Source organism: Ictidomys tridecemlineatus, unplaced genomic scaffold, assembly GCF_052094955.1.
Source record: "Ictidomys tridecemlineatus isolate mIctTri1 unplaced genomic scaffold, mIctTri1.hap1 Scaffold_110, whole genome shotgun sequence".
Classification (NCBI taxonomy): domain Eukaryota; kingdom Metazoa; phylum Chordata; class Mammalia; order Rodentia; family Sciuridae; genus Ictidomys; species Ictidomys tridecemlineatus.
The window spans coordinates 575,772-706,016 of record NW_027521036.1 but is presented as its reverse complement, the minus strand read 5'-3'; the positions used below and the strand labels follow the sequence as shown (position 1 = coordinate 706,016).

The 130,245-nt window shown below is 41.4% G+C and overlaps 1 pseudogene; it reads left to right on the top strand.

Moving 5' to 3' along the window:
* Positions 1 to 10,884: 10,884 nt before the first annotated feature.
* LOC144372494 (growth factor receptor-bound protein 14-like) lies at positions 10,885 to 74,990 on the top strand (annotated as a pseudogene).
* Positions 74,991 to 130,245: the final 55,255 nt, after the last annotated feature.

Below are 130,245 nucleotides of genomic sequence, written 5' to 3'. Positions count from 1 at the left end.
ACCCAGCTTAACTTTTTTTTTTTTTTGTACTGCGGATGGAACCCAGGGGCACTTGACCACTGAGCCACATCCCCAGCCCTATTTTGTATTTTATTTAGAGACAGGGTGTCACTGAGTTGCTTAGGGCCTGGCTGTTGCTGAGGCTGGCTTTGAACTTGTGATCCTCCTGCCTCAGCCTCTAGAGCTGCTGGGATGACAGGCATGTGTCACTGCACCTGGCTAAAATCCTCCATCTTGCAGGACTGAAACTCTCTACCCATTACACAGCAGCTCTGCATTCTCCCTCTCTGCCAGTCCCAGCAGCCATCCTGTTCTCTGATTCTATGAATCTGACTATTTCACGTTCCTCATGTGAGTGGGATCCTGCAGGATTTGTACTGTGTGTGTGGCTTGTGAAACTATGTCCTCAAGGTTCACCCATGTTGGAGCATGTGACAGGATTTCCATCTATTTTAAAGTTGAATAAAATAATGTTGCATTGTGAATGTGTGTATGAGAGAGAGAGAGAGAGAGAGAGAGAGAGAGAGAGAGAGAGAGAGAGAGAGAGAGAGAGAGAGATTGATTCTGTTTCCACATCTAGGGTGTCAATATGTTTGGAGAAATCTCCAGAAGCAGGCTTGCTGGATCACCTGGTCATTGTATTTTTGTTTATGGAACCTCCATGCTGTTTCTGGGTGACTGCATCCTTGGATGTTCCCAGCCACAGCTCACCAGCCCTCACTTTTCTCCCCGTCCTCCCCAGCACTGGCCATCTTTTGCTCATTTTGAAGGTGGCCCTTGGAACAGGGGCAGGGTGGAATCTGATGGTGGTTTTCAATTATATTTCTCTTCCCATAGACCTGCAGGCCATTCGTTTCTTTTCTTTTGGACACCCCCTTTTGTAACCTGGTGTTCCCATATGCCATCCACCACAAACATTTCTCCACATATTCTTTGCTCTGTGGCCGGGCGCAGTGGTGCATGCTGGTGATCCCTGCAGCAGCTCGGGAGGCTGAGGCAGGAGGACAGCAAGTTTGAGACCAGCCTCAGCACCTTAGAGAGACTCTTTGTCTAAACAAAATATTTTAAAAAGGTGGAGCTGTGTATGGCTTAGTGCTTAAGCACCCCTGGGTACCAAAACACAAAACAAAACAAAAAACTAATACTGGTTCTATACAACCCTTTCCAGGAAATAGAAGAGGTAAGAACATTTCCCAATTCATTTTTGAAACTAAAATCCTGATTCTAAGATCAGACATACACAGAACAAAAAAATTGAAAAATAAAGAACAAAAATGCTGCCGGACACAGTGGTGCACACCTGTAATCCCAGCGGCTCAGGAGCCTGAGGCAGGAGGATTGCAGGTTTGAAGCCAGCCTCAGCAACTCAGTGAGGCTATAAGCAACCTAGTGAGACCCTGTCTCTAAATAACATTTAAAAAGGGCTTGGGATGAGGCTCAGTGGCTGAGTGCTCCTGAGTTTGATTCTCAGTACAAAAAAAAAAAAAAACACATATTTTTTCTTTGCCCCTTCCTTCACCCTGAAGGCAGGGATGTGAACTTCGAGGGCCTAGAAGCCCTGCAATGCCTCTGTCAGTTTTGGCACATGGGCAGTGGTGTCAGGCTGCCAGGGTAGAGGTGGGAATCAATCCAAGGCAGTCTCTGGAGCACTCAAGCTGGGAGGATCAACCTTGGTGGCAGACAATCCGAGGTTCAAGTCCAGATTTTGCCACTTGCAGGCTGCCCGGCTTTGGGCCACTGAGTCCGCCTGTGACCCCTGGTTTCTCCATCTATAAGACAGAGACAGTGGTGCCCTCCGGTTCCTGGCCCCTGTGTGTGGCCTTGCTTTAGCTGGTGCATGCCACAACCTCGCCCACGGGGAGGCCCCGTGGAAGTCAGCTGTTCTCACTGTGGGAATGTCACGGCCTGGCCAGTGCCCACAGCTCTCTTGCCTCCTTTTCTTCACTCCTGCTGTTGTCATGAATGCGGTCTTTGAGGCCTGGTGTTCTCGAAATCTCCATGAACAGAGGCAGGAGGAGGACAGTTGCTGTGGACAGGGTGTTTCTGCCTGTCTCCCCAATCTGGGTGTTGAAACCTTCACTTCCAGTGTCATGAGGACAGTGTAACCCTCCTAAGAAGGGACCCCACACTAAGGAGCTGGCTTCCTCTCTGACATTGTCCATGCAAGGACACAATAAGAAGGCCATCTCCAGACCAGGAGGCAGGTTCTCAGCACACTGGGGCTGTCAGCTCCATGATCCTAGAGTCCCCAGCTTCCAGAACTGGAAGACATCAGTCCATTGATGGGAGAGAGCCATGGGCAGAAATGGAGGTGTGAGGCACACAGGGACCACCAGCTCCTCCTTCTCCTTGTGGGTCAGCCTTGCCTCCAGCAGCCCTTGACCCTGGGGTAGAGGCTCATCTAGGCTGTCATCCAGCTGGGACGTGGTGGGGCCTCTGGCCAGAGAAGGGCTAGGCTGAGCTACACTGCTCTAGAGAGCCATGCTGTGGGTCTGGGTCCCATCCATCAACACCCCGGGGAATGCAAGCATTGGAGTGTGGCACCTGTAGGGAGAGTTACAGGAAAGGAAGAGGCCGGGGCCCCTGAGGCTGGGATCAAGCAGAACTGAGTTGGCCTCACCCCATTTTAGAACCAGTTGCTGAACTTAGCTTTATAATGATAGAGGCAACATCTCGTAAGGGATTACTGCCAGCTCTGCTCATTATAGATGACAAAACTGAGCTCAGAGATGGCAAAACACTTCCCTAAGGTCACACAGCTAGTCAGTATCCACAAAGCTGCAGACAACCATCACAGTACTTCCAGGCAACAGGGTCATCCTCTTTGAGCTCACCTCTGTGAAGATCTTTCTGTTGTAACTGTGCCAAGGTCAGTCTTTGAAACTGGCCCTCCTCTGGCTTGCAAGAAGAACTTAAACATGGGAGAGTGTTTGGAATATGTTGAATCTAATTCTTCCCATTGTACAGTTAGAGACACTGAGGCCAGGAGAGGAGAAAGGATACATGTACATTGACCATCACTTCCATGTCACCAGGTAGGGCGCAAAGCTGAGTACTGGTCTAGCTTCTATGGAGATCACAGGTAGAACTAAAAGGTACATGGGATATAGGTCAGGTAAGAGGATGAACTTTCCTGCAAGTCTCTACGATCATACAACCTTAGCATGTCCCCGCAGAAAGGAACCAGAGGAAGATTCTAAGCCATAGGTTTGAAAACAAGTTGCAGTCACTGCATAACTTGAACCCTATGCAGGGAACCCCACTCCAGCATCATTATCAAATAGCCTGTCATGCACAGAAACTTAGAGCTATGGCTCTGAGTCCATGTCCCACAGGAAGCACTGATTAGCCCCTTTGGGTATCCTTCCTAAGTGCACTATGCCCTTTAGTTGATCCCCTTGGGTCTCCCCGCTGCTGACCTGCCAGCTCTCTGAGAAAAACTCTCCCACTGTCTTTAGCGTCTCCCTCTAGTCCCTGCATCTCCACATCCATTGCCAGAGTCTGCATGGACCATAGGTGGCCGGCCAGCGGGCAGGGGACAGGGAGGGCGCAGGCAGAGCCATGGCCAGGGTTTTGGCAGCTGTGGCCATCTGGAGACACAGATGGCTCCCCCTGCAGTCTGGTACTGTGCCCGGGGAACTGCCCTTTGTCTTTAGGCAATAAGATACACTAAGGCGGGGCATGTCAGTCCACACAGCCGCCACCTCTGGGGCTAGCGGACTCCTGCAGTCCCTGCACGTGGTGCTGGGAATTGTGACATGAACAGTGCAAGCAGAAGGCTGTTCATTCCTCATCAAGTTCATTCAATGGCTTTCCCTCCACCCCCCCCAGGGCATCGAACCTAGGACCCCACCTAGGGGACCATTTTGCATCACTCATTCTTGAGGCCCAAGAGTTCCTGGGCCCCTTTCTCTGGGTCACATTCCAAGCAGAGAAGGAGACTAAATTGGACAAACTGAGCACCTAGTATGTGCCGGGTTTTAGGTCAGGTGCTTCTCTTCTATGTTTCTCTTTCATCCTCAAACCCATGAGGCAGGTGTGATGTGATTTTCCCCTTTTACAGATGAATGACCCAAAGCCTACAGGGGTTGGACAGTATTGTCTAAGGGCACTTGGAGCACACAGCTGTCCTCAAGCCTTCCCCGACCTCCACCGCCCCCACCAAGCGGGAAGACCCAGCCAGCTGCCAGGGAGAAAGGGGAGTAGGAGGAACAGGCTGGGAAGATGCAGAGAGCTGCCCCCAGCCCCGAAACGGCCAGCTCGGCCTCCTGCCCAGAGGGGGATGGCTCTAGAGGGACCTTGTGGGAACAGAGAGAAATTCATTAGCATATGTGCATGTCCCCAAGTGATTAAAGATCGATACTCTGGGCTCCATCAGCCGGGGGTTTGTGTTTATTATCCGACTTGGCCCAAGGCCCCCCAGTCCCACCTCTCCATACTTCTTTCCCCTCCTTCTGAGATGCTCGGGCCCACTCCATCTGCCTCCTCCCAGGCCTCTCTTCAATCCACACAGCCTAGGCCAGTTCCCAGGACAGACACACTGGGGATGGAAGTGGTGGGGAAGGACAAGTGGCAGGGTGCCAGGATTACCTCCTGAACAGTAGGCTCATTTGCTAACCTGAGCTTTGTTCACTTCAGGGACAAAAGAGGACTTCATTTCCATTTTGGGATAGGGCAGAAGGAAAGAGAGTGTGGTACTACAGCAGGAAAGATAAAGGATGGATAATAAGAGGAACGTTCAGTTGCCTTCGAACTTTGATTCCTGGCCTGGGGTACACGTCCTTCTTGGCTGTGGGAAAAGGGCTGAAATGGAAATGACACAGGCTGGGCCTGTAGCCAATGGGACCTTCCCCATAGAATATGCCACTTAAAAGTGTCATTAAACCCTCAGGACTCTTAAAGTGGAGAATAAGGAAACTAGGAACACCCTGTAAAGTGATATGGAGAGTTCCCAAGAGACAGCCTTGTCTTTCTCGCTTCCCCTGCCTTGGGATGGAGACAGGTGGCTCCTGCGATGTCCCCCTCCCACCAGTTTCTTCTCTGTCTTCCAGCCCAGCCCTACCCACCCTGGGGCCTTGAGCCAACAAGTCCACGTTAATTCAGGGGCTTCTCTGGCTCCATCTGCCTTGGTTGGATTCTACCCATTGAGTGGTTTTGGGGGAAGAAAATAAAGCAGTAGGGACCATGGTCTTCCACCTCCAATCGGCAACTTCAACCTTGGGCTGGGAACATTCCTGGGTTCCATTCTCTCCAGACGAGTAGATTGGAAATTAGGTGCACTGCTACTCCCACCATCTTTGGAGCCAAAGGAGAAATGTCACCCCAGCCTCTCCTCACCTAGCTCTGATGTTACTTCCCCATCCATGGGGCTTCGGGCTCTTCAGTCCAGGAGACTTAGCTACCTGCCTCGGTGGTGAGTCCCACATTCTGGAAGTCTTTTTTGATGTTTGACCTGAAGCCTTCTTGCTGCAACCAGCTCATTTTTTTCTCCTCATTCTGTCCACAGAAGTGTCAGAGGGAGACTTCTTGTTGAAGGTCACCTGTGAATGGAACTGAGAAGACTGGGAAGCATAGGCTGGACTAGGAAGCCTAAAGAACTCAAGAGTCAGACTGGGGCTGTCGCTCAGTGGTAAAGCACTTGCCTAGCACGTGTGACGCAGTGAGTTCTGTCTTCAGGACCACATAACAATAAATAAAATAAAAGGATCGTGTCCATCTACAACTAAAAATAAAAGTTTAAAAAAATGAAGAGCAGAGTCTGCTAGAGTGGGAGCCTCTCCTTAGGTTAGTGACTTTGAACAATGCTACGCCTACGGTCTTCGGCATTGGCTCCGGGTTCATCATGCTGTCCCTCAACAGTCTCTCCTGCTACCATTAGTCCTGCCTGTTAGTCAATTATTCAGCCAAGGGCTGTGTGCTCCTCCCAACCCGTGGCACTACTGGGGGTAGGGTTGGCACTGTCAAGGAGGGGACCCATGCGGCCAGGCTGTACCCTTCAGGGGCTCCCAGCCTCACGGTCCTTGCTGGCCTCACCTCTTCCTCAACCCAGGCTGGAGGTGGGGGCGAGAGGTGCTTCCAGTGCAGCAGAATTGGGTCATTAAAATCACTCCTCTACCCCTGACAGATGACTTCCAAGGTCTGTTCCAGTCCTATGATTCCAGGATCCCAGCTGGGGGGATCCAGTTAACCCTTGTGATGCTTGGCTGGCGACATGGGCTACAGACTGGGAAGGGGTGGGGTGGACGAGGCCTGAGGAAGGCCACTCTCAGCACACACTAGCACACACTGTCCCCTTTCTCCCGTCCCTCCTCTTCTGCACCAGGCCCTGCCAGGGTGCTGTCCTGGAAATTCAAGTGCCAGTGGAAGGAAGGACAGCACTATCAGTGGTTGTGGGTCCAGGCCAGCTCTGGCCATGTGTGGGCTGGACCAGGCCTTTGGATCAGGCTCAGGCAGAGGGTTTCCCCAAAGCTTTGAAGAACAGAGATAGGAGGAGGTGGGGGCTTTGGAAGGAAAAGAGAGAGCAAGACCCCTGGCCAGTAAACAGGCCATCCAGGGGCCTGGCATTTTGGACCATGTGTCGCCACCCAAGAAGTGCGGGTGCCAGGTGGCTTTCTCCTGGTGGAACATTTGGCCAGTTCTCCAAAGGCATGACATTGGGCAAGTTTTGGACTCTGCTCAGGATGCTTATGGAGCTATCCGTGTGCCAATGGTCAGAGGTGAGGTGGGCCCCAGAGACGGCCATAAACAGGCACCTGGGCCACTTAGAACCTTCTGAGTGTCTCCTTTGGCTCCCATCATGCCTACATCAAGAACAAATGATGTGCCATCATTGAAAGGAGTTTTCTGCATAAAAATCCAGATTTATAACTTTGAAAATAAACTCTAACAATCTAGTAATCCTGGGCTCACACTCATAAGGCCATAGACAGCTGGGGCTGAGTGGCAGCTGTCCCTGGAGCCAGGGCACATACTCTCAGCTTCTCCATGGCCTTCACCTGCCTGAGTTGGCTTTTCCTGGGGATAATGGGGAGATCAAGGCCCACAGAGAAAGGAGGGCCCTCCCTGGAGATTACCCAGAGTTAGGGACAACATTACCCCTTCACCTTCCTCCCCAGAGCTTGGCCAGAGGCTACCAGGTCCCTCTGCCACCACCATCCCCCTCTGCTCTGGAGGACCGGCAGCCTCTGTGGCCAGGCTTTGCTGGCTGCCTTCCTGCATAGCCCCCTCAGCTGTCCGGGCCCCAGCCCAGGCCCCGGCCACCTGTGGGTGGAAGCAGAGGCGCTGCTGGGCCTCCACATCCCGACCTCCTCTCTCACAGCTTGGAACAAGAATGTCATGAAGTGCAGGGGGCGCCGCTGCCAGGCCTGGGGAGCCTGACCACAGAGCTGGGGCTTCCTTCTGCAAACAGCCCTGACTGGCCAAGCTGGGCAGCCCTGTGTCTGTGAGCCCAAGGGGCACTGCGGCCACCCATCCTGGCCCCACAGGCCTCTCTTGCTACCTCTGATTTCCTTGGCCCCTTCTTTCCTGTGGCCACCCCAGTCCTGTTTCTCTGTCTCTCTTCCCTCTGCTGCTCCTCCTTCTCTCTCTCAGCCAGGCTTGCTTTCTGCCTCTTTCTGTCTTGGTTTGGCCGTCCTCTCTGGCATGGCCCTTGCTCTTCTCAGGGTCCTGCCTGCTTGCTTGGTCTGTCTACTGCAACGCCATCTTGCTGACCTACAGGGGTGCCTGCCCGGCGTCTGTCTCTTGATCTCCATCTCTGAGCTGCACCGTTTCTCTCCAGCTCTGCTGTCTCTCTCCTGCACTGTGGGCCTCTGAGTCATCCATCTCTCCCTCACTCCAGCTCTCTGGCCTCCCTCAGTCTGTGTTCCTGAGGCCACCACAAGGAGGGCTTCTGGGGGGTTGGCTGTGCTGGATCAACATGGCCCCAGCAGCAGGATAGAAGGGATTCTGTTGATGGAGCTTTCCTCTGGGGCTGAGGAGGGGTAGTGTGAGCCAGCACCCAGGGGCCCAAGGAGAGGGCAGTGTCCTTTCCATGCCTGTGTCCCTTGCCCTAGCCAGCTCAGGGCATGTCCCCAGCTGAAGAGAAGGAACTGCCTCCATGGGGCTGCTCCCCACCATTGCTTCCTCACCACTGATGCCCCCCAGAATAGACACAGTGCACACACTCCACCAGCACCTTAGGTCCAGCACCAACAGGATGGAGTTCAGGGGTGTGTGGCTCCTGGCCTGGCCTGCCTTGGCCTCGATGGCAGGGGCTCTGGGGAAAGGAAACCACCCAGGGGCCCCTGAAGCAGACCATGGGCTACAAAGAACTCATGGCAGCTGACCCTCCTCTCCCAGATGACACCTGATCTTCACCACTCTTCTAGATTGAAAGGCTCTGCTCCTGAGGAGGAAAAGTGTGTGACTTCCCCTCTCACCTATATCTGAGGCCTGATCCTACTGTGGGGCAGCAGGTGCCTGAGCCACACTGAAATCCTTCCTGCTGAGGTTCAGGTGAACAGGGTGTGTGTGTGTGTGTGTGTGTGTGTGTGTGTGTGTGTGTGTGAGATGGGGGTGAGTCCATGTGCTTAGACAGTGTGAAAAAGCAATGGTCAGTGTGTGGGTGTGCAGCAGGGACACAGGGAACTCTGAGAAGAGACGATGGGTCCTGTGCACTGGGACTGAAGGGACAAGGCCTAGAATGGCAGGAACACCTGTGGACACAAATGCAGAGAGAGGAAGAGGATGGAGAAGAAGATGCCCAGTGACATAAGGCCAGGAAGTTTCCTGAAGAAGAATCAGGGAGATTTGTGGGGGGAGTCTTCTACACAGCAAAACACTGTAGGAGTCATGTGGGTGGGAGGGAGTCTTCAGAGACACACAGTGGAGCCTACTATTTGCATGACCAGTGTGTCCCAGTTTTCCAGAGACTGTCCAGATTGGAGAACTGAAGCTCTTATTTCCCAAGAAACCCCTCAGGCCCCAGTGACCTAGAATGACTGAGTCGCCCAAATCCCTGCCCACCCTACCCACCAGGCAGTGCACCCTAATGACAGCTCCTTTCCACCTCCACACAGCCCTGGGCCACGGCTCACAGTAGGCAGGCCCCGTTTGACAAAAAAGACCATGTGAGGACCTGGCTCTAACGTCATGTGGAGAGTGGCCGGTGTGAAGTCAAGGTCTGTGGTCTGTCTGCCTTGGACTTTTTATCATAGTCTTGGAGACCTTCAGGGACAAACTTAGGAACCTCCCTCCTCCCCCCCCCCACATCCCAACCTCAGCAGTTTCCAAGTCCTTCCATGAGGCACTGTCATCTGGACCCACTGCCCACATTCCCCTGGGCTGGGGCTGGGAAGGGGGTTGAGCTGGGACAAGGGGAGCCTGGGTCCCCTTCAGCCTGAGGCCTACAGGGCTTCACTGTGGACTCCACCTGTTGATTTTTTGGCTTCTCCCCCAGCTGCGGCAGGACCCGCTGCTGGGGAAGGGGTGAGTGTAGGAGGGGAAACTGGGGGGAGTGCTGAGGGGGGTGTCTCCAGGGTCTTGCTGGTTCCTGTGCTCCAGGTGGTGGGTTTGGGGAGGGCTGGCCAACCTCTGAGAGCAAACTGAGGGCTGGCCCCTGGAGTCCCATGCTGTTGTTCAGTGCCTCCGGTGTGCTGGGGTGTGAGGAAGGGGCTACAGAGCCAACAAACAGAGCCTGTGAGCACAGGAAGCCATCACGGAGCACCTGGCCTAGGCTGCTGAGGGGCCTGGAGTGGGGGCAGGCTGAGGCCAGCCTAGGAGGCCAGCTAGGGGTGGCCTGGGGCAAGGCCAGCAGAGCACGGGGACTAGGCTCGAAGCTGTTGAGAGTCTGGGGAGGCCGTAGCAGGTGTCCCCTGCTTGGGGACAAATCCCTTCTCCTTTGAAGCAACTCCAAGTAAGGGACAACCTTGGTGAACTTGGGATACTGGTTTCCTGTCAGGAGGCCTTGGTCCTAGGTCTACCATGGCATTCATGAGCTTTGGGGATTATCTGTTCTGCCCTCTGAGTCTTAGTGTGGCCAACTATATAATGAGATGATTGGAATAAACAATCCTGAACAATTCTTCCAGAGTTTATAGTCCATAATACCATAACGTTGCTGAGAGCTAAGGATTGTTTTTTGGCTACAGAGAATTTCTTGAGTGTTAGTTGGATGTATTCTCTGGCTTGACTCGCAGCATCAATAGAGGGAATTATTTATCTATTTATTGACTTATGTATTTATTGGCAGTGGGGGTTTAATCCAGGGATGCTCTACCACTGAGCTACATCCCCATCCCTTTTTATTTTTTCATTTTGAGATAGGGTCTCACTGTAGAGCCTTGATAAATTGATGAGACTGGCCTCAAACTTGCGATCCTCCTGTCTCAGCCTCCTGAGATGCTGGGATTATAGGCATGGGAATCTACCTTCCTATAGGTATAGGACACAGACTCTCTCCTTAAAGAATAATGTTATCTTAAAAAAATACTATATATTAGGCCAGGCACAGTGGTGCATATCTGTAATCCCAGCTGCTCAGAAGACTGAGGCAGAAGGATCCCAAGTTCAAGACTGGCCTGGGCAAAGCAGTGAGACTGTGGTGGTACAGTGCTTGTCTAGCATGTATAAGGCCCTTGGTTCCATCCACAGAATGGAAAAAGAAGCCATTAGCTACACAGTAACTATTTACATGGGCTAGAAGTTTCACTGATGTGGTCTCATTGGGGAATTTTCTTCCAAATTCTATAAAATGAGTATGATTATTATTGCTATTCTAGAGACAAAGAAACTGTCACTAACGGGTGTTGAGTGACTTGCCTAGGTGTGCTGGTTGAGGAAGTGGAAACCACAATTGTACCTACCTCAACCAGACTCCAAAGGCAGCACTGTGAATCATGACTCCAAATGGCTTCTCTGGCCGATGAGGAAGCAGTAACTATCCACATTCGCTATGGTGGACTTTCCCACTCAGTAGCTCTGTTCAGCTTTACAATAGGCCTGTGCACCTGCCAAGATTATCCCCACTTTCCAGATGCGGACACTGAGGAGCAGCGAGTGAAAAGCCCAGCTGCCCTCTCCCTATGTCTCCTGTGCATCGGGATACTGCTATATTCCCTCCACCCCACCGTGCCCACGTGGCTCACACAGAAAGCCAGCAGCACTCCTAAAGTACCTGGGAAGTGCTTGTCTTGTCACCTACCCCCTAGGCTACAGGTGGCCCAGAGCATTTCATGCTTCACTCTGGACTGAGGGTCCACAGTCTTCCCTTTTCTTCCTACCCCAGGGGTTTATTGAGCACCTACTATATTCCAGGCATTGTGGTGGTGTTTCCATGAGTTATTCCCTTAAGTTCCACAGTCACTCTGTGATGTCATTCAGACCTTAATTTTGTGGATGAGAGACCTGAGGCTCAGGAGCTTCTGTGGATCCCCTAAGTCTCCTGGCCTCCTTCTGTCCCAGGCCCTAGGGCAGGAGCTAAAGAGCCCTTGGGGGCCTGTTCTTATAGCTCTGTCCCCTTAAGAGGACTCATTCCAGGAAGTGACTGGCCAGAGTCAGATCTTCCTTTCAGCTCCTGGAAGTGAGTCCGGGGTGAGCGGTCTCACAGTGACCTCTGTCCCTGTCTCTATCACCCACAGCTCCCGTTCCCCATTCTCCTGGAGCTGGGCTCAGGTCTCGGGTGGAGGGCCCTTTGGGACACTGATCTTCAAGTGCTCATGTGCCACCAGGGCCTCATCTCATAGGTACTGTTCTAAGCTCTTGACCCAAATTACCTGATTTCCTATTCTGTGTAACGCAGCAAAGCAGATGCTGTTATTATCATCATTCCCATTTTCCAGATAAGGAAGTTGAGAGGCAGCCAGGTTCTCTGGATTGCCAGAGGCTACACAACCAGCAAGTGGTAGAAGCAGGATTCACACAGTGAGGGAGCCTGCTGCGCACAGGCCCTGGCCTCATCCAGTCACATTTGTACTCATAGTTAAAGGTCCTTAAGAGCCATCCTCAAGGAGTGTGCCCTTGACTGGAGGCAAGAGGAAGTGATTGAGGGGCTTACCTAGGAGGGACATAGTCTACTTTGCTTGTGACATCAATCCACCTGGCTACAGGGAGAAGGGGGCCTTGGAGGTACCAATGAGAAGCAGGAACGCTGGTGGGAAGACTGGGGCTGCTGCAGTCTCTGGGAGGAAGCCTGGTTCAAGGCAGTGATGATGGTGGTGGACATACAGGGCAGAGATGGAGACATTGTGGCCATGACAGCAAGGTCCCTGGTGTTCCTCACACTTCCCTAGAGGAAAGGAGCATCCACCCTCAAGAACAGGAACCCTCTGCTCAATTATGTGCCTAGAGGGACATGCTTTTCCAGTTGGCACTAGGCACCTTGTGGGCCAGCTTGGTGGTTTGACTGGACAGCCAACTGAGGCAGAGGACAGTCGCCTAGGAGGGCCTAGGGAAGGGAGGGTCCCAATGTGGACCTCCTCTCCTCCTTCCTGCTCCCCACTGTTTCCTGGTGTCCCACCAAAGTGAGTCACCAGGGATGCAACAGTGTCCCCATGTGACAATAGGGGACATGCAACAGACCTAAAGGTGTGGGGAAAGAGAAGTCTAGAAGGTTGGACAAGATACTCTCCCCAGTGGCTATGGCTGGGTATTGGTAGAGTGGAGGAAGAGAAGTAGATTTTGGCCTTATGCCCTGAGGCATTCTGTGGGCATTCTTACAAAGAATGTGTCTCATTGAAAGAAAAATAGAAATGTTTTGAAAAGGAATAAACCTCTCTCTTTGGTGGGGAGTGTGGATTTCAGTTAAGATTTCAGACAGCAAATTGAGGGGCTGGGATAATGGATGAGTGACATTTCCACCCCCTCTCGTGAAAAAGGCCAAGGCCATGTCCTCAGGCTGGCTATCCCCACAGCTCAGCTTCATAACTGACCTGAGCCCTGGGAGGTGACCAAACTCAGCTTCCCTGGGCTCCTCAATTTACCCTGATCCCATCAGCCTCCTGGAGCCAAGCAGAGTGTGCACAAAAGGGATCTCAAGGTGTAGGCCTTTGCTGAGGCTCTGAGAATCAGTGACAAGTTGAATGGTATGATAAGTTAATTGAAGCTATCCCTTATGTATGTGATACTAGGGCAGAGGAAGAGGAAATTACATGGGACCAGGAAATTACATGGGACACCTTGACCTCCTTGAAGAAACAGGCCAGTTGCTCCCTGTGCCTGCCTCAGTTTCCCCATCTAAGGAGGCCGGAAGACATGGTCTCTTTAGGCAGTGCCAGCACTAACATTCCAGGAGTATCTGATTAAAATACTATTAATATTAAAATATTAATACATCCCCTGTGTATTAATCTTCTTGTCAAGTTTTAATTAATGGCTGATGGAGTCAGAGCAGGCACCAGCTGCCCCTCCCCTGCTGGGAGGCAGGGGACACCCACAGGATGCTTGACCTGATTATCACCCCTATGTGGCCTTTATCCCATACCCCCACCTCTCCACCTCAGACCTCTCCTCAAAGCTCAATGTTTTTTTCTACTATGCTATATCACCTAGGGTTTGAGGGATTGTGTGTGTGTGTGTGTGTGCGCGCACTTGGTTTGTGGAAAAGGGTATAACCTTCATCTCAACTCAAGCTACTAACTAGTTCTATGATCTTTTTTTATAACTTAACTTCCCTGAGCTTTAATTTCCTCTCCCATCAAATGGGAAGAGCATTTGGCCTCAAGTAAATAAAATAAAAGGCTTACATAATAAGCTCATTAACTATCCCACAGAAGAAGTCCTCCATGAGGGTGTTTCAATAGTTGGTTTATTCAGAACCCAGGAGGCCAGTTACCTCCATCATTCTGTTCTTGACTTCTGTGCTCAAGCCTGTCTCCTCATACTCATAAGGTGGCTAATCCGCTCCCAGGATGGCACTCTCATTCAATAAGACCCCAAGAGAGGAAGAAGTCATGGATTTGCTTTGGGTCACTTTTTCAGAACAAAGTGACCTTGCCCAGTACATTCCAGCAGCTTTCTGTTAATGCCTCTCACTGTACAGAATTGTCACATGCCAAACTGAAGCCAACCACGTGACAAAGAATTTACAATTATCATGGCTGACTCAAATCAGTACTACCCATTAGAATTTCCTGGTATGCTTTTAAAAACAATACCAGTGCTCAGACTGCTCTCCTGGACCAATTTAATCTCTGGAAATAAGGCCCAATTACTACTATTTTAAAAACCTTTGCAAGTGAGTCAAATATGCAGCCAGGGGAATGAACCACTGGCTGAGACTTACCAAGATCAAGCCCCCATAGTGCAGCCTCCCACATGCTGGCTGCTCAGAAGTGGATGAACAGATTGGGGTCTGAAAGGGAAGAGGAAGTGGTGATGAATGGTTAGCTAGTCCATATCCACACAGCTCATGCTCCCATGTTATCACCAGAAGTAGGGTTGAAATTTGTGGAAATAGGTATCCTCCAGAGGTATCTCTTCCCAGGACTGGCCCTGCCTTTGAAATGGAAGACTCTGGCTACCCTAAGCAGTTATTTCTAAATTTGGCCACATGTCATATTCTCCTGACGTGCTTGTTAAAGTCATGGTCCCTGGGCTAGGGTGTGGTTCAGTGGAAGAGCACTTGCCTGGCATGCATGAGGCTCAGGGTTCCATCCCCAGAACTCCCAATGAAACAAAAAAATATTAGTTCTTTCTGGCCTACATATCATAGAGCCCCAAAACACACACACACACACACACACACACACACACACACACACACACAAATTGTTCAAGTGGGTCTTAGGCAGCCGACACATAGTGATGTTTTGAATTCACTGCTTCACAAATGTCCCTCATGGCCTTGAAATGGCCCTGGAACTCCATCATCAGGTCTGCTTTCCTAAGTCAGCATTTCTATTACCAACTCCCTGCCCCTAATTAACTTGCCACATTCTTAATTTTTAAGGAAAGATAGTTGGAAAGATGCTGTGCCTCTCTTGCCTTTAGTTCTTTTTCTTAAAACGAGGGTAATAATGGTTGCTTCATTTGTAATTGCAAAGGGCCCATGAAACAGCGGAAAGTAGTTTGTCACCAGAACATGCAAAGGGCAGGTGAGAAAATACCTGTGTACTGGGAGACTGGAGGTCCATACTCCAGTTTTGTCTCCAGGTCACCTGGGGTCAGACCTGTCTGTTCTCCCAACCCCTAATCCCCTATGGAAATTTTACTGACTCATGAAGGGCTTGGTCTGTGGGTGGAGTCTTCTCTTTTGTGGCATTCTTAGTGACAAGAAGCCCCTCCTCTGCAGAAATCTCTTGGCACTTTAGCAAGTCGCCTTGCCCTGATGGGTAGGACAGAAGTCATCCGGGTTTCACAAGCAAGGGCAGAGGGGAAAGGCTGGACTGGGGAGTTCTTCTCAGGGGAGAAAGGCTGGGAAGGTGGTGGGGTCCAGGATGAGGGCTATTTCCAAAGACCCACGTCCCACACCTCGGGATTTCTGCTAAGAGTCTGCAGGACCCTTAGCTTCATCCACTGGCATTCCCAATGACCCTGCTCCAGAGGAAGAGTTTTTTCTCCTTGTCTCCATGTGATCTATTGAACACCTACTATGTGCCAAGTTTTTGAGGGGTTCACTAGGTCTATGGATCCCAGCCATAGCCCCCAGGCACTGCAGCCCCCCTCAAGTCCCTGGATCTCCCATTTTCCCACTTCTCTTTGCTCTACATCTGGCTCTGGGTCAAATGTGGATCTCTTTTCAGCCTGAGAGCATCCATCTGTAGAGCCAGAGCCGGAGCCAGAGGCAGTCCAACAAGGAGCTCATCCACCAGCTGAGTCCAGGCAGGGGCTGGAAAAGACCACAGGATGTCAGAACACCCAGGATGCTGAATGAAGAGAGGAGCTTCTGGATCTTCTGGCCAGGAGGTTGGTTCTGGCCCAAACATCCAAGGAGTGGGAGGATCCAAGATGGAGCATGAGGACCCCTGAGTCTAGTTTTCAGAGGACCAATAACGCTTTGTGTGACCTCAAACATTCCCTGCGTCTCTCTGGGCCTCAGTTTCCTCATCTGTAGCATGAGTAAGTTGAATTCAAATGCCAGAGTCATGGAATCTCAGGGTCGAAAGTACCTTTCGAGGTCATCTAGCTGCAGCCTCCACCCAGGGGTCAGTGGAGCTCTGCTGGCACACCTTTACTGATGGGAGGCTCCTTCCTTCCACTGTCATTCGGAGATCAGTCATTCCAAGTGGTCTTCCTGTGGCTTCCACCAACAGGTTCAAACTAGTTCTGTCTCCTGTGGCTACACATGGCCTGTGCCCTGTGACAGCCCTTCAGATGGCTCCATCCCAAGTTGACTTTATTCCAAGCCAAATGGTCCCTTCTGCCCAGACTGTTCTCACAGAGCCTGCTCTGTGGTCCCTCACTGGTTGAGGCCTGTCACTGGACAAAGTCTCCCAGGTATGGTCTTGGCAAGGACTCAGGGGGCCAGAACATCACCTTGCTCCTTCCAGACACAATAGGTCTTACAGCTTGTCACCTTTTAGTTTCTAGTTGTAGTTGGACACAATACCTTTATTTTTATTTATTTACTTTTATGTGGTGCTGAGATTGGACCCAGCGCCTCGCACGTGCTAGGCGAGTGCTCTACCGCTGAGCCACAACCCCAGCCCCAGCTTGTCATCTTTTGGGGGGGTCTCTTTGGGGTTCTCTTCTAGCTTAATAGTTCCACAGAGAATGGTTTTCTGATTTCTGTCTGTTATCCCAGTGCCTGGTTTAGGTATTTGTTCAGACCTGTATTTGGAATGTAAGTAACTCCTGGTTCAAACCCTGGCACAACAACAACAATAACAACAAAAAGACACCTATGAGAGATGGAGACCTGTAGGTGCATGTGTGAGCACACGTGTACGTGTGCATATGCTTGCCCCCAGAGGCAGCCTGAACTGCACGTGTGTACTGGGCCATGGAAGGCCCCAGACTACCCAGATACATCCAGGCAGGTCCAATACCTGCATTCCTGCTATATTTGTCACACAGTGAGGACCTGGAATAGGGGCCTGGTAACACTGGTGCTCATCAGTTCCCAAGTCCTGAAGAGGCTGGTATCTATATATGCAGCCTGGGGACCCAGAGTGTCCCTTGCAATTCTATGTGAGACTTGCCCATGTTGTTTATGTCTTGAAGAGGTGGCTGTGTCCCATCTGTTGGCAGGAGTGACATGGAGATGTGTCTGAAGCTGTAGGGAATGACTGTGCCCGTCAATCAGCAGGCGTGTTCCTGGCTGGGAAGAGGAGCTTCCCGCACCCACAATACAGCTGTCTGTATTGTGGGTGCGGGAAGCTGCCCTGGCAGGCGACTGTGGGATCCTGTCCATGCCTGCTGTGATGTGGCTCATTGATGTGTGTCTGTGTATGTGTGTCCTTGTGCCACTTAGCTGTCATCAGCCCCAGTCACAAGGGAAGTCAGCCTTGCCAGAACTCAAGGTCATAAGTAGGACACTTCAATTATTCCTATGTCATTGGTCTGGGTCCCAGTGGAGAGGACAGACACAGGCTTCAGGGCTGGCTGTAGATAGTGTGTGCCAGAGAAGAATAGGGCAGATGGAGGGGAGAAGAGGGAGGGCCATCTTGAGCAGAGGGAGCCAACCGAGGCTGTCCAGGCACACAGTCACAGATGGGGCATTCTCAGAGCCAAGTGACACAGTTGCTGGAGTGGCAGGTGCAAGTGTGGGTCTAGGAGTCAGATAGTCCTGGTTCTGCTGCTTCCTGGCAACTTGGCGCTTTTCTCATCTGTGAAATGGGGTGCCTGGGCAAAAGTGTGGCCTGTGGTACATGTCAAGAAATCCAAAGCTCCTTCCTGCCTGTCCCTTTCTCTGTGGCTCTCTGAGAGTGGCAGAGGCTGGCTGGCCACTCTTTTGGGGACCGCTACCATGCTTGTCTGCATTCTAGTCCAGAGTTTTTATTCTCCTGGCTTGGTCCCCTTCACTGGGAAGCCTCATTGACATAGAATGAAGGAAGGGACCAGAGTCTCTGTGACCCCTTTGTCATTTGGCTCACACTTGGGGATCACTGTCATTCCCCACATGTAAGATCTTTCTAGAAACCCAGCCAAGAAAGGCTCTTTCTTCTTCCATCCCTTCCCCAGAGGGGAGAATTAGTGTTAGAACCAATGAAGAAAATGAGGCTGTGTTCAGTGACTTCTCTCAGGTCACACAGCTGTGGGACAGACACAGGATTCGAATCCACCTGCCCACACCCATTGTCCCTGGCCACGACACACTGACTACTTAGGATTCCCAAAACACTCCCAGTGTTTTCCTGCTACTGTTTTTTCCTCACTCCAATTCTTTAGCCTGGAAAGTTTGTTCACCCAGTGCTGCCCTGAACCCCCCACTTCCACCCCTTCTCACCTCCTGGGCCTGTGCAGATCCTCCTTATTCTTCACCTCTTCTGATTCCCGGAATCTGGGGGGCTTTCTGGGCTCCCAGAGAGCTTCGCTCCTCTCTTGTGGCACTAGACTCCATGCCCACAGAACAAGATGAATCTTGAAGATCATTGAGTCAAACTGTTTGTGCTCAGAAAAGAAACCCAGGAGAGCCAGGGAAAAGATGGGGCTCATGTATACACTTGCTCTTCTCCCCAACCCTCTGACCACTGTTTCAGTCTCTTCCAAAGACTGTTGAAGGCCCTCAGGCCTCTAGGACCCCCTCCCTCCTCTGCCTCTCTTCCCCCCACCTCCCCTTCTCTCACCTCTTCAGCTCTCCTTTTCTTTTCCTACCCCTTCCTTTCTTCTTTCTCTCCTCATTGGAAGTTCATCTATGACCAAGGCCTTAAGGAAAGTATTTCAAGGGTTGGGGGTACTAGGGATGAAACCCAGAGTTTCTGTACATCTGAGCTATATCTCCAGTTCTTTTTACTATTTATTTATTGATTTATTTGTTTGTTTGTTTGTTTATTTATTTATTTATTTATTTATTTATATCTGGGGATGGGGACTCTCTAAATTGCTGAGGCTGGCCTCAAACTTGTGATCCTCCTGCCTAAGCCTCCTGAGTTGCTAATGAGATTTTGAAGCCCACCAACATTTGGCCTCCAGCCAAGATAAATTAGAACAGAGCTTCTGGGCCTAGGGCCCAGGTAATGACATTTTTATAAGCTCTCCAGGTGATTCCAATGTGAAGCCAGGATTGAGAATCTCCTCTTTGGGGAAACTTTATAAGGATAGACCCTGAAGGTATGTTCAAGTCACCTACCATAGCTTTTGCCTTAAATGTCTGTCCCCCTATCAAGCTTTGGGGCTTGCTGATCATCTTTAAAAGTCTGGCTGATGAGTGTATGGGGTACCTCCCAGCCCTGAGAGGTCAGCTTTGCCCCCCTCTTCCCTCCCTTCCTTCCACCTGCCCCTCTTTGAAGGAGGCCGGATGCTGATGCAGAAGAGGCGAAGGGGCTGAGAGCACAGCTGGGATTCCAATCACCTCCAACCACAAAAATCCATGACAAGCCATCTCTTCCCCCCTCCCCCCAAGCAAGGCTGTACAGAAGCACCCCACTTCCTGAAAGCAGCCCAGAGTCCCCAAGTTGATACAGGGAAAGGGGCTCTGCATGTGGATATTAAGGAGAAGAGGAGGGAACCCCCAGCTGTCCCTTGTTTGGGGGATGTGTGGGAAGCTCTCTGTGTCCCTTGAATCTGATCAGCCCCTAAGTTCACACAGCCTCTATGGCCAAGGAAAGGAAGGCATATGGGGCCATGAGGGAAGGTGGGTTTCTTCACTGTGGGACAATGTCACCCTTCCATCTAAAACAGGACTTCCTGAGAGCAGATCCAGTTGAACCGGTTCCCTTCCTCTTGCCAAGATGGAACTGGGTATCTATCATGAGTGCAGGCTTTCTCTTCCAGGAACATTCCTCCACCAGCCTCCTTTCCTTACCTTGGCTAGGCAAATCCAGATGGAAAACTAGAAAGTTCCATCTGATGCTGCTGGGTCAACAAGTGTGGAGAGCAAGGAAGGCCTGAGAAATGAGGATCACCCTTTGACGTGACTCTTGGCCCAGGAAGATCTTGCAAAGCCAAGGGCTGCCTGGATTGGAGACTGGAGAAACCCCAGTTTATCCAGGGTCTGCTCAGAGCCTGGAAGGAAATGCACAGGCCAGGCCTGATCTGGGCTTTAGGAAGATTCCTGGGGCCTCAATGGGCAAGCTGTGGCCAGAGGGATGAAGCAGGGGCAACAGAAGGTGACAGGCAGATTCATATCTTTATCCTGAAAGCCGCTGGGAGGTACGGACGTGTAGGTGCTCCTGGACTTACAAAGGCCAGGTCCCAATAAACACACTGTAAGTGGAAAAGAATCCTAAGGCAAATATGCACTCACTGTGCCTCCAGAACATTGTGGCTTAGCAACACAGCACACTGTAGAGCATCAGTTGTTTCCTCTCATGATCGTGTGACTGAGAGAGGCTTCTGTTCACTGGCCCTGCCCAGCATCATGAAGGTTATTGTATTGCATACCACCATCCCAGAAAAGATCATAATTTGAAGTGCAGTTTCTACCAAATATGTATCAGGTTTGCACCATCATAAAGCCAAAATATGCATTAGTTGAATCATTATAAGTTGGGAACTATCTGAACCTGAAGGATAGTACGTAACTATCCTTCAGGTTAGGATAGTTACGTACTATCCTAACCTGAGATGACAAATTGGAGATATATGTCTGGGTGTGGTGGTGCCCATCTGTAATCTCAGTGACATGGAAGGCTGATGTAGGTGGATTGCAAGTTTAAACCCAGTCTCAGCAACTTAGTGAGACCTGGTCTCTAAATATAAAAAATAAAAAGGGGTCAGGGATGTGGTTCAATCCCTGGTCCCATATTATCTATCTATCTATACCAATCTATCTATCTATATCTATCTATCTATCTTTCTTTCTATCTATCTATCTATCTATATCTATCTCTCTCTCTCTCTCTCTCTCTATATATATATATATATATATATATATATATAGATAGATAGATAGATAGATAGATAGATATAGATATATGTATGTATGCATATATATATATATATATATATACATACATACACACACACATTATTTTTGCCTTCATGGTTTTCTTGGTTGGAGGCTGGCTTGGGGTATGAAGAGTTGAAGACCCGAAGATGAAGGACTATCTTCAGACTAGCAGAAAGGTCTCAGTTCATAAGGTTGGTGAGACAGCCATGAAAGACCTAGAATTTTTTTTTTTTTTGTAGCAGAGATTGTACCCAGGGGTTCTTAACCACTGAACCACATCCCCAAAACTTATTTTTTTTTATTTTTAAATTTTGAGACAGTTTCACTAAGTTGATGAAGTTGCCCTTGAACTTTAGATCTTCCTGCCTCAGCCTCCTGAGCCATTGCACCTGGCTTAATGAACCAGTTTGAATGTCAAGGTGAGGAAGACTTGGCAATCTTTTGAATATTTATGGCACAGTTTCACTTGCTCACTTAACATGTTCTAATGGCTCCCAGCATTCTTAGGATGCAGGCGAAATTCCTTCCAATAGCCAGTAAGGCCTAGGTGCTCAGGTGCCTAGTGATTTCTGCAGGCTCATCTCTTACCAGGTAAGACCCTATCCCCCAATTTATAGCTTTGCCTCTCCATATCCAGAGCATGATGTGATCAAGTTTCTCAATTGCTGAATGTTCTCTTTTACTTCTGGCCTTTGTACATACTCTCAGCTCTGTGAGAGGACTTCACTGATCCACATACAGGATTTGATTAATGGCTTCCTTCCTTCCATTCCTTAATTCCTTCCTTTCCTCTTTTCTTTTTGGTAATGGGAATTGAACTCAGGGATACTCTACCACTAAACTACATCCCAAGTCCTTTGTATTTTGTATTTTAAGACAAGAGTCTCACTAAGTTGCTGAGGCTGGTCTCAAACTTGCAATCCTCCTGACTCAGCCTCCTGAGTCACTGAGATTACATACATTAACCATTGTGCCTGGCCTGATACTCCTCTTCTGGGTTCCCTCAGCCCCTGGGATTACACCCATCTCAACTTCTTGTCAACTGATCAGTGATTTTTCTGCTTACTTATTAGATGAGACTATAAACTGAAGTGGGTGCAGGGATTGTGACTTGCTCACTGCTGTCCCCCATCTCCTCAGGCAGTACCTGGTACCACCTGTTCATATATGTTGAAGGGACAAAGTAAGGCGAGGGATATCAAATATGATGTCCAGCTGTTGGGTGGTGACATTATTCCTAGAGTCCAAGAATGAATTGTGTTTTAGGAGTGTGGCTGTGGGGAAGGGGAAAGAAGAGCTTTGCTTTAGAACCAGTTGAGCTGGAGATTTCTGAGGGTCACCCTGGAGGACACGTGCAGGAGGCTGTCCACTCTGTGGGCCAGGAGCTCAAAAGGAGCAGTTTGGACTGGAAAGGTCTGCCGAGAGGTGTAAGCTAAAACTGTGGGAATGAATTTGAAACTTGGTGTTTTTGATTCCTAAGTCAACATCCAGCCAAGAACCAGTGTATTTAGAAACACTGGTGGCCAAGGACGTGACAGGAAGAGATGGAGGGAGGAAGTGGGAGGTGGTGCCTTCTTTGTGTGGGGTTCAGGGGGATCCTTCCTCTGGAACTGCCCCAGCTGTCACACATCTCTGTGGAGAGAGAGGCCCCGGCTGGGGAGGTGGCTTGGGAAGGAAGGCTGGACAAAGTAGAGGTCCTGCTGGCCTCTCTCTGTAGTCCCCACCCCTCCAGGTGCTCCCAGTTCTCCCTGGGGCCTTCCCCTGGCTGGAGACATGGAACCTGGTTGGCGTTGTGCTCCCCCATCTCCACGGGTTCCTAACACCCCTTTCCCTCCTGCCTCTCCCCTGCCCTAAGCCAGCCTTGGTAACGCAATGCACCTTCTTTTTTCTCAGGCTGGCCAGGGACCATGCCAAGCGCTGTGCTTCCTGGCCTGGGGTGACTCAGGCTTCCCTCCCCAGATCCCCCACCCTCAGCCCTGGAGTCACGCCATATGCTGAGCAACAGAGGAGCTGAGGGCCGTGCAGACCCACAAGCTGGAGCGCCATGGAGGCAAGCCCAGGCCCCAACTCCTGATGCCAGTCAGGTGGCATCCAGTGAGGGGTCCAAGGAGCAGGGTCAGAGCTAGAGGTACTGCGGACAAACTGTCAAGACTGGGGACTGCTAGGAGCCCTGGCAGGCTAACATCAGCACAACATGACCATGCCTCACAAACCAAGGAGTCCATAAGTACGTATTATTTTGCAAGGTCAAGGTCATTTTGCAGCAGGCCAAGTCTTCTCCTGTCCAGACTCCGAGTTCTCCACTGCAGATGAAGGAGACATTTGAGATCCATGGGCTAACATCAAGTCCTGGTGCCACCTCTCCCTTGCTGGACAACTTGGAGCAAGGAAGTCACTTTGCTTGTGGAAACCTCAGTTTGCTCATCTGTACAATGGGGACAAGAATAATCCCTTCCTCCCAGGGTTGTTGGGAAGATGAGATGAAGAAGCACATGGGGAGTGCTTTGGAAACAGTCAGGGGCTGTCATAGGAGGGTGTTATATTTATCTACATAGCTTGGATGGAGAAGAAACAGGTGGCTTTTTGCTTCTCTGTCATCTGAGGGCCCATTCCCCAGTTTCTTCCACTTGATACAGTGGGATTTCTTGAGGCCTTGGCCCATGGAGGGTCAGGACTCAGAACACTGGGTTCCTGTGTGGCTGGAGGATTTTCTGCAAGCAGCTGGACTCTTTGGAGCCCCAGAGATGTGTACAAGGAGGGGCAGAGAAAGTGCAATCTTGCTCCTCCACTTCCCCTCCAAACTGCTGTCCGTACTTGTGGCTGACATGATCAAAGCAGAGGTTCACACAAAGGAGAGGCCCAAAGGCCCAGCAAGGCCCTTCCCAGATGTGGCATGGGGAGGGGGTTGCAGAACAAATGTGGCCACAAGGAGGGCTGGTGCGTGTGTGATGGAGAACAGGGCTGGGTGGGAAGGTGCTGGAGTGAGTTCCTTGGTTGCTGAGGGTTTGCTCTTTTCTCTCAGTTGCTGGGAGGCCTTGGTCTTCACCCCTTCCCCTGTGCTCCCTGCAGAGCTGTGCCCGTGGCCCCCACTCAGGCCCAGTAGGAAAGAAGAGCAGGCCACCTACCTGGCTGGCCACAGAGTGCATTAGCAGGCCACCCCCTGAGCAGCTGGCAACACTCCGCCTCCCGAGTGCCCCCTTGCCTCTCGGTGGGATGTGCACCCACAGGGCCCCTCGATTCCTGGGCTGAAAATTGGAGAAGTCTTCTGCTGCCCCTGATGGCACAAGTGTCTGACGTGTCCCATGCCTGGGTTTTGCCGCCCCTTGTGTGCATAAAATGCGGCCTGTGCTAGGGGGCAGGGGTGTCATCCTCCTGGACCAGGACAGGGACTCCTGTGTGGCAGGAGGGCTGTGCCCTGGCCTGGGCTGGCTGGAGAAGAAGGGCTCAGCTCTGCAGCTCTAAGGCCTCCTGCAAGGTAAGATGGGAACAGAAACAGTCGCTTTGTTTTAGAGAAGAGGAAGAAAGATGCTGTCTCTCCTGGGTTCACTCCAGTATCCCAGGAGCTTGTCTGCCAACTCGACCAGTAAATGTGCCTTCCAAACCATGCCCAGTCCAGCCCACCCTATGCCCCACTTCCCATCCTTGGTGGAGATCTTGGGGAGATGCCTCTGACCATTGTTTCCAGAGACGGCTCCCTCGGGTCAGGCCTAGGACAGGCTGGGGTCCTCAGCCCCCACACCCTATAGGGAGGCACATGCTGTCCCAGAGAAACAGTTCTTCCAGCCTTTGTTCTTGGCTGGGCAGGAAACCACAAGGACACCAGGGCTGGGTGAAAGGCAAGCATTGGGTAGACAGTTTCCTTTTGATTTCCCTTGGGAAGGGTTTTGAATGAGAGGAGACCGAGGTAAGGAGCAGATACTTGGCTCAGGATCATGGCAGAGTTAGAATGGTACCATAACATAGAAGGGACCCTAGAGTTGATTTAGTTACCCTCTTGAATTTTAGGGAATTGGTTTGTCTTGATCAGGGTTGTGTCCTGAAAAATGAGATCTATGCCTGGCACAAAGTAAGTGTTCAATAAATATTTGTTGGGTGTATGACTCTCTCTGCGTTCCAATCTGATTTTCCACTCACATCACCAAAAGCTGACAATTCTCCTGGTGCTCTGGACTGGGAGTTCTGTTATATCCCTCCCTCTGCCCTTCCTTCCTTCCTTCTTCCCCTCCTTCCCTCCCTCTTTTCTTTTCTGTTTCTTGCTCTTTCTTTCTTTCAGCACTGGGGATTGAGCCCAGGGGTGCTCTTCCACTGAGCCACATCCCCAGCACTCTTTATTTTTTATTTTGAGACAGGGCCTCAAAAAAGGTGGCTGAGGCTGTTCTCCAACTTGCAATCCTGCAATCCCCTGTCACAGGCCTATGTTACTATGTCCGACTAGCCACATTACTCTAGCCACATTGCTTTTTAGCTAAAGGATGGCAGGACTTGGTTTCTTTCTTTACAAAATGGAGATGGTTGTTTCCATCTCTAAGTGGTTGAGAGTCATTTTCCTGAGGTACATTTGGGAGTTGTCCTGGTGCATAGTTTAAATATTGTTCTTTCCCCTTTCTTTTCTCTGAGTCTTCTGTTCCATCAGCCTTAGACATTCCTTATTATTTCCTGTAATCCTCACAACAAGCACTATCAGACGTGGTGTTGGCAAGATCCTCATTTTATAGATGTTGAAACTGAGGCCAGATGAGAGCCATTGTGGTCACACAGAATGGGCGAGTCAGGGTCTGAACAGCATTCTGTCTGGTTCCTCGTGTTTTTCTCTGATGTGATACTTGTCCCTTCCCACAGATGATAGCTTCTGTCTGACTCTAGCTTTGGGATGTCAGGCTCTTCTCTATATTTCTAAAGGCCTTGCTTTTTTCAGCTATCTCATGGGAACAATTATCCCACATGCCCCACACTTGATGACAACCAGATTGGATTGACCACTGGTTGCCATCTCTCTGAGTGACTCTTAGACCATGTGCCTTGGACTGCCATCCTCCAGGCATTCTTGGGAAGGTAGCTGAAACCCCCACCCTTTTGTGCTCTTTCCAGGAAATATATCTGAAAGCAAGGGAGTGAGAGGGACATTATTAGAGGGATAACGTTGGGTCAACTGTTGTTTATTAAAACAGCAGTAAATCATTTTAAAAAACTATCAGTAACAAATGACTTTTGACACTGTACAACGGATGAGGACACCCCAGTGCACTGCGGCTCCTGAGGGAGAACTGCTGGTGTTTCTGATTGCTCTTTTGGGAATGTGTAAAGTCCCATGCAAATGGGAGCAATGACTAGCATTGTTCTTATAATTAGGATTGTTATAATTGATTTTAATCTGGGAGGGAGGGTGTCCTGTAAAGATCAACACCAGAGGCTCAGAAGCCAAACCACTTGGGTTAAAATGCCGGCTCAGCCACTTCCTGGCTTTATAACAGCAAGCCAGTTACTTGTTAGCTTGAGAACTCAGTTTATCCACCTGATAAATGGGAATAATAGCAGTATCTACTTACCAGGGTTGTGTGAGAATCAAATGAGATAAGTTAAAAGTGCTTAGCACAGTGGCTAGTTCAATGGTCCACAAACTACAACTGCCGGGCAAGTCTGTTTTGCTGCCTGTGTTTATAAATAAAGTTTTATTGGAAACAGCCATTATTGATTAGCTTACCCATGATCCATGGCTGGTTTGTGCTACAAAAAGAGAGATGAGCGGTTGCAACATTAACTCCAAGCCTGCGAAGCATAAGATGTTCATTTTCTGGTCCCAGGCAGAAAGAAAGTCTGCCAACCCTTGTGCTAGTTTATAGGTGAATTACCCAGTAAATATTAGCTGCTGTTACTACACTTTATTTAATTCTTCCAACAGCTCATTCATTGTGAACATGAAGATCCAACTCCAGAGAGGGGAAGTGACTTGTCCAAGGCCACACAGCTAGGATGGTTCAGGACTGGGAGTTGAACTTTCAGCTCCAGGAACTTTCTAGAATGTGATACTGACTGCTGCAGTCTGGCTGGGCATAATAACTGAGCTGCCACAAAGCCTTATAGATTCAAACAGTAACTCTTTATTCCCCAACTCTCACCGGCACTGCACACACCACACAGGAACACACTCCCTACACTTGGCTCTGTCTAATCTCCGTGAACCCCTGGGGGGGGGGGACAGGGACTCACAGGAACTCCAAAGTAGTGGGGCCTGACACAGCAAGAGCCACCCTATCGCCCACAGTAAAGGTCAAATATACAATTCAATCAACCTAGCATCATAGCAATTATATACAGCTTAACTCAAATCATCATCTCAATGGTTCGATGTCATCTTTCAACCATTCCCTCTGGCAAGTCATTCTGACTGGGCTGTGGCTCTCAACAACTGACCAGGGATTCTCCCATGCTTGGAGTCCTTTGGCTTTGAGTTCTTCCCAAATTAGTACTTAGGAGGAACTGTCTTAGCTCCCTAGGCAAGGACGGCCCACTCCAAGCCCAGGAACACCTCCTCCCTCTCTCTGACCAAGGCTCTCCCCAGCCAGCAGGCACAGAACAGCTTTTTGCCCCATTTAGGCCTATCAACAGCCTGGTCTGTCTTCCTCTCCTTGGGCCCATGGCCTTGCTAGGCTGGACTGCATTGGACAACTCCCTGGTGATTGACATTTTTGTTCCCCCCTCAGGACTCTGTGGTCTGCTTATTGGCCTTGCCCTTGTCCTTGTAATGGACTGGTCTGAAGCCATTTCCATTTCCTTGGTGTGTTCTCCTGTCCCATAGCAACTATGACATGATTATGTTGTTCTCCCTTATCCTTAATCCTCTCAAACTACCTAGTTATCTTTAATTTCCTGTCCATTTCCCATACCGGGAAGTTAAGTGGAGCTGAGTCAGGCCCGCAGTGATGGAGTAGCGTGGGAAAGCTCAGAGATTCTCACCCTGGGTCCCTGGAGCCCAGAGAGGTAGCTTGGGCCCTGGAGCCTGTGGAGGCTGGCAGGATACACCACCCCAAGGCTGGACCCTCTCTGCTCCAAACCAGAAATCATGAGCAGACAGCAGCGCTGGGTTTCTGGGGCCTTCCTCCCACTTGGGCAGTCTAGGTTCTTTTGAACTAGTAGGATCAATAACCTCCAAAGTTTCCACCTCCCCCAGCCACCTATATCAAATAATGCACTCTCAGATACCTGTCCCAGTGTTCCTAAGTCTCATGGACCCAGCAGTGATAGCCCAGGACAAATTCTACCTAGACTGTTCTCTCTCTCTCTCTCTGTGTGTGTGTGTGTGTGTGTGTGTGTGTGTGTGTGTGTATGTACGCATGCATATATGTGCAGTCTTGCACACGTCCCCATGACCACAGACTTCCTTTGGCATAGAGTCTGGCATATGCTAGACACTCAGGATGTGGCATTTCCTGCCTCTCTTTGGTGACCATTGTGCCTAAGGTTCAGCAGAACTAGTCAGATCAGCACACAGTAGACATTTATTAAATGACTAGATTGACGAAGTGTGTTCTTCCTAAAAGTGTCCTCTGTGCATTTCTACACGTGCACGTGTGTGCGTGTGTGTGAAATGGCTGCACCTTGGGCATGGAGTGTGTGTAGAGTATGTGTTATATGTGGGCAACAGTGTGCATGACATGCTGCTCTGTTTGTCCCCAGGGGGTTGGGTGCAGGCAGGAAAGCACAGTCATTCAGAATCTGGGGTGCATACTCAGAAGTCAGAATGACCCAGACGTGAGTCCCCGCTCTGCACTTTCTCATGGTATCACCTTGGTCCATCAATCTATGGAAGTCCTAGCTTTGCTTCCTGTCAAAAAGGGAAACACATTTCAAATAGCAAACTCACAGGGATGTAGGGAGCTTAAATGCTCCAGTGTAGATCAAACTCCTACTATGTGAACGACACATTAACCTAGGTGTAATTATACCATTAATAGACAAATGTGTATTTTGGATAAATATCAGCATTAAATAGAATTTTAAAAAATAAGGGTTTGAAATGGAGTTCAAACAAAAGTCTTAAGTTTTTCTCTCAGTAGACGTTATTTATTTTAAAAATGAATATTGGTGCTTATGCCAGAAGTTTAAGTTGGCCTACACCCTCTAAATTTGTGTCTTTCAATTCTCAGCAATTTTTTTGCATATTTTCAGTAACATAATCTGAACAAAACAATGGCATTTCCCGATTGGTTAGTTAAATTTCTCACTTTCCCCAATTTTACCTCCTGCTCTGTTCTTTCCCTCTTTTCTATTCTGGCTGAGGCTTCAGAATGCCCTAGTTTTACATTTTCTTAGCCTCTTTAATGTAGAAGACAGAGCATGTAAAATAAGAGGCATGCTTCTATGATCACAGGTGATGAGTGTTTCCTGCAAGAAAATACATGGGAATAGTGAGGAAGTGAAGGGAACCTTTGCAGTAGCCACTGCTCATTCTCCCCATTTCTGGCCTGATATGTGTAACAAGGAGCTGCAGCAGTGACACACCATTGCTCCACCTAAAGGAGCAGTCCAGAGTGGCAGCCTATTGTCCTCTCAGAAGTGGGCATTTTTACATTGCTTTTGCCAGAAGCACCCACCATGCTTGGTCCAATCAGTTTGACTACAACAGCGTGAATGTATAGTGGGAGCATCCTTTAGAATGCCACCAGTTTTTTAGCACAGATGCAATACTTGCACATATAGTCTACCCAGGTGCAAACCTGGGCTATGCTGAGACTACAGAAAGATCCCAGCATCTTAGTGAACTGCATGTGTTAGGTAACAAAGTAAATGTAGATTTGTAGACAATCATAACTGGCTTCAAAACATATTTCCATGATCTTGTTCAGATGACTTTATGGCCATCTCAAAGATTAAAACTCAGATTTGCAACCTGGAGTCAATTCTTACCTAAAATTTTTTTATGATGAAAAATTGCCTGTTTCTACTGAAAAGAATTTTAATTTTCTAAGCATAGAAATTTCAAGTAAAAATCGCATACTTCATGACAGAAAATATTTCTAAAGTAAATGTTATAAATAGGTTTTGAGTACTTGTTATGAGCAAAATGCTGACAGGTTTACAGTGAGTCCAAAGTTCACTAACTTTGAAGACTTTTATTAAGCCAGCATTGCCCGGGCTAGTTCCTCCTGATACAGTCATACATGGTGAATAAATGGAGATTTTCCTTAAAAGAGCTTGTTAGCATGCCTGAGGAGAAATACACATAGACAGATAATTTTAAAAATCACGTGAAAGGGCATATTACAAAGCCTTGGGTAGTTAGGGTAGACTTTCTGGAGACAGTTCTATTGGAACTGTGGTCAAATTTATGTAGGAATTGGCCAAAGAAAACATGTTATTGGTGATTTAAACTTTAAAATATATTCCAGGTGGAGGATATCACATGTGCAATCAAGAAAGAATGGATTGCAAGTGTTTATCACAGAGTGACCAATTCCATAAGACACTAATCCCATAGAGGAGGGCTCTGCCCTCATGACTACATCACTCCCAAAGGTCCCACCTGCAAATACTTTCACTTTGGGATTAGAGTTTCAACATAAGAATTTGGGTTGAAACAAGCATTTAAATTTTTTCAGTATGATTTATATACCAACAATGATTAACAGTCACAGCTTCAGCCTACTGTCTTTCCAGGTTTAAGCCCAGTAGAGAAGAGGGTGTCTTCTACGGTAATGGAATAGCAATTTGCATTGGCTCTGGCTCTGAGTAAGTCATTTGCCTCTGTTAAATAATAACTGCTGTCAGGGGCATCTGGATACTGATTGGTCAAACTAGGAAATACCTTCCACCTTGGAACAGAGGTTGGAGTGGAGGCCGTTATGCACTTATAAATTGGCTTTAAAAATTAGAAAGAAAAAAAAGGCTTTTTAAAAGCCTTAGTATTTATGGCATTTATTAGTTTCTTTAGTATAAATACTTCCATCATGGCTAATTTGAAGATGCCTGACTTGCATGATTTCTGAATGTTTAACAGTCAGCTCCTGTAGGTAAGTTGCAGCAGCTCCAGCACACCATCTTTGGGCTGAAGAAAGAGCTGCCAGAATCACAAGGATTGCAAGTGAGGGAGAGCATGGTGCTTTAAAAGAAAATCAAACTGGTGCCATAAAGAGGAGTGGTGCCAGGTATCCAAAGCCAACAAGTAAATATGTACTATTCTATTTAAGAATTTGTACACATTCTTAGGTAGTTTATTTGGATAACAGTTTTAAGGACCATATAATATTCCATTCAATGAAAGTTTACCTTTCTTTTACTGTTGAATGTTTAAGTTGGCAGAATTCTAAATAATACTTCATTGGGCATGTCAATGCCCAAAGCCATTTTGTACCCTTAGCACAAGTTTGTTGAGATAGTTTGCTTATGTGCAATTACTATGTTCAAGGAATAGACCTTTTAATGCTTTTAATAAATATTCTCCAATAGATGTACAAAATAGTTTTACCATTTTATATCACTCCCATCTTTGTAGGAAAGTAATTATTTCATTATGTTGTCATTAAGTATAATTAAAAAATCATTGATAGGACAAAATTGAATATCATTTTGTTTAGCATTTGTTCAAATTTCTAAAAATGCAGACATTTCAATGATGTTCTTACAATAGGCATACTTCTTATATTGAATTTTCCTCTCATTTCCCAGTTGTGTGTTTATATGTGATTTTACCATACTATTGTCATAGAAATTTATCTTCTTTTACTTAATTAACACATCAAATAGATAATATTGGAAATTCTAGTCCAAAGCACAGCTTCATAAATGTTGATGGGTATTTTATATAAAACTCTGATTCTATATGATTGAAGATAACATTGGCTTACCTAATAGATAAATCCTCATATACAGTGAATCAGCACAATATAAATTTATCTCTTGCTCATGTTAGTGTTTCATAATGACTTTTCTCAGTTAAACATCTTCCTCGAAATCATTTAAGGACAAAACCTCATTCTGTCCCATGATTTTCCTTTTTTCTTGGGCAATCCACACAGCTGTTTCCATTCAGTGGGAGGGGGGATAAAAAAGGGTTGAAATTTGGGAGAATTTTATGGCATCCTGGAAGTGCAGCAGTCCTTACACACACATTCCACTGACTCAAACTCAATCAGCTGGCAACATTAATTGCAAGGGAGTAAAAAAAAAGGATGTGGTGAGCATCTATCCAGTATTTGCCCAAACTTCTATACCTGAAATGGAAAAATGTTTTCAAACAGTCTGATTTTGTTCCATACTACATAAGTGTACCTGGGAATAAATCACTAACATTGCTGGGATTATGTACAAGATTTAAATATGGAATGTGAAACTTAAAGTATTGATAAGAGATATATAGATTTTTAAATAGAGCAAAGTGGTGGGGAAAATTTTTTGAATACTCATTGAATGGCTTTTAGTTTAGACAATGTAAAAAAAATGGAGTTTGTTGGACAAAGTGACCTTGACAAATAACTTTTGGTTAGGTAGCATTCAATGTAAAGAAAATTAGTATAATCAGCTCAACTAGTAAACTGGCTTATTATAATGTCATTTTAATTCAATATTTTAGTGAAAAAGTTGTTTATGGATTGAAGAAAATCTTTGCAAATAACATATCTGATGAAGGTTAATATATAAAGGAAAAATCCTTACAACCTGATAGCAGAAAATGTAGACCCACTATGAAATATCACCAAAAAGTCCTTAGGATGGCTTTTTTGAAGATTAGGGAAGTATTGGTAAGGATATAAAGAAAGGGAAATGTTAGTGGGAATTTAGATTAGTTCAGGCATTTTGGAAAATGGTTTGGAAGTTTCTAGAGAAATTAAATACAGGATGATCATATGACCCAGATATCCCTCTTCTGGGTACACCCAAAGGAAATTAAATCACTACTTCTTGAAGATATTTGCACTGCCATGTTTATTGCAACATTATCAATAATAATAGCCAAGATATGGAAACAATCTAAATGTTCCATAAAAGGATGAATAGATAAAAAGAACCGTGGATGTGTGTATATACTCAGTTGTATATACACGTAAAAATACACAATGGAATATTTAGTAAGCTTTAAAAAAGGGAGATCCTGTCATTCACTACAACATGTCTAGCCTGGTGGAAATTATGTTAAGTGAAATAGCCAGACATAGAAAGAAAAATATTGCATGATTTCAGTTGCATATGGTATCTTCTTTTATTAAGAAATTAAAATACAGAAATAGGGACAGAGTGAGGAGAAGGGGAATGGGAGACATAGATCAAAAATACAAACTAACAGATATATAGGACTGACATTTCCAAAGGTCTAATGTATATAATGAGGACTAAGTTAGTCATTGTTTTTGGAATTTTTACCAAATGAGTAGATTTAAATTGTTCTTGCCATACACAATAGGTAACCATGTGAGATGATGGATATGTTAATTCACTTCACTATAATAACTAATTAGCTATATTTTATCTTAAAACATCATGTTGTATACCTTTAATGTATGCAATAAAATTTATTTTAAAAAAACAAACAAGAATATTTTAGCTCTCTTTTTTTCTCCTTACACAGGTGATTAAAGTGTACAGTGAAGATGAAACCAGCAGGGCTTTAGAGGTACCCAGTGACATAACAGCTCAAGATGTTAGCCAGCTGTTGATCCTGAAGAATCATTTCATTGATGACCACAGTTGGACCCTTTTTGAACACCTGCTTCATATAAGTCTAGGTAAGGATATAGAATCATAATGTTGCATCATTTTTTGTGTCCTGTAGGTCATGTGACAAGGATTTTCTTCAGATATATAAAAATAAACAAAAGGAATATGATCAGATCTTTTCTTTACTTTTTATTTTTCATTGTTGGTGATTAGTCAAGAATATAGCACCAAATGGAAACAAGAATAGAAATATTATAAATTTAGCATTGTTCCTTGTTTAAATAATAACATCAGAATTTTAGAACTAAAACATAGAGTTTAAATTGTATTCTTCTTCTTCTTCTTCTTCTTCTTCTTCTTCTTCTTCTTCTTCTTCTTCTTCTTCTTCTTCTTCTTCTTCTTCTTCTTCTTCTTCTTCTTCTTCTTCTTCTTCTTCTTCTTCTTCTTCTTCTTCTTCTTCTTCTTCTTCTTCTTCTTCTTCTTCTTTTTTGGAAGTGGGATTGCACTATGTTGCTCAGGCTGATCTTGATTTCCTGAGCTCAAGGGATTCTCCTGCCTCAACTTCAAGAGTATAGGTTCACAGAGCCATACCAGCTCTGAGTTCAAATTGAAGGAAAGATAAATTTCATAATAATCTTTGGAAACACAATTAAACTTTTTTTGAGAAGTTGACAAAGCAGAATGTTATTTGGACTATTTTTTATGTTGATGGCAGTATGGGCAATTATAAGTATCCATAGTAGTTCTCTCTGTCCACCTCATCATCCCCCCTTTCTTTTTTGTTTTACTCTTTTTGTGGTGCTGGGGATCAAACTTAGGGCCTTGCATGCTGTCTACCAATGAGCTACACCCTCAATTCCCAATGGTCATTCTTTTTTTGGGGGGAGTGGAGGGTACTGGGGATAGAACTCAGGAGCACTTAACCACTGATCCGCATACCCGAGCCGTATTTTGTATTTTTTTAGATACAACATCTCACTGAGTCACTTAGTGCTTTGCTTTTAATGAGGCTGACTTTTAACTCATGATTCTCCCTCAGCCTCCCCAGCCAGTTGGATTATAGGCGTGCACCACTGTGCCCAGCTTGTCATTCTCTTAATAGTGTTGTGCATCGTAGATTTTACTTGAAAATTATAAAGAACTCCTTTATATTTTGAAGATATAAAGATTAACCTTTTCAATTTTTTAAAAAAATTATTTGTTCTTTTAAATTGTACATGACAGTAGAGTCTATTTTGCCATATTTATACCAACATGGAGTATGTCTTATTCTGCTTCAGTTGCTAGTCTTGTGAATGTACACAATGTTGAGTTTCACTGTGTTCTATTCATATATGTACATAGGAAAGTTTCATCAGATTTAAACCACTTGTCTTTCCTATTTCTATCCTCTCTCCCTTTCCTTCATTCCCCTTTGTCTAATCCAATGAACTTCTGTTTTTTAATTGGAAATGAGGTTTTGTATTATGAACTCTGGAGAGTTTTTAAAGCTTCTTTTAATAAGTTATAAAGAATTCATTACTCAAGGGATACAGGGTTCGACAATAGTTTTATTCCCTGTTTATTTTTAATGGCATTTATTTTATTTTATTTTATTTTATTTTTTTTATTTTTGGTTGTTCAAAACATTACATAGTTCTTGATATATCATATTTCACACTTTGATTCAAGTGGGTTATGAACTCCCATTTTTACCCCATATACAGATTGCAGAATCACATCAGTTACTCTTCCATTGATTTACATATTGACATACTCATGTCTGTTGTATTCTGCTGCCTTTCCTATCCTCTGCTATCCCCCCTCCCCTCCCCTCCCCTCCCCTTCCCTCTTCTCTCTCTCTACCCCCTGTACTGTAATTCATTCCTCCCCCTTGTGTTATTTTTTCCTTTCCCCTCACTTCCTCTTATATATCATTTTGTATAACCCTGAGGGTCTCCTTCCATTTCCATGCAATTTCCCTTCTCTCTCCCTTTCCCTCCCACCTCTCATCCTTGTTTAATGTTGGTCTTCTTCTCATGCTCTTCTTCCCTAGTCTATTCTTAGATACTCTCCTTATATCAAAGAAGACATTTGGCATTTGTTTTTTAGGGATTGGCTAGCTTCACTTAGCATAATCTGCTCTAATGCCATCCATTTCTTTCCAAATTCTATGATTTTGTCATATTTTAATGCAGAGTAATACTCCATTGTGTATAAATGCCACATTTTTTTATCCATTCGTCTATTGAAGAGCATCTAGGTTGGTTCCACAGTCTTGCTATTGTGAATTGTGCTGCTATGAACATCGATGTAGCAGTGTCCCTGTAGCATGCTCTTTTTAGGTCTTTAGGGAATAGTCCGAGAAGGGCAATAGCTGGGTCAAATGGTGGTTCCATTCCCAGCTTTCCAAGAAATCTCCATACTGCTTTCCAAATTGGATGCACCAATTTGCAGTCCCACCAACAATGAACAAGTGTACCCTTTTCCCCACATCCTCACCACCACTTGTTGTTTTTTGACTTCATAATGGCTGCTAATCTTACTGGAGTGAGATGGTATCTTAGGGTGGTTTTGATTTGCATTTCTCTGACTGTTAGTAATGGTGAGCATTTTTTTCATGTACTTGTTGATTGATCGTATGTCCTCTTCTGAGAAGTGTCTGTTCAGGTCCTTGGCCATTTGTTGATTGGGTTATTTGTTATCTTATTGTCTAATTTTTTGAGTTCTTTGTATACTTTGGATATTAGGGCTCTATCTGAAGTGTGAGGAGTAAAGAGTTGTTCCCAGGATATAGGCTCCCTAATTACCTCTCTTATTGTTTCTTTTGCTGAGAAAAAACTTTTTAGTTTGAGTAAGTCCCATTTGTTGATTCTAGTTATTAATTCTTGTGCTATGGGTGTCCTATTGAGGAATTTGGAGCCTGACCCCACAGTATGTAGATTGTAGCCAACTTTTTCTTCTATCAAACGCCATGTCTCTGATTTGATATCAAGCTCCTTGATGCATTTTGAGTTAACTTTTGTGCATGGCGAGAGAAAGGGATTCAGTTTTATTTTGTTGCATATGGATTTCAAGTTTTCCCTACACCATTTGTTGAAGATGCTATCCTTCCTCCATTGCATGCTTTTAGCCCTTTTATCAAATATAAGATAGTTGTAGTTTTGTGGATTGGTTTCTGTGTCCTCTATCCTGTACCATTGGTCCACCCGCCTGTTTTGGTACCAGTACCATGCTGTTTTGTTACTATTGCTCTGTAGTATGATCATCTTGATAGAATCGGAAAAAGCATTCAACGGAGTACAGCATCCCTTTGTGTTCAAAACTCTAGAAAAACTAGGGATAACAGGAACATACCTCAACATTCTAAAAGCAATCTATGCTAAGCCTCAGGCTAGCATTATTCTGAATGGAGAAAAATTGAAGGCATTCTCTCTAAAATCTGGAACAAGACAGGGATGCCCTCTCTCACCACTTCTGTTCAACATAGTTCTCGAAACACTGGCCAGAGCAATTAGACAGACGAAAGAAATTAAAGGCATAAAAATAGGAAAAGAATAACTTAAATTATCACTATTTGCAGATGACATGATTCTATACCTATATTTGATTCTATACCTTGATTTCTATACCCCAAAAGGGTCTACAAAGAAAATATTAGAGCTAATAAATGAATTCAGTAAAGTGGCAGGATATAAAATCAACACGCATAAATCAAAGGCATTCCTGTATATCAGCAACAAATTCTCTGAAATGGCATTGATTTTAAAAAATGTTTATAGATAAGTAGATGAGAATGAAATGAGTTTGTTATGCCAATTCCATTCAACTCTTTGAACTCTATATTAGTTTCCTGTGGTTGCTGTAACAATTTATCACAAACTTTGTTGCTTAAAATAACAGAAAATTTTATTTTAGACCTCTAGAGATCTGAAATCAGTAATAGTGGGTTGAAATCAAGGTGTCAGCAGCTATGTACTCTGGGGAAGATACATTCCTTGCCTCTTACAGATTCTGGAGGCTGTCAGCATTCCTTGGCTCATGGCTGCCTTACACTAATCTCTGTCTGTGTGCCTCCTCCTCTTCTGTCTGCACCAAATATAATCCCTCTTTCTTATAAGGTCCCTCCTAGATAGTCCATGAAAATCTCATTTTGAAGATCTTTAATTTGATCACATCTGCAGTCTTTTTCTTCTTCTTCTTCTTCATAGAAGATGACATTCACAGGAATTCAGATGGAGTTATTTTGGGGGTCTATTATTCAGCCTAGTGCAAATTTCTTCTAATTATACATTAAAAAATTTTAGTAATACATCATCAAAGTCATTTTAAATAACTTATCATTCACAGCTCAATTAATGCCTTCAATTTTTTTTGAAGAATTGTGAAAGAATTTTATAACTAGTCATTAGAGTCATTCGCTTTCTCATCTGACTGCCAGTATACAAAATTGTCCCTTTGTTTGATAGGTTCCAGAGTTTACACCTCAGAGAAGTATTTCCAAAGAAAGGTTCTAGTCAGATGTGAGATTTGCCATTCTCTGATAAAACAGAATTTTAAAAAATGATATTGGCAGAAATGTGCTCTTAGGAGGATTCATATTGAAGAGACCCTTGTGAAGTGGATGTACCTCATGATGCCTGCATTCCCGTAACCCTTAAAAAGTGTTGATAGACTTCGGGTTTTATGACGGCTGTCCTGGGACATGTCAGAAACCCCAGGAGAGGAAAGAGTGAAACCTGTGAAAAAGAAGTTAAAATAGTTCCACAGTCTCCATTGGGATTTGGAACCTGAGCACCTCTGCAGTTGACAGCTGATGAGTTGCAGCAGGGCCAGCTGATCGTGACAGCTGAGTGAGGATGGTTACGTACCTGCCAGGGAGCCTGCGTTCTGAAGCAGTCTGCAGTGGCCAGCTCGGCTCCCTGTATCCTAGGACAGAGAAAGCTCACTGTGTATTTTCCTCATTGTCCTTTCTGACTAATTTAACTTCTCTTTGTGATAATCAATCTCACAAAATATGGTGCTCTCAAAAGATATCTGCCATATCCCAAATTATTTAATTTACGTATACTGACAAGAATATAGCTTTTATTTAGCATCACATATAGCCATAGTATCTCATCCTCCTTTCTTTGGAGGGGAACTTTAAAATTATTCTTTTTGTTATAATCACTACAATTTATCCCTAGCAAATAGCTTTGGAGTTCAATAACATAGATCTGCTATGCAAATCGAGTAGCAGTTTTCACTGAGAACACTGAAAATTATTTATACTAAAGAATGAAATATACAAGTCTTTTATTGGAAAAACTTAAAATGGAACATTGCAAAATTAATTTGAGCTACATACCTAATTTAAACATATAATAATATCAATGTATTTTTCCATTACTATGTTTTCTAGAAGTTTCTGAAATAAAATCAAAGATTTGAGCATAATATCTCCTGGTTTCATTAACAATGCTTTAGACCAAACAATGAGAAGGAATTTTAGTTCTGGCATTTTCTTCTTTTTTTTTGCATTCATATTATATATTTAAGCAAAACAGTTGCAAACATAAATTCTACCCAAATGCTAACATATATAATATTACACAGCCTCCAGTTCTTTGTCTAACAGTGTAATAGGAAAATAAACATTATGGAGGTGCTGCGGTTTTCCTGAACACCAAATATAAACAAATATGACTTTAAAATGTTTTTGTTTCTGTTATTGTTTGTGCTTTTGACAAACCTATAAATACTCTTACAATATATATTTAATCAAGTAATGGAATTAAGAAACATTTTTTGCATTTGCATATTAAAATGAATAAAAAGAAGTAGAATGAGGTTATTTTTTCTTCCTTAAATATGATATGCAGTGACAGATATCCTTTGTCAATAGAATGTCTCCTGATACCTCCCTATAAGTCTTTAATGGGTGCCCTTGATATAAAAAACCAAAGGACGAACTCTTTGCCAAAAGTTTTTTGACTAGCTAGTTAGCTCTGCATGTTATTCAGGAGACAACCTTGACCTCTTTTGGACCAGAGTGATAAGTTTTCCATTGATAAAATTTATGATGCTGGAGACCAAACGCAAGGCCTTGTGCAAAACAGAGAAGTACTCTACCTCTGGCTACATCCTCAACCCTAAAAAATATTTTCAAATACAAAAATAAATCAGTTCACTATAAATAACTGAGAAATAAACAATAATTAAACATAATTATCCATAATTTCACAACACTGAAATAACTTATGTTAGCATTAAAAATGTCTTTAAATAGTTTTCCTATTTTAACAAACTCTCTTTTTGTTCTCACTTTCGTAGACTGCTTTCTTTTTTGTGTATGTGTGCATAAAAAAACCTTGAGTGTTCTCCCCCCACCCCATTTTACTTTATAGATTCCACATAATGTAGGAACATAGGAACTTCCCCAGCTTCCCTTGGCTGTCCTCCATAAACAGGTTAGCAAATATTTACAGACAGGTTTATACTGACTTTTGTATAATTTTGTAGATCCTGGAGACAGTATGTCATAGGGAAAGAAAGATAAGAACATTAATATTTGTTATCTCTTAGGTGTCAGTAAACTCCAGGGAAGGAAGATTGGGTAAAGAACATCAAGTGGAGGTGGATGGGAGAGATGTGTTTTAAATAGAGGCATGAGAAGACCTCCCAGAGAAAATGGTGCTAGAGTGCATACCTGAAGCACACATCAAGCAGGCCAGAGTGAGATTGTTGTGGATCTAGGATACGGGAAAGGGAAAGGGCCCAAAGTGGCAATGTGCTTGTATGCAGGAAGCAGCCCAGAGACCAGTGTGCCTTGAGTAGTGTCACTAAAGTGGAATGCTATGGCCACCAGAGGACCAGATCCTATAGGATCTCATAGGCATGGAGTGGCCTGGATTTTATCCTGAGAGAGAAAGCAATTAGGGGTGTGTGAGCCCAGAGAGCAATATGATCTGATTTAATTTAATATATACTTCTGAGCTGGAAATGTAGCTTAGTGACAGAACACTTGCCTAGCATGTGTGAGATTCTGGGCTGGATCCACAAAAGAGGCCAGAATTAAAGTTTTGACGCTTGGTGGATAAGCAACTTATCTTTGCTTTTACAGCAAACTGCCTATGGCTAATGGAAATTATCCCTGCCTCTCTTTATTATTTGTGCTAGTTGTGCATGACCCATTCTGCTCCATTTTCATGTATTCTGCATATTTATGAAATTTAGTGATTTTGAGAGATCTTGAGACCTCATAAGGAAGAACATTTAGATTTTCAGAATAGAAGAGAGTTGAGAGTTTTTCTCTCACTCCAGTTGGTCAAAGCTCATGTTCCTAGGATTATGTGGTGGGTTTGTTTCTGTATCATTCTACATCTCTGTCACTCAGGCATACTGTAATTTAAATCTTGAATTCCAAGAACATTTTCATATAGCCTTTCTTTCCAAGGTGGTACTGAAGTTCCTAAGATCAAACTGAGCCAATCCGGTTCACTTAAAAAAAGGCTAATAACTTATTTTATCTGAACAACACAAGAAATCATGTTGGAAAGCACCTGCTCTTGAATTTGTATAACTTAGTAGAAATATTATGTTTGGAACTTTGAATGTAATAGCGACCTGTCATATCTTCTGGTCATAATTATTAATATATGCTTCTGAGAATTTTTTTTTTTGGTGCTAGTGCTCAGAACCCAGAGCCTCATGTATGCTAAACTCACACTGTGCTATTGAGTATCCCCCATTCTGATCTTTAGAATTTTAATAGGCAGAATAAATCATTGAAAGCAACTAAATACCCTGATTTTGTTCTCTGAATTGCCTAATTTGAGTGTATGTTATACTGTGACTCTAGATGTACACAGTATTTTATAGACATTGAATTTGTTGGCTTCTCACTATTTGTTTATGACAAATATTCCACATCCACAGTTCTCTCCAGTCAAAAATAGCCATCAAATTTTTAATGTCACTGTATCAGCAAATATTTTCCCTTCTTTTATATTGTAATATACCAGATTTTGTAACTGGTGTGCTTTGCTCAATAACCACTGGACGTCACTATAGCTCCTCAGATGGAGTACTCTTTTTTTTTTTTTTTATAATCACTGTAAGAGGAACTTGGTGGGGTAGTCGACTTCAGCTTCAAGTCCTATGAAACTTAATGGGATCCATGTTTGTCTTGCTCCCATTTTGATTCCTAATTGAAGCCATGGTACGAAGCAGTGGCAATTAGTACATACCTCCAGCACATACCTGTAGACTCTTTGGGAAAAGGAATTAATTGCATTTTAGTATTATTGCTAGAAAAGCTGAGATTTCCATTGTGGATATCATTGTGGAGTGGCTTTAATAAGCAAAATGAATGACTGGAGGCTTTTAATGAAACTGTTTTTATGTGTGCAGCCATGTCCACATGATCTGTTTAAGACAAAAGCAATGTACAGTGCAGGGAAGGGACAGTTCACTGCTGCCTGCTTTCAAGTTGATTCTTCACATTTTTTTTCTTCTTAACAAAATAGGCAGTGTTTTCTTGTTTTCTGGGGCTGATAGGTTACTGTGCTTTCTGTGTTGTGTATAACTTACCAACTCTCAGATTTGTGATCACCGTTATCACCAGCAAAAAAAAGTCCTGAAGCCTTTGGGACATGTGGCATATGGCTCCTGTATAGTGAACTATGTGCCCTGATCTTTCAGCTTTTAAAAGACCATGATGTCCTGGTAGCACATGTAAGGCTGGAAATGAAAAAAATTCTTAAGCAACAAGAATTTGAAGTGCTCTGCCTGCATGCACCTCCTGATTCAGCCAATTTTCCTTCTACGTGTTCTCATAGCTTCTGCTGCTTGAGTTCAGATCCCACCAGTTCTCTCCTCAGGATTCTGTTCCTGGTTCTCATGCTTCTAGTAGTATCAAGGTTATCTCTCTGAATGCAGATCTGATTCTCATGCCATATGGAACCAAGTTCCTCTGTGGGCCTTATAGTACCTTGTGACCTGCCTGCCCCTTGTAACTGCAGCCCATGTCACATCTAGCCTCACTGTTTGTAGTTCAAGAACTGCCTACAAATTTCTGATGCATTGCAGTTTCTTCTCAGTGTCCTTTCTCCTGCTGTTGTGATTCCCAGGAATCCCTTTTCTGCCCAAGTTTATCTGACTTACTGCTATGCATTTTCCATGGCTTAGTTATTTTAGCTAGCCCTTTCTTTAAAATACCTATGAAAACAAAGTAAAAATGAAACCTTCAGCTGTTCGGGGTGAGTGACAGCTAACATAGCACGACAGTCTGAGGAGGTTCAAAAGAAAAAAGCAGTTGGGAGCCTCTTACACTCAACCTATCATAGTCACCTTTTCCATCTGAGAGCAAGTAGGGAGACACATCTACCTCATTCACAGATGTGTCTCCCCCTAGATGCACACTACAGATGCTCTGAAGCTATTTCTTGAGATGATCAGCACATTTGCTGGAACCACTTTTTCTCATACATCACTTGGGAAATTGCAAATCCTGAAAAGCAGAAAGAGGTATAGAAGGCATTAGGAGTATTGGCAATATTTTGTGTCCTGGGAGGTGCTGCTCCCACAAGTACATGCTGTCTGCAGGAGTGGGAAACAAGTACTTTGGATAGGAATTAGACATTAGGCTATTCAAAGAAAATTATTTACAATATCAATTAACCAGGAAAGTGAAGCTTAATGGTATATATAACAGAAGAATGTTATAAATTATTGTATATTCATGAGCTACAACATTTTTTATCATATAGCTTTTGGTTATTTTTTTGAAGTTATTATTTAAACACTGATGTGGGAAAATATACAATTTGTAATGATGATTAAATAAAAATATCATATAAAGTGTATAATGTTTTCTAAATTTTATGAAAAATGTACACACATACCCTCTTGTAGAACCAGAGAAAAAGACAAGAGGCGGTTATTCCTGATTGATATATTTAAACATGAATTGTGACTACCACTTTTCTTTTCTCTAATAAAAATGTATTCTTTTAGTAATAAAAAAATAAGAAAAATAAGAAACAGAGACAATTTTAAAATAAAGAAATTTAAAAAGACTTAGCTAAGTTATCTTCCTGAAGCCCCAAATTGGGCCAAATTCTATACCATTTCCTACAATGATCTTAATAATAATCATATTATTAAAATTAAATAGTAATTCCATGGGAACAAGGACTCTGCATTGCATACATCTTTGAAATTCATGGTCAAAACTAATAAGTTTGTTTTGAACTAAGTTGTATTAAATTGTAAAATATTTATATCAAATAATTTAAAGAGTCAGGTGCAGTGGCACACACCTGTAATCCCAGAGGCTCAGGAGACTAAGAAAGAGAATCACAAATTCAAAGCCAGTCTCAGCAAAGCAACTCAGTGAGACCATGTCCCTAAATAAAATAGAAGATAGGACTGGGGATGTGACTCTGTGGTTGAGTGCCCCTGAGTTAAATCCCTGGTATCAATAATAATAATAGTAATTATTGTTATTATTTAAAGAATAGATTGCAAAAATACAGAAATGGAAGAGGCTTAGAAAGGAGGCCAAAGAAACCACATAGCATGCCCTGCTGGAAATTTACTCTGAAGTAAATTTACATCCTTAAAGGTAAGGATGCACTGGATAGCTTGGAATATATGGAAGCTCTTTATAGAGCTTCTGATATTTACCCAGTCATCTTCAGATAACATATATGCAAACATTTTGTGGAGAATAAGGCTTTCTATGAATATAAGTGGTGACTTTGGGGTCTGAGTTAACACAAAGTGCATTTCAATTCACTGGAGAACCAACTACAGGGCTTTTATAGTCATCAAGCCAAAGTGTCACAATTTTCCCATTATCACACTTGGGGAGATGCATCTGGCAGTGGCAATTTTCTGGGAGATCCAGGTGGTATTAAGTAGTATTCTTAGGTTAAAGAACCTTTTAGAAATTGAGCCCTGTTTTATTCTTTGCTTCTTCAGTTTTTGTTTTGCTTCATCAGAGGCTGTTCATTTTTATCTGAAAATAAGATTGACAAAAACGTTTGTAGTTTCTACCCAGTGCAGAGAAGTACAAGGACCATTTGTCTCCTGGAGTTTCCAAAAGTTACAAAAGAATTGTTTTCTGGGAAAATTAGAGGCAAAAGACACTTTTTTTCTTCTCTTATCAAGTGATGAGAAGACTAGGGACTCAGGTTTCTATTTGAGCCCCATGCTGTACTTTCAGTAGATTCAGCAAACCAATCCAGGCAGAAGGTCACAAGTGAGCACTTTCCATTCTTGGAGGATGGAAGTTTTTTTAAAAGACTTTAAAGTTAAATCAACAGTTTCAGAAAAACTTTTCTTTATTCTTCTTTATCTTCTTTTCTTTTTTAGAAATAAAGCTCCTGAAAATTAAACAGAATTACACATAATTATTATTATTTGGTACAGTTTTTTTTTCAATTGCCATTAGACCTCACTGATATATTTGAAACAAAACTAAAATTTAAAAACAGTATGAAGCTTTTGTTTTTGTTTTAAAGAAGTTGTTTGAAGCTTTTCTTTCCTTTTCTGCCACTATAGTTGATATTTTCACATATTTTAAGAAGACTTTCTTCCTATTTTTCTGTCTACATATATGTAATATTTGATAATTATAATTCACTTTACAATGTCTGGAAAATAATTTCAGAAAAATGTTTAAAAATAGAATTAATTAATTATTGATCAGGTAGTTGGGGGTAGGAAATATGAGGTTAGGATTTAAATGATTAAAAATGTGGCTTTAAAGTTTTAATAATGTTTAAATATGGTATTTTAAGTGAACTTCATGAAGTTTTCAAAAAATAAAGTATTTAAAACAATTATGTTGAATTTGTGTGAAACTTACCTTTTCTCAAATGCTAATAACTCCATGTTTGAGTTCATCTTGGTTTTGAACTTTGCAGTAAAGAGCCTCTGGTTGTAGGATTAATTTGTTTCTTTTTGGTATTTAGAAAAATACATTGTAAGTTTCTTAGTAGGATTACTTGATAGGTTAAAATTTGTTTGCATTTATGATAATACTAAAGGATGGTCAAGAGAAAGCTTATTGATTAGAAGCTGGCTGGTCCAGCACTTTCCTTAGTTCTTAGTAATGATATTTTATAGCCAGGCCTAGGCAAGATAAAGCTGGTGACTAGCAACTTTTCACTTTCCCTTTAAGTGTTTTCCTTTTCTGGTAAAGCAATCCACCTTATCATCTTGTACATTCCTATTGAACTTTCTGCCTATAAAGGCCTGTATTTAGATAACTGTCTTTGTTAAATAACAAATACTATTTTTAATGTAGAATGTGATTTACTGATAATCAATTATGCCACCTGGGTTTATTGGGTTATTATACTCTTAATACTTAATGTCATGAGATTGCTTGGGGGACAGTATGTGACAATGCATCCAAATTGAGATAATAATGTATACATTTAAAAAGAATATTTAATGTAATGTGACTTTAAAAGCCAGATTCTGTAGCAGGAAAATTTTATTTTCAATACCAGGCTGATATATGAGGCAAATGTCCTAATTGCGTTCAACCCTCTGTTGAACAATTCCTCTATCTGTTATCTGAATTTTCAGTAGGATGGTACCAGAAATTTTCTTTGAAGGAATGGAAAGTACATCTTTTACTTTTTTACATGTATTCTAGTTTATGACATTTTTGAAGACTTTTTTTCTTCTTAATATTATGAGAATATTTTCTTGATGCTAGTAATGGCATTAAACATTCAATGAAGTTTTCTTAAAGATTTTATTCCTTATTTTTTCTTTCTAGACTAGAATTCTGACCTTTATTTCCATGTGGTCAACAGCAACAACAAAAAAAACCCTGGATATTAGATTTCACTTTTTGGTGTCCATGGGCATTTTACTATTATTATTATTATTATTATTATTATTATTATTATTAGTAGTAGTAGTAGTAGTAGTAGTATTTTGGTTACACATCTGTTATAGCTGTTTACACATCTGTTATAGCTTGATTTTTGAATCCTTTTTGTATTTACTTTTTTATCTTTTTTAAACTAGAGGATTATAGTTCTACATGGTAGTTGGAGACATTTTGACAAGTTGCATGGTGCATGAAATTTGACTTCAATCCCTGCTCCCTTTCCTTACACTCCTCTCTTCACTCCCCTTTTGCTCTTTCCTCTATTACACTGACCTTCATTTTGCACATTTATTTATTTATTTATATTTGATTGGTGTTTTTAAAAAGGTGAAATTCCCTGTGGTATAGTCATATGTGGATATAATATGAATTTATTAAATTCATTTCATCCTTCTCCCCTTTCTCATTCCTCCTCCCTCCCTCTCAATGTTATTCTTGTACTCCACTGATCCTCCCTATTTTTCCCTTATTTTGCTACAGCTTCAACATATGAGAGAAAACATTCAACACTGATTTTCTGAGTTTGGCATTTTTCACTTAGCATGATTTTTTTTTTTCATTTCTGTCCATTTACTGGGAAACCTCATGATTTTATTTTTCTTTATAGCTGAGTAAAACCCCATTGTATATATTTACCACATTTTCTTGATCCATTTGTCTATCAATGGACACCGAGGTGAATCTAGAATTTGGCTATTGTGAATAAATATAGACGTATGCTGCTTTTAGGGTTTTTTTTTTTTTGATAATTCTCAAGGAGGGGAATATTTGGGTCATGTAGCAGTTCCACTCCTAATATTTTGAGGTTACTGTATACTGCTTTCCAGAGTGATTATACTAATATGCATCACAATTTACAATGTATGAGTGTACATTCTCCACATTCTTGCCAGCATTTATTATTGTTTCTGTTCGTGAAAATTGTCATGCTGACTGGAGGGAGATGAAAGTGTAGTTGTATTTACCTTTTAATGCAGTCCAAAGTGAAAGGATTTATAATTACTTTCATGGAAGATGAAGATTGATGTAATTTGAAATGTTGCCCATTATTTTTACCTTACAATTTAAATATGTTTGTTTATTTTTAATTAATTAGCAAATATTTTTTGAATTTGTTTCAAAATAAAAAAATTGAGGTAATGGAAACATGAAAACTGCAGCTGATACAGAAAGAATGCCTGTGATATAAATAGACACAGTGTAGGTGGCAGAGAATGTCTCTTGGTTGGGAAACTCTAGGCGGGTAGCAGTAATTCTGTGCAGGGGAGAGAGCATCATGTGGAATCAGATATGTTGCTACTTTTCAACCTTGAGGAAAATTGGCTATTCTAAACCTCAGTTATTATCAGTAAAATGGAAATACAGCTTGCTCATTAGATTATTGTATTAATTTCCTAAGAGTGCTATAACTAATTACCACAAACTTGGTAACATAAACAATAGGGATGTTTAGTTTCACAAATCTGGAGGGTTATTTCCTGCTGGGAATTCTAAGGGGAATCTGTTCCTTGCTCCATCCAGACTCTGGTGGCTGTTTGCATTCTTTGGCTTGTGGTCACACCTCTTGAATGTCTGCTTCTGTGATCCCATTGCATTTTCTTTTTTGTCTGCATTTATTCTCCTCTGCCCGTGCCTTAAAAGGATGCTTCTGGTTCAATTTAGGGCCCACTTGATTGATCTAGAATATTCTCCCTAATTCAAAGCCCTGAATAACATCTGCAAAAGCTTTGCCATGTAGGGTAACAATTACAGGTTCCATGAATTAGGATGTGATATCTTTAGGGCCACTATTCATCTACTTAAAGGTGTTATAAGAATCAAATATAGCAGTAAAACAGCTCTCAGAGTGAGACATGCCAAAATGCAACTTTTATTTCACAAAATGGAACTAATTTTGCACTCTGATTCTTCTGCCCTTGCAGACAATTTAGTTTTCTATTGTTTGCTTACTCTCTAGACTTGTTGGGATAAATAATAAATATCAGTGAGTTGTATACAGGTCTAAAATGTTCTGAGTTGAACATTGAGACGCACCTTCACATTTCTGACATTGTGGTGGGGCATGTAAGTCCCGAAGGAGGTACTTGTCTGATTGTTATCCAATTCTTTTTTGTTCTGGAAACTCTTGCTCCTTCCAAGATTACTGCCTGAAGCATAAAGACCCTTATATTCATGGCCTTTTCTTCGTTCTCTGTGTTCCTCCTCTCTGGGGCATTTCAGATGTCCATACTTTTTGATTAGACTTAACATTGACTCAGCAATTGCTTCTCGCTGTGCTAGATGCAGGGCTTCTTGAGGAGAGTTGTTTTGTTTTGTTCTGTGCTGGTGTACATTGAACCCACCAGGCTTCACATGTGCTAGGTAAACCCTCTACCACTGAGCTACATCCCCAGCCCTTTGAGAATATATTCTTTAGACTATGGTTTGAGCCACATCACATGTTTAAATCTATTGGACTTTTAACAACAAAAAATCATTCTAGTGCTGGAAAGGGGCAGGATATAGAGTCACTTGAGACCAGCACCATACAGGTCCTGTCTCTCTCTATTTTTTTCTTTCACTCCATCCCCTGTCAATTCCTTTATCCTAGTTTCTTTCCCAGGAAGCAGAGGGTGCATCTCTGTAAGAGAAAACAGAGGACTGGAATTGCTCTGATTCTCCCTAAGCAGTTGCATTTGCCAAATATCAATAAAGTCTACTTTGAAGCTCAAAAACCAATAAAATTTCTTTTTGTCATTTTTTCCTTTCTTTAAAGTGTATGTTGAAGACAGAACATAGCTATTACCTTGGTGGGAGAGAAATGGATGCAAAGAAACAGGTTTGCAAAGCAAACAAGCCAGCATGTTGATTCCTTCCTGAACATTATCTCAGTGTAGTTGCAAGGATCATAGATACAGTTTCCAGCACTTACAGAACTTACTAGTGCATACCTGTTTCATAAACTTTAAAATCCCAGCAGGGTTTGCATAAGAAATAGAGTCAAGTGGGGATTGGAAGATTGTTAAGGATGCAACTTCCCATTTGATATCTCCTTAATACAGCCCTTCAGAGTGCTTATACCCAGAACCTGGTGTCTTCTTTAAGTACACATTTTTCACTCCTATTTTATTTTCCAGCAAATTCTGTTGGCTCCATCTTCAAAATCCAGAGTCTGCCTATTTTTTTTGTTGTTATTTGTTTGTTTTTTACAAAATTGACTGTTGTTATGTTCATCTAAGCCACACCCTCACTCTGGGTTCATTGAAGTAGCCTATGAAATAGACTTTATTTTTCAACCCTTACAACTTTTAAAGTCACTTCTTCACTCAGTAGCGAGTATAATCCAGTTAAAACATGTCAGCTAAGGTTTTCCCTGAGTTCAGCATGATTTTCACATAATTCAGAGGAAAAGCTGAGTCCTTACTAAGGTCTGCAGGGCCCTATACAGCCTCCCATCTTATCTCCATTATTTCTCTGGCCTCTCTTCCTGGTAATGTCTCATGTGCTTACTCAGCATTAACCTCCTTGTCAAGCTCCAGAAATACCAGCCTTGGTTTCATCTCAGTGGCTTTGTTCTTCTTCCTCTAAGTATCCCCTGGGCTCATGCTCTCTTCTCCTTGGGTCTTGTTTAAAGACCCCCTTCTCAATAAGCCCTTCTGTTGTGAGTTATTGGGAATGGATTCCTTTCACCATTTTCTAGTTAGCACTAGTACTTTCTTTCTTCCATGCTCCATTTTTTTTTTGGTAGGGTTTATTGCCACCTTTTAAGATTTACCTTTTATTTATCATCAGTATCTTTCCCAAAGCCTCATGAAGGCAGTTATTTTTTACTGATTTATCCACTAAAAAACTCTCAGCTCTAAGAGGAGTTCCAGATAAATTGCAGGCCTTTAGTAAATCTTTGTTCATTGAATGGATGAATAACTTACAGTTGCCAAACTACGTTGGTTTATCTTGTAAGAAGTAGAAGTAGACAAATTTTTTAAGCAGGATTCACATTCAAACAACTATCTGGAGAGACAGGAAGTTGCTGTGATAACAGTGTTCAGGTTGGATTGGAAGAAATTTGGAGATAAGAGGCTTTACAAGAAAAAAATGATGGTCCAACAATAGTAGTGATGGAAAAGCTTGTGTGTGTGTGTGTGTGTGTGTGTGTGTGTGTGTGTGTGTGTTGTGTGTGTAGGAGTTGTTGGTTATGAGTGACACTTGGAGTAAGAACACCTGATAGCTTGCAATATCAGGAGTAAAGGATTATTGGAGAGGAGGTTGAGAAAAATGAAAGTGTGACTTAATTCTACATTTCTTTGAGAGAATGTGGTAAAAATAACACTTATCATAGTGGAGAAAAATCTAAAATATAAAAATAAAGATGAATTTATTTTGCTTTAAGGTGTTTTTAAAAATTATGGAATATGTATCACATAAAATTTACCATTTTAACTATTTTTAAATGTGCAGTTCAGCACCATTAAATTCATTTGTGTTGTCATGCAATGATCACCACTATTATCTTTAGAACATTTTATCTTCCCATAATGAAACTCTATACCAAGTCAACAATAACTCCTTGGCCCCCTCACCCCCAGTTCCTGGCAACTTCCATTCTACTTTCTGTCCCTGTGACTTTGGCTGTTCTAGGCGTCTTGTATAAATGGTAGCATTACAGTATTTGACCATTTCTGATTGTAGTTTTTCACTTATCATAGTAACTTTGAGGTTCATTCATGATGTAGCATATGTCAGAACTTCACCCCTTTTTTTAAAGTGACTGTTCCATTGTGTTTATGCATTCATCCCTTGATGAACATTGGGTTGCTTTAGCCTTTTGGCTCTTATAGATTGTGTTTCTGTGAACATTGTTGTACGAATATCTTTAAATCTCTGCTTTTACTTCTTTAGGGTACTCACCCAGGACTGGAATTGCTGTATCCTATGGTAATTCCATGTTTACTATTTTGAAGAACCACTATACTGACTTTCATTTCAGGTGAATTGTGCTTGAGTTGGTGGAGAGTGTCAGAAGGTAGGACTGGACCTTAGCTGAAGGTACTTCTAGGCAGAGATTCCAGTTGAAGGAGCCTCCCGGATGTGATGAAAAAGGGGAGGTGGTGAATTAGTTTGAGGAAGGATAAAGGAAGGTATTGAGTGAAGGACTAAGTCAAGTCATAGGAAAGAGAAGCAGTGAAGGGAGCCAGTCAATGAGACAGAAAAGGAGCAATCAGTGTTAAGAACAGAACCAAGAATGTTGATATACACTTAACTCAAACTCATCCATATTTATTGAGTACTCTTTCAAGAATTTCTTTTCAGATGAATAAGCTTCTATTTAAGGATGGCATTACTTTCAAGGGTTCAGGTCCAGTAGGTCACAGATCACTACTGAGTGTTGAATTTCTGAGGCATAGATACTTTTCAAAAAGGTCCTAGAAATACTAAAAAAGCAGAGAATCTCTTATTCTTTTGTTGGCTGTTCTCCGTTTCCTTTTTTGCATTAATAATTTTACAGTTACATTTTTCCCCCAATGTTTTATGGAATTATGACACACATAAAGAAAAGTGAGCAAGCCAACGTGGATAACTCTGTGACTTCTCAGAGAGTGCCATGTAGCTAGGTAATCAACACCCAGATCAAGAAATACAGCACTGACCTTACCCCAGTGGTTCCCTGCATGCCTCATTTATCCTGTATTGGCATTGTTCACATTTCCGGCACCATAGAATAATTTTTCCTGTTTTGAATCTATGTAAGTGGAATCATGCAGCATATACTATTTGAGCCTGACTTCTTTCACTTAATGTTTCTTAAATTAATCCACGTTTCTGGGAATGCTTTTATACAACTTATTTATTTTCACGTCATATTCATATGCAAATAACTAGACTTTCAGGTAACTTCCAGTTTGAGGCTATTATAAATAATAATATATGAACACCATTACAATTTCTTATTGAAATAGGAATTTGGTATTATGTTTTACCTATTTAAGTTGCCATTGCTTCAATCATTCAAGTGTCTTTTCTACCCAGTGCTTTCCCCCCTTACCTAATTATCTTTATTGTTAATACAAGATATGTTTTCCTTAATATTAGTTTTGAAAGTACAAAGTATCATAAGAAATTGAGGTTCTTAAAAAAATCTGTATTTACTTTCATTAACATTTTATTTTTAAAGCATCTATTTTAATTTTTTTCTCATCTATCCAGATTATGCCTCTTAAATGTGTGTTGAATCTGTCAAAATTTTTCATCCCTTAATGAGGTGAATTGTTCAACCCTGAAACAAATATTTTAATTTTGGCACCATGATGAGTTGGAGGAAGAATAGCTCTTGTATCTTAATGCAGTTTATTATTAAATTTATATCATAATTTGCATAGCAATAAAAGGAAATTGAGAATTAGCAAAATGTACATTGTGATATGAAATTTTTCTTTTCAGATGACTGTTTTGGTATAAAAATTGAATTACTAATTCAAAATTGATGAGGAATTTTTATCAATCTGGATATTTAGGAATTGAGTTGAAATTTTCTATGCATATGAGACATGTATACAAAATCTATTCTAAATGTTTGTATAGTTATTTGTGTGTGTGTCTGTTTATCTGTTAACATATTCACTGAAGCATTCTTCACAGAAAGAACACTAGAAGACCATGAGTGGGTGACTGAAGTTCTGTCTAACTGGGGAATGGAAGAAGAAAATAAGCTGTACTTTAGGAAAAAATTATGAATTCTTTAAAAAGCCAATGGAAAGTGAAATCTCCATTAACAGTCAGTGAAAATCAAATGAATCAGTTAAATTTTACATGAAGAATATGGTCACTATCAATAAAATACAGTTCCATTTAGTGATTCTGGCCCTTTAAAATTATACTCACATTTCTTATTCTAAAAATGATTAGTCACCATGATACAAGAATTTCAGACACATATAAAACATTTCTTTAGCCTTACTTGCAGAATCTCAATTGAGATGCATTTAGTCATTTAACTTAAAAAATATAGGTAAACCTACTTTGGAGGCATTATTGCTTTTTTCTTGCCTTAGAGGAAAACTAGACAAAGCAACTGTACATTTGACTTTGAGATAAATTATTATATGTCCTCAAATGTATTCCAAAATGTAGTTTTAAGTTCTTTTCACAATATTTAGGAAACTTAAGTAAGAAATTTTCTAAAACAAAAATAGATTGGTAATTATTGGGAATGTATAGCTTAGCCAGAAATTTAAGTTTGACATAAATCTTGATGCTTCAAATTATTTTGTTTTTAGTGAAATAATTTTTGACCTAAATAGAAATGAGATAAAGAGTAGCATATTATATAGCAAATACTACTTTCATTGTAATTCTCTTTAAAAGAAAATAAATGTATGTCACATTCTAATGAAGACTAGGAATCTAGAGAAGTCAGAATAGCCTCTGGGCTCATTAGTTTAAATTGTTTTTGTCTCTGCAGCAGTAGCATATTTTTACATGAAGTTTTGGATAATTGGATTGAAATGATCCTTTATGAAAAATATATGATACACACCATAATAGAATATTTTCAAACCCTGAAAGATCTTTTACATTCTCTTTTATTTTAACCTATTAATAGAAACATAATGGGATGATCTTTGACAAAGAAAATAAGAGTTCTAACAAAAATTAAATAGATTTGAAGGAAAAGTGTTTTCTTGTTGCAAATCTTTATTAAAAGCTAGAATTTAAAAGTTGTATTTAAAGAAATATGGTTTGGTGCTCATTTCTGTTTTATTATTATTATTATTATTATTATTATTATTATTGTTATTTGTAATTTAAATAAGATGAGACATTCACTTTGTATAGTTGGAGCCAATGGTTCGACTGGGTGATCTGACAATATCTGGATACAGTTTTGGTTGTAGGACTGGGGGTGGGGTGGGGGTCAGCAGGAGCAGTGCCAAAGTGGGCAAAGTTTGAATTCTGCTGAACATCCTCTAAGGCTCAGGACAGCCCCACAACACAGGATTATTAGATAAAATGTTAATAGAACTGCTGTTGAAAACCCCTGTCCTAGAGGAAATATAGTAGAATATATTTTTTCAAACTTGTCTGTTCATAAAATTTACCTAAAGGAGTCCCAGTACTTATTAAAAACACAGACTCCAAGACCTGGCCAGACCTATGGAATCAGAAACTCCAGGAATGACGTCTGGGAATTTCTATTTTAAACAACTGCTGTGGGTGAATTTTATGATTAAACAAGTTTGGAAAAACAGTAGGTGGAAAGAATTGAACTTTTAGTTCCCACACTGAGTCCTGGTTTCCCTATGTTCTTGACTGTGAACCTGGGTACAGCTTTTGCCCTTGACTTTTGTGAGCCTTGATTTTGTAAAATGGGTCAGTAGTCTTTTCGTACCTGGTAGAGTAGTTGGAGGGTTTGGGGAAAAGATGTGGGAACAAGCTCATTGTCAACTTGAGGGCTGTGTCCTATGACTCCAGGTCGGAGCATCTCTCTGCATCATTGTCATCTGGGCCCAACTCTACCTGGGAAGATGCCTGAGGACCAAGGACCAGCATTTTCAGAAGCACTTAATGTGGATTTTAGATACATTGGCTTAAGGATCTTCTGCTTTAGATTCTATACTGGTCATAATTCAAACTTTTCTAGCATAGGTTTAGCGATAATTTATCCTTTATTTTTTGCCAGTATTTTTTTTCCAGAGCATATGGTGTCTTTTGCAACTGAAACCAATGGTGAAATATCACCAACACAAATTTTACAAGTAAATATATATTTTCATTAAAATATGTAAGAAATCACATAATAATGGGAAAATTTTAGGTCCTTATTAGCATGCTCATATTTTGACATGTTGAATGTTTAATTTTTTTGAGGGGAGTGCAAAAAGCTAACCAACCAACCAAACAAAGAAACAAACAAAGAACCAACCAAACAAAAAGCGGGGTAAAGAATGCCCTAAATCAATACATCCTCCTAAAAATATTTTTCTTCCCACTTCTGGCCAGTTGTCAAATGATTTTAAACATTTAAAAATGTACGTTATGAAAGGAAACTTTAGAGTTTTGCTTTTTGATGTGTGTATAGGTTATGTTATTCTTTTGAAAAATCAAAATTCTCAGTAAATTTAAGACATTTTATCAATAGATACATAGTATTAGCATTCATAATAAACACCTTCAATTCTATTTGTGATAAAATACTTAGCAATTAAATGAATGGAGGGATATTCAGATATATTTGTTTCATATACCAACATCTGTAATAGCTGTGACAGAAATACTGACATAGAATTGTAAGATATTCTTAGCTGAATCATGAATGTTGATTATCTAATTAAAAATCTCCTTACTTTTGTGTCTGTTAGATTCATTTCTTCCAAACTAGCAGTTATTTGGGGGGGACATTTTCCTAATATATTGTCATTAAAATAAATGAACAGTTTATTTTAATTTTGATAGATTGGTAGATTTGGTATCAGAAGCTCTGCAGTTGTTTTTCACAGGTTAATGTTGAGCTATGTCTTCCTAAGGATTGAAGTTAAGCTCTAGGCATTCCTGAACTCACTCAGTATTCTCTGGTATTTCATAAAGATCACTTTTAGTATTTCCAATACAATATGATTTTAATCTATTAGTCAGGCATATCTACCATAGATTTGTTTCCTGTGGGCTTTTCAATATGAGCATGCTTTATTTTCATACTTCAGAATATTTTAGAAATATGATTAATCCCCAGATGTTTTTCTGAAGGCTGCTTCTATGCCACTGGGTTACACAGAGCCCCCCTGCATCTGAATGTTAGGGTAAATGACAACCTCAGGACTCCCAACTCTCAGCTCCCTGTAGGCTTCACCATTGTATTGTGATTCAGTGGTGAGGTGGAGGTTTTCTTCTATCTCCTTTCCCAAATTCTCCTCTAACATAGTTATATTGCTTTGATGCTAAATTATAAAAACAAGAAAAATTGTAGGCTTTGGAATTAGATAGTCCTGCATATGCCCCTGACCTCTTCTCTCCACTGAGGCAATGTCTTCCCTTTTTAAAAGGTTTCTTCTTTGTCTAGTGTGACCTCCATGACTCTCTTTTTAAAATTTAAATGGCAATATGTAAATCAATGGAAGGGTAACTGATGTGATACAGCAATCTGTATACGGGGTAAAATTGGGAGTTCATAACCCAATTGAATCAAACTGTGAAATATGATATATTAAGAACTATGTAATGTTTTGAATGACCAACAATAAAAAAATTAATTGGTTTGGTTTAATAACTTGGAAAGCACTCAAACTAAAAAAACTACTTGCCTGTTTTACATGTCAATTAATTAATATCTGTAGCTGATTAAATTAAAAAAACATTTAGTAAATTACTTTAAAAATGTAAATATGTACTATTGGTCTTTCCCTGAATAGACTTTAAAAATAAAGTACATTTTTGTAGTTAATAATTTCTCTTAATTTCAGTTCTTCCATTTGTTTAGTCATAGGAATTTCTATTTTCTTCTTTTAATGAGACACTAATGCACTTCCAGTGTCTTATTAAGGACACTGAGCATGGCCACACACACAGAGTGACTCCCTTTCATTCTCCTTTCTGTGACCAATGTGTGCCCCCATCTCAGTTAATTACTGCTGTATAACCCAGTCTTCCAAACCTTAATGGTTTAAAGGACCCACCTGCATTTTGCCAACCATTTTGAGGGGCAGGGATTTAAGAAGAGTTTGCTTCATCTCTTTGACTCAGTGGTTAGAGAAGATTCAAGGTCCCCTTCTAAGCTGTCCCTTTTACCACACATTCTGTGACACTCAACTCCTGTCCTCTCTTTCTCCTTCTGTGAGGCGTTTCATCTTCCAGAGTTTTTCCAGTTTCACTGGGCTTCTCACCCATAGGGATTTCCAGATAATCACATTTCCTGTGTGGAATCTGACTTGCAGAAGTCAAGTTGGTTTGAAAGCCATCAGGATAGGATATATCTAGAACTGGCAAAGGGTTACTTCTACAATTTTATTTTGGTCCAAGCAGTGATAGGCTTACACTGATTCAGGGTGGAAGGAGAAACAAAATCCGCCTTTTCATGGTTTAAAGCCAAGATGCAATTGCAGAAGGACACATGGGATGGGAAATATGGTTGCAGTCCTCTTTGGAAAAAACCCAGCCTACCATACTGCCCCATGACAGAACTATGGAAGATAAGAGGTTGTGTATTCTCATCAGCAAAGTGAAGTTGGCTCAAATTCTTGTCTTTAATAATAGAATCAGGATTGTAATCTTCTATGGTATAACACAAGGAAATCAATAGGTAAACCTGTCAACTCACACACACACACAAAAAAAAAAAAAAAAACATGGGAAAGGATGAGAAGTATAGGACTTCACTCTATAGATGATATCCAGCTTTACAAATAGACAATCAACTAGTTTATAATTTTGATGTTTGATATTGATATTGTTTAGTTTTTCATACTTACATTTGATTGCTAAAAGGCTACAAAATCATTGTTTCCATAATATTAGGGGAGAGTCTAATTTTTTCTTCCAGATATTTCTAAGTTCAAGCACATATACTGAAATCCATGGCTTCTTACATGCAGAAGAACAGGGAAAGAAATCCTGGAAAAAATTTACATCCTTCTATGAAGATATGGTTTATATTTTTCTACTAAAGGAACATCAAAGGTAAATTAAGTATCTGTAACATGTTATGTAAGATTATTAGCTGTAAATTAAAACAGACTTTTTACTTTGTTATATTTATGATTTTATTACCTGATATCAGGAGGTGGTGACATTTTTTGTATTCTAAAGATTTATCATGATATGTTTAAAAATTGTTCAGTTTTATTTCAAACTTGTTTCTATACATCTTTGAGGATATCCGGATGCTCTTATTTCTGTATCACGTATGTTGTTAATTTTTCCCCACCCTGAATTTACTCCTTTCTCTCTATCCAAGACTGAAGGTTTTGAGGCCCAACATAGATTATACCTTTAATTTTCTCCCTGCACCTCCACCTTTTTTTCTTTCTTTTTGGAACTAAAGATTGGATGTTCAATGTTTAGTACCACTGAGCTATATCCACAGTCAGTTTCATATTTTGTTGTGGGGGATAGGGTCTTGCTAAGTTCTTAGGGTCTTGCTAAGTTGTTGAAGGTGGTCTTGAATTTGGAATTTTCCTGCCTCAGCCTCCCAAATTGCTGGGATTCCAGGAGTGTGACATTGTGCCCAGCTACAACTTTTCCACATATCCCAGTCATAAGACTGGTCTTGCTCACTTCTGACCTTCTCTTCATCAACATCAACAGAACAGTTAGTACACCCATCTGAGTCATTTATTACTATTTAGTTATTTTATGTGTGCTGTTGTCTTTCCTTACGGAGATGATAAATTCCTAGAAGAATTTATGATGTTATGATCAGGGAATAATGGATGTGTTGGTTTGTTGGTATGTTAAACCTATACACACCATTACATAGGTATACATGTGAAGATAGTCACACCCACACATATGGTCTCTTAGACATGTGTATATTCCATAGCTTTTAGTACTGTCTATTCTATGTTTCTATGTATAGTCTATGACCACTAATAGTCTGTGGTTTATAAGTGTTGATATTTTGTGCAATCCATTGAGATTTTTCAAGTAATATTCCTTTGAAGATTTTCATAAGAGGGTATTTTAATTTTGTATTCATGAATTTGTTATTGTCAGTGACAACACTGTTCCTTCTTTATGAATGAACTTTCATTTCTCTGAAATAATTATACTTATAATTATTTGTGTTTGGCAATTTCCCCTGTTGCATTTCTAGGTATGTTGAAATAAGTCTGTTAAATCTTGCCTGATTGCCTGCATATACATGCAATCTGCAAACTCATATTCTTCTTTTGTGCTGGAGATGTTCATTTATTGTTTATTTGACAATATTTCCCCATTCTCATCATTTGACCTTTTAAATTCTTAGTCTTGACCAGTGGTAACTCCAGGTATACCTTGGCTTGTGGCTAACTCTAATCTCTGCCTTTGTCTTTACTTGGACTTCTCTTTAATTTTTTGTATCTCTTATAAGGATACTAGTTATGTTTAAAGCCCACCTGAATCATCTAGAATGATCTTATCTCGAGATCCTTATCTTAACCGCATCTCCAAAGACTATTTATTTTTTATTTTTTCCCCAAATAAGGTCCCATTCAAAGTTTCCAGGGTTAGGATATGGACATTTCTTTTGGGGCAGGAGAGCCACCATTCAACCCACCACAGAAAGCCATTGAAATAGCATTAACAAGGGAGAGAAATGGTCAAATGAGTATCTTAAGAAAATTAAGATAGGCACAGAGAGGAGTTTAAGATATCAAGAAGAGAAAGTGATAGAGGGAGAGAGAAAAACAGGGGTCAGAAATAGGGGAGGCAATGAGGAAATACTGGAGGAAAGAGGAAGAGAGAAATTGACCAGAGGTATGGATACTAATTAGAAGATCATTTCAGTAATCCAGAGTGGAGGTAGTGGAATCTGACCTGGAATGGACAGCATTGGGGAGAAGAGAGGAATGGCTACCATATTAAATGGCACATGGCCAGGCTGATATAAAAGAAGAGGAAGCAGTTAATAATGTTCTTAGAGAAATATTCCTGGAGAAAGAAATAAAGAAAGGAATAAAATCAATTAAAAAATCATTAGAAGTCACTCTCTAAGAAACAGTAATCTTAGTTCAAGAAGGATGAAGCCATTATTCTCTGGTTATCTTTTCTTGGGCATTTTAAACTAGTTTACAAATTTTTACATTAAAATGTTAGAATGAATAACTGTCTACTTTTATTATTAAGGTTTTAAGCTCTATCTTAACCATTTCAATGAGGCTCCTCTTTTCCTAAATGTTTCTATTATATACAGTAACATAATAGGTATATTTTAAACAAATGTGTGCTGGGATTAACATTTTACTTTAAACTTATGAGAAAAAAAATGGCTTCTAGAGCTGGACCTGTAGCTCAGGGGAAGAGCACTTGCTTAACATGCATGAGAAACTGGGTTCAATCTACAGTATTGCAAAAGAGGAAGAATGGAAGACTGAGAGAAATGGCTTCTCAATCCAGTCAATCATGTTTATCTCATTCTTACCCCAGTGATTCTTGACTGGAAGATGTGATAATGTCTCTTTAATTCCTATATTCTTACTTCTTCAACAGGTCTCTCATTAAAATCCACAGCCCATTTTATTTTCACTTTACTCTTCATTTCCTTTCCCTCCCACTCATTAATTATATAACAGAACAGGCCTGTTCCTTCTACAAGATTCAGAGTCTGACTTTGCTATCCATCAGTGCATAATATTCTTTTAATTAGCTCATGTTTCAGTTGATATATGGAAATGATGTTATGTTTTCTGCCAAAGGAAAAATGTGAGGATGTTAGATCTCTTCAGTGACTGTGATACAAAATGTGCAGATTATCTAAAGTCAAATATAACATTTTTACCTGGCATGGAGGCTGTGTCCTGTCCTTCTCGAGGAGGAGGTTTGATTGATTTCACTTTGTAAAGATGTAACAGCTGTTTGGGAGTTAAAAACCTCTACTGTAAGTGTTGAAGATGTGTCTGTAACTTAGATTTGCAGAGAAATCTCTACCTATCTTTCCATCTCTTCCCTTATACCCTCACATACATGTTTAGGTTCTGCTAACCATGCTAACCCAGGCTTGTAGTGTTATGCCTTAAATAGAAGAACAAAAATTGGTCAAGACAAAAGACTCATCATGCTTCTTACTGCCTTCCAGTGTTTCTCAAGCTTTGTTTTCCTTTCATTTGAATGATCGAGTTATATTGACTTCTACAGCATCACTGGACAGGGATGGTTTTATCCCATGTTCATATAAATCAGACATTTAATTATCAAATCAGTGTCTATCAAGGAATACATTTTTAAAAAAACATAACAGTAAGAGTACATTTTTCCTTCCTTCCCCATTTTTCCATTGGCCCTATGCTAGATCTTTGTTATTTTCTTTTCTGCCTTATTCATCAATGGTCTTAAGAACTATGGTCATTGATTAGATTAAAATGCTTAAGAACAGAGACATACAGATAAATTTTTGCTCTATTAGTTGTCATAGTTGTGAAAGCCTATTTATAAATTACAATGAAATTTCTTTGTCTTTGGATAAGGTTGCTAATATTGCTGAATATTTTTTCTCTCATTCTGTGTGCGTGTGTGCGCACGCCCACACACACACTGCTACAAAAATTTAGTGCATATGAGATCAGTGAGATCTTGTTAAAATGCAGATATTGATTCACTAGGTCTGGGGTGGGGCCTGATATGCATTTTCAAAAAGATCCTAGAGGATAAATATTTTCCTGATCTGAGACCATACTGCTATGGCAAAGTTTTAGAGAACAGATGCATTTTGTCCAATTTTGATTATACATTGAACCTCAGAATTAAGTACTTCTCCAAGTTATTAACCTATCACAGAATAATATGACCCAGTGATTTCCCATGACTAGCATTAACTCTCAGAGATTTCCCAGAAAAGAAATAGCTGTTCATGTTACCACTTTGCCTTGAAAATCAGACACATTCCACTGCCAGATAATTTCCCTGAGCTCAGCCATAGGAGCTTCCTTTTTGTAAAGCAAGATAGTCACACAGCCCTTCTGGTTGTTTCCTGCAGTGTATTACATAGTACACAACTATGAGGCATGGTTATAGTCTAATGAAGCAGGAAACATGGTCCCCTTTACCTTTTTCCTAACTGCTACAGAAGCTCAAACCAACCTACTTCCCTTTATGGAGATACCATAATTTGAAACCTGGATTAGGAAAACATGTTCAAAAGTCATTGTTTTCTATCTTCTCTCTCTGAATCCTGGAAATGATGAATAAAGAGAATAGAGAGTTTAAAATAGAATGTGTGTGTGTGTATATTGAAATTGTATTTAGGTAATTTTTGCCCAAGGAATACATTATGTAACATTATAAACATACAAAAAGAAATATTGCAAAACATTTATCCATTTCAACACTCCTATGTATTTTTTTAGGAACCATGACCTTTGCAATTTTTCAGCGAATTTGGCACTAGTGATATTTATGTGTCACTGGTGGGAAAAAAAAAAACACGGAGCACAAACTAACTATGGATTCTGCTTTAAGGTACAGGCTTAATATTTTGATAGCTCAATAAAGCAAGCCTCAGCCTTTTAGGTAAGCTTCAGTTTAAAGAGACAGTTTTCTATTATATATAGGAGAATTTTAGTGGCTTTTATTTCAACAGGTGTTACCTTCAAGATATGCATTAAAGATAAACAGTGTGCTGTGGCCCTTCTAGCCTAACAAAGCAGGAGGGCCCCGAGACCTGAAAATGCTCTGTGCAGAAGAAGAGCAGAGTAGGATGTACTGGGTGATCATGATTAGATTGTTTAAGGTAACTGACTGGAGGCATGAATTTCTATTAAATTCTGTGAGTACCATAAAAGTTTGAAAATATCTGTAGTTGAAAATGCAAAGAAGAGTGAATCCTAATATGAATCTTTGTGGCTGAATGAGAAAGAAGAAAAATAGCCACCACCAAATGCATGTATTTTTTAATCTAAAAGATAAACATTTGCGGAGTAAAGTGGAATGGGCTAATACTTTATCTTTTGTTTATGAAGTAATATTCCGTTTCTAGAAATTCTCTGATTTTTATTTTTTATTTTTGCAAGAGTATTATATCCATAGCCAGTATAACTTAATGGATTTCTCTCATATAAAACTTAGTCTACGTTTATACAACATTGCTTACAATTCAGTGTGAAGTGTATTTAAAATGTGTCTGCCTGGATATGTTTCATGTGATTGTTCCATTAAATGGAACAATGAGAAATCACTGGCTTAAGATGACCCATTCTTACTACTACTACTAGAAGTAAGTTGTAATTCTTAAGCTAGGGAAGATGATTAATATGACCCATTAAAGTGTTTTATAAATTACATTCTAGCTTAAGAATTACAACTTACTTCTAGCAGAACATCAAAAAAAATTGTATGATTCTCCTATTAGCATATATTTAAATCATCCACTTGGGTGTTAAATGGAAATTACAACTTCCATAAGCATAATTTGTTGAATTTTTTTTGTTTTTGTTTTTAAAAAAGTAAAATACAAAGAGTATGTCTGGGCACTTTATTTAGTATCATTTACTGCCAAAGTTGACAAAATATACAAATTACTATTTTTCTTAATCCTTTGTTTAAATTAGAAGTTTCAGCATTTACCCAGATATTCTTTATAATTTATGCCTGATCACTAATATAATTTATTAACTTATAGATTTCATATTCTATGCATAGCATATATGATTCACTTATTACTACATAAAGATTTAGATTATTAACAGTGTGTGTGTCCTAAAACTAGCTTTTTGATATATTTAGATGTTAACATCAGAGAAATGGAGTCTTGTAGAATCCCTGGGTTCTGCCCTTTCGTTAGGCTGAAGAGTGTACACTTCACTTAACATAATCAAGTTCTCAGCTTATGTATTTTCTAGGTCCACTTTGGACCTAGAAGTTTTTCTGCTGCCATTTCCATATTTGCCACTCAGTAGCTCTTCAAAACATTACTAGCATCCTGGGTAAGAGAGAGATCAGGGTAAAGAAGGATAGAACAATCATAATCAGATAAGTGATCAGACTAGCTTTGGAGAAAATTTTTATTTTTATTTAAAAAAAATTAAGTTGAGGTAAAATTCTGATATTAATAATTAATAAAACTATTTTAATGTGAACATTTCATTGACATTTAGTGCATTCAAAGTGTGCAACCATCACCTTCCATCTAATTCCAAAACATTTCATCACCACAAAATGTACCCATTAAGCAGTATCTCAGAGAATCTCAGGTGCCATTGATTTTACAAGGATACACTTTGTGATATTATAAAAATTTTTTTAAAAAAAGATGCCAATATAATTATGACAGGTGACTTTCACATCACTTTTGCCATTTGTTTTACTTTTATTTAAATAGTTATTATAGACTTATTTGGACTTAGCTAGAAATTTGCCATATTTCACCTTTGCATGCATAGATTACTTATATATACATGTACATATGTCTATATATGTAAACATTGATATATGTATATGTGTATATGTATATATGAAATTATAAATGAAATAAATTAGTCAAGATATCTGTAAAACTTCTTCCTGTTCCAAGTCTGGCTTTCCTGAATCATTTTCATCTCAGAGTCATGGATACCTGTTACTTTCCACATAATGTCTGGCTTTGTGCCATCTTTGAAGAGACAAATGTTGTATTTTGAAATGCAATTGCAAGAATCAATGAAATATGCCAAAAATTTCCTTTAATTCTTCCATGTTGGCGATGCTTAGTTTCTGGAAGATTGTTCCCTTCTTGCTTTCTCCCCTCATCTGATTATTCTCTAAGACCCTTTCAAGTCAGATTTCCAGTTCAAAGATGGTTCATTGTGTTAGATTTTTATAGCTGGTATAGTAAATTATCCCCAATTTAGAGACTTAAAATAACACAAACTTAGTATCCTATATTCTTTTTTTCTTTTTGACAGTATTGGGGAATGAACTTGAGAATCTACCACTAAGCTATAACCCCACATTTTTATGTTTTATTTTGGTCAAGCATTTTGCTAAGTTGCTCAGGCTGGCCTCAAACTTGTGATCCTCCTGTCTCAGCCTTCCTAGTTACTGGGATTGTAGGCATGTGACACTCCTCCCAGCTATCCTGTACTCTTTTAGTTCAAGTCCAGAATGAGTCTTACTGGTTCACAGTCAAGACTTGGCAGGGCTGCTTGCCCTTTGGAGTCTTCAGGGGAGAAACCACTTCCCTTGTCCTTTCCAGCCTTGTGAGGCCACACATATACCTTGGCTGGTGGCTATTCCTCCACTTTCAAAGACAGTAGTATTACACCAAGTCCTTCTCTTGCTACCAACTCTCTAGCTCTGTCCCTTGTGCCTTTTCCTTCCACTTATAAGCTCCTGGTGATTGCATTGGGTGCGCGTGGAGAAGCCAGGATAATCCTCATCCCACAGTCAGCTGGCTAGCAACCTCAGTTTCCTTTTGCCATGTAGCCTAACATATTCACAGGTTCCAGGGATTAGGATGTGGACATCTTTCTGGGATGGTTATTCTACCTATCATCAGTGTTCCCTTTTATTTCAATGACAAAACTTTTCCAGATGATGCCAGAAAAGGAGGCGAACATCCAGGAGTACCTTTAGCCTTTAGCCAATGAGAAAGCAGACATGAAAGTGACACAGTCTGTATTACATTTGAATATTAACAGATCTGGCCTCTCTTTGGAGAAATTCTAGTTACATATAGAATTGTAGAACATCAAAGACAGAAAAGTGGATTGCTCACATAGAATGTCACAGTTACATATTCTCTCTTTCTCTCTCTTCAGTTAGAACTCTGACAGCTTCTCTGTTATGGTATTTCATTCTTTTATCTGGCCCTCCATAGGACAGAGAAATGTTAAAGTTGGCCCATGACTACCCTTGACATGAGTTAAATGCCTACTAAAGTTCTTCAATGGCACCTAGATACCCACCTAACACTGCAGGTGTCAGGAACAATACATCTAGGAAGATAACCATCTTATTTGTAGGTAGCAGGTTTTTCAATGAAGAAGGTAGCCAATCCTCATTTTCCTTGTGAAAGTGTTGGTTTGAGATTATTATCTATACTTCATAATGAACTTGACTAGGAATTAAGCTCTTCTTTCTTCTTTTTAAAGTTGTTGTAGGCTTAGAGTTGATTTAAAGTGAATTTCATTAGGTCCCTTGACATCAATGTCCTTCAAACCTTGAATTAAATAATTTTTAAAAGTTGGGAAACAATTGGATAAAGAAGTCAGCACAGAGAATTTAAAATGAGTGTGGGTTTGTATTCATGTTAGAAGAATAATCTTGAAACAATGACTCTCTCAATCCCCTCCCTCCATTTTTTTTTGTTTGTTTGCCTAATTACCAAATATATCCACTTTGTTAGAATTAGTTTCAAGGAAACTACTAGTAGAGTAGAGAAATAGCACTCTTGAACTATTTATATAAAATTTATCCTATGGGTAAGATTTGATTTCATGGTGTCATTCAATATTTTCTATACAGTACTCTGTGTGTGTGTGTGTGTGTGTGTGTGTGTGCTCATTCATGTCTGTGAGTGTGTGTGTCTGTGCACCTGTGTGGGTACATGAAGGAAGCCCATTTAAGGTGGACACTCAAGTACTGGGCAGAGTAGGTGTTGCTCAGAAGTTGTGTAGACAGATATGTGGGTCACAGTCCCATACCTGTTGCCAGAGGGGATGCAGGTCAATAGGGGCTGGCCCAGGTGGGACAAAGGGAGGTGCCAGAAGGGTGGCATGGGCAGGCAAACCCACCAGGAAACCTTGAGCTAGTTGGTGGTGCTTAGGCTAGAGCTTGACCCAGGAAGCAGTGTTGTGGCCTGATTGGGGTTTTGAAGAACCTAAGGGCTGGCACCTTTAGGGGGGCCTTTTAGACCTGCCACTGAATTGTGATCTTACCTATCATTTGGACTCTGGAAGCCCCTGGAGGCAGGCATGGAGATGGTCATTATCCTCTAAGTGATAAGATTAGTTCATGAGGGCCAACATGGAATCAACAGCAGCACATTCTTCTTCAAAGTCATCCTCCACACCTTCCATGTATGCTTCCACTGTCAGGCCCATTTGAGACCCAGCACCTGCTGGCTCAGGTGCTGCTGGGGCCACGAGGTGACAGAACACAATGACCACCCTGCCAAAAGCAAACATCATGCAGGTGGAAGCAGTAGATGGAACAGGGCTGCTGAGACCTAACATGAAGTTCATTATATCTTCATGAAATGGAAAGAATTATGGAGTGTAGCCAAAATGTAAATAAATATGTATAAATATAAATAATTTAAAATCATAAAAATTTAAAAGCTGCCAATATAATTGCTCCCCCCCTCAACAAAATAGCTTAAAACTAAAGAAGTACTTTCCAGATTCAGATGAGGATTCCTTCAGGACAAGTTTGCTCATGACAGTTAGCAGTCTTAATTTTTCTCAAACTAATAATCCCATTAGAATCCAGACCTCCTACTTTCCCATTATGGCCAGCTGGCTCAGTCTGTCATATTCTTCTTCATACAAGTGAAGACCCCACATTTCTAATCTGCTACATTGTATTTTGAAACTCTGAAATCAGCTGGACTCCTCAGTGTTTTGTTTTTCTGAATGTGAAGCCCAAAAGTATTATGAGAATAATTATTCTTGGTTATAAGAATATTTAACCAATAATGATATAGAGCCAAGAATTTTCCAGATAGGGCCCAATTTATAGTTTTACCAAAGAGACAAATTAATTCATCAATCATCAGAATGACAGTGAATTTTACAGTGTTGCTTAGGACATATGTGAGGTTTTTTAAATTTTTGGAATGTACAGCATGACACCTTTCCAAGGTGAGCTTTCTTTTCATGAGACAAGGTACCAGTCCAAATGATTTTGCTGTAAACTATGTAAATATGTAAGTAGAAATGTAAGTATCAGTATAAAGTAATACCAGTATAAAGTAATACTAGTGAGCAAGACCTTAATTTGGGAGCCTCAGTAAAACAAACAAAGTAAAAAACATTACATACAAGAGGAAGTGAGGGGAAAGGGAAAAATAATACAAGGGGGAGAATTGAATTACAGTAGAGGGGGTAGAGAGAGAAAAGGGAAGGGGAGGGGAGGGGGATAGTAGAGGATAGGAAAGGCAGCAGAATACAACAGACACAAGTATGGCAATATGTAAATCAATGGAAGTGTAACTGATGTGATTCTGCAATCTGTATACGGGGTAAAAATGGGAGTTCATAACCCACTTGAATCAAAGTGTGAAATATGATATATCAAGAACTATGTAATGTTTTGAACAACCAACAACAAAAATAATTAATTAATTAATTAATTAATTAATTAAAAAAAATAAATGTATTGTTTAAGGTCATTAAAAGATTTTCTGTCAAAATTTTGGTTGCTTGTCTGTTTGAAGGAAAATCACAAAATTATTTTTTATACTGATAACAAATGATTAATGAAAGAATATTTTAATTGAATTACCAGTGTAGTAAAGTAAAAATTGTAACATTGTGTTTTGTTTATTTATTTTGCAGTATGGCATGCAGCTGTACCAGAATTATATGCCTCCATATCAAGGCAGAAGTGGCTGCAGTTCTCAGAGTATATTACCCATAGTAAGGATCGATTTTTGGAACGTACATTTTATTTTATATTTATACTATTTTATTTTGCTATTACATTACAATTATATACTACAATATATTTACCATTTCCTTTTGTTAAGTAAAGTTATAATTTGTATGTATGATGTTATATTGAATTTTTTATACTTGGATAGCATATGTGTATGGTCTATGATAAAAATCATAGGACATATATGAAATATTCAATTATAATAAATAATTTTATATGTTAGTAAAATATTTTAAATATTTGAAGGAATGTATATTCTATGTCATTACATCATTTGAGGATTAGATTCTTAATAAGATAATTTCATTGGCATTGTGTTTTTTAATTAATTTTCTTTGATTGTGGGTTTGCTTATTTATTTTAATACTGATTCTGAGATTGTTGTAGCCTATTATAGAGACGCCAATGATTTCAAATTTTAAAAACTGTAATATACCCATGTGTATGTTTTTACATTCTGGCTTTCTAGCAGTAATTTTTTTTTAAGTTCCAGGTCCTTAAAAAGCAGACTGCTTTCCAGGAAATGCAAAAACTACAAGTCAAAATATAGGTCATGTATTACATTAACAATGCAGTGCTTCTCAGAGTTTTACCAAATTTAACTTGCATATGTATTTGCAGACACACACAGGTACATCTTTTACCTTCTTTAGCACCTAATTATAATTTCCTGTGCATTAACACAGAAATTTATTTCTGAACTTAAAGTTTATGTTCTGCAATTCTTGCTGCACTCCTTAATATTGAGTATATTAGAAATTCAGATGTATGTTCCTGTATTACAGATCAGTTAATGCACATTTCTTAAAACTGTGTTTCCACTTAGGCTAAAAATGTGTTCTTCCTGACTGTGACCAAGGGAGGTACATTTACCCACACGTAATGTGCCAGATGAAATGCTCAGTTCCAGGAATGTGGCATGAAATAATGTTGATTATGAAGCCCAATAGATGATATAGAAAAAGAGCCCCTATTTTGTAGTTATGTTGCTTTAAATTATGGAAGAATAACTTTTCATCTTTGTATCATATTACTTTTAAGCCCCAAATAAGAAACTAAAGAATGCAATGAATTTTTATAATAGAAATCACTTTAAGGTGAATATTTTCTGCAGTTTGTCAGCTTACTCTTATCTTTCAATCCATCTGTATATAAAAAATAATGAATTTTATTATCTTAATCCTTTCCTAAATCCCTCCAAATTTTCTTTTAGAATCTAGAGTTATTAGCATGGATGTGTTAATAGCAGCCAAACGTTTGGAAGCAATTATTATTTAGTGTCCTTTTAATCATAGGAAAAAAAAATGTTATAAATAAAATCCTTTCTATTTTCATTACTTTTGTTAGCATACAAGTGTGATATTATTCTTACTTTTTCCCACTGAAAGTCATTCTGCCGTTGATCATGGCATATCTGAGTTTGCTTAGCCGGTTTTTGCTTATTCAACCCCATCTGTAAAAGGAAATGCTCCTTAAGTGAATCTGACTGGAATCAGGTGTGATAGGGGAAAGAAGTTCCAATGCCTCATGGTAAGGGCTTGTTCTACACAGGAGTTGTGATCATAGAAAGTAGCACCTGAGAACTATATCTATGCTATTCTTAATGTCTGTGAAGGAGACCTAGATGTTTGGGGAGGTATTTGTGTTTACTTTTGTGTGTATGGAGAGACCCACTTTTCTAGATGATTACAGAGGGATCAGTGACTTGAATGGTGCTGGTGCCCCTCATCTGTCTCTGCTGCTTTCTACTCAGGAACTATTTTCAGTGAGTTACATAGAAAAGTTAGAATAATTTAGTTACCTTTCTCAAGTAACAGTATTCTCTTTTAAACTTGTCCATATTTTGAAAAGAGAAACAAAACAACAGTTCTCATACCAAAGGGAGCACCTAGCCATAATACTATGTGACAGCCACTCATATCAATTTTTGAAATGAGAATCATCAGCAGATATTTTAGGAAGCCAGATAGATTTGGTTCATTTAAGGGTAAAGGAGGAATTTATTTAAAGGACTGTCTGTTAATATGTTCCTGGCTGGAGTGAGGAGATCCAGAGAAAATGTCTGCTTAGTTCTTTTAAGTCTTTATTTTTGACCCTGGGATAGACATGCTAAGCTGCAATTTCTTTCCTTTACCTCCCACTATGTGGCAATAGAAATAACCCTAGATGGGACATATTGGTTGCTATTTTTACCATAAGGTGTGTGATCTTGGTTGGATCTCTGGTGTCCTGCAGTGTAAAAGAAGGGGGTAGTTGCATATATCCTGACTCTTACATCTGGGGTTGCCTTTGGCTCTGTATGAAGCAGATGAGAGAACGATACCTGGAGGAATTCTTTGTCCTCTTGTTCAGTCATTCTGAGCTGCAGGTTTATCAAGATCCTTAAAATAGAGTGACAGAGAAAGAATGGCTAGTTGCCATGTAATTATATTGCCTAATATTGGATTTGGTTTGGATTTTGCCAGTAAATAATAATCATATATTCAGTGGACACCAAGTGTTTTTAATTTTGCTTATCATAACACAGAAATGACTTTGTTCTGTAAGAGTGGCTATCACTGAATTCTAGCAATATCTGTATAATACCCGGTACACAGAGTGTGTTTAGTATTTGTATAAATTAACAGAGAAGAGAATAGTATTCTTTGTTCTTGACTAGGAGCACTAATGTTATCCATTCTGTGCCAATTCTAGCATTTTAGATATTAATTCATGAGAGGAAAAAAACTAACCTTGTTTTTGGGTATCAATGTTTCAATTTGAACAAGTAATTAATATGATTCTAAAATATGATTTACATTATGATGTTATCCTATACATTGTAATTCTTTTTAGGTATAATTCAGGGTATATTAAGTAGAATTTTTTCTGATGTTTTCAATGTTTGCTTTTATTTCTGTTTACATCCCTATTGCTTTTTCTCTAAACATTTACAGCTTAAAAATATGAATCTATTAAAAGAGTACTTTTTGATGATTTTTTTGTGTTATCTTTTAATGAGATACCATGGAGTAAACAAAAGAAGCATAAAATATTTTATGAGAGATTTATAATCTGAAGGATTTTCTTCTCACATTACTCAGTTTCAGGTACTTTAACACTGCTAAGTTCCTTTCCAAATGCAGTACAATGAGAACATTTTATTGAGGATTGGATGAGAAATGAAACCATTGTCAGTTTAAACAACTGGAGAAAGAATCTTTTATCTTCAAAGGTTGACTTAAGATGATGACAAGGGTTTGAGGAGATTTAATACTGACATTTGGGTAAAAATGAATCTTCACATGGAAGATTATTAATAACAAGTCAACATTTCATCAGAGTCTAAATAAGAAAGGATTTTAATATACTTCTCTGCTTAGAGCATGGTCAATTTTTGGATATAAATTTGAACAGTGATCAGAGTTACAATCTAGTGATGTCAGGAAAAGAAAAAAACAAGAAATAATGATTTAAATGTTTTAGAAGATTATAATTCCCTTTATTTATGAATTTGTAACCCAGAGAAAATAGTTTTACAGGGTAATCATGCCTGTTTCCATTATTTTGGTATTCCTTTGGAAATTTGTGAAGGTGTCAGGTGGTCCATCAGGTGGTAGTGGTGATCTGCTTGAGAGGAGGAAGACTTACTGCTTAATTTTTCCGTGAAATGCCCTTTGTCCTGTCTCCCAATGATGTAATGTCAGAGTCTCACAAATAAAATGGATAATTTCATCAGACATCTGTGATGCCTCAGATTTGGCTGCCTCTTTGCCCTGGCACAGTGAGATTAGTATTGAAGTCACCAGTGGGGACCACTTACACAGTGTTTTGCCAGTAATTAATACAAAACTGGCTTTTCACTGAATTGACAGTAAATAAGAATCCATACCCGACAGCCTTTTTCTCTGAGACCATTAGACCACGTCTTCTTTTTGTAACCTGACATTAATAGAGGTTTTCCCACTGCATTCTTCAAGGTTAAAGTGCACGTTGGGTACATTTTTTTTAACTTGAAACATTTTTACTTAAACATTTAATAAACAATTTTAAAGATGGATTTTAAGGATATAGCATTTCTTATTTTCTGTCGTATAACAGTAGAATCCAGAATCAAAAGAAGAAAGCAGACCAAGTGTAGAAAAGAGGGTAAAATGATTTTACTCTAAGTCATTATGTCTTACACACACACACACACACACACACACACACACACACACTCATCCGTTATTCGTTCTCATCCCTTATTCTTTCTGGTAGTTACATGGGAATACCCAATTTCCCAGTGGAAAAAGGACAACATGAATTGTTGATGCCAACGAAATGTTTTGCTGGGTATTGTAAGCAAACAATGTCACAAATAGACTGTGTATTTATCATATTAAAATTACATTAGCACTGATGACAGTTTTGTAGTATGAGATTATGTTGTAACATATCATTCACCACGTTGAATAATCATACCCACTGAATACACAGTTAAGGTGATCCCAGCTACAGTTTTATGAGTACACATCCTGGGTTTGTTACATGCTACATTTCTATGAAATCTGTGAGTAAATGTAGAAACATATTGAAATTCTTCCTCTCTCTTTTTATAGTTTTCTTGGTAAGGGGTAGTCAGGGTAACCCCAAAACTTTCGTCCTGTCAATGAGTCATAGACAAAAAATAAAAGACTTTCAAATTATACCACTAAGTAATTTGTGATTTCATATTCGTATTTTAGATATGATCTTAATGCATAAGCTTTTGGAAACTTTGTTTTTCTATTGTTCCTTTTATTAAATATAATGTTAGGTGCTTGTGCTTTGACCAGAGTTAACTTTGGCAGAAATGGTTTTATGAGTCTGAATTAATATAAGAAATACAAGAATTGTAAAAATTAAATTTATCTTTTTTTCCACGAAATAAGATTTAGCAATATTGTAGAGACCTCATGACACCTATTGTTAAAAGGCCACTAAAGATTCTTTTTTTCTTGGGGCTGAGGATATGGCTCAAGCGGTAGTGCGCTCGCCTGGCATGCGTGCGGCCCAGGTTCGATCCTCAGCACCACATACCAACAAAGATGTTGTGTCCCGAGAACTAAAAAATAAATATTAAAAATTCTATCTCTCTCTCTCTCTCTCTCTCTCTCTCTCTCTCTCTCTCTCTCTCTCTTTAAAAAAAAGATTCTTTTTTTCTGAGTTCTAAACACTCCTTTAAAAAACATTATTTTAAAACCTTTTCTCTTCTCTCAAAGACATTTTTTGCTATTATTGTTAGTAGTTCATTTATATAGAAACACAGAAACTGTGAAATTGGTGGACTTTAAATAATCCTGGGAAAATGTTTAAAATATCTGTGACTCTGATTTTGGCTGACAAAACTTGCTTTGGGTTTTTGTTTTTGTTTTTGTTTTTTGCTTCTGCTGTTGTGTGTCAGCATGTGCACATAGGTACATACATATGTGACGTGCACATTGGAATCAGGCAGAGTAAAACAGATTGAATCTACTTTCAGGAATGTCTTATTTAAATTACTAATGCTTTCCTTTGAATTGCCTCTTTTTTAAATCATCCAGAGGCCATATAGAGTACCAACCCTGCTTCTTTGATTATTTGATCAGTGTCCCCAGCAAGTATGAGCTTTTAATGCTAGAAGACTTCACCACCAAAAAAAAAAGTCAACTGACATTCCATTAGCATAATATTTTATTGCTTCAGAATGAATTTGCTGAAAAAAAATATATGACTACTCATTTTTAATATACTGAGGCATTAAGTAGACAATGTTTAGAAATAGAAATTAATTTCTGTACATGGAAGCATTAAAATCTCCTGTCTACTTTTGCACTGAATAGTACAGATTTCTCTCTGTTCATTGACTCAAAATTGTTAAACTATCCTAACTAAACAGAACTCTGGGAGAATTAGATGCAGAGAAAGTGGAGGCATGTTTCTTATCCAAGGATCATATGATACTTCTTTTAAATGTAAGTGAAATTAAAAAAGTGGGCATGCCATGCTGTTCTCCGCACTGTACTTAGTTTAATAAACTTGTCAATTTTGGCATGAAGACATAGCTTGCAGTGGAACAACCATCATCCTTCTGGATTCTTTACCCTCTTTACCAGCTTGTTGCTTTTCCTATTGCAGGTGGAAGATGATGGTGAAATGTTCCACATGCTAGATGATGGCCACACTAGATTTATGAATATAATCCAGCTAGTGGAGTTGTACCAACTCAAGAAGGGTGAATTTCCTTGCAAATTGAAACATTATTGTTCTAGGATTTCTCTATAGCTGAACCAAAAGTGACGTGTTAAACTGTTGAAGAAAAAAGACTCAAGGGGGAAAAATATTAAAAAGAGAGAATAAATAAGGGTAAAAAACACTGTGGTGAAAGGACTATTTCACCTGCAAGTTATAAGAAATATTTCGTGCATTGCAAATAAGCAAAAACTTGGATTGGCATTACAATCGTCATTTAAAATTCGTAATTAAACCTTAGGAAAAAATGATTTGGAGTGTTCTTTTGATAGTTTCACATATTACTATATTTTCTTCAAATATGAATACTTCAAACATATATCTGCTCCTTTTTAAAACATGACAGCCCTAGAATTCTCAAACACCAAATATGAAGAAGAAATCAGGTTTCAGAACGACCTTTTTGCAAACTGAATTCCAGTTATACTACTTTTTTAATATTAAGAAACGTGACAAAATCTTTAGCTATTAATTAAAAGAAACTATACATGACTTGTTAATAAAACTAAAAATATTTTTCAATTGTATGTTCTCTGGTTTTATTATAGCCAAAGGATCAAATCATACTTTGTGGTAGCAGCTTAAAATCGTTTTGAAGTAAATTGATTTTTTGTCTATAAAACTTTCATTAAAGTCATTGAATTACTAATTGTACCATAAAATCTATACTAGTATCGAACATATTAGTGGCACATTGTTAATTGCACTTTTTTTCATTTCTTAATAATTGGCTGAGATTATCTATTTTTAAGAAAATGATCAAATTATTAAAAAAATTTTGATAATTTGCACATACTTTATGATATATAAACTATGATAACATAACACTGTCACCTTAATATTTCATGTTTAACTCATGCTTTTTCAGAACATTCGTTAGATCCTTTCAATAATAAGTCAGTAAACCAATTAAAATAGGTAAAAAGAAAGATTCAAGACCTATGAGGATCCTAATAGGTAAATCTTTGTTCTTCTCTTTGTGCCCTTTTTAGTTTTTTTAGCATGGTAACATCAATATGGAAGCCAAAGATTTTGAAAACTTGAGACAGTAACCTGCCTGTTACAACTTCAAGACAATCTGGGATGTTTTTACTTTTTAGTTTTGTTTGTTTGACTGGGTTTTGACGTTGTTGTTTTTGTTGTTGTTGTTCTATGATTCTTGTTCCCAGTTTGGTGGGAAGAATAATCATTGTTCTTTAAAAAAAGAGGGGAAGCAAAACATCAAGTAAACCTCAATGTTATACAAAATATTGCCCATCCCCTCTAACTGAGCCTTGTAACAAGCTTGTGGGAAAGATAATTTTTTAATCAATATTTCAAAATTGCATAATTCACTTTTAGATTTAAAACTATACATTTTTGTTAACAAAGCATAGAACACATTCATGAAATGTGAATAAAATCAATATCACTGAAAAATAATTACTTATTGGATTTTTAATATTCACTTTACTTCTCAGTGCAAATCTAACTCCTAAAACAATAAAACTTAGAACAGTAGTCTACTATTATAAATTACTGGTCATGGGGATGGGGTTGTGGCTCAGTGGTAAAGCGCTTGCCTAGCATGTGTAAGGCACTGGGTTTGATTCTCATCATCACATATAAAAAAATAAAAAAGTCCACCAATAACTAATAAAAAATTAAAAATAAATACATAAATTACTGGTCAGGTGTCCACAAACCCTGAAAGACACAGGACTTGCTGGTGGAATAGTGGGAGGTAATCACACTTGCCCCTTTCAAACTTTCATCATGGGCCTGGGTATTTCTGATTTATTTCCAATTTATAGAAACACACTGTGTTATGAATTGGAATGCACTTTCTCGTGATATCTCCATTTCAAACAAATATAAAATGTAATACTTTATATATTAAATGCTTATAATTTGATTAATTTGTGTTTGTATTTGTTATTTGTGTTTCTAACTTCATTGCTAATCTATAGTTACTATTGGGAAACTCAGATTTTATATGAAATTGCTTACTTTAATTTTAAATCAAAAGTCAAAATTACTGAGGAAAGAATCATGGAGTGTTTTAGTCAGCTTTTTTACTGCTGAAACCAAAAGACCTGACAAGAACCATTAGAGGAGGAAAAGTGTATCTGGGGGCTCACAGTTTCAGAGGTCTCAGTCCATAGACAGCTGACTCCATTCTTTGGTGTCTGAGATGAGGCACAACACCATGGCAGAAGTGTGTGGTTTAGGAAAGCCATGGCCACCAGGAAGCGGAGAGAGAGCAAGCTCTCCTCACCAGGAATAAAATATAAACCCCAAAGACACATTCCCAGGTACCCACCTCCTCCAACCACACCTTACCTGACTATGGATAATCCCTGTCAGTGGATTGTTGCAGTAGATTAGTTGAAGACTCTCATAACCCAATCATTTCACTCTAAATTTCTTGCATTGTTTCACACATGAGCCTTTGGGAGACACCTAATATCTAAAACATAACACAGAGCGAGGGAAAGTATTGTTTTTTTAAATTTCTTTTAAAAAGGGGTACTTGCCTCTGTGTGGCTGTGTATGTGTGTATGTGTGTGTAAATTTATTATGATGTTAAATCTGAGAATGTCAGACAAATTCACAGGCACTCCAGTGTTGAAATGCATTCCCCAGAACATGTAAATTACCTTTGGAATCCTTTCCATTGTGATTTAGCCATGTTATATTATTTTGCCCCAGTCTGGATGGGAATGATGACAGATTAGCTCGGTTTTCTTCTATTTCTGTTCATATGTGAGTGTTGGCATGCCTCACTCTCTCAGAAAGAAGAGAGTGCCGCAGCCATCCAATCCTTGATGTTCTTTTTTATTTCCATATATTGAAGGAATAGGTAATTATTTTGAAACATTTGGAAGAACTAATAAAACAAGACTAAAATAATTAGGGTGCTTTAATTTGGAATAATTACTTGTTTCACCTATATTAGGAAAGTCCTGATTTATATGAGTAGACTTTTATTTCACTCTGTTTCAGTGTGTTCAGCATCAATTAATTCATGTGGTCTCTGTCTTTTGAATACCAACAAGGATAACTCTACTCGTGGTGGTAGTATTCTGGTCGGCAGATCAGACTGTTCCCTGGATCCTAATTATCCTGAGGGGGAATGATTGTCATTGGCAAACATTACAGCTTGGCATTCCAAGCTGGCTTTACTGGTTTAAAGCTGTTCCATTGCCAGGAGTTATCATGCTTTGTGGTGAGTTGGTTCCATTTGGTGATCTAGTAAAGCCTATGGACCCCTTTGATTGAATATTTTTAAATATGTAAAGTAAAGTAGATAGAATTTCAAAGCACATGAACTATATAGAGACATAACTATCAATGTGGTGGAGACCCTTCTGTGCTGTGCCTTGCTGTGTCTACTTCTGGTTGTATTGACTCTTGTCCATATATGACTTACAATTTTCTGTCCTATATTAATTTGGGAATAGGTGGGTGATTCACAGTGTTACTCATAATACTAATGGGGCACAGAGTAGTTTTTTGAAATGTAGGGTTATTGTAACATTCACTGAACATTCCCTCAGCCAAACCTCCATGTTTACCTCTTGTAGAGTGTGTTACCTTGTGCCAGTCTTGGATCTCACACTTAGACCTTCTGGGACCTTTAGGAATGCTCATAATTGGGGTACTGCTTAGAATGTCTCTAACTGCATATTCCTCAGGTCACAAATTAGAGGGATTTTTTATACATTATTAAAAAGGATTTTAGTGATGGCCTAAAGAAAGTCTAACCTTTTGGAGGAGCACAATCACAATAATGACCTAAAAGCTCATAGCAGAAATCCCCCAAATGAATTTCTCACTGTCATGAATATTTGTTTCTCAGTTGGAGTATCAAGTGTTTAGTTTTTTTGTCATGCCAATATCCTTTGTAAGTATAAATAATTTACCTCCTTCTAATTCAGAGCCACACAATACACAAGGTTCCAGGAACCAAGTTGAGATGATAGCTCTGCTATCACACTTTATAGATTTGAATTCTAGCACATTCTGAGTAGCTTCATAGTTTAGTCAAGGAGTGTTTTGGTTTTTTTTTCCCCTAGAGGGGACTACCCCCACCACTAAGCATTATTATTTTCATCATCACCACCACTTTTGAAGATGTCTTGGAAATTAAATGAAATCATTCAAATAAAACACTTAGCACATTGTCTAGAATTCTAATGTATATTATTATTGCATTAGTCGTTTTATGTTTAGGTCCTCCACCTTGCAATATTCTTCTTTCCATGCAGTGCAGTTTTTATGCTACCTCTCATCTACCCTTCCTACAGGAGCAACACTGTACTTTCCATGTTGTGCCTCTGTCCTTGTTTCAGTCATTGTGATGAGTCTGCTTTGATGAAAGTGCCCATGAGCACTGCAACAGGGTCCTGCCATTCATTTGTGGGACTGAGTAGACAATCAAAGTGTGCCTACCTATACTAGATCCCACATATGGCCATGTTTTTTTTTTGTTTTGTTTTTTTTACCTGTGGTTAAAGGATAAAAGTATGATTTGGGATTCTTATATATTGTCTTACTTCCTCTCTCTAAATATAGTGGTTGATATGATGGGAAGTAGAGAAGGTTGAAGACTTTCTTTAGAGTAATTGCCTGGACAGTGTAGGGAAGCTGAAAGAACACTTTCTAGGTGATTGGTTCATCTTGGAGGAATTAGCAAACTTTTATGTGAATGTGACCTTCTCTGATTTTTTTAAACTCTTATTTTTTATTTGTTCTTATTAGTTATAAATGACAGTATAATACATTTTTATACATCATGCATAAATGTATAATGTCTGATTCTTCTGGTTATACATGACTACACTGGTTGTGTAGTCATGTATGCATATAGGGTAATAATGTCTGATTTATTCTACTATCCTTCCAACCCCTATTACCCCTCCTGTCCCTTCACATCCCTCTGCCTAGTGCAAAGTACCTCTAGTCTCTCTCTGCCCCCATTGTGAATTAGCATTCTCATATCAGAAAAAAAATATTCAACCTTGGTTTTTAGGAATTGACTTATTTCACTTAGCATGATATTCTCTAGCTCCATCCATTTACCTGTAAATGCTATAATTTCATTCTTCTTTAAGGCTGAGTAATACTCCATTGCATATATATGCCACCTTTCCTTATCTATTCATCTGTTGAAGGGCACCTAGTTTGTTTTTATAGCTTAGCTAATGTGAGCTACTATAAACATTGATGTGGCTGCATCACTGTAGTATGCTGATTTTAAGTCATTTGGATATAAACCAAGGAGTGGGATAGCTGGGTCAAATGGTAGCTCCATTTCAAGTTTTCTGAAGAATCTCCATACTGATTTCAATACTGGCTGCACCAATTTACAGTCCCAACAGAAGTGTATATTTTTTCCCTACATCCTCACCAACATTTATTGTTGCTTGTATTCTTGATGATTGCCATTCTGAATGGAGTGAGATGAAATCTCAGTGTAGTTTTGATTTGTATTTCTCTAATTGCTAGAGATGTTGGATATTTTTTCATATATTTGTTGATCAGTTGTATTTTTTCTTCTGTGAAGTGTCTGTTCAATTCCTTAGCCCATTTATTGATTAGGTTATTTTATTTATTTATTTATTTATTTTTTGGTGTTAAGATTTTTTTCCTAGAGATTAATGCTATATCTGAGGTTCCTTGGTAAAGATTTTTTTCCAGTCTGTACGCTCTATTCATATTGATAGTTTCCTTTGCTGTGAACAAGTTTTTAGTTTGAACCCATCCTGTTTATTGATTCTTGATTCTACTTCTTGTGTTTTAGGAGTCTTGTGAAGGAAGTCAGTTCTTAAAAAGATATGGTGAAGATCTGGGCCTATTTTTTCTTCTGTTAGGCACAGGTCTCTGTTCTTGTGTCTAAGTCTTTGATACACTTTGAATTAAGTTTTGTACAGAGCGAGAGATTGGGGTTATATTTCATTTTGTTACAGTGGATTTCCAGTTTTCCCAGCACCATTTGTTGAAGAGGCTGTCTTTTCTCCAATAAATGTTTTTGGCGTCTTTGTCTAGTAAGAGATAACTGTATAATGTGGGTTTGTCTCTATGTCTTCTATTCTGTATGATTGGTCTACACATCTCTTTTGGTGCCAACACCATGCTATTCTTGTTACTATTGCTCTGTAGTATAGTTTAAGGTCTGGTATTGTGATGCCTCTTGCTTCACTCTTCTTGGTAAGGATTGCTTTGGCTATTTGAATCTCTTAGTTTCCCAAATGAATTTCATGATTGTTTTTTCTATTACTATGAAAAATATCATTGGTATTTTAACAGGAATTGCATTAAATTTGTATAGTGCTTTTTGTAGTATGGGCATTTTGAAGATACTAATTCTGCTTTTCCAGGAGCATGGGAGATCTTCCCATCTTCCAGGGTCTTTAATTTTTTTCTTTAGTGTTCAGTAGTTTTCATTGTAAAGGTCTTTCACCACTTTTATTAGATTGATTCCCAATTATTTTATTTTTTGAGGCTATTGTGAATGGGGTAGTAATTTCTAACTTCGTAATTTCTCTTTCAGTAGATTCATCATTTATGTATATTTATGCATTTGATTTGTGGGTATTGGTTTTATATCCTGCTACTTTGCTGAAATCATTTACTAGTTCTATAATGTTGTGCTGTATTTTGTCAAGTGATTTTTCTGCATTTATTGACATGATAATATGATTCTTATCTTTAAGTCTATTGATGTGATGAATTACATTTATTGATTCCAAATGTTGAACCAACATTGCATCCCTGGGATGAAATCCACTTGATTGTGGGGCACTGTTTTTTAAATATGTTTTTGTATGCAATTAGTCAGAATTTTATTGAAAAATTTGGCATCTCTGTTCATTAGAGATATTGTTCTGAAATTTTTTTTCCTTGATGTGTCTTTGTCTGGTTTTGTTATATCAGGATGATACTAATATCAAAGAATGAGTTTGGAAGAGTTCCCTCCTTTTCTTCTTGGAATAATTTGAGAAGTAGTGGTGTTAATTCTTAATTGAAGGTCTTGTAGAACTCGGCTGAGAATCCATCTAGTCCTGGGCTTTTCTTTATTGGTAGACTTTTTGATGGATTTTCTATTTCATTACTTGAAATTGACCTGTTTAAATTGTGTATGTCCTCCTGATTCAGTTTGGGTAGGTCATATGTCTCTAGACATGTGTCAAATCTTCGAGACTTTCTATTTTATTGGAGTATAAGTTTTCAAAATAATTTCTAACTATCTTTTGTATTTCAATAATATCTGTCATGATATTTCCTATTTCATCACAAATTTTAGTAATTTGAGTTTTCTTTTTCTTTCTCTTTGTTTGCATTGCTAGGAGTTTATCAGTTTTATTTATTTTTTTCAAAACAACAACTTTCTGTTTTGTCAGTTTTTTGAATTGTTTCTTCTGTTTCAATTTCTTTGATTTCAGCTCTGATTTTAATTACTTTTTGTCTTCTACTGCTTTCAGTATTGATTGATTCGTCTTTTTCTAGGGCTTTGAAATGTAATGTCAGGTAATTTATTCATTGACTTTCTATTCTTTTAATGAATGAGCTCAATGCAATGAACTTTCCTCTTAATACTCCATTAATAGTGTCCCAAAGATTTTGCTATGTTGTATCAGTGTTCTTATTTACCTCTAAGTATTTTATTTCATCTCTGATTTCTTCTACTATCCATTCATCATTCAGCAGTGTATTATTTAGTCTCTCTAGCTTATTTTTTACTCACAGTAGATCCAGATCCCTTTGCAGGCTCCTTTAATGTTAGCAATATGATTATGAGCTGAAAATGATGTTCTTGCCTTGTGTGTTTTTTATGTTCACTTCAGCATGTATTGAGTGCCTGTTATGTGAAAGACACTTTTAGAGATGCAAAATTGAATAACAGTACAGATGTACAAGTGCCTATTCTAGAAGGCGGGCTGGGTAAGTGTTCTACTATAAACACAAATCGAGAGGGACATTGGTTACACGTGCTGAAAGATGGGAGGAGGGAAGTGGCTTTCTGGAAGGCTGCAGGAGTTAGATTTACAAAGCACTGGAGAAAGGACTGTGCAGTGTCATCAAAAGGAGGGAGCAGTGCCAGCCAGAATGGAAAGGACAGAGATTCAATTTAAGAGTTTTTCAGCAAATGATAACTTCATTGTAACTGAAGTGTGTGGAACAGTATAACAGAAAAAAAAGTCAAGGCAAATAGAACACAGGCAAGCTCCTGCTGCATTAGGGGGAGTTCCAATGATAGGCAAAGCAGTTGATACTCCAGTTAAGTAAAACCATAGCCAGGCACTTCAGTATTTTGCCCTGAACACTTCACCTGCTTTAAATTATGGAGAGGCTTTATTTAAATTTTTATCTCTTCCCTGCACATCAGAAATTCTCAAAATTATGAATGAATGTGTAAATTGATTATGTCTTAGAAGGAGTCCTTTGATCTGGAGTGAGAAGGGCAACCATGGTCTGATGAGTAAGGTGAAGAAGGAAAGCACAGGAGGAGAACCCAGCAGAGAGTTATTGAATATTCTTGGCAATAACCAGAAGAGTCTGCTCCAGAGTCTGGGCATGGAGAGATATTTTGTATAGGAGAACTTGTCAGTGATATCACATGCCACTTGATGAGAGGCACGGGGAGGCAGCAAGGGAGGTATAGAAAACAGTTAGTACCTTTAGGGTCTAGGAGACTAGGAGAATGAATATTCATGTAGGTGAAAATTTGATTTTAACATCATGAGAATTCTTTGAGAAAGAATTGTTTTTACTTAGAACTTCTTTATATAAGAAGGTGAAGCCTTAAGGCAGATGCTGAAGGGAATAGTTAAGACCTGATACCTTGTTTTACATAGGAAGTTATAACTGGGGCATAAAGATGAAGAATGGAGACAGAAACAAAGAGCCCAAAAACAGATAGAAGGTTGAACCTGAGGAGAAAGATGGAACGATGAACACTGAGAGGTTAAAGACAGCTCTGGGTGAAGAGCTTGCTTTCTTTATGGTACTGGGGACTGACCCCAGGGATACTTTATTATTGAGCTATATCCCCAGTTCTTTTTGGGAGGGACAGAGCCTAGCTAAATTGCTGAAGCTGGCCTTGAACTTAAAATCCTCCTGAATCAATCTCCCAAGGCAAAGAGCTTTCTAAGCAGTGGAAAGAGCATGTGTAAATAGCCCCAAGGCAAAAAATAACATGGCACATTTGAGGAACAAATAAAGATCAGCATCAGTGGGCATGGTGGGTTTAGATGATAGTGAAGATACAGGAAACATTCTAATCTTTTAGGCCATGGAAAGAAGTGTGAGCCTAATTATAATGGTGATGGAATTCCATGAATGGCCTTTAAACAAACAAATTAAAAAGATAAAATAAGATTTCTATTCCTATAAGATTCTTTGTGGGTCATGGATTGGAACTAGATAAGAGTAGATGTTTCCCATAATACCATTTATAATAATGAAAAATTTCAAACCAAATACTTATTAACAGGGATCATAATGAATTGATCATCTGTCTGCTTACACTTATTAGGAAAAATTTCTACTACAATGAGAAAAAACATGTGTGGGTGTGTGCATGTAAAACTCTTTGCCTTGGGAGGTTGATTCAGGAGAATTTTAAGTTCAAGGCCAGCTTGTATGTTTGTGTGTGTCCATGCTAGAAAAATCTGAACAAAATGATAGAAGTAGTTGGTCTGGCTCTCCCTATCACATAAAATTAGTGGGTTGTGGAGGTGACTACAAATTGGTTTATCTTTTCTTTCCATGTAGCTTTCCTATGAATGGCCATGCTGTTTTTAATTAGAAAAAAAAAACAAATAACCTTTAATTTTAGGAAGAAAGACAAACTTGCCTATCCAGGATGGAATTATTTAAATTGTTTATTTTCTCGCCCTACTTTTCTAAATTTGACCACATTTGTTAGTAGGCTCTTAATGTGACCTGACAATCTTTTTGGGTAAAATACACATTTGTATTATTGATATCTTATCCTAACAATCCAGAGTTTGAGCCTGAGCATGTTACTTTTCTGCCAAAATATGGAGATTCACTAGTTTCCATTAATTCTCTATGGATGATGAACATGCATCTTGGCAGGTGCCTGCCAATTCCTTAAGGAAAATAATCTAAATTTAGACTCTCTCCCTAGTCTGTGATCCTGGTAACTCAAAGGAGCCTAATAATTTTTATGCAAAGAGACCTATTTTTAACTTCTGAAGCCAGGCTTTTCCCAGCTTTTCACCTGGGAGGCTTGGTGAAAATTACAAATTGGCTTTAGCATCAAACTCCCCAGTTGTCTTCCAGCACCATTACCCTAGATGCACATGCATCCTACACAGGTACTGGGGATGCTGAGGGTTATTTGAACATGTTTTAAGAAAGGATATTACTTTATTCTTCCTAAACATTGTAATTTTTAACACTTTTCTATAGGAGGAGGAAGTTTCTTATCTGGAATTGCAATCTACTTGGTTAATTTTTATTCCCTTTAGAAAAAAAAAAACAATTGTTTTCCTCCCCTCTAAGTTCTAGATGCTGTCCCTTCAGTTTTTGTCATCTTATAGCTCCATCCCTTTAATACCTTTTCCTTAGTTTCTCTTTGAAAATAGCTTAGCCTTTGTGATTTCTTGCCCTTGTGTCTCTTACCTTCTCAGTGCTTTTCAGAATTTTCTTTACTCCATGTCACAATTATTAACTGAAAGTTTATTAAAACAGCTTTGGAGTAAGTACCAAAATTCATTGTGAAATAACTCGAATCATCCATGAAGCTTCTGGTAATTGTAGCTTTGTTGTGAGATTTAGAGGGATGATGATGGTGATGGTGATGATGATGATGATTGCATAAATATTGCAAGAATGCTGAATGCAGCATTGAGTCCTCACTGACATCCACAATTTTTCCCAAAACATGTAGGATATGTTTTCTTAAAATAAATCACATACATAGTACATCTTTATTACAGAAAAATTAGGCAACATTGGGAAAAACATCAACTGTAGTTTCATCACCAGCAGATAATGTGATATTGCTAACATATTAAAATATACAGTGAAAATATATTCTGTACTGTCATTGAACATTTCATGCTAGTTATCCCCCATTTATTTAATCTCATCTTTGGGGTGCACCTGATTTTTACTTGTAAGCAATGATAAACTATTCCTGTTTTCTATGCACTGCCTGGAAAATCTGTGGAAATATTATTGTAAGTTTTAATTGATTAGATTATGAAATATTAGTAAGTGGCATAGTATAAAATGCAGTATTTCTGAAGAGTTTGTCCCCCTGATAAACTTGAACCTGTTCTCTAGGTTGTCAGTAATAAGGAATTCAAAACATCATTCGATCTGCATTGTGCATGAGATTCCAATATTGGAACACTGAAGATAATAGGGACTATCAGTGCTGTGTTCCTCAAAATGTGGTTTGCCGACCAAATGAACCAAAATTGTCTCTTGAAGATTCTTCTACAGATATACAAAGGGGCTCAGAAATCTGCATTTGTGTAAGCATTCCAGCTTCTCCCTGGTAAAGATTCAAATGATGATTAAATTCCAAGTAGCAGAATAAGAGAGCAATAGGAACCCTACAACATCAAGAAACAGGTAAAACTAGGGCAAAACCTTAGGGAGACCTCATCCACACTCAGGGTAGGAATGGAGAGACAATCAGATAACCTTTCTAGAAGGTTCATAGTTAGAACCATAGAAAATTAGGAGAAACAAGAAAGCTCTAGCTATAAATTCCCAGCTTGTTGGTAAGAATTTGAATGGGTCATGAAGATCAGGTGGGTAGATTACAGCCCTACCCACACCAAAAGCATATAGGTTTTGAAGTTGAACTGTGTTTTGCTGGAATTTCAGCTCTACTTATTATTGCCACTGAACCTTTTGCAGCTTATGTACTCTTTATGATTCATGTTCTTTCATCTGTTAAATGAAGAGGAAAATAGGGCAGAGTTTGTCACTCTCTACATTGCTGACATGTTGGATTGGATTTCTTTGTTGTGGGAGCTGTCCAGTACATTGAAGGATGTTCAGCAGCATCCCTGACCTACGCCTCATATGCCAATAGCACCACCATTCCACAAAGTTCTGACAACCAGAATGGTTCCAGACATTGGTGAATGTCCCTGGAAGCAAAATGATGCTAGAATAAAACCGCTACAAAAAATTGTTTTAGTAGGAATACTGAGGTCTACATAAAGAGTTCAGAATTGTATCTGACATGCAATTATCAATAGATAATTAGATATTACTTTTGTGCTTTGATAAAAATCTGAGTAGTATTTTCATTATATATTAAGTAATGTAGACATGAGAAGATTGCAATCACTCTCTCAGTTATGTGTGAATATTCTTAGTTCAGAGTTTCAACTGGCTCTGCTATTTTTTCTTTGAACGGGGGAATCAGGTTAAAAACAGACATTGGTTTTTTTGTGTGTGTTATCATTCTTAGTTCATGCACTGTATGCAGATACACTCACAGTTCACCTGGTAGAGGATTGCATGATAACAGCTGCATGATTAATTGATTACACACTGAAGTGTTGTTAGCATATTCTGGAAGAACAATTACAAGCTCCCCAATGTAACAGATGTCTTGATGTTGCTTAGCTGTCCACGATACTCTTATTTAGAAAGATATTTGTGACATTTATATGTGGGCTTCCATTAAAAATCCTCTAAACTTGCTTCTTCACCATATAATTACTTACTTGTTTTGTTGACATAATCTAAATAAGAAGTATGGTGTTCATTTCTGTTTATTATATACATTAATGTCTTTATCTTGTTTGTTATTACTTGATAGCATATACAATCATATAATCATTCAAAATGCAATTCTGGCTTCTCCTTGAATTCAGCGATTAAAAACAAACCACACAACATGATCCACTGAGTTTGGCTTCACATCAAACTCCCACCAGTTCTTTGGTAAAGGAAAACTGCAGGCTACTAATAAGAATAGGCATGACTAACCAAGCTAATTTCTTCTTGCGTTAATCTTAAAGTCTATAAGAGTCACCAAGGTTTTATTTCTATGGCTCCAGATTGAATTGTTGAATTTTGCAGAAAGCATTAAAAGTTACACAAGGGAGATTAAATTGAAACAAAAGACACATCTGCCATTAAGGTAATATTAAAGAGAATGGAGGAAAATTTATAGTTTAAGCTCTAAAAATGTAAAAAAAATGTGTGTGTACAAATCTCTCTCTCTCTCTCTCTCTCTCTCTCTCTCTCTCTCTCTGTGTGTGTGTGTGTGTGTGTGTGTGTGTGTGTGTGTGTGTGTGTTAAAGATTTTGGCTAAGAATAGCTACCTTTCAACTTGCACTGGAAATATTTGGGTTTGAAAATCTCGTTGAATATGTTTATGTTTAGAGTAAAATTGGGAGAGCAACTTTTAAACATCTATCTGACAGGTATGTTAGGCAAGCACTTTAGGCAAATGGTATTAAAAATATCATTGGGGCATAATGTATTAGATTAGATTTTTTTCCAAAATGTAAAGTAATTTGAAGAACCAAATAAAAACAAAGTTTTTTTATTCCATTAAAATCTGTATCATATGACCTTCAAAGCCACTGGAAGTTGCTATTCACCAGCTTTTCCATTCTTAATTTCTCTATACGTTTATTAGTTTCAAATATAAATTTTCATGCCTTCCTCCTTGTTACGGTTTGGTTGTGAAGGGTCCCCCAAAAGCTCATGTGTGAGACAATGTAAGAAGGTTTGCCAGAGAAATGATTGGGTCATAGCCTTCACCTGATTATTGAATCAATCCCTAATGGGATTAACTAATAACTCGAGGCAGATGGGATGTGGCTGGAGGAAGTGGGTCATTGGAGGCGTGGTTATAGGATACATATTTTGTATCTGGAGCATAGAGTCTCTCTCTCTGCTTTCTAATCTTCATATGAATTGCTTCCCTATACCACATTCTTCCACCATGTTGTTCAGCCTCAACTTGATTCCCAAGAAATGGAGTCAACCTTCTTTGGACTAAGACCTCTGAAACCGTGAGCCCCTAAATAAACCTTTTCTCCTTTACAATGTGGTTATCAGTTCCTTTAGTCACAGAAGCAGAAAACCTGACCAAAACTTTCCCTTTCTCTTCAACCATTCATTTTTATCACTTTTTTGATGTTCTAGATGAAAACCCATCCTTCCAATCCTCTTTCTTTATCATGCCTATGCATGTTGCTAAGTCTTTATTTCATGTTCTCTGCTTTCATATTATATTATTTTGTACTGGTTTATAAATAGCTTATGAATTTTATGCTGAAAGCATGTGTTTTGTATTATTTGAATGTTAATAATTATATATGAAATTTAACATTTTATAAGCCATGCAAGTAGATTGTTGTATCATGGAAAGAACAAACTCTTTTTAACTTTTATTTTTCTCAAAGTACCTACCAAGGTGTTTTTACTATATAGAAAGTATGTGTTGGATGAATTAATGCATATTATATTTAACTACTTTAAAGTTAAATTTTATGAAGAATTTTTCACTTAAATGTTTAAAATTATATGATGAATTTGCATAACAACCAATAACACCACCAAAAATATCACTTCTGTAGAATGGTGGCCTTCTTTAATCTAGTTTAATTTTCATTTAGTAGGTAGACAATCTGAATGGATAAATTATGGTATAATCTCAGTGATCAAGCCAGAAGAATATTTGATATACCCCTTCCCTCCATTTGTGTTACACCTCCCTCATTAGTTAGATATTGTCAATAAAATACACTAATCTAATACAAACATTGTGGTAAATGGTTGCCCTTGATTTTCAAAGAGGGTCAATATATAGCATGTTGGAGTTAAGCTCATGTTTTGGAGGTTTGCACATGGGCATTAGAGTCTGACTTTATTGTTCCTTAACTGGGAGAATTCAGATTAGTAACAAACCTCAGTTTTGTTTATTTCTTAATTGAGATTAATAATTGTATCTGTGTAAAAGCACTTAACTCATTTGACATATTTTCTATGGCACATAAAAATTGCTAGTAAATATTATCTATAATTGCTAGCATTCTTGAGCCTTTAAAGGAATTCTAGTAAATTTAACATATAAATTTACCAAATTTATATTATCCAAATTTATATTAATTCATATATACCAATGATTGAACCCAGGGTCATTTACCCCCTGAGCCACATTCCCAGGCTGTTTTTGTATTTTATTTAGAGACAGTGTCTCACTAAATTGCTCAGAACCTTGCTGTTGCTAAGGATGGCTTTGAACTCACAATTCTCCTACCTTAGCCTTCCAAGCCAACAAGATTACAGGCATGGGCCACCATTCCCATCTGCACCCATTTATTTTATTGTACACTGTAAAGAAATGTATGTATATCCTTCTATTCTACCTTGTCATATCCCTCCCCACCATGGCCCTGACACCAGTCTCTTTAATCACATTTTTTTTCTAAATAGAGAAGAAAATTCTTTTGAGTTTTCAGTTTGGATAATTTTGATGTCATAGATATTTTGTTTTTATTTCTAGAAAAGCTCTAATGATCCTCAGTTTGAACATAACTCTCAACATCCTTAAAAATTACTTATGATTTTAGTCGTACACCTCCTAAAATAACATTTTTTTTCTTTCAGAAAGTGAAATGGTGAAAAATAATACTGAGGAGAAACTGCTTATTTTATTCTTACATAACACAATGCCATTTTCATAGATATTTCTTCTTAAATCATAAACATTAAATTCACATGAAGACCAAATTGGAGATTTCTTTAATTTGTTCTTGTTTTTATTTTAACTTAGAATCATAGCCTCTGGGACAGGAATCCCCTGTGTTTCTCCTTTGTTAGCAAAGAAATAAAACTTTGTCCCTTTTCTCAAAACCATGTCCTCGTTATTGGATTGGCATTGGGGACCAGGATGGTATCAGCATCAGATCAACATTGGCACCAGATCTGCCATTTTAGGTCGGAGCCATTTTATCTAGAGATCCTGAGGCAAGGCTGCTTACCCTCCCGTAAGAACAGGTTCCTGCTAAAGGGTCAACCCCACCCCAGCCATGGTGTAACCCCTAAGTAGCTTGTGAGGTTCTCTTGTGGGCTATAGAGCTGCTCAGTGAGTGCCAACAGGCTGTTGCTCTCCTCGGAAGGACCGCCTTACCGATTTGCTTCATGCTACTGACAATAAATCTCCCGCGTAGGATTCCGAATGTGGTGTGGTCCTCAGACTTTGCCTGGACTCTGCGAGTGATATTTCAGATGGAGCTTTTGGTAACAATACTTTTGGACACAGCAGACAATGACCCTGTTGTGTCAGGTCAAGCCACAGGACCAAAAACTAGAAACTGGACTCTATGAAGGACAGGGAGAAAAGACAGCTAGAACTATGTTAGGTGATGGAGGTGGTGGAGGAGCAAAGCACCATGCAACCCGTGCACATGCCCAAGCAGGACAGAACCACCAATCAGGTGCTTACACAATGGCCTGTCAATCTGCGGGGTCTCCTGGCCAATCCTGGATCTTAGCCAGCTCCCCCAACCAACCCCAGTGTGACAAGGGACTCTAAAAATCCCTTTTCCAGTCCCAAGTCCTCCCTTTCTGCTCTAAGCCCAATAAAAATTCCAGTCTGGTCAGCCCTCTGCACTTCTCAGACTCATCCTTTCAGTCTCAGGGTCTCGACCAGGAGCGAAATCTCAATAAAGCCTCGTCCAACAGCCTTTTAAAATCTGCCTCCTTTTGGTCGCTGCTGCCTAACCTTACAAACTACATGAAAGGACATTTGCAGAGTCCACGTCAAGTTCGAAGACCAAACTACTCTCACGGAAGTGATTTATTGTCAGTAGCGCAAGGCAAATCAACTAGCTATCCCTCCAAGGAGAGCAGCAGCCTGTGGGCACTCACAGAGCAGCTTTATAGCCTGCAAGAGAAATTTCATAAGCTGCTTAGGAGTTGCCTCCTAAACTGTGGTGGGGTGGGTCCTAGGCTGGGGTGGGGTGGATCCTTTAGCAGGCACGTGTTCTTAGGGGAAGTTAAGAAACATTGTCTCAGAATTGGTACCTCTAGATAAAATGGCTCCTAACCTACCATGGCAAATCTGGTGCCAATATTGATCTGATGACAATACTATATATGATTTAAGTTCAATCTGGCAGGAAGAATTTGGAGTGCAGAGGAAACAGCAGCAGGTACTAGTGGTAGTTCAGGAAGACAACTTGTTCAGGGATGGAGGGTTGAGAGGCAACTGGCAGCCTGGAGCATGGGAACCATAAATGCAGGAACAAGAAAAGGTTATCCTGACTGGCAGGTGGGCTTGAAGGAACCAAGGTGACCTCAGCCTGGGGTGAGCATCAGGACCCTTGCTGCTAAAGAAAAGCATAAGCATAACCCCAGAGGTACTTGGACAGAAAGAAAATAGCTAAACTGTGACCAGACCCTAGAAACCTACTTGATAGAATGAAGTTCAGGGTGAGTGGTGGCCCACACTCAAGTCACTCTGTGATCAGAACCATGGCACAAAGTCCAAGTAAGGTGCAGACATAGGACAGTCTTCTAAATACTGGGAGTCTAGGCCATAGTCATTTCTGCTTCCAATGAAGATTAGTTCCAAAGCCTGGGACAGGCCTGGAATGAGCTCAATGCTTAGATCCCCCTAAAATCACTTGTTGAACTCCTAATTCCTTCTACTGGGAGACTGGCTGCTAGGGATGATTAAGTCCAGAGAGCAGAGCCCTCAGGGGTGAGACTGGTGTCCTTATAATAGCCCTGAGACCTGGTCTCTTCCACCACATGAAGACCCAGTGGGAAGACATCAATGATGGATCCACAGCAGGCTCTCATAGACACCAGTGCCCCCAGAGTCTCCAGAGCTGTGAGATATAAATTTCTGTATATAAACCACCCAGTTTATGGTATTTTGTTGGAGGAGCTTAAATGAACTAAGACAGGCTAATCCTATGGGTGGAGTCGGGAGATCCCAGACATGGGAGGAGATGGGAGAAAAGAAGAAAACCCAGGCCAAGCCTAACATCCGCTTTCTGTAGAGCTCATGGTTTATGACCGTGGACACTACTCTGACAACCTTACCAAGCAAAACACGTGATGCAGACACTGTCACAAGAAAGCAATTAGTTTTTATCTACCATTGAGCTACAAGAATAGCTTCAATTCTCAAAATGTAAGTGTTGGATGAATGGACATTCATCTGCTTAAAATAGATATGTAGGCGTTTCATGTTCTAAGAGTCATTTCCACATTTTCACACATGACTAAAAACTCTTAAAAAGTAATTATAAATATAGAGATATCAAAAAGTTGCCTATTTTATGATTCGGATTATATAACATTTTTAAAAATTAAGATTTCAGAGATATAGAACAGATCAGTGGTTTCCAGGGGGTAAAGATGAGCAATCTCCTAGCTAGCAAGGAGATCCCACCTAGGTGACAGTATTTCTGTGTCTTTTCTGAAATGGAGGTTATATGAAGTATATATGGAATTAAAAAAACTGTAGAATTATACACAAGACATACAAGAAAGATGACAATGCATAAAACCAGTAAAATCTGCTCTCTAGCTAATTGCATTGTGTCTATATCAATTCTTGGTTTTGATCATGTATTCTGGTTACACACAATGTACCCATGGGCAAAGCTGGGTGATAGGGACATAGGACCTCTCTGTATTATTTTTACACATTTTTGTGAGTATATATTTATTTCAAATTAAAAAGTTAGGCAAAACAGTCTATTCATGGTCAATAGCAATGTGTGAACTTAACCCAGATCCTGATTAAACAGAAAATTCATGAGACAATTGAAGATTTGAACAAGGACTGAATATTGGATGATATTAAGAAATTAATTTTACTTTTTATATAATAATAATAGTTTTGAGGAATTTTAGGACTCTTTGTCCTTTTTTTAGATACATGTGAAATATTTATGACTGAAATGATGTAATGTCTGTGGTGGCTTCAAATAATATGGGAAGGGAGATGAACCCACAGGAAAGAAACAAGAATGACCCTGAATTGGTAATTGTTGAAACTAAGAAAACATTTTTGTGCTATTCTTTTTACTTTAGCATGTATTTGGAGAATTCTAGAGTAAGAAAATTTTTAAACAATACTACTTTGTTAGAGTCTATAAACAAGTCAGGATGGCGCCTGGCAAATGTTAGAGTCTGTAAACAAGTCAGTCTGGATGGCGCCTGGCATTTTGCCAGAGGGAGTGGTTTGTGAAGTAACTTCAGCGAGTCATTAAGTGTGGAGATTCCTTATTGGTTAACTGCTGTATCTAGGTTATGTTAATTAAGATAAGCTGTGTGGAATGTATAAATACCTCTGTTGTCCTACAATAAATGGCTCCTACTCCTGCTGTATCAATCTACACAAGTTGCTCGTCACCACCCAGTTATTTTGCTGCAGCCGGACTGCGGCACTACTTCAATCCAAAAATGACTTTAAAATACAAAGAATCACACTCAAAAACTCCTACCACTTGTTGCTTACTAGCAGGTTCCCATCATAGAGTGTAATATACCTATTGGAATATATGCCTTATTATTAGATCACACTGGAGCAAATTCTACCTGGCTGATCATGAAGGAAGTTTTCATAAAGACCACTGCATAGAGGAAAATGATCAGTTTGACATAGAAATTCTCTTGGTCACAGTATTTTGGGAGGTGTAAAAGCCATCACTAACTTTTTGTCACTCTTCTTCCCTTGCTTCAGTGACTTTATTGCCTGATTTTCTCCAGCAAATATTTCTTTCATCAATCTTTATAATCATTTATCCCCTTTAGCTTTACCTCTAATTCACTATTTTGAAAGATTTAAACAGAAAAATAGAGATGAGTGTAAATTGTTCCAAGAAGCTTGCTTGTTTTTTTATTTGTATTTTTCCATATCCAACTCACTAGGGAGATCCTGAAAGATTGCTACATAGTTTTCTTTCATAAGCATTTATTAATGCCTCTGGGTTGCCGTTTTCTCATTTATTCCTACAACCACCCACTATGATAGTAATATTGGCCCACTGCACACGAGGAATCTGAAATGTAGAGGTTTCCCCTGAAAGTCGCAAAGCTTGTATAGGATAAAGTGAAATTGAAATTTATTAAAGAATAAAACAATTCAGAACTCATTTTCTTCATTCAGCCACTCTAAATTTTAATTTGAGAGCCTTAAACCCTTTGAAGAATAATTTGCAGAAACTTTCTTACAGATCCTCCATCTCACACTCATGCAATTGTAGTGAGCTGCAAGAATAATAAAGAGTAAATCTTTCTACACACTGTTGATACCATGGACTCTCCCCATCAAACCTCAACAGATAATCTCGGCTCTAGAATATCCTGAACCATTCACATGAGATTACTACAGAGAGAGGTTTTCAGAACAGAACTAACATTAAAAGGGTTAAATCATCTTTTATTTTTCAACTTGCTAAGTGTTTAATAATTAAAAGAGCCATAGTTGTCTCCATGAGGATTGCTGAATTCACAGCCAAACTGCCCCAGAGGACCCACCTTTTTGCTATCCATGAGCACCATAGCCCACCTTCCTTGAAGAGAGGCCACCCACTTGCTTTCCTCCTTAAGATAGAAGTCTTGGAGTATTTCACTTTATCTCTTTCCTTTTTTGCCCTCTCTCCTTTCCAGTGGTCAATTCAGTCCTTCCCCTACAACCAAATATTGCAAATTTCAGAGTCATTGAGACTTCCTTCCCTCCATGACCACTCCAGCCCTCTATGTACCAGACCAAGAGGGAGGTGGGCCACCTGGGACCTACAGAATTTTCTGGCAGTGCAGGGGTGAAGTCTGGAGTCAAAGGCTTCCTGGAGACCTGCCAGAGTGTCTCCAGAGATCTTAGGAGTCAGCTGCTAAGGACAGGATGTGGCCTCTTAATCTCCAGATCCACCTTCTAAAGAGACACTGTATTTGGAGGAATTGTCAGGCAAAACTTTGGCTGGAAATTGAACTGCTCTGGGAGCTGCCACCTCTTTGGGTGGATAGAGACTTCTTAAAAGTGTCCCTTTCATGTTCTGGTATGGAGAAGCACTGCCTACTGTCCCTAAAACCTAATCTGTTAAGAGCTCCTGTCCTCAAAAGCAAGCTTGTCTAAATTTAAGAATAAATCCCAAACTATCTTGATCTAAACTGAATCATGTTCTTCTCAAAGAACCACATATAGGAAAGCAATCCCAGGTATGAGAAAAACTATATCTCATTCTTGAGTAAGAGATTGAGAACTGGGAGAAGATAGAAAATGGTGTTATCAGAAACTAAAAAAAATCATTCTACACAGCCAAATGGGATGTCAGGATGGAACAGAAGCTTGGTTCTGGTGACCTTATCAATGGTCAATTCACTCCACAAACAAGGCCACTCAGCCTTCCCAGCAGAGACCACTGTCCAAATTGCTCACTGAAAGTTAAGAGGATTGACTTCCAGCTAGATTACATGGTGGGCATTTGGACCAATGCCTTTGAAGTAAAACTTGCATGTTCTTCCTCTTTATACCAGCTGGCCATTTCTCCTCTTGTTTTTGGTGTAAGTCTCCCATCACTCACTCCATCCCCCACACCCATTCTGCCCTTCTGTATTTGAAGATGGCATTTCTATCTGGCATGTGGTTAGATTTGGCAGTGGAGGGCACTGGTAGAAGAGCAGAGAACAGAAGAGAAAAATAGAGATGCTCTCCCCGACTACTTCCCTGCTTCAACATGGCTCCAAAATGACTGCACCCTTCCCCACCACAGCTTCCACAGAGAAGTCCCTCCCTCCTAACTCAGCTATCAAAGGGCTCCCATCACCTTCTCCCCCAAGCCTTGTCCCCTTAACCCTAGGTTTGGAGACAGCTTCCTGGTGTTCCTTGTCTATGGGTGCTTCCACACTCCTTGTGTGTTTCCTTGACACTCTTCCCTTGTTTTCGGAAGCAGCACCTTCATTACAGCCTCTGTATTTGGATCTTCTAAGGTAAATTCCATTTTCTGCCTGGACCTCAGTAGACTCAGCTCCTGGCTGTGACACTAATGCTCCAGGAAGAATCCTGCCTCGGGGTCTTTTCACTTTCCTTTCCATTTCTCAGGAAAGTTCTTCTCCCAGGTTTCTCCCCAACTCATGATCTCAATGCCTTCAGGTCTCTGTTAAATGTCACCTATCAGACACCCCACCATGCTGAAGTCCCCGGCCACCCAACATAGCCCCATCCTTTGAGCCTGACACTCTGTTCCCTTCCCCTGCTCCCATTGTCTTCACGATGCTTTTGACCATTTGACAAATTATCTAGTTATCGATTTGTTTACTGTGTCTCTTATATGGCTAGAATGGAATCTCCTTTGTAGTTTATGACTAAACTTCAACCTGCTGGGAATGTGGTAGGTACTCAACAGACATTGACTGACTGAATAAATGTACCGTGAAGACACTATTTGACTCTTTCCTCATACCTTCTGTATGAATTCCGCATGCTGCCTTTTCTCTTTACTCTCTATCCACCCTCTTATGTAGTAATTATTGAGTATTCAAAGGTTCTAGGAATTTCACTCAGAGACATCCGGTGCAGAAATCAAACCAGGAAGGGATAATAATTCACAAAGTCTAACCACCACCAGGATTGGGGATCTATTCATAAGCTTCCAGAATTGGGAATAAGGTAGAGGAGGAAATCTGTGCATCCAAAGTAGGAGTGAATTATTTTAAAGGGCAGATCAAGGATGTATGGGACTGGCCTAAAAATCAAAGAAGGAGAAGATAGCAAGTCCTTAAAAGAAGGGCCCATGTACTGTGGTCTCTGAAGCAAAAGTGTCAGTCTTTTACCTCCCTGTCCTCAAGGGTAGGAAATATCTAAGAGAAGAAGGTGAGGGTCTGAAAATGAAACATAAAATTTCACAGCTCTGAATCTGGCCCTCCTCTACCAAATCTGGAAACTCGGAAGTTGGGAGAATAGAATCTTGAGCCCACCATGATCTGATTGAACCAGCATCATGGCCCCTGTGCTCTCCCCATCCCCAGTTTTGCTGAACCCCAGCTGTTCTCAGCCCTTACTAACATTATCCATTTCTGTAGGAGTCGAGTGACATTGTGGCTTAACTTGCATTCCCCTGATGACTACTGATGTTGAATATCCCTTTATGTTCCATTTGTTTATCTTCTTTAATAAAGTATCTGTTCAAATTCTTTGCACATTTTTAGTTTTATTATTATTGAGTTAAAAAAGTTCTTTATATTATATACTCAAGTCCTTTATCAGATAAGTTATTTGCAAATATTCTAGCCTATGGCTTAATATTTCATTCACTTACTAGAACCTCTCAAAGAGCAGAAGTTTTCAATTCTGAGGACATCGTATTCATCAGTTTGTTCTTTTATGGATTGTGCTTTGGTTTTGTTTCTAAGAAAACTTCCCAGATTCCAAAGTCACAATGGTTTTGGTTTTTCTCAAGAAATTTCTCTAGTATCTAGTTTAATTCCATTATGGTCATAGAACATGCTTTGTGTGATTTCAATTCTTTCAAGTCTGTTTGTTTTAGGATCCAAGATATGGTCAGGAAAAGACTGTGCACTTCATTGGTACTGAGAGGAGAGTACTCTTTAAGAAATAGGTAAGTTCTGTGGAGAATGCTGTTCAGTTCTTCTACATCTTTGCTGATTTTCTCTCATTCCATCAAATAGTGAGAAAGGACATTTGAAATTTCCAACTATAATTGTGAATTTGTCTGTTTCTCCTTTCAGTTATATTAGTTTTTCCTTCATAAATTTTGTAGCTCTGACATTAGAAGTAAACCATTTAGGGCAGGCATGTTTTCTTTGTGAATTTTCTATCTTTTTTTTTTTTTTGGCTGTGAAGTCTCCTTTGTCTTACATTAATATAACTGCTACAGCTTTCCTGTGGTGTTTGCTTAATAAGTCATCTTCCATCCTTTGATTTGCATAGTCATGCTTTGCTTAAGAACATGGAAGTGTTCTGACAAACAAGTGGCTACATAATTTGTTGTGCAAAGCTCAGGGTCACCCAAGCCATGATGGCATACTTATTACATACTTAGGCCATGCGGTATCAACAACATGAGATTAAAGGAAGCACAGGAGGAAATGATGGGATCCAGAGACACTAAACACAGATGTATGAGGTCGCTGCCAGCATGACATGGCACACTGTACCACAGTAAACTTTTTTTTAGAAGTAGAAGGAGTACATTGTGGAAAAATGATAAAAAAGCAGAGTCATTTGTTGCCATTATCAAGTGTCATGTACTGTGCATTTCCACAACTGGCATAACAGTAGGTTTTTTCATACCAGCATCGTCACACATACGAGGAATGCAAGGTGCACCAGAGTATGGTGGATGCAAAGTCACTAGGTAGCGAGAATTTTTCAGTCTTTTATAATCTTTTTTAAAATTTGTTCTAATTGGTTATACGTGTCAGCAGAATGCATGTTGACACATTGTACACAAAGGGAGCACAACATCTCAATCCTCTAGCTCATTGCATGATGCAATCACACTGGTCATGCAATCATACGTGTACCTAGAGTAATAATGTCCATCTCATTCCACCATACCTTCCCACCCCCACATCCCCTCCCCTTCCCTCACTCCCCTCTGACCAATCCAAAGTTCCTTCATTCTTCCCAGCATGCCTCCCAACATTATGGATCGTCATCCACTTATCAGAGAAAACAGTCAGCTTTTGGTTTGGGGGGATTGGCTTATTTTGCTTAGCCTGAGAGTCTCCAGTTCCATCCATTTACCTGCAAATGCCATAATTTTATTCTTCTTTAAGGCTGAATAATATTTCACTGTGTATATGTACCATAGTTTCTTTATCCATTCATCTGTTGAAGAGCATCTAGGTTGGTTCCATAGTTTAGCTATTGTAAATTGAGCTGCTATAAACATTTATGTGGCTGCATCACTGTAGTATGCTGATTTTAAGTCCTTTGGGTATAAATCGAGGAGTGGAATAGGTGGGTAAAATGGTGTTTCCATTCCAAGTTTTCTGAGGAATCTCCATACTGCTTTTCATAATGGTCACCCCAATTTGCAGTCCTGCCAGTAATGTATGAGTGTACCTTTTCCCCCATATCTTCGCCAACACTTATTATTGTTGTATTCTTGATAATTGCCATTTTGCCTGGAGTAACATGGAATCTTAGAGAAGTTTTGACTTGCATTTCTCTAATTCTAGAGATGTTGAACATTTTTTATATATATTTGTTGATTAATGGTGTTTCTTCTTCTGTGAAGTGTCTGTTCAGTTCCTTAGCCCATTCAACAAATGGTGTTGGGAAAACTGAAAATCCATATGAAGCAAAATGAAATTAAAACCTCTATATCTCACCCTGCACAAAACTCAATCAGAGTGGATCAAAGACTTAGGCACTTGAACAGAGACCCTGCACTTAATAGAAGAAAAAGTAGGCCCAAATCTTCAATATGCAGGCTTAGGAACTGACTTCCTTAACAAGACTCTGAAAGCACAAGCAGTGAAATCAAGAATCAATAAATGGAGTGGATTCAAACTAAAAAACATCTTCTAGCAAAGGAAACAAGCAAGAACATGAAAAGAGCCTACAGAATGGGAGGAAATCTTTACCACACACACCTCAGAGCACTAATCTCCAGGATATATAAAGAAACAAAAAAAATTTTGATACCAAAACAAACAAACAAACAACCCAATCAAAATATGGGCTAAGGAACTGAACAGTCCATTATAATCTTATGGAACCACCATCATACAAGTAGCTATTGACCATATGTTGTCATGCAGCATAGGACTGTTCATCATTCTAAGTGTGTTTCTTGTAATGCAATTATTGATATGCTTGGATTGAGGTTTGCCATGTCACTCTTTATTTTCTCTTTGTTTCTTCTCTTTTTTTGTTTCTCTAGTTCCCTCCTACTGACTTCTTTGGGACCCTTGGAACATTTTTTTCTCATATCCCAATCTACCATTTACTTTCAAAAGCCCTCAAATAGCTGCCCAGTGCATTATTTCCTGGCTTTGCCTTTAGAGGAAAAGACAAGGTGGAGTGTACTTACTCCATCTTACTCTGAACCAGAAACTTCCTCAGTCATGTTTTTAAGTATATATATAACCATATTTTTCTCATTTAAATAATAATAATAATAAAAAATAAAATAGCCAAAACAGTTGACGTACCTAGATTTGTCCTTCAGAGGGATGGGTAATTTCTCCATTTCTGTCTCCAGTGGCATGACCCAGGATTATTTGGGCTCCAGATAAACACTAAGGAAAATTTCAAAAATCTAAAAAACAATTCTATTCTTGGATGCATGAGTGTTTATTAGTTGAATAAATTACAGTGAACTGCACCCGGGCTCCAAAATTCAGGAGCTAAGTCCACTCTGTCCTTGGAATATCAAAAACAGCTTTAACTGGGTACTAATGGTGCCACTTGCATCTGGTGTTAGGTAGGAGTTACCTTTTCTTATCCCTAAGGGAACTGTGATACTTGCTGAGTGCTTTCACGTGCAGGCACTGTGCTAGGGACTTTTCACACATTATGTAATTTAGTTTCTCACCACAACCATTAAAGGAGTTCTTATTTACCCCATAAGTAGGATGGGAAATCTGAGGCTCGGTAAGGGCTCCCACGTGAGTCCCACTTGAGTCTTGCTCCAGCCTCCTCTTCCTCTTGCTCTGCTGGGCTTGGCAGCCATGCTCAGGTTTGATGGCTCTTTTTATCTCCAGGGCTTTTCACCCAGAAGGGCCTTATACATTCATTCATGAATTCAATGATCCATACTGGCCTATGACTTGTTGGGTTTTATTTTTCCTCTTTGCTTCCTATCTATTTCCATTGGTTTCCCTTGATCCTCACTTTATTCTCAAAAGGGATCCCGAACCTCTCAAAAATCTGGCATCCAATATCTGCTCCTGTGGAAACACTGGAATGACTAACTAGATTTCTCAGTTTCCCTCCAGATACTGGGGACACTGCAAAGTCCTACCTGCTCCTTTCTCTGTCTCTCCCACCACAGCCAGCACTGGGTTCTCCTTGCCACCAGCATCCCATGAACACTGCCAGCTGCTCCAGACCAAGGCCAAATCTTTCCCTTCCTGTTGCCCTTTTTCTCTTAGCCAACTCCCCCAGTCCCTAGGGAACCCCACAGGTTGCCAAAAATGCTAATATCCTGAGATAGGTAGATCCCAGGAAGGTGAGCACCAGCTAAATATCAGGTCTTGGGAAAGACAAAGAAACAGCAAAGTTCCTGCCCTGAGCACCAGGGAGTATCCAGTGGCATCCCTGCTTTGACCTAAGAGCTACCCGACCTTACAAACATGCCCTACAGATTAGTTCTCAAACTTTAAGGTGATCAGAATTATTTGGGTTGTTTGGTCAAATGGTGGTTCTCTGGCCCAGCCACCAGATTCTGAATCAATAGACATGATAGGACACAAGATTCTGCAGTTTCAACAAGTGCCCCCAAGTGCACCTTTAACAATTCTGCTACAGGGACACAGCCACATCAATGTTTATAGCAGCACAATTCACAATAGCTAAACTGTGGAGCCAACCTAGATGCCCTTCAGTGGATAAATGGATAAAAAAATGTGGCATATATTACACAATAGAATAGTACTCAGCAATAAAAGAGAATAAAATCATGACATTTGCAGGTAAATGGATGGTGTTGGAGAAGCCAATGCGAAGTGAAGTTAGCCAATCCCAAAAAACAAATGCTGAATGTTTTCTCTGTTCTAAGGAGTCTGACTCATAGTGGGAAGAATAGATGAACAATAGTTAGGGCAGAGGAGTGGAGGGAGAAGAAAGGGGACAGGAGATTAGCAAGGATGGTGGGATGTGATGGACATCATTATCCAAAGTACATGTATGAAGACACGAATTGGTGTCAACATAGTTTAAATACAACCAGAGATACGAAAAATTGTGCTGTATATGTGTAATAAGACTTGTAATGCATTCTGCTGACATTTATTTTTTAATCAATAATAATAATAATGATAATAATAATAATAATAATAATAATAATAATAATAATAATAAAAAACAATTCTGGACTATTGTGTTAAAGAGTTTTCATGTTTTCTTCAACACTTTCATCATCTGACACCCATAAGTGAACTGATGATATTCAAGCTGGACATTTTTCTTTTCCTTTTTTTCATGAATTAAGAAGCAGGCTACCCAGGACAACAGGAACTACAACTATGATTTGTTGAGGTCAAACTCTGAGGCAGCAACAGTGCTGGGTATGCACAGGCATTGTCCACTTAGTCCCCCAAACTCTTTCAAACAGGGCTACTATCCAGATTTTAAAGAGGACAGAGTTGCCACATTCAGGTTAATGCAGGTCATAGCTAGGGTGGGGCGAGGCCTAGATTGGAACACAGGCTTGTGTGACCCCAAAGGCAGTGCTCACTGCACACCACCACACTTCCTTTCTGCCTAAAAAATTTTTCCTGGGGGAAAAGAAGGAGTGATAATTATGCATAAGCTCTGTAGAGCATAAGTCTGTCTCCCTTAAAACAAGAAAGAAATATTGTTGGTCATAAAAAGAAACCTCTGACAGTGAACCCAAAGGAAGTAGTTGACTCTTCCATTAGATATCTTTAATGCATAAAGAATTTAATTGTTCAGCTTCATGCTTCCAGAAGTTAGAGGAATGGGAAGGGAATAGCCCTTCTCCAGGTCTTTTTTCAGGTCAAGAATTGCATATAATGTTGCTTCCAACTAAATACCTGTCTCTGTTCTCAGGGACTGGTTGCCTTCAGCTTTGCTGGTCTTTTGGTGCAAACATCTGGAAGGCAGGTGTTTGATTTTGTGGGTGCCAGAGGACACACAGCTGAACTGCACAGCTGAGGGGCAGGGGAGGAAATATCTCATATTGACGTAGCACCTTCCACTCTCCCCAGGCTCCCTTCAACAGGGAAGTGATGGGGGCAGGAGGTGACTGGAGGGCCACCAGCTGTGGAGCAGCTGCACAGGGGAGCCCTTAAGAGAAGGACAGGAAGTGGAACACAAAAGGGCAGCCAGTCTTGGGGAGAGGTATGAGGAAAGTGGGGGAAGGCGGCTAAATCTTCCTGCCTGGCTGCTACTCTAGGGAGGTCCTGGTTAAACTCAGAGCCTGAGGACTCTGCTTCTATTTCTCCCAGGGGAGGAAGGGGAAGAGCATTTTTCTTTAATTAAAAACAAAGAGTATACAGGGAACATGTGTGTGCTGCTCCTCCCATCCCCTGCTCCTACCTGAAACCGACTGTGCCCCTGTTAACTCACCTGTGCAAGCAGTTGCTTAACTTTGCATTTTCTCTAAAGTAGCTCACTTTTTGTCCTGATTTGTAGCTCACTTCAAGTCCCTAACTGAACCAGGAGATCAAGCTCCCATTGTCGTGGAAGTCTTCTCCCTGAGAACTGCACAGGTTCACTGAGGATGCTCCCCTGATCACCTGTCATGAGTCCACCCAGTACCTATTAGGCTGCCCCTTATGCCAACCTGCACAGTCCCTTCAGGGTCAGTGATCATTTTGCTCTGAGTCCAGCCTCCCTTTGTCCCCACACCACCATTTCCTCCAAGACCAGCCTCCTTTCCCAGGCACCATCAGGACTGTCATCCCTCTGCCTTGGTGTAAGGCATTTGCCTCCCTCTCCTCTCCTTCATTCTTAGGACACCTAAGTCTCCTGGTAGCTTTAAGCTTTTACAAAAGACAGCGTTGGATTTCAATGAAGCTTCTATATCCCATCCTTGTGCAAGGCAAGGAATTAACAAAATTTAAAACTTAGGTAGCCCCTTTAGGTGTCAGCCACAATTTTAAGTACTCTACCTATGTCAGCTCATTTAATTCTCACAAAACTTTATAAGGTAGATCCTGTTGCAATTCCGTTTCGCAGGCAAGGAAAGTCACATACTAACAGGCTAAAGACCTTATCCTAAGCCACACAGCCAGGCAGACTCTGTCTTCAGAGTCTGGGATCCATGAGGAATGCCCTACTTCTGGTCATTTATAAACCGCTGCCTTGAAACTGCAGGAGAACAAATACAGATTAAAACACATGGAAGGTGACAACGCAAAATGTTTTCCCATACTAGGAGAGAAGTGAATAAACTTCCTAGGCTGGGTTAAATAGGGTCCCTACCTCCATGATGCTATATGGGCTTACTTTGGCTCAGATGCCACTAGGGGAGAAGAAAAGGATGAATAAAAAAGATTTTAAAAAATGCAAAGTTCTGTTTCAAAAAAGAGTAACATGAGTTTGACCAAGTTTTAAAGCAGAAGTGGCTCAAGTCACTTTGAGGAACAGGAATACAATTTAAACCAGCAGCAAAAATGGCAACTGAGTTTAATTAAAAAAAATGCATTTCTAAACAACTGACTTGAAGAATGTTTTTGCCTGGTGCATATATTCTTTATCAGATAGTGAAGTACAAATGTGTCCCTTTAAAAATAGAACAAAACATTTCTTCAGTTGAATGTAGAGGGTCAGAGGGGTGCACAAAATTTCAAAAAGAACTGTCATGAAAACTGTATTTTCATGGAAAGGTCTCTCTCATATGTCCTCTACTCTAATTTCTTGGTCATTTAAATGTAACATGATTCAATCTAAATATTTTTTTCTTCCCTAAACCTATCCCCAATCCTATATTCTCTACCTATATTAGTCTACTTTCTGTTATTATAGCTTTTGGGGGGACTGGGGGTAACTGGGGATTGGAATTGAACCCAGAGCAGTTAAGCACTGAGCCACATCCCCAGCTCTTTTAATTTTTTATTTAGAGACAGGGTCTCACTGAGTTGCTTAGAGCCTCAATAAGTTGCTGAGGCTGGCTTTGAACTTGCAATCCTCTTGCCTCAGCCTCCTAAGCTGCTGGGATGATAGGCGTGCACCACCAAGCCAGCTTCCCCATAGTATTTTTTTAAACAGTTTAACTTGCATCTACCTATAAACTATCATAGCTATTAAAAATGTGAGCGTAAAGCAATTACAAGGGTTTGTTACTCTGGAAGTTCTTCCTCATATTCATAAGGGCCCCAGGAAGCCTCGGTACTTACAGTTCCTTAAGATTCCTCATCGTGATAAAGGTGTCCAGCTGCACAGACCTGATGGCATTCTCTCCCAGGTCCCTGAAACACAACACAAGGACTTGTGCCAAGAAACCCCAGGTGCCCTTCCAGCCAGCCCCGTGTCTGAGCCAGGAGATGCGGAGGTTTTCCGTGACAGCCTTGGTTTCAGGTGACCCAGAGGTGATAACTCCACAGGAAGTGGCTCTCACACGTGTTGACACAGCACATGCGGTGACACGGGGACCCAACCTGTCTGAAGGGCAGCTCAGAGGCGGGTGCAGGCCTGCTCAGCAAGTCAACTGCCACAGGCTCTCCCAGCAGAACCGGGGTTGAACTTGGTGCAGGGGTTGAACTTGGTGCAAAGAGGAAACAGACTCAAGCCCACCCACTCGAAGGAGCTACCCCAGATGGATGTGAAGTTCTCAGGGCTGGCTGGTCCCCTTACTCCCAGGGCCAGCCAGAGAAGCTCCCAGTGGGGTGCCATAAGTGTCACTCTGCTGGCTGGCCTAGTGGGGGTGGCAAGGAGATCAGGGCCCAGGGAGGAGCGGGGGCAGCAGCGACACAGGGCAGCGGAGTCCGCACACCAGCTGCATTCATGGGAATCACACCAACTGGCCATGTATTCTGTGACTGCTCTGGCACAGGCAAGATAAGCACCAGCATTGAGGCAGCTGCCGCATCTAAACAGCCTGTTTCTCAGTTTACAAAGATGCCATTCAATTCTAGCTAACTTTTCGGTTGCCGCCCTTGGCAGGCCTGGGGGTCAGGCAAGGTCTGGCAAGATACTCACAGGTGCTCCAGGCCTTCCAGCCCTGAGAATGCTCTCTTAGCCATGGACTTGATCTTGTTCCCAAACAGAGTCCTGCAGATTCCAAACATCCAGGAAGAGACAGGGTGGGGGAAAAGGGGGAAAAGGAATGTACAGTCAGCCTGTCTAGTGAGAGGCAGGGGAAGCTGACCTGCACTGAGATCCCAGGGCGGACACACACAGTCCTGCCCCTTCTGAGAGGAAACACTTTTTCCTCTATTAGAATTCAGGAGCAACGACAGGCTGAAGGTGCATTCACTTTAAGGCCTACAAAGGCCTCCTGCAGACTCCATCTCACTGCAGTCAGAACAGTGATCGTTAAGAATACAACTAACAATAAGTGTTGGTGAGGATGTGGGGAAAAGGCACACTCATACATTCCTGATGGAACTGCAAATTGGTGCAACCACTCTGGAAAGCAGTCTGGAGAGTCCTCAGAAAACTTGGAATGGAACCATCATTTGATCCAGGTATCCCACTCCTTGGTCTATATCCAAAAGACTTAAAATCAGCATACTACAGTGACACGGTCACATCAATGTTTATAGCAGCCCCATTCACAATAGCTAAGCTATGGAACCAACCTAGGTGCCCTTCAACAGATGAATGGATAAAGAAAATATAGTGTACATACACAATGGGATATTACTCAGCCTTAAAGAATGAAATTATGGCATTTGCAGGTAAAAGGATGGAACCAGAGACTATTTTGTTAAGTGAAATGAGTTCATCCCAAAAAACAAAGGTCAAATATTCACTCTGATTTGTGAATGCTAGCCCAAAACAAGGGTGGCTGGGGAATATTAGAAATCCATTGCATTAGAAAAAGGGAAATGAGGGGAAGGGAAAGGATGGGAATGGGAAAGACAGTGGAATGAATGGGACAGAACTTTCCTGTGTTTATATATGAACACATGACCAGGGAAACTACAGGTCATGTCCAACCACAAGAATGGGAAGTTAGACTCCATGATGATTTGACATATGTATGATATGTCAAAGTACACTCTACTGTCCTACATAACTAATACGAACAAATAAAATCCATTGGACACACACTTATACTACCTGGCCCTCTGTCTCCAAGGGCCCCTGAAGGGGGTTGGGGGTGAGGCAGGCAATAGCATCACAAGAGACAGGCTGGGTAGTCTCTCAGTGAGGAAAAACAGAGAAGGTAATGAAAACACAAGTGGGTGTGTGGCAGCCACCTGGGGTTCACGATACTGTTTTGTCTTGTCTGTTGTCATGGTGTGCAAAGGTTTATGCATTAGATTGGAAAGAGAAAAGCGGATCTTGGTGCACAGCTCTAGGTTGACCACCTGTGCTTTGTGTTGAGTGACCACTTAAGGAGGGAACCATGCTGCTTGGATCCCCTCTTCTGCTGGGTTTTATCCCATTGTCCCTGGGAGCTCTGTGGCAAGGCTGTGCTGGAAGATGTGGCCATCACACTGCATTGCCCCATCTGGATGGGCTGGCCCCAGACTGCAGGGCTCCCCTGGGCAGTGTGGAGCATTCCAGCACAGAGGAGCCATGTGGAGATACTGCGAGGTGGCCTGGGTCTGCCTTTGGAGAGCTTGAGAGGCTGGTCTTTCTGGATCTGCCTCTGAATGGGGAGGTGAGCTACTCCTGAGGTCCTTCCTAGCTCTCCACTGGCCAGGCCTAAATGAAGGTGTTTTCCCACTAAGAGCAGCAGAGCCCTCTGTGACCACGGGGTGGATGTTGCCCTTCCTTGTTCCAGGTTTTGAGCTCAGGTAGTCCCTCATGCCCAGCCATTGATAGTTCTTCAATATAGCTCTTCCTGGTGCTGCTGGAGTGTTCCTTTCCCCTAGGTGACCTGTCTCTAAATAAAATACAAAATAGGGCTGGGGTCATGGCTCAGTGGTTGAGTGCCCCTGAGATCCATCACTGGTATACAAAGAAAAAAAAATGATTTCAGGGACAGTGTGGCAGAGGCTGCCCACCTGGGGACGCTCACTTCAACAGCAGGACCCAGTGTCCTGACAGGCACAATGTGCAGCTTCTGCTTGGTGACACAACACTATAGGGTTGTCATTCCCTCAGGCACCATCCCAGGGGAAGGAGACATTCAACATCAGCTATGCACACATAACACATCAGCTTGGAGTCCAATTCCCACCCAAAGCCATTGGGAGTGGAGTTCATAGAACTCTCAGAGAGGCCTTTGGGGCACCGGCTCTGCCCTCTTCTGCTCTCTTGCCCAGGACGCTGTCGCTCGGTCACCCCCACAGTGAATGCCATACAAGATGCACAGGTTCTTGAGTCCCTTGAAGGTGCCTTCAGTGATGTGGCTGATGGAGTTGTGGCTGAGGTGCAGGATGCTCAAACTGCCCAGCTTGGCCAGGCTCTTCTCATCCAGCCACGTGAGGTTGTTGAAGGACAGGATCCTGGAGAGGTGAAAGGGCTGAAGTCATTATCAGGCCTCACGGAGTTGCTTACAACAGCCCATGGGATCTCCGTGGGCAGGGAGTATCTCACAGTGAACGTGCAGCTAGGTCATCCACCTGTTCTAACAACGGGAATGGCCATGCAGGTCCTGGTGTGGTTAAACTGTAAGGACGGCACAAGGTCACGTAATACAAAACCTCCCTGCTGGTGTCTAGGCTGGTCCTGATTCAGACCTTTCTTGGCAGAGGCCCGACACCATAGGTCCCTTGTGGATCAGATGCTGCCACTCCACGCGCTGGACAGCAGAGGGCGCCATGCATCCCTGCCTGGGACAACCACTGCAGGGCCTCAGCCTCAGGCTGGAGGCTCTGGCCTGAGTGTCACCTACTCTCCCTGTGAGCAGGACAGGACACGCCCCAAATCACCCATTTAGCCTGCATGTGAGACTCCAACCCTCCTCCCAGACACACTTGCATTTCTGACACAACCCTGGCGCTGATCACTTGGCATATGGGTCATCTCTGGTTGAAAAATGGGAAGTTTGGGCTGGGTCAGGAAGAAGAAAAATAGTATCAGTGAAGATTAATGGGTTTTTAAATGGGGCAGCAGGCAGCTTTCTTTCCCTGCTGGAGAAATAAGTCATGGTGTCTGTCAGTCACAGGACCTGGCAGGAGACCAAAATTATATCCTCACCTGCAATTAAGGAATTTAGCTTACGGGAGGGGTGGGAAAGCAACCCTCAGCCTGGCTCTGAGGTGACCTGAGAACACGGCAAGCTTCTAGAACTGGTCAAGGCACGCATCAGTGACCCCCGGCCCCTCTAAAGGGCACAGCAGACAGCGGTCCACAGCCAGAAAGAGGAGCAGGGAACTCAAAGCCCCATCAAGGCTCTGAAGCACAGCTTCTCCAAGGAGGTCACACACCCTCTGCCGAGTAGCAGGATGGTGGCTCCTCACCCTAGGAACTAGACAGGTTCAGAACTGTGGGACTCAACACCTGCCCTGCTTCCCCAGGGCTCCTGGCCGAGGACAACAGAGAACCACGTGTCCCTGGAGTCCCCTCATGCGGTCCCTGCCTGAGCAAAGAGCTTGTCATCCAATACCACAAGAGAGACGAAGCAGCACCCTAAAGCACCAGGAGGGCGAATCTAACACCCTAAGTCCAAGGGCAGTGAGCAGGAGGGAGAGGCAGGCTGCTGCATGGCACACACTCTGACCACTGACCCACAGAGACCAAAACGCCAGGTCACCAGAGGGATGCATATGAGCTCTTGATGCGAGGGACACACAACGGGAGGGACCGGGTAAGGACTCTGGCAGTGAGCGCAGCATGAAGTTCCGAGGCCCCTGCGAGTGTGCCTGGCACCCGTAACACTTGCTCACATTAAGTAACAATTTTTATAGGCCAAGCCTACGACAAGTGGGAAAGTAGAAAACCCTCCCAAACTCTCCTGAAAAATAAAGAAACCCAACCGGACTAAACTAGAGCATTGTAAAACTGAAAATTTCTACTTAGCAAGGACCTGTTCCCCCAACACAAGCAGAGATCTAGAAACGGGTGCAGACACGGAAACATGGCCACATTCTCCAACCCTCGGCTACGCAGCTCCAGCTGTGCATGCAGGACAGAGAGGGGACCCAGGTTCCCTCTCCAGGGGTCACCACTGTGGCTCTCAGCTTGGGCAACAGTGAGCTCAGGTGCTCTCAGGCCCAGCCTGGGTGTCTCGCCTGGGGATCTTCCAAAGGGATGCGGGGTGGGGAGGGGGGGGCTGTGAGCCTCCATTCACATTCACCTTCTCCACCAGGCACGACAGGTAAAGAGAGGAGCCAGGTCCCTGGGGAAGCTGACCGAGATACAAGCGCTGAGGACACACAAATTTTTTTCACAGTCAGTGGGTTGCCATTGTTCTGTTCATGCTCCCAGTGTCTCTCTCTCTCTCTCTCTCTCTCTCTCTCTCTCTCTCTCTCTCTCTCTCTCTCTCTGATACTGGGGCTTAAACTCAGGGGTGCTCTACCACTGAGCCACATTGCCAGCTTCTTCTTTTTTTTTTTTTTTGAGATAGGTCCCACTAGTTTACCGAGGCTGGCCTCAAACTTGTGATTCTCTGACTTGGCCTCCCAGGTCACTGGCATTACAGGTGTGCCACACCATGGCCCAGAGGCCTAAGGTACCATCCCTCTCCAAGAAGCTACAGTGAGAAGGGTTCTTTAGGTTGCCCTTCCCAGACAGAGCCCTTGACTTCAGGAGCTTTTTCCATACCCAAGAAATCCCTGGGGACAGAGGCTCCTCATGGGGACTGACAGGTTACACCTCTATTAATCCAAAATTAGGATGTAGGAAGGGCCTGGAGCTCAAAGCCCTGACAGTCCTGCTTTGGGCCTGGCTGGCCTGGATATCTGTCCTTCTTTCTGCCAGAACAAGGCCACTGGCAGGCCTGCCTCTGAGCTGCCTTTGCCCCAGAGGCCTGCACCCCTTTCTAGTCCACTGCTCTCTGGGCTCTGGAGGATCTACCTCCACACCCCAAAGCCGAGAGCACTTACAACTTACACAGCTTCTGACAGAAGTTCCACCCGCCTCGGTGGATGTGCAAGATGGAATTGTGTCTGAGGTGCAGCTGGTGCAGGGCCACGAGGCCGAAGAGGGAGCCGCTATTCACTTCCACCAGGCTGTTGTGCTCGAGGTGTCTGCAATGACAACGCCAGGGTAAAGGAGTCCGACCTTTACCCAATACCCGGAGTGTGCCTGGTCAGCGCTCCGGAGTGTGCCTGGTCAGCGCTCCAATTAGACACGGTGGTCACACTGAGGATGTAAGAGCACAAGGGAAGCTTGGAGACCCCCTGCTGTGCACACACATGATGGAGAGAAGACGGGCAGACCCCAGTGGAGGGTCTGAAGGCCAAGACATACTCAGAAAGTTGGGAAGGGCAGGGGACGTTATCCATAAGTCAGTTTTAGCTGAGTCAAAGTGAACCAGACAGATGAGTGGGCAGAGGAGCTCTCAGCAAGGGCAAAGCCAGGAGAGGAACAGAGAGAGAAGGGGAAAAGGGAAGCAGCCCTTATCCTCAATCAACTGATAAAATCTACTGTGCCAGGAGACATGGCATTAGCTCTGGGATCCAATGACTGTATGATTTTTGTTTTTCTGGTACTGGGGATTGAACCCAGGAGTGCTTAAACACTGAGCCCCAGCCCCAGCCCTATTTATATTTTTTATTTAGAGATAGGGTCTCACTGAGTTGCTTAGGGCCTTGCTAAGTTGCTGAGACTGGCTTTGAACTCATGATCCTCCTCTCTCAGCCTCCTGAGAAGCTGGGATTACAGGTGTGTGCCACTACTCCTGGCTCCATGACAACAAGATTTAAATCTTGATTTTGCCATTTTGATGGCTTAATGAGTCTGAACACCTGTGAAATGGAAATATCCAGTAGAATCCACCTCATGGCGCTATATGGAGAGGGAATACAGAATGTACATTGGGGTTGTGGGCAGTGCGAGGATCTGGCTCCCTACAAACTCATTAAGTATGTACAGTAGGTCCCTGACTTACAATATTCCAACTTGTGATGTTCGCACTCTATGAAGGTATGGAGACTAACACACATTCTGCAGAAACTCCACTTGGAATTCCAAATTTAGATCTTTCCTACCTGGTACAATCCTTTCTCAATGCTGGGAGTGGCAGAGAGATGGCTCCCCGTCAGCCCTGTGCTCACCAGAGACAACAGCTGACACTCTACCATGTGTTGTGCTGTAAGCTAGAATGCCCTGGGGACTAGATATTAAGTGTATTTTCAACTTATGACATCCTCAGCTCACAGTGGGCTTCTCGGAATATGACCCCATTGAATGAAGAGTATCCGTGTGCCATTCCCTCACGTCTCAGTATCCTCACCAATGACAACTCTGCCCAGACACCTGGTTTCTCTCATGGAAGTTACGAATGCACATTTTGCTCTTTTTTTTTTTTTTTTGGTACCAGGGATTGAAGTCAGGGATGCTTAACCACTGAGCCACACCCCCACCATTTTTTTTATATTTGATTTAGAGACAGGGTCTCTCTGGACAGGACCTTTGTAAGTTGCTGAGGCTGACCTCAAACTTGCAATCCTCCTGCCTCAGCCTCCTGAGCCACTGGGATTACAGGCACACACCACCATCACCCGTCCTAATTTGTATAAATTCATTCCACATAAAAACGAAATGGTAGAGCCTCACACTGTTTTCTTCTGAAAATTCTCTTCATCCTCAGACCATCAACAACTTAGAACTTCAGATTCTAAATGACAGGCTTGAGGAAGGAAGAGTGTTCTGGAATATGCACCACAGAGCTCCAGCCCAGCTGAAGTGGCAAAGGAGGAGAAGCCACTGGCATCCTGGTCATGCAAAGCAGAGATGCTTCTGCACAGTACTCCGTGGGGCCTGGACCTAAGCTTCTGGGCTTGGTTTAAGTTATAAAGACAAGTAGTGAAGGAAAGAAGTGGGTAAAGATATTGGTGCAGGTGTGTCAACTTGGAAGTAACCAACCACAAACAGGAAAACCAAGAGGAACTGCTGAGACCCAACTGTCTCCTGAGAGAAGAACAGGGATGGGGAGGGAGATGGAGGGAGGGGATGGACAATGGGTGGGCAGCAGCTGCTTTGTTTACTATCTGATTCATTCACGCAGAGGCATCACCTCTGATGAAAAATAAACAAATTTAAATGTTGAACGACAGCAGATTGCGTTCCTCTGCCTTTTTTTAAAATGTTGCCTTTGTTTCTGGCAGGCCTTGGCTCTGATATTGGACACATCTGGCCAAAGATAACATTCTCTTGATAAAAGCTACACATCTTGGGCTGGGGATGTGGCTCAAGTGGTAGCACGCTCGCCTAGCGTGCGTGCGGCCCAGGTTCGATCCTCAGCACCACATACAAACAAAGATGTTGTGTCCGCCGAGAACTAAGAAAAAATAAATAAATATTAAAATTCTCTCTCTCTCTGTCCCCCTCTCTCTCTCACTCTCTTAAAAAAAAAAGCTGCACATCTGCACCAAGTGCCTTGATGAGCTCACAAGACAAAAATAAATCTCCTGTGATGAACTATATATTTTGGGTCCACCTGCACATCAAGGAAGACTGTCAAACTCAAAATGGGGAGGGAAGGAGCTTCCTGTGGAGTGTGGGAGTGGAGAGGATGTGGGGAAGGATCTGTTCCACAGCGAGAAAGTGGGGGGTGGGAGGAGGCCCAGGAATGGGGCTCCTTCCTGCAACACCTGACCTGATTCACAAAAACCTCCTCCAAGAGATGTTCCTACTCTGCTATGGAAACACCAACAGATTTGGTTGAGTCTGCAGAAACACTGAGTTGGGACCACAGCAAGGCTCAAAGGACAGGTGGCCTTCTGGGCGCGGTGGAGCAGGACTGTCATCGAGGCAGCTCAGGAGGCTGAGGCAGGAGGATCATGAGTTCAAAGCCAGCCTCAGCAAAAGTGAGGCGCTCAGCTACTCAGTGAGACCCTGTCTCTAAATAAAATACAAAATTTATTGGGGATGGGGCTCAGGGGTCAAGTACAATCCCTGGTACCAAAAGAAAAAAAAAAGAAAGAAAAAGGAAAGGTGGCCTGCTCTCCACCTAGTGCTCAGCTGAATGGACACACACAGGCTTCCCCACTCCCCACAGAGGCAGGTTGCAGAGGCCATGGCCTCACCCTTGGGCTGGAGCCCTGCCAGGGCCCGCCCACACTTACAGCACATGCATATTGGACAACCCCCAGAAAGCACCATCAGTCAGCTTGCTGATATTATTTCTCTGGAGCTTCAGCACCTCCAAGCTGTCCAGGCCCTGGAATGTGAGGCCCTGGATCAACTGAATCTGATTCCGATTGAGGTCCCTGAAGAGAAGAAGCCCACAGGCTCAGAGCCTCCCTGTGCACATTCCATACACACACACACACACACCCATGCCGAGTTTCCCAGCCAGTGAGCCAGCAGGTATCGAATGCAAGAACATTTGCAGTAAGGGCATCTGTCGGGATCTCCATGTATGGAGCAGAGTGAGCAAGAGCAGTGGGGGACACCCCATGAAGCACACACATTCACTTGCTGGCTCTAGTACTAGAGAGCTTTGGGGGACCGAAAAGACTCTGGGTGGCCTGGAGGGGCAGGGAAGGACACACAGAGCTAATGGGACAGCCCTGGTTTCCCTGAAGTATTTCTGCAGCATCTCGTGACCCAACCTCCTCAGCATCATGGAGACCTTCTCCGCAGACAGCCCAGGATCCACACCCTGCTGAGCCTCAACAACTGTTCTCATCAATTTAAACCAAATTTCCACTACTGGCTTATTTTCCTGATATTTACTTTTCCAATAATAAAAAGAAGCCGAAAATCAATCAATCAATCAATCAAGAGCCAGGCGTGTTGGCACAGGGCTATAATCCCAGTGGTGCGGGAGGATTGTGAGTTCAGAGCCAGCCTCAGCAACTCAGAGAGGCACTAAGCAACTCAATGAGACTCTGTCTCTAAATAAAATACAAAATATGGCTGGGGAGGTGGCTCAGTGGTTGAGTGACCCTGAGTTCAATACCCAGTACCAAAAAGAAAAAAAAAAGCAAGAGACAATCATAAATCATCCACCTTGTAAGATTTAGGAGATAAAGATTGCCATCTTCTGCTTACCACCTCTAGCCATGCTAACTTCCTGCTAAATTCAAGAAATGTCAAGGATACCATCAAGCCTGAGGTACATATTTTAAGGGTACCTTTCAAAACAACACTAAAATCTCTGAGATAAATAAACAGAATGCATGCAGCCTAAGCACTAGCCACATTAGCTAACCAGCAGGATTCCTCATGTCATCGAAGAGGACACCAGCATGGACCCATATTCAGTGGACCTCACCCCTGCAAGATGAGGTGGGCCACCGGCACCAGACCTAGCTCCAATCTGCTTTTACTAGATGTTGCCATAGGGGCATTAATTATGGTTCATGCAGAACTTTACTGGGGGCGGGTGGGGGAGTAGGGGTTGCATTCGGTGCTAGGTCCTTGAGGAAGTTTGGCCCCCATAAAATTGGGGCAATAACCTTAATTGAAGTGCTGGTTTCTGTACTCACAGTTGTGTCAGCCTGGGTAACTTGAATGCTTTTATAGGAAGCTGGGTGATCCTGTTTTTGCTCAGGTGAAGAAAAAGCAGCGACCCTGACAGGCCATCAAATGCTCCCAACTCCAGGGTACCAATGTGCTTGCTGGCCAGGTTGCTGGAACGAGTCAGGAGAGAAAATATCACAGCCTTAGGAGGCCTTCCTTGTTCTGTTACAGACACCAGACCCAGCTGGATCTGAGCTGGGAAAACACGCTAAGACACACCCAGAGGGACAGGTTTCCCGAGGAGACGTCTGTTATCATGAGGCTTCAGAGCCTGCCCTGCCACTGCAGGTGGCAAGACTGTCCAAGGTCAACCTCCACTCAGCCCAGAGCACACAGCACCTGTGGCTAGTGGGCCCAAGAAGGCGGGAATGACCATCAGACACCTTCACCCTCAGCCCTGCTGCAAACCTGCCAACCTCGGGCCACACCTGGCCTGCCACCCTAGGCTGACGAGAAAAGCCCTACACAAAGCACAAAGTCAGTTCAGAGGCCAGGTCAGATTCCATTCCACAATTTGGGGAATCAGTCTTTAATCCTGAAGTGGGTCTCATTTTTGGACTTACATAATAAGTGTGTACAAGCCAATTCCTTAAAATGATTTTAAATACCTGAAAGAAACCCTCTAGTTAAAGAGACCTAAGCCAAGTTCTTTAAAAAGAAAGCCATACCATGAGTGTAATAACAGTAGCTCGGGAGGCTGAGGCAGGAGGAATGAGAGTTCAAAGCCAGCCTCAGCAAAAGCAAGGTCCTAAGCAACTCAGTGAGACTCTATCTCTAAATAAAATACAAAATAGGGCTGGGGATAGGGCTCAGTGGTTAAGCACCCCTGGTCCAATCCCTGGTACCCCCGCCTCTGCCAAAAAAAAGACAAGAAATACTTTTTCAGGGCCATCTCCTTTGACCATACCAAGTGGATAGACTGCAGTGTACAACACAGACATGTGCATCACACTGTGTGCAAAGCATAGCAAGCAGTGGAAAATAAAAGGAAAAAATAAATAAATGGAATAAAATAAATCAGTATTCCTATGAGAAGTTACCCCTCAACAGCCTTTTTACTGCTTTTCCTAGACAAAAATTTGATGTTTTTTTTAAAACAAAACAAAACAAACAAACAACAACAACAAAAAAACAGCACCTAAGTGAAAAAAATAGAAAGCCCAGGGATTCTTCTACCTGGGGGGAAGGAACAAGGTTCCTCTGGATTCTTTACCAGGTAGAGCCCCAGCACAGGGCACATGAGGATTCTCTAAAAATGGGGCTGGACTGTTTGTTCTTGACATTCCAGATTAGAGAACAGCCTCTGGGATGAAGATAGAGCAGCCACAAGCTGCCAAAAGAGAAAATCCCTCCTGCTTTCTTGCAGGGACAGAAAGTCAGTGCAATTCCGTTTAGCGGTGGTGATTTCTTGGTTCTGAGCAAGGGAGTATTGGGCAGCAGCTGGACACCTTGGGACAGGCTCCACTTGAGGCTTAACAAAGGTCAATTTCGGCACCTTGATGCAGCCTGAGAATGACTTGAAAAATCTAGGGGCCAAGGTTCATCTTCCCTGAAGGGATTGTTCATGACCACCTCTAAACAGGACTTGCAAATGAGCTCCAACATGACACCGAAACAGTGATGACAAAGGGAATGGAAACTCACTCAGATTTGGAAATGTCTCTTCAGATTCTTCCCCAGAGCAACACTTTCCTACCCACAGGCCAGGGGTGCTGCAGGTTTTATCATTTTTACTCCTGTCTACCATCCACACTGCAGGTAAGATGGGGCCTGAACACAGGTAAGAGACACATCAGCACAGTCCTGAGAACACACAGAACCAGGAGCCGCCTTCCCAGACAGATCCTGTGAGCTGTCTGATCATGTGTGACGCTAGGAAGAAAGAGCCTGGAGAGTCTGCAAAGCACTCTCTCTGCAGTGTGGGCCTCTAAGCTCCCCTGAGCCTTCTCTCCGAGCTCTGCTGGGAAGCAGCCCAGTAAATTGGAGTAAAAGCAGGCTCTATGGTCAGGGCAGACCTCAGAGTCTTGAACTCTTCTGTCTGAGGGGTGAGCTTCCTGGACAGGTGAGTCCACTTCTCCCTGCCCAAGGTGTCCACCTTGGGTGTAACACAGATGAATACTATAGGACTGGAAATGTTCCATCAGTGGGCATCAGAGGCCAATCCCTCCTGCCTTGCACCATCCCCAGGGCTGAAAAATTGTTATGGTTTGGATGTGAGGTATCCCCCAAAAGCTCACATGTGAGATGGTGCAAGAAGGTCCAGGAGAAATGACTGGGTTGCGAGAGCCTTAACCCAACCAGTGAATGAATTCCTGATGGGATTAACTGGGTGGTGGCTGGAGGCTAGTAGGTGTGGCTGGAGGAGGGGGCATGGGGGCATGGCTTTGGGGTCTCTATTTGTCTCTGGAGAGTGGAGTCTCTCTCTGCTTCCTGATCACCATGTGAGCTGCTTCCCTTCACCACATTCTTCCTCCATGATGTCCTGCCTCCCCTCGAGCCCTGAGGAATGGAGACTGCTATCTATGGATGGAGACGTCTGAAACTGTCAGCCCCCAAATAAACTTTTCCTCCTCTACAATTTTCTGGTTGGGTTTTTTTTTTAGTCACACAGTAGTGAAAAACCTGACCAAAGCAGAAGAGAAATATGCAGACTGTGTACAGACCTGGGAAATGGAGGCCTCCACCTGATCTAGAAACAGAGGGACAGCCCCAGCCACAGAAGTACTTACAGCTCACTTATGTAAAGTCCAGGGGGAAAGTAGCCGCTCTGGAATTCCATGATATTATTCAAACTCAGATCCAACACTTCCAAGGAAAGGTAGGCCTTCAGCTGGCTCCCTTTCATGCTGTGGATCCTGTTGTGTTGCCTGAAACACACAAGTGGAGGTGACTCGTGCATTTCTTTTTGCAGAGTAACTACAAGAGCCAGGCATAGTGGTGAACACCTGTGATCCCAGTGGCTCAGGAGGCTGAGGCAGGAGGACCTTGAGTGCAAAGCCAGCCTCAGCAACTTAGTGAGGCCCTAAACAACTCAGTGAGACCCTGTGTCTAAATCAAATATAATAAGTGTAAGAATTCTCTTTCCTATTTTACTAGTTGTTTGCTCTTTTATAACATGATCCTCTAGTGACACTCAAAATGAGTTTTCCTGTTGTTCTTCCAATCCATGATCAGCTGCTGACTTCAGAGAGTATGCTGGATTTTCTCATATGGGACAAGCTGTTTTCAAAAGTATGGGGCAAGAACACAGGGTTGATCTCTAAGTACACAATCATGGCATGACCTGCATCTACCTATATACCCACCATAAAAAATGTACCAGTGCAATTGGGCAACTCCAAACCAATAACCTTCTGCAATCTTCAGGACACAGTCCACTGCCATGAGATAAAAGGCTTGTAGGCATGAGTCCAGGTTTAGTCATATGGCTGTGTGCAGTATTGGGGATTAAACCCAGGGTCTCATGGATGCTAGGAAAGTGCTCCACCACTGAGCCACATCCTCAGCCCTCTCTGATCAGTTTAATCCAACTTCACAAATCACTACGCACTTTCACAAATCACTACTGACACCTCCCATGTGCCAGGCATGGAGACATACAGGAGATTAAACACACACAACACACACACACACACACACACACACACACAGAGAGAGATAAAATCGTGGTAATCCTCATACTTTGCTGGTGGGACTGCATTTGACCCAGTTACCCCACTCCTCAGTATAATACCCAAAGGACTTAAAATCAGCATACTACAATGACACAGTCACATCTATGTGTATAGTAGCTCAATTCACAAAATCCCAGCTATGGGACCAACCTAGATGCCCTTCAAAAGATGAATGGATAAAGATAATGTGTTATATATACACAATGGAATATTACTCAGCCTTAAAGAAGAATGCTAATCTTGGCATTTGCTAGTAAATGGGGGGAAATGGAGATTATCATCCTAAGTGAATGAAACACACCAATTCCAAGAAAAACAAAGGCTGAATGTTCTTTCTGATATGCAGGTGCTAATTCAAAATGGCAGGTGAGTAGGGAAGAATAGAGGTACTTTAGATTAGGCAGAGGGGAGCAAAGGGAAGGGAGGGTGTTTGGGGGGTAGGAAGGATAATACAAGAATGGGACATTATTACCCCATGTGCATACATAATTACATGACTGGTGTGATTCCACATCATGTACAACCAGAAGAAGTTATACTCCATTTATGTTGGATGTTTCAAAATGCATTGTACTGCCATGTAAAACAAATTTTAAAAAATAAAATCATTAAAAAAAATTTTAAAAATAAAATCCTGGCACTCTGCAAAGGGAGAGAGGAGCTCACTGCTGGGTCTCACTGAAATCAAATCCCCTGCAGCTCTAATGGTGTTGTTCCTCAGTTTTCTGATCTAAATGATGGAGCCGAAACCTGTCATTTCTGGAATATGGGCAACCCAACTTAAAACCATGCTAAAGGGATAGCAGACACTAAGGAAAGTGCTCTGAGGGTGTCCTTCCCACCTAGGAAGGCACTGTCCACTATGATTTATTTTCATCTTTAACCCTCAAGGCCTCTGACAAACCCCAAATCTAACCAAGGGACCAGCAGCCATTAATCAGGACAAAGGTAACTAATGCTAAGCGGGGCAGGGCCATGGGCCTGTTGTGAACATGGCTCTGCCTCTCAGATTCAAACTGGGTCAGGAAATGCATGAGAATCTGCTTGGTTGCCAAGCGCAGTGCTGCCTCTCATCCCAGTGGCTCTGAAAGCTGAGGCAGGAAAATCACAGGGTCAAAGCCAGCCTCAGCAACCTAGTGAGGTCCTGAGCAACTCAGTGAGACTCTGTCTCTAATTAATTACAACATAGGGCTGGGGATGGGGCTCAGTGGTCGAGTGCCCCTGAGTTCAATCTCTGGTACCCACCCTCCTCTCCCCACCTTAAAAAAGAATCTGCAAGGTAGCAGTGCTGTCCTGAGGGTTCTAGGCACACAATTCTGCCAGGTTGAGAAAAGAGGGGCAGCTGTCCAGCCAATCGAAGCCAGGAAGCCTGCCGTCGCTTACCAAGTGGCATCTCCTTTAAACCAACACTTGAACATTGGTTCCAACAAGGCAGGAACGAAGACCTCTTTCTAAGAAGTTTGGGGGCTTCCCTCAGCTCCTTTTGTTGTTGTTGGTGTTTTTTTTTTCTTTTCACAAGTCTCCCAGGCCCTAAATTCAAAACTAGATTTACAAGGGCCCAACTCTGCTGACAGGGGGAGCCTCCTTCTAATGAAAAGACCCTTCCCTCAACCTCCCCTCAAAGTAATTGCATTCCTTTGTACAAGGAACTTGAGGCTCCATGGATTAGTATTTTTTTTGGGGGGGTGGGGAACTGCATAACTGTATATATAGAATCCCTAGAACTGACAGCAACAGAGAACAAATGTCCTGATCAAAACGTGGGCAAAGGGGACCTGGGGCTGGGGCTCTTGCCTAGTATGTGTGAGGCACTGGGTTTGCCTCAGCACCATATAAACATAAATAAATTTTTAAAAATTGGCAAAGGACTTTATAGACATTTCTCCAAAGAGGACCAAGTAGCCAACAAACCCATGCAGCCATGTTTGATGCATGTTTGGTGAATGCCTGTCACCCCACTGGGATGACAGGCATGCACCACCATCCTTGGTGCCTTTCTTATTTTTTGAGACAGGATTTCACTAAGTTGCTGAGGTTGGCCTCAAACTTGTAATCCTGGGCTGGGGTTATAGCTCAGAGCTTGCCTGGCATGTAGAAGCCCTGGTCCAATTCCCAGCACACGACATACACACAACTTGTGATCCTCCTGCCTCAGCCTTCCAAGAGGCTGGGGGGAGGGTTATAGGTGTGCACCACTCCACCTGGCTCATTTCCATATTTCCTAACACATTTGCTTATTGATTAGTCTTCTTTTAGTCTGGCTGGTGGATGGTCCAGCAGGCAATTCCTCCACCAGAAGAAGAGTATGGTTCTTTATCGTGAGGAAAGAAAACATACCCACCTCAACTCTGGCCATAGATTCTACACTGAATACAGACACAGAGCTCCACCATCTGAGAATACCACTCAATTTTTGAAGACAACTATTATTTCACACTTCCAGGGATAAATAGCATGCTCAAGAGATGATTTTTCACCTGAATCTTCATGATGTCTGAAAAGGCTGGGCCTTCTGCTACATATTAGGAAGTTTTAACATCAGGGGAGTGAAGAGAAAGGAAAAAGGCCTCATTTATTCTCACTCCTTACGCAAGAATAAATAAATGCTCCAGCCCCCACACAGGCAGGCACACGTGTGCATGTGTAGTCATTTTGAAGAATGCTAGCAACTATTTATTACTCAGTATGATTTCACCTGTGCCTCAAGACTAATTACCGACAGTCCCAGCTCAGGTCCCAAGGCCAAGACTAATTTTCCAAAATTAAAGTCTAGGTCTCTTTCCCCCCTTGCTTGCAGGCTGATCCATTAGGGGGACTTTAATTATTCACCCAGCCCTGGGGGGTAGAGGCTCCTGTGGCTGCCTCCCCTACAAGACCTGCTCTTAAATTACACTTTAATGTGAATTGATCTCTGCACTATGGATAGTGTAAAGAAGATTGATCTCCCCTCCCTCCCTCTCTCTCTCTCTCTCTCTCTCTCTCTCTCTCTTTCTTTTTCTAGAGGGTTTGCTAGAGAGTTAGGTATTCCCATTGATATTATGTCACTAGCAGATCCAGCCAGGAAGAGGGCTCAGGCTGTTGCTGCCAGTGATCTCTCCAGCTCCTCACTTGCCTCACTATGAGAGAGGTCACCCACAGGACAGCAGGTTGCTTTCCTCCCAGGCTGTGTTCTCTGGGACTTACAATTTATTAGGATGTTAAATATTGCATCCCTTTTATTTAATCAGTTTTTCTTCAGCTAAGAGTTCACAGAAAATTAGAGGACTTAGAACCATCTCAGGTATTTTTATTTAATTTATTCATACTCTAAGTCTTCCAGGTACATTTGTTAATAGGAGAGAAAAATTTTCCTTAAAAGCAAATGACAGCCATGCGCAGTTGCTCATGCATGTAATTGCAGTGGCTGGGGAGGCTGAGGCAGGAGGATGGCAAGTTCAAAGACAGCCTTAGCAACTTAGTGAGACCCCAACAACTCAGCAAAAAATATTTAGACATAAAATATTTTTTTATGAAAAAGGCTGGGATGTGGCTCAGTCATTAAATACACCTGGGTTCAATCCCTGGTACAAAACAACAACAACAAAAAGCAAATGACATTTTCAGATATGTGGACACCAGAGGCTGAAAGGAAGGGAATACAGGAAGTGAATGCTGATGGGTGGGGGGTGTGAAGGGGGTCTCTTTTTGGGGTGGTAAAAATGTTTTAGCATTAGATACTGGTTATGGTTGGACACCATTGAGAAGGTACTAAAAGCTGAACTGTATATACCTCAAAGTAGTTAAAATGTTGAGTTCATTAATTTCATCTCAATAAAAAAATCCAAAGAGCCCAAGTGCAGTGGTGCACACTTGTCATCCCAGGCTGAGGCAGAAGGATCATGAGTTCAAACCCAGCCTCAGCAACTTAAGTGAGATCCCCTGTCTCTAAATAAAATACAAAAAAGGGCTTGAGATGTGGCTCAGTGGTTAAGGGCCCCTGGGTTCAATCCGCAGTAACCGCCCCACCCCAAAAAAATTTTTTTCAAGATTAGAAATATTTCAGTGTGTTTAAACACACACACACACACACACACACACACACACACACACACACACACCCCTAAGGATTTTTGACAGCAATTTCACAAAGTCACAAGTAACTGTGTCAACCTGGTTTTTGTTTTTATCTCCCACCTGGTGGACACAGGTCGGGGAGAGCAAAGGAGGTGGCAGGGTGAAGAGGCAAGTTCTGACAGGTACCATCACCACCTGGAGAGGAGGTCGGGCAGACACAGCCAGGGTGGCCTCTGCATGGGGTTCAGAGTGAAAATCAGTTTTCAGCCTGCTTTCCTCCCAGGACTGAAAACCAATCAGTCCTCCACACCACAACCAACCTCCTCCATGGCGTAAGTGCAGAACTGCCACAGGAAAAGCAGAAATGTTTCTTTAGCAGAAATGTTGCTTATGCCTCAGACAAAATTACTGTTGCCATGGAAACTGTAACTTGAGTTTCCTGAACTTCAAATTTAAAAAAAAAAAATCTCAAATGTGAAATTCGACTGGCAGACTCTGCTCCCAGTTAACAAAAGGCTGTTTCTTTTTCTGAGAACTATTTTTATGAAATTAGTGACCTCGCTTCAACCCAATCCTATTAAAAGCTTTCCTGGAGTTTTCTGCTTTCTGTTATTAAGGATAAATGGCTCTGGTATCATCCTCAGGACAAGATGCAAATAAATCTGCTCTCTGACAAATACTTTAATTGAGTTAGATCCCTTTAATCAGAAAGTATTAACCAATTAAAATTGTGCTGTAGGACCCAAGTTCCCAAAACTCTAGAACTCTATCTCTCTGTCTCTCAAAGCCTTGATATTAAAGTCAGGCACAAAACAAAAACCTCTTCCCAGGAGACCCTTCAAAGGGTGACATCCAGCAAAGAAGGAAACTGGAGTCTGAGAACTCAGGGAAGTGTGACCAAGATGAAGAACTCAGCTCCAGAGGCCAAGTCTAGGATGACAGGTGTCTGAGCTGAAAACCACAAATCTGCTATTTCTGCTGAAATACACAAAGTACCAAGAGCAGCTACTGGACAGACAGACCAACCATGTCTTCAGTGACATTGCCCCTGCCCTTGACTTCTGGGTCACCCAAGAAATTGCCGCCTGATTCAACAAAAAAGAAAAAAAGGAACTTGTCCCAGGTCACACCTGAATCGGAGGCAGAGAAGGATACACACCAGGTCTCCACTTTTCCTTTCTGCATTAGCCTATAAACTTGTTGAAACAAAGTCGTCTCCTCGAACTCACATGGCTCACAGTAAGCATATTTTGCTTACTTTTCTGATCCTCCACCTACTCAAAAAAGGGAAATAAACAGGGTGGCACATGCCTATAATCCCAGCAGCTCAGGAGGCTGAGGCAGGAGAATTATGAGTTCAAAGCCAGCCTCAGCAACTTAGCGAGGCTTTAAAAAACTCAGGGAGACCCTGTCTCTAAATAAAATACAAAATAGGGCTGGGAATGTGGCTCAGTGGTGAGCTCTCCTGGGTTCCATCCCTGGTACCAAAAATGGGGGTGGGATAAAATACTGAGGGACTAAGGACTCTTAGATGTCAGAGTACAGCTCAGTGGTATGGCACTTGCCTAATATGTGAAAGGCCCTGCATTCAATCCCTACTGCCACAAGAAAGCAAAAATGAAGTTTGTAACTATTAGCACATTTTCAGACAATGTGTCATTGCTCCCACATCACCTTGGAACAGCCTCTGGGACACAACTTCACGGGGCACAGGAGACACCTAATAAATACTCACAGAACATGGGACACATTTTAATTCTAAATTTCTGCAAGGCAACAGTACCTATTAGGAATACATGTTCTTCTAAGCTGATCAATGGTCACCACTTCATGGATGGAGATGCTAAAAGCCTTGTTGGGTCAGAATGGGAAAGATGTCCTTTGGCTACAAAGTGACCCTCATCCACTCTCTGCTCAGACTCTGTTGTTCTCTCCTCCATCCTTCACATAGACCACAAAGGAAACCCAGAAATGCATGCAGGGTGACCGCAAAATCATCTAGACTCCTGCTCCCCAGAGGTCACGCTGCTAACCTAACTGTCTGCAGACACTCGGTCCAGGCATCCAGTCTGAAAACCTCCAAAAAAATGAAAATAAAGACCCTTCCATTTCTGTTGTCTCAGAGAAATCACTGCCCAAGTAAGATGGAGACTAACTTCAGGCCAGAGAAGTTGCCAATGCTAACCTGCATTCTCCAAAACTGAATCGGAGTGAGGAGGGAGCCCTTCCCCTTCCCCTTCCCCTTCCCCCTACCCTTCCCCCTTCCCTTCCCCTTCCCCCTTCCCTTCCCCTTCCCCCTTCCCTTCCCCCTTCCCTTCCCCTTCCCCCTTCCCTTCCCCTTCCCCCTTCTCTTCCCCCTTCCCTTCCCCTTCCCCCTTCCCTTCCTCCTTCCCCCTTCCCTTCCTCCTTCCCCCTTCCCTTCCCTTCCCCCTTCCCTTCCCCCTTCCCTTCCCTTCCCCCTTCCCTTCCCCCTTCCCTTTCCTTCCCTCTTCTCTTTTCCCTTCCCTTCCCTTTTCCCCCTTCTTTTTTCCCTTTCCTTCCCTTCCCCCTTCCCTTTTCCCTTCCCCCTTCCCTTCCCCCTTCCCTTCCCCCTTCCCTTCCCCCTTCCCTTTTCCCTTCCCTTTTCCCTTCCCCCTTCCCTTTTCCCTTCCCTTCCCTTTTCCCCCTTCTTTTTTCCCTTTCCTTCCCTTCCCCCTTCCCTTTTCCCTTCCCCCTTTCCTTCCCCTTTCCCTTCCCTTCCCCCTTCCCTTTTCCCTTCCCTTTTCCCTTCCCCCTTCCCTTTTCTCTTCCCTTTTCCCTTCACTTCCCCCTTCCCTTTTCCCTTCCCTTTTCCCTTCACTTCCCCCTTCCCCCTTCCCTTCCCCCTTCCCTTTTCCCTTCCCTTTTCCCTTCCCTTCTCTTTTCCCTTCTCTTTTCTGTCTCTTCTTCTCTCTTTCTCTCTCTCTGGTTCAATCCCCAGTATCCCTCTCCTCCAAAGAAAAATGTCAGAATCACATTTTTCTTTTATGACATTCAGAGATGACGTCAACTGTCCAGGTTAGGGTGAGCCACCATCCAGCCCCTCCCCAGGCTTTCCTGAAGAACCTTCAGCAGCCTTGAAAGGGTTTAGCTCCAGAGCATGTTTCACAAGGATGCTCCCTGAACACAGGGCCCGCAGCCAGCCAAAATCCAAGATCAACACACTAACCCGAGATCTTATTAATAGTGCCTTCCTGCCGAATCCCCCTGCTCAGCCTGTTGAGTTCCAGGGTTCCAGAGAAAAGGACGCATGCAGGTGAGCAAATTAATTATAAAACCAGCAAAATCAAGATAAAGTAAAAATGCACAGGGCTGGACAGGGAAGGGAAGGAAATTCAGTAGGAAGGGGGTGCTCTGCTCAGGAAGCTACCAAAAAAATCTGGTGGAGCACATGGCTGGACTCCCAGCTAGGAAGACCTATCAGGCTGCAGGAGCAGGGCCAGGTTAGGTGCCTCGTCCCCAGCAAAGGCAAATGGCTCAAATGATCACAACCCGGGGCTTCCTCGCTGTGTTTTTTTGGTTAGAACCCTTTATGTACTTATTGGTTCCCTCTGTAAGAACACCCAGATTTCACTTCAGTCTATGATTGATCATGACAATAAATTCCTCTTTTTCTGCTGATTTCTGAGGCCAGGGGGCACTTTATTATTATATATATACACACACACATATACATATATATATACACACACATATACATACATATTATATGTATGTATATGTGTATATATATTAGAGCCCTAAAAGTAAACTGAGTCTCAGTCCCAAATTCACTGGCACAGAGCTGAGCCTGCTATCTTATAATTCACACAGCTTCCTTTAATTCCAGTTTATTCACCTGAGCTGCAACTTCATGGGTCAGAGAGCAAGTAGAAAAGTCTTAGTGTCCCCCAAATGGGAGACAAGTCAAGGGCTGGAGAGTGGCTCAATGGTAGGGTACATGCCTAGCTAGCATGTGTGATGCCTGAGGTTCCATCCCCAGAACTGCCAGAAAAAAAGGGGTGTGGGCGGCAAAACCTCCAGCTTTTGATTCAGCAAAACCCCAGAACAGCAAACAAGGCATTTTCTGTGTTGAAAGTCATTCTTCACCAGTGAGCAAGCATGCCACCACAAGTTCTCCTGTTCACCACAAGTTCACCAGTGTCAGCAAGCCAATGCCACGGCCCCACCATGGCCCAGAGCCCCCAGATGGCACTACTCAAAGAAAGAGAGAAACCACGTGTGGAGAGGCAGCACTCAGGGACGGTATGGCTATCAACTCATTATTATGGAGGTACCTGTAACAAAAGCAAGAGGGAATGGATCATATGGAGCACTTAAGTTAAGGGTTTAGAAACACAAATATACAAGGCCAATCAAAACCACCATGAGCCAGGCACGGTGGTGCAGACCTGTCATCCCAGCAGCTTGGGAGGCTGAGGCAGGAGGATCGTGAGTTCAAAGCCAGCCTCAGCAACTTAGTGAGGCCCTAAGCAACTTAGTGAGGCCCTGGCTCTAAATAAAATATAAAAAGGTCTGGGGATGTGGCTCAGTGGTTAAGCACCCTGGGTTCAATCCAGCTACCAAAAAATAGATAGATAGATAGATGATAGATAGATAAATAGAAACCCCCTGCTGCATTCACCACAGGAGGTGTGAAATAAAAGAATCCACAAGTGAGTTTTAAAAGAGAAATAAGTTCTACAAAGTCACAAAGCCTAACTATTCCTCACACCCCTGGTATGAAATTAACACTAACATCAAGTTTAGAAAAGAAATAAAAACTTACAGACATTGAGTAGGGAGAATAGGCCCAGATACAGGTTCAGGTCAAGTGCGGCCCCAAGTCCATTCTGGTTGGCTCAATCAGTCAGGAACGGATCTGGGGAGGAAAGACTGTCCCCTCCTGGTTGCTCAGTGCTCTGCCTGAACCACAGGGCAACATGCAGGAACAGAAAGCTGGAGCCCAGTGGCTCACTCCTGTGGGGTTCTGAGGTGCTGGTGACATATGGGACCGATTATTTCAACGCCTTCACTATGAAATAACAAAAGGGATGAACTCAGAGATGCTCATCCATTTGAGGTTCCAGTTTCCCTGGATTCTGATGAATTCTCTGGATGGTCTTCCAGGAAAACAAACATATACACATGTTTTCTGCATACAGACATTGTGAAAACCCTCTGCAGACAGGATGTGCTCTCCAAGTTCCCTTCCTGTTGGAAGGTTCTAAATCTCTCTTTCCATCATTGATAACTCTTAATGAAAGGGAAAGCCCATGGACACAGCTTGCCTGGTCTGCCCCCAGAGGCTGTACAATCTGGCCTCCTTACATAGACATGTATTTCCAAATCTGGGAAGAGAATCCAAAAATCAGACTTGCAATGTGAGCCCAAGAAACCTCAGGAAGGCAAAGCAGTGTCCAGGCATTCTGCCGGGTGACAAGCTGGAAAGAAATTGTACTTGAGATGCAAAGTCAAGGGAATAAAACTGGATTATTTTGCTCTCAATTTTTTAAGGGAGGTACATCTTACACACAGGGCACTCTCTGAAGACAGGCCACTGGCATGACAGCTGTATTCATACGAGTCGAGAACCCACATTTGCCTGAACAGAATCATCTGGTTGTCTGCCATCTTTTACAGATATGAATAGCAGAAGTGAAAAAGAAAGACAGAAAGAAAGGCCTTGAATTATCCCATTTGCTTTCTTCAGTGCCAAAGCCGGTTAGGGATGAGGCTTGACAATTACTGGGCCGTAGGACACAGAATGCCTGTTTCAATAACTTCATGACTGAAGCATCTGGCAGAGAGAAAGCAGATCTGTATCATGTGGCAAATCCTTGTTTGTGTGTTGAAATAGGCAATTAATTACTTTAACAGTCTGTTATCTGACGGCCCCCTGAAGCAGACGGTTTCTCTTCTACCTTTTATCTCTCCCAACTCTGCTTCAAGATCCATTTCTCACTGTGGTACTGAAAACTCTCCATCAATCTTAATCATGACCAGGAAAACTTCACAGTACCTATGAACACACTTTTCACGAGAGGACACTCTCCGTTTTCACCTGAGCAAGAAAAGCTCAGCTCAGGAGCCTGCTACCACCAAGGTGTCTCCTAGAGATTGACTCTAAAACAGAAGAGGAGGTAATAAGAAGAGTAGCAGATAACTTAACCAAAGGCTTACTATCAACCAG